Source organism: Heteronotia binoei, chromosome 3 (assembly GCF_032191835.1).
Source record: "Heteronotia binoei isolate CCM8104 ecotype False Entrance Well chromosome 3, APGP_CSIRO_Hbin_v1, whole genome shotgun sequence".
Classification (NCBI taxonomy): Eukaryota; Metazoa; Chordata; class Lepidosauria; order Squamata; family Gekkonidae; genus Heteronotia; species Heteronotia binoei.
Genome location: NC_083225.1, coordinates 25,229,016 through 25,373,194, shown reverse-complemented (window position 1 = coordinate 25,373,194; position 144,179 = coordinate 25,229,016). Strand labels below are relative to the sequence as shown.

General features: G+C 43.9%; 1 protein-coding gene and 1 non-coding gene across 10 annotated transcripts; both read left to right on the top strand.

Moving 5' to 3' along the window:
- The first annotated feature begins 68,679 nt into the window (after nt 1-68,679).
- MBNL2 (muscleblind like splicing regulator 2) lies at nt 68,680-131,962 on the top strand. Of its 9 annotated transcripts, XM_060233601.1 has the most exons (9): nt 68,680-69,395; nt 91,534-91,698; nt 94,133-94,333; nt 97,385-97,648; nt 105,177-105,230; nt 105,914-106,067; nt 113,663-113,698; nt 117,415-117,509; nt 131,688-131,962. In XM_060233601.1, the coding sequence occupies exons 1-9, from the start codon at nt 69,222-69,224 to the stop codon at nt 131,700-131,702; spliced, it is 1,158 nt and encodes a 385-aa protein (XP_060089584.1). In that variant the 5' UTR covers nt 68,680-69,221; the 3' UTR covers nt 131,703-131,962. The 9 variants fall into 9 exon arrangements, with proteins under 9 accessions (XP_060089584.1, XP_060089592.1, XP_060089586.1 ...); XM_060233609.1 differs by lacking the exon at nt 113,663-113,698 and having other exon boundaries at nt 105,914-106,005; XM_060233603.1 differs by lacking the exon at nt 113,663-113,698.
- On the top strand, nt 124,203-124,269 carry TRNAT-CGU (transfer RNA threonine (anticodon CGU)). The gene has a single exon. It is a non-coding gene; the product is annotated as a tRNA-Thr (tRNA).
- Nucleotides 131,963-144,179: the final 12,217 nt, after the last annotated feature.

Below are 144,179 nucleotides of genomic sequence, written 5' to 3'. Positions count from 1 at the left end.
CTGGTGTGCATCTGGAAATGTACAGAACTGCCAAATCAAGTGTGATACAAAGTCCAGATGTTGTATGCCAACAATCACAAGGAGTTCATGTGCAAGATGTTAGACTGAGAGAACAGGGAACTACCTAAGGTACTTTACAATCAAACTTAACTCAGAACTGTCCCTCTGAATTCAATGTGATTTGCTCCAAAACATTTGTGGCTAAGATTACATTTGAAGCAGGGACTTTTTTGAGTTCACACCCCTATCTGCTTCATTATCTTAAGGAAAGGGACAAGGGACAAGGCTAAGTGGTTTGTTTGCAGTTCTTTTGGTTTGGGCGGGGCTAGCCCTGCCACTAGGCAAACTGGGCAAGTGCCTAGGGTGCCAACCTTCTGGGGGTGACGAATTGTGTGCTCCCAGGGCTTTTTTTTGTAGAAAAAGGCCCGCAGGGACTCATTTGCATATTAGGCCACATCCCCTGACATCACCATTGTTTCACACAGGGTATTTTTGTAGAAAAAGCCCAGCAGGAACAGATTTGTATAGTAGGCCACACCCCGTGATGTCAAGCCAGCTGGAGCTGTGTTCCTGTGCGTTCCTGCTCAAAAAAAATTCTGCGTGCTCTTCATGTGACGTTATGAGTGCGGAGTGTGTGTGCCAGAAGTTAGCCTTGCTTAAGGTGCCAGACAATCTAGGACTGAACATCAAGCCAATACCTCCAGTGGAAATACTCCCAGAATCCAACGATAGCAAATTATGGCAGGCTTCACTGGAGTCCATCTCCTTGAATTTCAAACAGGACTGTTGTGCTGTGTTCACTCAGCCAGTTTGGTGTAGTGGTTAAGTGTGCAGACTCTTTATCTGGGAGAGCCAGGTTTGATTCCCCACTCCTCCACTTGCACCTGCTAGCATGGCCTTGGGTCAGCCATAGTTCTGGCAGAGGTTGTCCTTGAAAGGGCAGCTGCTGTGAGAACCCTCTCCAGCCCCACCCACCTCACAGGGTGTCTGTTGTGGGGGAGGAAGGTAAAGGAGATTGTGAGCCGCTCTGAGACTCTTCGGAGTGGAGGGTGGGATAGAAATCCAATATCTTCTTCTAGAGTGAGTTATTCAAGGAAGCAGCCATTTTGAAACATGCAGCCTGATGCTTAAAAATATGAGAAGAACCTACCAAACACAGTTGCTGCTCACCCTACCTTAATTTCAGTGGGGCTCATGCGGGGAGTAAATGAGGGTTGCCAGCCTTCAGGTGGGGCCTGGAGATCTCCTGCTTTTACAGTGGATCCCCAGCTGGCTTAGATCAGCACCCCTAGAGCAAATGGCTGCTTTGAAGGATGAACTCTATGGCTTTGTACCATGCTGAGGCCCCTCTCCTCCCCAAACCCCACCCTCTCCCAGCTCCACCCCCAAAGTCTTCAGGTATTTTCCAACATAGACCTATGAATTAAGATTGTTCTGCCTGTGATCTGATATCAACTCCCCCCCCCCCCAAAGAATGAAGAGTAATCAGCTGCAAAACTGGGTGGATTTTTGTCTCTTGTCCTCATATGCCCTTTCATTAATCCACTCCAGAACATCAGCCTATTTCAAGAAGTTCCTAAGGTTTGGAACAGTGGCCAATTACGAAGCACTAAAGCTTTGGCATCTCTGAGCCAGTCTATGCTTGTTTCCCTTTTTGTCCTTGGAAAGCGCTTCCTGAATTCCTCCTCTCTTCAGCCAGGTGTAACAAGAGAAGGTAGCTCTGAATTTCTGGTCTCTTGTATTGGTAACATCTGTCTGGCATCTTTTTAGCAGACAAGACTGTTGCCATCACATGATGTGAGATACATTAATACGAGGGAACTGAGGTGGCTATTACAGAGGGCCATATTTTGCAGCTATAATTACACCATCAGTGGCATTTAGAAAGGAGAAATTTTATACTAGCAAAAGGCTGTTTTAAAGAATTCCCTGAAACTACACAGACCCATATTTGAAATTTCATACCTAAACTTCTTCCCAAATAAGAGCTTTAGGAAAGGGTTTTTTCATCACCGTTCTAATCAGATTCTGTATGGTGTAGACAGAGCTGGCCCTAGACTGTCTGGCACCCTAGGCAAGGCACCCCTTGAACAGATAGGCTTCCCACCCCACCCCCACCCGGCGGGGGACCCCCAAAATTGCATCCTCCTTCCCTGCTCTCAAAAAATCTGGGGGTGGAGGGGGGGAGAGAGAACATACCTTTAGGCATGTTGTAGAGCTTCTGATCCATTTTAAAATGTGTCCCTTTAAGGCTGCACAGGAAACAGGAAGGGCTTCATGGGAAAGTAACAGTTTCCATGGAGAACGGCCCCTCCCTTTCTTTTCCTGTGCAGCCTTACTTTCATTTTCACAGCAAGCACATTCTGCTGGAAGAAGAACAAGTACGGTAAAGTGTTTGTGTGTGTGTGAGAGAGGGAGGGGGCAGGGAGGGGGGATTCCCTGGTATGGAGGCCCTCCCCCCCTTAGAAAGTGTGGGGGGGAGGGAAATGTCTACCAGCCACTCTATTATTCCCTATGAAGGACGATTCCCATAGGAAATAATAGGGAATTGATCCGTGGGTATTGGGGGCTCTGGGGGGGCTATTTTTTGAGGTAGAGGCACCAGATTTTTAGTATAGCATCTAGTGCCTCTCCCCAAAATACCCTCCAAGTTTCAAAACGATTGGAGCAGAGGGTCCAATTCTATGAGCCCAAAAGATGGTGCCCCTATCCGTAATTATTTCCTATGGAAGAAAGGCATTTAAAAAGGCGTGCGGTCCCTTTATATGTGATGGCCAGAACTCCCTTGGAGTTCAATTATGCTTGTCATATCCTTGTTCCTGGCTCCACCCCCAATGTATCCTGGCTCCACCCCCAATGTTTTCTGGCTCCGCCCCTAAAGTCCCCAGATTTTTCTTTAATTGGACTTGGCACCCCTTGAACAGATAATGTCACCAAGTCACATGGGGGGCATCCAATTTGGCTACCCCAGAAGGCCAGTGCCCTAAGCAACCATCTAATTTGCCTGGTGGCAGAGCCGGCCCTGGGTGTAGGTGAACAGAAAATGATACGTGGATAGGAAATTTAGCACAATAGTAAGTGTGTTTGTATTTTTAAAAGAAACAGAGGTTGTCAAAAGCACCTTAGAAGCTCGACAGGGCTTAGAAATCTTGATTCTGTTCCTTGAAGCATTCTTCTCAAAAGAGGACCAACACAGATTTACTGAGAAATACGTAGCCATACGGTGTGAAGAAAGATAAAGGCTGCAGTTGTGGACACACTGCCTCACAAACGAGTCTTGTTTCAGCTCACTGGAACTTACTTCCATGTTAACCGGGCGCAGGATCGATCAAGTTCCGTCCCCCCAAGTTATCTTTGAAATGGCCTGTTATTACACTATTTCCTGCTTCGATCACTTCATTTGTCTTATTTTCCCATCTCCACAGCTCACTTCGAGTTCTGATTGTTTCTCAGTCAATGGTGCCAAAGCAAATCCTGTTTGGGATTCAGGGAAAAGCAGTTTTAGTATTACGTTTTTTTAAACAAAGTCTTAGCAGTGAATTAGTTTGGAGGAAAATAAAATAATTTCCAAGCCGGACAGGAAAAAAATGATTAATGGAGAAATCTCTCCAAAACATCTAGCATTATATCTTTGTAGATGGACCGTCAGCATTTCCTTTGATTCATTTCAAAGAAAATGTGTTATAAATGCTTTAGGCTGTATTGTCGGTATTTTACCTCTTCTAAACTGGGTGAGATACATCATTGTCAAATTACATACTAGAGATGTAATAAACTGGATGCAGACTATAACTATATGTGGTTGTATTTTCTGAAGTCCACATTTTTGGGCGAGGAGGGAATAAGATACCAGATGAACAGACCATACTTAAGCTCTGTCTTGAAGAAGAAGACTGATTTATATTCTACCCTCCACTCAGAGTCTCAGAGCAGCTCACAATCTCCTTTACCTTCCTCCCCCACAACAAATACCCTGTGAGGTAAGTGGGGCTGAGAGAGCTCTTACAGCAGCTGCCCTTTCAAGGATAACCTCTGTGAGAACTATGACTGACCCAAGGCCATTCCAGCAGGTGCAAGTGGAGGAGTGGGGAATCAAACCCGGTTCTCCCAGATAAGAGCCCACACACTTAACCACTATACCAAACTGGGACCATTTTTGCACACACGGTCACATTTCTCTTTTCTCTGCAGCATCAGTCGGATTTCCCACTATCTGTGCCAGAGTTACTGGAAGTGCCACGGCTTTTGCATAGCAAATGTAAACCGCTAAAACCCAGTTTACATTTGCTATGCAAAAGCCGCAGCACTTCCTGTAACTCTGGCGCAGATAGTGGGAAATCTGACGGACGCGGCAGAGAGAACAGGAACGTGACCGCGTGGTAAGCTGTGTGCGAAAACGGTATGGCTCTCAAAAGGGTTGAAAGGGTTTGTGATGGTGACTAACTCCTCTGTTGCCATATTATAGAGATGCATCAGTGTGGGGATTCAGTTTAAGTACAGAGAAGATGTGTTGGAGTGAGTTAAGAGCAAAGAGATAAAAATGTGTGGACGGGATGTTTTGCAGACGAACTTGATTTATGGTCTCAAAGAAACTTCTTGTTTGTTTCATGTACGCATGTGCTGCTGTCTCTGGGCAGAATACACACGGTAATTAATTGGCTGGAGCAAGTGGAATGTTATGAGGTCATGAAATGTATAAAAGGCAGCCCTCGGTATTGGGAGGGAGAGATAGAGAAAATGAGAGATAGAGAAAATAAGAATAAATAAAGAGTCTTTTGAGTTATGAAGAAGCTTCTGACTGATTTGCGCAAAACTAGATGACCTTTAGAAACTGATCCAGGCGCCTCTGTGTGTGTGTGTATTTTCCTCGTCGTGTAAATCTTACTCTTATCACCGGTGCGTGGGCTGGATCCTGCGGCATTTGGTCCCGACACATCAGGACTACCCCTTTAGTTACCACGTATCTTCCATTTGAGTCCCTCTGTAAATTATTGGCGTATACAGACAAAACTGCTGAAGATCAGCATAATCTAATATGTCGCCTGTTAACCGTCACAAGAATTATGATAGCTGTGAAACGGCATTCTTCTGAAGTGTATCTGCAAAAGTGGATATATCATATATGGAATGCAGCCTAGTTATCAAAGATTACAAGACCATACAATTTTAAATGCTTTTTAAAATGCTCGCAGCCATTTGTGGAAGTTTTTTCAAGCAACTATTGAAAGTTGATTTGAATAAATGGAGCTGTTCTTTAATTAGCTGGCTTATGTTTTCACGCACATGGACTGTGTATAACAGCTTCGGCCTCTGACACCACCATGCCCTGCCCAGAGAGGCAGCTTGGAGTAGTCAGGGCTGGCCCTGCCGCTAGGCCACCTTTTGGGAGCATTGAATTGGGGGCTCCCCATGTGACTTGGTGACATTATCAGTGTGTGTGTGGGGGGGGGGGCAGAAGTTAGGCTTGCCTAGGGTGCCAGACAGTCTAGGGCCAACTCTGTGTGTATTGGTTAGGAGCATGAACTCCAATCTGAGAGAACCAGGTTTGATTCCCCACTCCTCCACATGCACCTGCTGGTGTGACCTTGAATCAGTTACAAGTTCTCTCAAAAGCAGTTCTCTCAGAGCTCTCTCAGCCCCACCTACCTCACACACTGTGTCTGTTGTGGAGAGATGTAGGGAAGGAGAGCGTAAGCTGCTCTGAGAAACTCCAAGTGAAGAGCAGGGTATAAATCCAATCTCCTCCTCTTCCTCTTCCCCTTCTCCTCCTCCTCCTCTTCTTCATCTCAGCAAGAATCTCTTTGCTCACACCCATCCTCTGGTTTTGCTCTGTCCTTCCTCCTCAAGAGTGAGATGGGCAATCTAGTTTGCTTCAGATTTAAGTTTTTAAGCCATGTCTCTTTGGACCAGCACAGGGGCTCTAGGCCTGCAGCGGCAGCCACAGCACTCAGAACTGAACTGGGCAGCTGATGTTCCACAGGAAGCAGAGCCCTGGATTTTAAATGCTGTAATGGACGAGCTTCAGAATATAAGCCAGGGGAGTGGCTGTGCAGGCACAGCATGGGACAGAAACAAGGATGGCACAAACTACCACATATAAGAGCAGAACTTTCTTGGTTTGCATTACTTTCATAGGATCAGATTTAAAAAAAAAACCTAATTCTAATCTAGCATCTTCTTAAACAAAGACACTTTTAGGATTGGGCTGAGGCTTTTGTACTACCCTTTATCCTTGTAGCTACAGACTCAGCCTGATACTGCTGCCGCAGAGATCCCTAGGCCAAGATCTGAGATCATGAGCCACTGCAATCCTAGCTTGTATGAATCACTCCTCATTATTAGGGGTGATTCATACAAACTGGCTTAACGTAAGAGCCACATAGAATGAACGTCAGATGTTTGAGAGCCGCAAGACAGGAAGGAAGGCAAAAAGATGGGGGAAGAGAGGTGGAAAGAAAGCAATTTAAATGCATTCTCCAGACCACTGGGTTGAATTGGAGAAGTGATTTAAAGAGAAGAACGCCTTCTCCAAGCCAGCCGACAGGACAGCGGCGGCTTTGAGAGCCACACAATATGTGTGAAAGAGCCACGTGGGGCTCCTGAGCCACAGTTTGGTCAACCTTGTTATAGCAAGACCCCTGTATTCTGGATCTGGCTGATCATCTCTGTTGGTCTGCCAGGCTTGCCCAGTTGGTGAGCCACCAAGCTGAATGTGGCCATATATGGCGTCTTAATAAGGGCCTGACAAATTACCTGTCTTTGTTTCTTGGCTGGTACTGGGGAAACATGACTGGCAGCATTTGGCAGGCTGCAATAAATACCTGGTGGGGCCAGTTCAGCTTGCTTGGTTGCAAATATACTGGCCTGGTCTGATTTTTACTTTAGGCAGCAAGTGCAAAAAAAAAAAAAGAGAGAGAAATGCCCCCCTGATTAATTTACAGTGCGAAATTATTGCAATTGATCCTTGCAGTACAAAATTATTGCAATAATCTCAATTGCAAACATTAGCTGTGTATGTCGAGCCCGTTCTAAACGTTTCATTCTTTCCATCAGAAAGAAAAGTTGCACACAAGCATATTTTCCTTTTCATTTCTGTTGTATTCATAAGGAATTCTTGCCATAGGAAGATTTTACTTTGTCTTGATTTTTTAAAAATGTTGTGATCAGTTTCTCCCGGGAGATAAAGTTAAAAATTCTCCTGTTGATCAGCTTTTTCATGATTTGCATTGGATTTTCCTGTGAGTAATCCAGCCTAGAGAAATGAAATGCCACCAATTTTGCATTCTCTCTCTGTCTATCTAATGCTCTGTTTGTATACTGAGGCCGTTCCAACACAGCTCATAAATCCACATGAAAGAGAATTTGCTTTTATTGTTTTATTTGCCTGTGCATTTACAGCCAAGAGAGATAACAACATTTATATAAAGTGTCAATTAATCGGGTAACAGATGATCTCTTGTAGCTACAAAACATGTTAGCGATGCCTGCAATAGTTATAATGGTAGAAAAATGAAATTGGTGTTACACAACTAGAGGGTACAGGCATTCTGAACTTCCAGGTTATTTGCAAATGAAAAGATCTGGTCCTCATCTGGAGAAGTCCCCCCCACGCACACACACACCCATCATGTGCTCTGGGCTGGGTTGAAAGAGCCTTCAAGAATTAAATTCCCGTTTGGATTCAAACATCATTTCCTGCTGATCTGAGAAGGGAGGCACTTTGCCCCATTTATCTCTCTGTTCTCTGCTACTGTTTTTTTTTTAAGTAACTTTGTTTTAATATGTGTGTTTGTGTGTACACGTGGAAGTCATGGCAACCTCTAGTGACTGACCCCTATTGGGGGCCTGGAGGATATTCAGGGAGGTGGCTGAATAAAGCCTGCCTTGTCCTCCCAACTGCTGGTATTCGAAGGAGGTCTCCCATCTAAGTACTTGCCAGAGTCAATCCTGCTTAGCTTCTGATATCTGACAAGATCGGGCTTGCCTGGGCAATCCAGGGCAGAGCAGGACTTCCTGGAGCAGCCTGCCCGACAACCATCCAGACGTCTCGCCATTGCCCAGAAAGTGTATCCCCAGGGCCGGTGCTAGGGTTTTTGGTGCCCTAGGCAAGCTGCCCACTAGCAACCCCCTCCCCCCAAAAAATTAAAAACAAAGAATTGTAGGAGAAATGAAGAAACCTGAAACTATTTACATTTTTAAATGTATGTTTTTTTATTTTAAATTTTAATTTTTGTAAAAAAAAATGTGAGATTAAGCAATAAAAATTGTGAGAATACTACTTGATCCTTTTAGCTGGAGGTGCCAGGGACAAGTCTTTGGATCTCTAAAATTGTACCTCCTTGATTATGAGCCTGAGTTTAGCTTGGATTTTAAGGGCATAGAAAGGTAATATATTTGTGTTGCGCATTCTTCCTTGATAGCTTTTTACATCCAGATCCATCATCTATTTGCGAGTGAGATATGTAAAGCGCTCTCCCTCTCTCCCTCCATCCATTCATCCTCTGAGTCATGCAAAACCTAAATTTGGGTCCTGCAATAATTTTTTGCTAACAAAAGGGGGCTGATTTTTGCTATTTCCTTCCCTTCCTTTATACATCTCCAATATCCCTCTAACTGCTGTTTGTGGGGATGCCCTATTTCCTAGGAACAGCCTTTTGAGTAGAATTTCAGGATGCGGCAGGTGGGGAAGTCCTGTTCCACAGACCAACATTCCATCTGGTTGTGGAGATTTTATGTGGAATCCAAGTCAGTACAAATGCAAATACAATGGCAACATTATAGTGGTGCATCTCTTGTTTCACCTCATATCTTTTTCTTCTTTAATTAGATCCCATTTTTTGCTCATAAATTAGTCTGAAGTTGGTTGAAATATAGCAGATGATTACATTCAGCAACTCTCATTAGTAAATTGCCCCAGTGAGATCACAAAAGTGTGTGCTTGCAAACTGTTTATTTGGCCAGCTTTGTGAGTGTGTGTGTGTGTGTTCACTTTCATTTGGTGGAAATCCCACTGCTGGGGAACTCTTTTCCCCAGAAAAGAGGAGGAGGAAAAAAAGACTGTATTCAGGGGAACTGCACTGTTATATTTTTCTTATTTATTTAGGGAACTGGAAAGTCTCCCAGCTCCACCCCCAAGGTTCCCAGATATTTTCTGAATTCGATCTGGCAACCCTAGCCACTGCAAATCATTACGTCCTCCAATCCAAGACTTGTTTGGAACACCCTGCTTCAGGCATGTCGAACGCATTTATTACAAGGGCCAGATCTGATCTAGATGGGACTTTGTGGAGTTGGGCCATGCATATCATAAAATGTAATGCCAGGTAGTGGAGATATAAACTTTATAAAGGACACAGACAAGCACAATTAAAGATATATTTTTTACTTAAAATACAAACATGCTTAAAACCCTTGCAATGTTTTGTTCAAAATGGAAAGGGGGGGGATAGTGAGATTTGGCAATGCAATTTTAAAAATAAAACATCAAGAAAAAAACAAGGATCACAGCAGAAACTAAAATATAAAATGTTCTGAGCCTAGAAAAACATGATAGGCTGGGCATTGAAAGCTTTTCCCTTCCCCTGGTCTACTGAGATTGGCAAGGGCTCTCCAATATACAACTCCAGAAACCAACAGCTTCAGCTGGCCATGGGAACAGTGGAAAGCGAAACTGAGTTTCACTCCATTGAAACACATTTCAGCACAGACAAAGTTGCAAGGAAAATGTGGAATGGATTTTCCATTAATGTTTCTGCACCCAGATAGATAGCCTTTTCCTGCTGCAGCCAGCAAAGACAAAGCAGAAGGAGCTGGAAACTTTGACAGCCTCTGAGCTTCAAAGGGGGAGGACAGGAGGGAGAAGGGGGGAGGAAATAGCCAGGGGCCTGCTTAAAGCCCTGGGTGAGCCAGTTCCGGCCTGCAAGCTAGACATTTGACACCCCTGATCTACTTAACATTAGCACCTAGTAATGCTGATTCACTGCCTGGCACAAGCGCCATGTTGAGCAGCTGTGCAATAGCTCTAAGGGTGGGATTTCACTTTTTTTCCCCCTTGCAGCTTCTTTTGCAACAGAGTAATGGGCAATATTTCATTTCCTTCTGTAGTTATGGTTCAAATAATGGGGGAGGGGTACAGAACGATCTCACAGGGCTATGCAAAAACATGCATGTGCAAATTGCTGCAGATCCAGACACTGGCATTCATTGACATAGGCTGTGATCACACACACTAAATAATGCACTTGCAATTCACTTTCCAACTGGATTTTGCCAGTTCATACAGAAAAATCCAGTTGAAAAATGCATTGCGAGTGGATTAGAAGTACGTTATTTAGGGAGTGTGATCATGGGTGTTTTTACATTCAGTTTGATCCGGAGTTTTAGAGTCTTCAAATCACCTGCCACTGTTACGTTTTAATTATTTTCCTTTTACATTTAAGTGTTTCAGTTTGGGGGGGGGTGGTCTCTGATCAGAGGGCAGCCGGAATACCAGTGCTTAGTTAAATGTATATGATTGCTTGGAAATCGTGTCAACACTGCAAAAACAATACAAATTTAAATTACAAGATGAGGCAAGCAATGATATGTAAAAATTTCAAGTGCTGTCAGTTCTCATGCAAATTACTGCACCTTGTGACTTTTGGAGGAGTCTTTTAAAACACATTAAAATTTCTACAATACAAGTTTGAAACGCCTGTAGAGAAAAGACCAGCTCAAATCTAGTGTTGAGAAAAATGTTGTGGGAGCTGCTCCAAAACGCATCTCACCAAAACAAATGTAGATGCTTCGGGCAGCAACGATGCAAAACAGTTGTGAGAACATTAAGTAATGTTAAAGGTGAGTTTCCAATGCAATGATAGAGAGTCACAAACTGTCAGTGTAAAAACACCCCACGCCTGTGTGTCAGAGACAGAAATGAAGGAATACCAAAAAGCAGGCCTTTTTTTGAGCAGGAACACACAGGAATGCAGTTCTGGCTGGGTATGGTGTAATATGCTGGGCTTTTTCTATAAAAAAGTGTGTGAAACAATGGTGATGTCAGGGGGTATGGCCTAATGAGTTCCTGCTGGGCTTTTTCTTCAAAAAAAGGCCCTGCCAAAAAGTAAGACTCAAGGGCAGGGCGGGGTAATAACACAGTGTTCGTTTATATATGTTTGACTGTTTTTGTTCATTATTATTTTAAATTATTGGTGCAGAGCACGGAAGTGGCAGTGGGTGAAGCAGTCGGACCTGCTGGCCTCTGCTACCGTTTCCAAATGAATTGCATCTCCAGGATTTTCCACATGGGAGGGTGAAAATATGACCCTTGAATATGTGAGGTTCCCTTTCAAATGCTCTTTTCGAATCCGATCTGCAGACGCACAGCAGAGGGGCAGCAGAAGTGATCTCAGTCGTTGCCAAATGAATTGACTACGGTGTCCTGTTAGGGTACCTTGAACTGCATGCATCTACATATCAAATTTCAGTTCTCTGCGGATTTGGGAAGTGTAAATGTCCCTCTCAAAGGCAGACTGTACTCGTGCAGAATGTACAATCCATTGTTTTGTTTCCAAATGGAGAGCTTTGTCCAGCAGGCATTCAGGTCGGTGGGAAACAATCCTTTCCTGTCAACAAAAGCAGGATCACTGAAGGCCACGGCTGCCAGTTATGGAGACCATGTCTGTGTCTAAGAATGAAGAGCAGCATTGCCAAAGGTCAAAATATAGACTTCACAAATATAGACTTCAGGTGTCCTTTACTGGTAACATTTGGGCCATCGATAAATCAACACGGAAGCGTGAATCATACTGCAATACTTGGCTTCCCAATCTAATATTCTGGTGGTTCTCTGGTAAGAGCCAGCCTGATGCAGTGGTTAAGAGCAGCAGACTCTAATCTAGAGAACCAGTGATTCCCCACTCCTCCACATGTAGCCAGCTGGGCGACCTTGGGTCAGTCACAGTCCTCTCAGAACTATCTCAGGGTGTCTGTTGTGGGAAGGGGAAGGGAAGGAGATTGTAAGATGTTCCGAGACTCCTTTGGGTAGTGAAGGGTGGATTATAAAAGCAGCTCTCCTCCTCCTCTTCATTAATGAAATCACTTTTTATTATCTTGCCTTACTTGGTGACTTTCTACATCTTGTAACCAGGAAGAGCAGTTTGTGAGCTCAGTGGGCAGCAGACTACTATAAGCTGGAATAATTTCCTCCAACCAAAAGAGCCTCCAATAAGACTTTCACACTGTCAAGCATCTTGTCTCTTTATTGTTTGCTTTTTACTATGCCTGTATTATTGACTGTTATTTTAATGTAGTGCACATCAAAACCATGTAACCTTTTTTTAGTTCTCACTAGCAGCAAATGCAGGAATGTCCACTTTGAAGATAAGGCCTCTGGGAATACTTTCTCAGGCTCATGTTGGGAGTCTGAACCCAGGATGTAGCAAACCGCAATGGTAGATAAAATAGCAAGTGTGTGAATTTCACACGCTAGGGTAGAAATTGCTAAGGTATCTTTGATGTGCCCCCTTAAAGATAGTACTCTTGAGTTACATTGTATCACTTCCAATCTCGTGCCTATTCGAGCAACATGGATTATCAATAAACCAATACTTTGTTTCAAAATCAAGGACTTGTTATTTTGAGATCTGATGCTTGACACACACATTGAGAGCCAGTTTAGTGTAGTGGTTAAGTGTGTGGACTCTTACGTGGGAGAACAAGGTTTGATTCCCCACTCTTCCACATGCAGCTGCTGGAATGGCCTTGGGTCAGCCATAGCTCTTGCAGAGGTTGTCCTTGAAAGGGCAGCTTCTGTCAGAGCTCTCTCAGCCCCACCCACCTCACAGGGTGTCTGTTGTGGGGAAGGAAGATAAAAGAGATTGTGAGCCGCTCTGAGATTCGGAGTGGAGGGCGGGATATAAATCCAGTATCATCATCACACAGTGAATAATGCACTTTTAATCCACTTTCCATGCACTAAGAGAAGCCACTTGCAAAACACCACTAAAGTGCATTGAAATTGGATTGAAAGTGCATTATTCGGCGTATGTGAAAGTGCTACAAATGAAGCAGCTTTTCTGTCAGCTGAAGGTGCCACTTAAGTTAAAGGAAGTCTTCAAATTTTGCTTCGTGGAATTGTAGGATATAGGCCAAGGTCCAAGGTCAGTGATGTCTGCTGTCCCCCCACCCCACAAACTCCGAAGCATCTGTCTTATGATGTGGGGGTGGGTGGGAAAGAAGGGAAGTAAAACAACCCTAAGATCCTACCATATGTTTGATGTGAAGGAAGTTACTGGCGATTAGGATCCTGGATGGTTGAGGCAGAGAACCACAAGGTAATTCCCACTTAATATTGGCTTTGTTTTAGTCTGGGAGCGATTTTGCACCAGGGCTTGTTCTGGGGAGGAGAGCCCTTCTGCTCCTGGCACTTCTCTTCGTTTTCGCACAAGCTGCCCCGGAGCTGCAAGTTGGTGCACCACTTTTCCATGGCTAGCAGAAACTGCTTGTAAAAGGATCTTGCTTGAAGAGAAGCGTCGGGAGCGAAAGGGCTCTTCCCCCCCCCCTCCGCCCCACAACTAGCCTAGTGTGAAATCAGTTGCAGACTTGGGGAAATAGTAGGTCCTGACCAGAGGATGACAAAGCGTTCAGTTTTGTGGCCCTTATACAGGTTTCTCAGGAGACATGTGAGATGGTCTAGTACTCCCATCTCTTTAAGGACTTGCCACAGTTTGTTGTGATCCACACAGTCAAAGGCTTTAGCATAGTAAATGAAGCAGAAATAGATGTTTTTCTGATACTCCCATGCTTTCTCCATAATCCAGCGAATGTCAGAAATTTGATCTCTAGTTCCTCTACCTCTCCGAAACCCAGCTTGAACTTCTGGTAGTCCCAGATCTACATACTGCTGAAGCCTAGCTTGTAGGATCTTTAACATGACCTTGCTGGCATGTGAAATGAGTGCAATGGTGCGATAGTTTGAAGATTCCTTGGCATTACCCTTCTTTGGGATTGGAATATAAACTGATCTTTTCCAATCCTGTGGCCACTGTTGTGTTTTCCAAATTTGTTGACATAATGTGTGCATCACTTTAACAGCATCATCTTTTAGGACTTTGAATAGCTCAACTGGGATACCATCATCTCCGTTCGCTTTGTTGTTAGTAATGCTTTATAAAGCCCATTTAACTTCACTCTCCAGGATGTCTGGCTCAGGGTCATCAATTTCACTGTCATGGTTGTCTGGGACATTGAGCTCCTTCTTGTATAATTCTTCTGTGTATTCTTGCCACCTCTTCCTGATCTCTTCTGCTTCTGTTAGGTCCCTACCATTTTTGTCCTTTATCATGGCCATCTTTGCACGAAACATTCCCTTGATTTCTCCAATTTTCTTGAATAGATCTCTTGTCCTTCCCATTATATTATTTTCCTCTATTGCTTTGCATTGTTCCTTCAGGAAGGCCTCCTTATCTCTCCTTGCTGTTTTCTGGAAATCTGCATTCAATTGGGTGAATCTTTCCTTTTCACCTTTGCCTTTTGCTTTCTTTCTTTCCTCAGCTATTTGTAAAGCCTCATCAGACAGCCACTTTGCTTTCTTGCATTTCTTTTTCTTTGGGATGGTGCTGATTGCTGCCTTCTGTACAATGTCATGAACCTCCATCCATAGTTCTTCAGGCACTCTTGTCTATCAATTCTAGTTCCTTAAACCTATTCTTCACCTCCACTGTATATTCATAAGGGATGTGATCAAGGTCATACCTGAATGGCCTAATGGCTTCCCCAGTTTTCTTCAGTTTAAGCCTGAATTTTGCAATGAGTAGCTCATGATCTGAGCCGCAGTCAGCTCCAGGTCTTGTTTTTGCTAACTGTAAGGAGTTTCTCCATCTTTGACTGCAGAGTATATAATCAATCTGATTTCTGTGTTGCCCATCAGGTGATGTCCACGTGTAGAGTCGCCTTTTAGGTTGTTGGAAGAGGGTGTTCACTATGACCAGCTTGTTCTCTTGACAAAACTCTATTAGCCTTTGCCCGGCTTCAGTTTGTCCTCCAAGGCCAAACTTGTCAGTTGTTCTGGTCACCTTTTGACTTTCTACTTTGGCATTCCAGTCCCCTATGATGAGGAGGACTTCTTTTTTTGGTGTTAATTCTAGAAGGTGTTGTAGATCTCCATAGAACTGGTCCACTTCAGTCTCAGCCTCTTCTGCATCAGTGGTTGGGGCATAGACTTGTATTACTGTGCTATCGAATAGTTTGCCTTGGATACGGGCCGAGATCATTCTGTCATTTTTGTATCCCATTACTGCCTTCCTCACTCTCTCGTTAACTATAAAGGCCGCACCATTTCTTCTATGGGACTCTTGGCCACAATAATAGGTGTAGTGATCCTCTGAGTTAAATTCACCCATTCCCATCCATTTTAGTTCACTGATTCCCAAGATGTCGATGTTCAGTCTTTCCATCTCTTGTTTGACCACATCTAGCTTACCTTGATTCACAGATCTTACATTCCACGTTCCGATGCAGTATTGTTCTTTGCAGCATCAGACGTTCTTTCACCATCAGACACCAGCCTTAGTTTCAGCTCTGTTCAAGATTTCTGCTTGTTTTCAGATTTCTGTGGTGTCATTTTTCCATTGCATGATTTAATATTCATTATTTTGCATCCCCCCAGTCCATAATATTAGGAATGAGAAAGTAAAGAATGTGTAAATACCACAAAATCATTTTCATTTCATACCAATTCATTTGCACAATGCTCTTGGCACTTCAAGATCCTTTACTGGCAAAAGACCGGGGGGATGGGGGGGGGGGGATACCTTTTTAAGACTGAAGGCTTAAGGGGAAAACTTAGCAGTGACTAAAGGTCTGTTTAATTAAAATATTGCAGAAGGGCTCTTGGGAACATCGACATAAGAGCAGTTTATTTGTGAAGATAGCAGATATGAGAGGGTTTCCCTGAGAGAAAAAAATAAGGAATGAACAAGAAAGATGTAACATCTGGAAAATTTGGCATGGGAATCTTATTTGTCAGGCTTTTGTGATTGATTTACTCAGGACTTCTTTTGTAGAAAAAGCCCAGCAGGAACTCATTAGCATATATGGCCACACCCCCTGATGTCACCGTGGTTTCACACAGGGCTTCTTTGTAGAAAAAGCCCAGGAGGAACTAATTTCCTACTTGCCCACTAACTGTTTCTCAGTAATGCTTAGATTGGGGTAGCCTAAGTGTGGCTTGGGAGCCACATGTGGCTCTTTTACACATATTGTGCAGCTCCCAGAGATCAAGCAGGAACTTAATGCAGGCTTACTCTCAAGTAAGCTTGCTTAGCATCCGGACCTCAGTCAGCCTCTGAGCACTGACTCAAACTTAGGCAAATATTTTCACCATGTGTGAATTGAGGAAGGAGGGGGGAAATAGGCCACTCCTGCTGCAGGCTGATCCTGCATTGAGCAAGGGGTTGGGCTGGTCCCACTGCATCCTGCAGTAAACTGAATGTCAAACTGAGCAGCCCTTGCTGTGCCACAAGCCGGCATGGTAGGGCCACACAGTTCAGTGATGCAAACAATGGGCATTATTAGATCACCCACTACATCATCCAGCAAACTGGAAGTCAAGCTGAGCAGATAGATCCACTGTGCTACAAGCCAGCATGGTAGGGCCACACCATTCTGTGATGCAAACAATGGGCATTCTTATATCACCCACTGTAGGGCTGGCTAAACTGTGGCTCGGGAGCCACATACAGCTCTTTCACACATATCATGTGGCTCCCAGAGGTCAAGGAGGAAGAATGCAGGCTTACTCTCAAGTAAGTGTGCTTAGCATCGGGACCTCAGCCTCCTGGGTCTGACCCATACGTGGGTAAATATTTCCACTGTATGTGAAGTAGGGAAGGGGCGGGGGGGAATAGGCAGGTTTGCAAGCTCTTTTCTTCTGCTGCAGAGGTCGCTTAGAGACCTAGAATGGGGAAAGAAAGCGCAAGAACAGAGGGAGCCACTAAAAAGAGGGACGGAATTAAAGAGGGTGGTGCAGGGTTCTCTTTTAGTTTCATAGCTCTTGTAGGAGCTGTATTTACTAACCTTGGTACCAAGGCAAGGAGAGATCCATAACGATGCAAATGGTGGTCAGTTATTTATGTGGTACATGTGTGTTTCCTTCTCCCACTGGTGCCAAAAATAATTCCCTAACCTTTCCCTATGCTAGTCTTATGGGGTCTGTTATTCCCAGCATTTGTATTTTTAAAAGTCTCCTTTTTGCATGATCGTGTTGCCAAGTGCATACATATGCATTTTATCTTTCTGTGCATAGAAAATATCAAGAATTTTAAAAAAGACATGCACATAATATTTTTTCATGTCTTACAGCTCTCAAACGTGCCGTTTATTGTATGTGACTCTTAATGTTAAGTAAATTTGGCCACCCCTGGCTTAGATTATTGACTTTCTAGCATATCAGTGGAAATGAATTAAACCATTATGAAAAACTGCAACACACCAAAACAATTACTCTGAAACAAAGAAAAAGAGCATAAATGTCCACATTAAATAGTGCAATCCTAAACAGAGTTTTGCCCTTTTAAGTCTAATGAAGATAACGGATTTAAAAGGGTATTTGCTTGCTTAAGATTGCACTATAACTAAGTCTTGAGATTGTGTGAAATTCAGGTGTGGTAAATTGTCACAGATTATAGAGGGTTATAATAATGATTTACCAAGAGTATATCTAATAAATCAAAATTGTTCTTGATTTTTCAAGGCTTGTGATATTTAGATATTTTAATCTCAAACAATGACTTAAAAGGGGTAAAAAATAGTTGAAAAACAGCTTCACTGTGTCATAAATAACATGTAAATTATTAGCAAAAAACTTTCCTGCTGGCTGGCTGGCCACTATGCAATACATGCTAAACAGAATTTTTAATTAAAAAAAATCAGTTTTCTTATGCCTATGTCTCTGCCTTCTGCTGAGTAATACAAAAAAAATTAGTAATATCTCTCACTCATGGGCATGAACCAAGTCAAACTGTCAGATGTGCTCAGAGAAACAGTTACTGAGAAACAATTAATGGGCAAGCACAAACTTCAGTTACCAGCTAAAGAAGTCACAGCATTTTGAAAATAAACTTTCAAAATATGGTGAACCAAAAAGGATGCACGTTTTTGCAAGTGTTTTTTTTTTTAAGAGCCCTGTGGCGCAGAGTGTTAAAGCTGCAGTACTGCAGTCCTAAGCTCTGCTCACGACCTGAGTTCAATTCCCGGTGGAAGCTGGGTTCAGGTAGCCGGCTCCAGGTTGACTCAGCCTTCCATCCTTCCGAGGTCAGTAAAATGAGTACCCAGCTTGCTGGGGGGAAAGTGTAGATGACTGGGGAAGGCAATGGCAAACCACATCGTAAAAAATCTGCCGTGAAAACGTGAAAGTAACGTAACCCCAGAGTTGGAAATGACTGGTGCTTGCACAGGGGACCTTTCCTTTCTTTCCTTTTTAAAATTAGTCAGCATTAATTATCCCACTCATGGATTCTTGGGAACGTTTGATGGCTCTGCTGTAGCATTACCAAACTCCAGTTGGGGCCTAGAGTTCTCTCAGAATTAGAACTGATCTCCAGACTACAATCGGTTCCCCTGGGCAAAATAGCAGGCTTGGAGTGTGGACTCTAGAGTCTTGGAGGATTTCCCCGGGTACTACCTCCAAATTTTCAGAAATGTCCCAAGGCTCAGTTGTCCACCTGGCTCTTCTGATAGGTTCAAGGCCTCGATGGGGAGGATTAGGAGTGTACCATGCAATGTTCCCTTAAACTGAGTTAGTGTGAGCTAGCTTACAGCTTTTCAGTCTTTGGCTCACACATTTTTTGTCTTCTCAGAAAAAACGGCCCCAGAACAAGCTAATTTCTGCAATAGCTCCCAACTTTAATGCAAGTGGCTCACAAAGTAGAATTTTTGCCCATTAGACTCCACAGCTTATTTATTTATTTATTTATATTTAGACTTATATCCCGCCCTTCTCACCGAAGTGTCTCAGGGCGGCTCACAACATTATAATTTACATAAGTTTGGTTTAAAAACATTTACAAATAAGTTAAAAACATAATTAATAACAAAATAAGAATACGAATAAAAGCAGCGGTCTATAGATGCATTTTTGTTCCATCCAGAAGATGTTCTCCTTGTAAGTTAGATGTTATAGGCCTGCCGGAAGAGGGCTGTCTTACAGGCCCTGCGGAACTGCCCTAGGTCCCGCAGGGCCCGCACCTCCTCCGGCAGCTGGTTCCACCAGTAGGGTGCCGTTATTGAGAAGGCCCAATCCCTGGTGGCTTTTAGACAGGCCTCCTTTGGCCCGGGGATTACCAGCAGGTTTTGTGAACCTGATCGTAGTACTCTCTGGGGAACATGTGGGGAGAGACGGTCCCTAAGGTAGGCAGGTCCTAGGCCATATAGAGCTTAGAGGAGAGATTGGTATCAAGATATTTTTTGATTGTCACTGAATAATACCAGTTGTGCCAACTTGGAGTTAAGAGCACTTAATTTTTTTAAAAAGTATTATGCAGGTTTAAATGTTGACCTCGAGAATGAAAGAAGAGTATGAAGTTGCTTTCTAGTTCATCCTGTCCATGATTATTCCTGTTCTTTTCCCGTTGAAGGACAATTGAGGTAGAACTTCCAACACATACTTATGGTCCTGATCATCTTGGCATTGGGGACTCACTTTCCCAGGGTCGTGTGTTTTGTGTTTCTGACTCCTACATACACCATCCTTGAGGATTTGGATCTTCATTGGGTTGTATCCTAGCACAATGAAGTGCAGCGCCTATCTCCAGCACAAGGAGTTTGTCACAAGCAGAGGAGATTATTATATTGCCGAAGGTTTTAATTTAAAGGAAAGCTCCTTGAGTTTGAGGAGGGTTCAGTACTTGGCTAAGCAGAGTAGTAAGAGACGAGCCATGCCTATGAGATCTAAGCCTGGCTCCTGAATCTGCTGAGCAGGCATCTTGCTGTTAACGTGGGAGACTGCAAAGCAGTGCCGGATTAAACCCTGTGGAGGCCCCTAGGCAGCTGAAATTTTGGGGGACCCCTCACAAATTATCTCAGAGTCTATGCACTCGCCCAACCACCCATGGCTCCCGCTGCAGCCACCTTCTCAAAAGCCCCTTTGAAAAAGCTGCAGGGGAGAGGCAGAGAGAAGCAAACTTGGCGACAATGCCAGCAGCAGCCACACCAGGCAAGTAGAGGAAAGAGCAGCTGAGTTGCTGGCTGTGCATGCAGGCTGGGAGGGCTGCAGGCTGGGGGGAAAGCTGACCTGGGGCTTCTAATGGCATGGGGACCCATATGTCACTGCCTACTTGGCCTAATTGTTAATCCAGCTCTGCTGCAAAGGAGTATTTTGCCTTTTCCAGGGACAATTTGTGCCCTTCTTGTTGTGCGATGCTCCACTCAAGGCTTAAGGAGATAATCGGCTTTTGGGGGGGGGGTAGCAGGAACTCCTTTGCATATTAGGCCACACACCCCTGAGGTAGCCAATCCTCCAAGTGCTTACAGGGCTCTTAGTACAGGCCCTACTGTAAGCTCCAGGAGGATTGGCTACATCAGGGGGGTGAAGCCTAATATGCAAAGGAGTTCCTGCTACCCCCCAAAAAAGCCCTGGAGATAATTAAAAGTTATAGCACTTGTACCATTTTTGAACACATGAACCTGCCTCGTAATTGCCTCAGAACATTGGTCTGTTGAGGTCAGGACTGCCCACTCTGATTGTGGCAGCAGCTCTCTGGAGTGTTCCAGCAGAGGTCTTTCACACCATCTGTGGCCTGGCTCTTTTTGACTAGAGATGCTGGGGAATGGACCGGGGATTTGTACCTGAAGACCAGATGCTCTGTCACTGAGCCATGGCCTCACTTTAAAGAGGCATTGTGAGAAAGTCTTTAGCAAAAAAGGATTTAAAAAAATTAAAACGATCCACGTTCTGAGGTGTGAAGAATCAGTCTTACCTGACAAGCAAATTGGTCTGGCATGCCTATCCCTTGGATTGCCAACCTCCGGGTAGCACCTGGAGATCTCCTGCTATTACAATTGCTCAGGGCTTTCTTTGTAGCAGGAACTCCTTTGCATATTAGGTCAGACACCCCTGATGTAGCCAATCCTCCTAGAGCTCACAGTAGTCCCTGTACTAAGAGCCCTGTAATCTCTTGGAGGATTGGCTACATCGGGTGTGTGGCCTAACATGCAAAGGAGTTCCTGCTACAAAAAAAAAATCCCTGCAAATTGCTCTCCAGACGACCAAGATCAGTTCCTGTGAAGAAAATGGCCGCTTTGGAGGGTGAAGTATCTAGCATTATACCCTACTGGGGTCCCTCCCTTCCCCAAACCCCACCCACCCCAGGCTCCACCCCCAAAATCTCCCAAGTATAATGTTATACAATGCCCCTGTATAAATCCATGGTGCGGTCTCATTTGGAGTACTGTGTGCAATTCTGGTCACCGCGCCTCAAAAAGGATATTATAGCATTTGAAAAAGCGCAGAAAAGGACAACTAGAATGATTAAAGGTTTGGAAATGCTTGGGGCTCTTTAGCTTGGAGAAATGTCGACTGCGGGGTGACATGATAGAGATTTACAAGACTATGCATGGGATGAAGAAAGTAGAGAAAGAAGTACTTTTCTCCCTTTCTCAAAATACAAGAACTCGTGGGCATTCAATGAAATTGCTGAGCAGTCTGGTTAAAATGATTAAAAGGAAGTACTTCTTCACCCAAAAGGTGATTAACATGTGGAATTCACTGCCACAGGAGGTGGCGGTGGCTACAAGCATAGCCAGCTTTAAGAGGGGAGTGGATAAAAATATGGAGCAGAGGTCCATCAGTGGCTATTAGCCACAGTGTGTGTGTGTGTGTGTGTGTATGTATGTGTGTGTATGTATACACGCACACATATATTGGCCACTATGTGACACAGAGTGTTGGACTGGATGGGCCATTGGCCTGATCCAACATGGCTTCTCTTATGTTCTTATGTTGTTAAGTATTTCTCAGCCCAGAGCTGGCAACCCTACGTACCCCTGGCGTAACCTATTTCACAGATGGACTGTCAAAAGCAAAGGAAAGATAGGACCGTGTGCTCCTTGAAATCCTACAGATGGTTCATAATGATGCTCAAACGTCTGGGAATCTGCTGCTGTTGATATCTTGACACGGAAGGCCAGTTTTACTGAGCTGAAGTATGAATTCTTTGTCACAGTGCATAATAATAATAATAATAAATATTATGTGGGTAATGAGCTGTGTTCCCTCTAAGCTGAGTTAGCGTGAGCTAGCTCACAGATTTTTAGCCTCCAGCTCACACATTTTAGTCTTAGCTCACGAAAGATGGCCCCAGAGCACACTAATTGATGCAGCAGCTCACAACCTGAATGCCAGTAGCTCACAAAGTAGAATTTTTGCTCGCAAGACTCTGCAGCTTAGAGGGAACACTGGCGATGAGTGGGTGGATTCTGCAATTACAGGTGTGCACGAGGACTTGCATGCTCAAAATGCCGTCCTGCCTCAGTCTGGCTGGCATTTCTTGCAGGCGTCCCTTGTGACTGGCTCTGTTTGTTTTCTTCTCCCTCGTCCGTTTAAGCTCAGTTCCTACCCTATGAGGAGCATTATTGTCTGAGGCTTGGGTGTTGTGATGAGTTCTCCCATGGATATTACGTTTGCGCACAGAATGTTTTCCCTCCATCATGTCTTCTTAGTGCCTGCTGTGTCTCCCCAGGCTTGTCTGTGCAGTTCCTGACTTTTTGTTCTCGTTCCATAACCCACTGTGTATGTCTTTGTGTATCTGGGAGAGAACTGTGGCTTATGCAAGGGTGGGGAGGGTGTGTGTATTTAGGTCATGTAGTTAAGGTGTGTGTGGCAACGGGACGTGTGCCCGTTTGTGTGGAAAATGTTTATTTATTGCATTTATATCCTGCCCTCCCCTAGCGGGTTCGGGGCAGCTAACAACAATTAACAAAACATAGTATTAAGAACAAGATACAATAAAATCATTAAAACAATTTGACAGTTCGAAGCAATTTAAAAATATAGTATAATTTCATATTCTGTCACTGGGATCCAAATGACGGGCTTTAGTTCTTGTTGAGTGCTGCATCTGATGATGTTATAAAATAATTCTTTGGCATTCTGAATTTTGCACTGGGGTGGTTCCGGTGTCCAGTGCTGCAGGGTGGTGAGATGGTGGTCGCCTCCCCGTTATTTATTAAATGCTAGTTTAAATAATTCTTTCTTACAGACCCTGAGGAATTGTTGCAAGTCCCGCAGGGCCCTGATGATTTGGGGGAGGGCATTCCAGATGGCAGGGGCTGCCACTGAAAAGGCTCTTACTCGAGTGGTGAACAGCCGTGCTTCTTTTGACCCAGGAATCATAAGAAGATTTTGTGTACTTGATCAAAGTGCTCTCTGAGTCTCATATGGGGAGAGGTGGTCCCGGAGGTAGACAGGTCCCAAGCCATATAGAGCTTTAAAGATCATAACCAGCCCCTTGAAGCGAATCCGGAACACCGCAGGCAACCAGTGCAACGATTCCAGCGCTGTAAATAGTTAACAAGCATGGACTGATTCTCTTGATGGGGCTGCCAAACTGAGGCTGGCCATTTGGTGATTCTGAATTGATACTGGGGTGAAATAGGGTTACCAGGTGTCAGTTGGAGGTCTCCTGCTATTAGAACTGATTACAATTACAAATGGCAGCTTTGAGAGGTGGACACTATGGCAGGGGTGTCAAACCCACTTGTTACGAGGACCGGATGTGATATAAATGAGACCTTGTCGGGACGGGCCATGCGTGTCATAAAGTGTAATGCCAGATAGCAGAGATGTAAACTTTATAAAAGGCACAGACAAACACAAATATTTTCTAAAAAACTAAAATAAAACATGCTGAAAGTATTAGCACTCTTGTAATACTGTGGTCAGTATCAAAGCCAGCTCTCCCTTCCCTCCCTTCCTCCCCATGGGAGGAGCCTCAGCCAATGGAGAAAAGAGAGTCTTTGCTCTGTAGCTCCTGTGTGATTGAGCAAGCCTGGCAAAGCAAGCTGTGATGCAGAAGGAAGCAAGAGGGAGAAGGAAGCAGACTCACTTGTGCGTCTGCTAGGAGGCCTTATGGTGCCCGGCCCGGCCCATGGGCCGCATGTTTGACACCCCTGCTCTATGGCATTATACCCAGTGGTGTCCTTTCCCTCCACAAACTCATCCTCCTCAGGTTCCACCCCCAAAATTTTCAGGTATTTCCCAACCTGGAGCTGACAATCCTAGGTGAAAATAAGATGGTGTTGTTGGGTCTAGAGCAGGAAATTGGCCAGAATAGTACCTCCCATCTTCAACTCCGAGCCTCTAAGAGAGACAGTACCTCTTGGAAATATGTTTCACCCCTGGTTGATATACTTATGTTTTTGTCTGGCATAACACAGTGACTTTGAACAGAGTGATGCTGGTAGAAAGACTGCTGTCAAGTCACAGCTGACTTACAGTGACCCCATAGGATTTTCAAGGCAAGAGACATGTTCAGAGGCGGTTTGCCATTGCCTGCCTATGTGTCTATATAGGGACTATAAATGACTGGAACTGGAGATGCAACTAGCCTATAAAGTTATCCATAGTAATAATAGGCTGTGATCACACACACTAAATAGTGCACTTTCAATCCACTTTCGGTGCACTTTCCAACTGGATTTTGCCAGTTCACAAAGTAAAATCCAGTTGGAAAGCACACTGGAAATAAATTGAAAGTGCATTATTTAGTGTGTGTGATTGCAGCAATGGTGTTGCAATCCCACACTCAACTGCTCACACAATGCCCTGCTTTAGAGAATTTGCTGTTCTCATTGATTGTTCACATTCATTGCTTTTGGATTTTTTAAAAATCCTTAGACCTATTGCATTGTTCATTGATAGACCTACTGGCAAACCTGTTTGTTTGCTGTTTGCACGTGAAAGGCCAGTGGGAAGGAAATGTGTGTGTGTGTGTGTGTCTGTGTGTGCTGGCATCACACTGTAGGCTGATGTCACCTCCAACAAAAACTGTAAGTGACATCATGTCATCAAGGGATGCTCTAGGATGTGTAAATACTTTAATTTTACCATAAAGCTTTTGCAAATCTCAGATTTCCCCCTCTCCCATGTCATGATGTCATTTCTGGTTTTTACTGGAAGTGATGTCAGCCTGCTGTAAAAACCAGAAATGACATCACACATTTCCCCATCCTCAAAATACTTCTGGGGGTTGCAGCCTGCAGCCTGGCAACACTATCATTGGCTGTCATGCTTAGGGTTGCCAGGTTGCAAAACCCCTGGAGATTTGGGGATGGAGCCTGGGGAGATCAGGGACCTCAGTGGGGTACAACGCCATAGAGTCTACCCTCCAAAGCATGCATTTTCTCCAGGGGAACTGCTCTCTGTAGTCTGGAGATGAGCTGGAATTCTGGGGGATCCCCAGGCGCCACCTGGAGGTTGGCATCACGATTGATGCTGTATGATTTTTGTTTTGTTTTTACTTTGTTTTGCTTTCTTTTTACTTTGAGTCTCAGTAAGAAAGAAGGCCTATAAAATAAGCTAACTAAATAAAAATTAGCTTTCTGGAGTTAATCTAAACCCTTAGGACAGGAGCCCCCAACCTTTTTGGCACCAGGGACCAGTTTTGTGGAAGACAATTTTTCCAATGACCGGTGGGGGAGGGGCAGCACTGGGGTTTTTGACATCCCAGGCTCCCCTCCGCCCATGCCACATCCCTGCCCCCCATGGGGGTCTTTAAATGGGTGGGAGGCTGGAGCTGTTTCTGCCTCCTCTTCCCATTTAAAGAGTCTAGAAATGAGGGGCAGGCTTAGGTCACAGCAGCACTGCCCCTTCTACTGGTCTGGGACCCTGCAAGGGGAGGCAGTCTTGGAGTGAGGCCGTGCTGCTTCTGTAGTCTGGGGCTGTTCTGCCTCACTCTGCGGCCCAGTTGCTAGCAGGCCACGGACCGGTTGTTGGGAACCCCTGCCTTAGGGGTACTACTCAGGGCTTTTTTTGTAGCAGGAACTCCTTTGCCTATAAGGCCCCTCTGACCATGTGGAGCAGGTGAAAAAAAAGCTCCCCTCTCTGCCAATCTGAGTGAGGCCCAAAGAATTCCTGCTCAGCCCTGAAAAGCTGATGGCGGGCGGGTGGGGAGTTTGCATTGGGCCAAAGCGAGAAGGAAGGGCAGCTGCTGCCAGACCTGGCCGGTGAGCCAGCCCTTGATTGGCGCACACTGAGCCCCAATTGGATCCCACCCCCCTTGTGCTTCCTTTGAAGAGATTGGGGGGGGGGGGCAGGCAAACACCAGCACCTGCTCCAAGGGCAGGCACTGGTCCTGTTACTGGTGAATTAATTCAAGAGAAGGAACCACATCAGGATCCAGAGTTAAGAGCAAAGATTGACTCTGAAATAGCCATCTATAGGAAAAAAGGCTGGAATAGCAGTAGGCACACTATTAAGGCCAAACTGCACCTCTGCTACAAATTATTTATAGTCCTTCCCTTATACTTTTAGCTGAATATGGGAACATACTGCGGCAGGACACTTTCATTTTTGTGTGTTCAGCATTGAACTATTTAAAAAGTACCTTTAGTACAAGGATAAGAAGTGGCAGATTTCATTTCTCCCTTTCCTTTGAACACCACACACAGTGTGGCGCAGTGGTTAAGACCAGTGGACTCTTAAGCTGGAGAACCAGGTTTGATTCACCATCTTCCACATGGAGCCCCATGGCCAGGGATTTTTTAATTGGGGACATTTAAAGTCCTTAACGGGGAGCGGCTCACTAAATCAATTAATTTAATTGAAGTGAATTAAACTACCTTTAATTTAATTAGTGGTGGTTGGTCTGAAGCTAGGGTTGCCAAGTCCAATTCAAGAAATATCTGGGGGACTTTGAGGGTGGAGCCAGGAGACTTTGGGGGTGGAGCCAGGAACAAGGTTGTAACGAGCATAATTGGACTCCAAAGGGAGTTCTGGCCATCACATTTAAAGGGACTGCGCACTTTTTAAATGCCTTCCCTCCACTGGAAATAACGGATAGGGATACCTTCTTTTGGGGCTCATAGAATTGGACCCCCTGGTCCAATCTTTTTGAAACTTGGAGGTGTTTTGAGGAGAGGCGCTGGGTGGTATGCTACAAATTTGGTGCCTCTGCTTTAAAAAACAGTGCCCCCTCACAGCCACAGGTACTTGTGGATCAATTCTCCATTATACCCTATGAAAATCGGTCTCCATAGGGAATAATGGAGTGCCCAGCAGACTTCCCCCCCTATTTTCTGATGATCCTGAAGCAAGGGGAGGGCCTCCAAACCAGGGGACCCTTGAAGACGTCACTACACTCAAACTTGCATGCACACTTCCTCAGAAAGCTAACACCTTGAATAAAACTTTGTTGGTCTTCAAGGTGCCACTGCACTCAAACTTTGTTCGTTTGAGAGTTTGTTCATGCAATACGGCGGGGACTATAATCCAGCCCATTATTTATTTAAAGAGGAGAAGAATGAGCAGTAAGAACATCCATAAAACTGTAGCCAATCCTCCAGGATCTTACAGGGCTCTTGGTACAGGGTCTACTGTAAGCACCCGGAGGATTGGCTACATCAGGGGTGTGTGGCCTAATATGCAAAAAAGTTCCTGCTACAAAAAAAAGCCCTGAACATAATGGATCAGTTTAAGCAGCAGCAGTTGTGATTAAGCTTTCTGTGTGAAAATGCGTATTTGCATCATGGCCATCTATACATATAAAAGACAGCTCCCAGCATCCCTCTGGGTAGGGGGAGCCTTACTTAATGAGAGGTGGAATTATACAAATAGGACAGCAGGTCTGATTCTAAAGAGAGATAGCCATCACGACTTGGAAGTGTGCTTATCTAGACTTCCCTAAAGAGGGCTGCTGAATGACTCCTTTTACTTCCTCTCACAGAAGCTAGTAGCCACGATTTACTCCTGAGAGAAAAAGTACAGCATTGTTATTGAAGACATGCTAATGGCAAACCTGTCCATCACCTCTACTTAAGGCTGATACGCCCATGCATATGAATTGGGTAACCAAAATAAAGGAAGCTGTAGAATCAAGAATCAAAATTAATGCTTTCCCCGTGTTCAAAAACTCACCAACAAAGCACAACCCTAAAAAGCAATCAGGAGGAGGAGCGTGGCACGCCAGTATCAGACATCACTTCTGAGGTAAAATCGGGTGAAAACCAGAAGTGAGAGGATCATGGAATGCTCTAAGACTTAAAAAAAAAACTTAGGAACTGCAATTCCTAGATTGGCCCACAATACCACTTCTGGTTTTCACAGGAACTGATGTCAGCATGCAGGCGTGATGCTGCTGCCCACCCCCATTTCCCCCATTTCCTCCAGCCCACTACTCAGGGTTGAAAATGACAATATAGACAATTTACAGAGGTTCTTCCCTTCTCCAGACATCATTTTCCCTAGGTTCCATCTCCAGGAATTTCCTAGCCTGGAGTTGGCAACCCAATCTGTGAGATTTATTCTAAATAAACATGCATAGGATCAGGGCTTTTTTGGTAGAAAAAGCCCAGCAGGAACTCATTTGCGTATTAGGCCACACCCATTACATCACCATTATTTTACACAGGGCTTTTGTGGGAAAAGCCCAGCAGGAACTTATTTGCATATTAAGCCACACCCCCTGTTGCCAAGCCAGCCAGAACTGCGTTCCTGTGCATTCCTGCTAAAAAAAGAGCCCTGCATAGCAGGGGTGGAATTCTAGCAGGAGCTCCTTCGCATATGAGGCCACACACCCCTGATGTAGCCAATCCTCCAAGAGCTTAAAAAAGGTAAAGGTAGTCCTCTGTGCAAGCACCAGTTGTTTCCAACTTTGGGATGATGTTGCTTCACAATGTTTTCACGGCAGACTTTTTATGGGGTGGTTTGCCATTGCCTTCCCCAGTCATCTACACTTTTCCCCCAGGCAAGCTGGGTACTCATTTTACCGAACTCAAAAGGATGGAAGGCTGAGTCAACCTTGAGCTGGCTACCTGAAACCCATCTTCCGCTGGGATCGAACTCAGGTCATGAGCAGAGCTAAGGATGGCAGTACTGCACCTGTATGACTCTGTGCCATGGGGCTCTTTCCAAGCGCTTACAAGGCTCTTTTTTGTAAGCTCTTGGAGGGTTGGCTACATCGGAGGGGGGGGGGCTAATATTTATTTATTTGGTTCATTTATATTCCGCCCTTTCCCAGACGGGCTCAGGGCAGATCACATACAGATAAAAACCAGTCACATATAAGAAAACTAATAAATACAATTAAAGCAACAGCATATGCAAAGGAGCTTCTGCTAGAATTCCACCCCTGCTGCATAGGATTATCAGTACAGGAAATGGGCCCACCAAAGATGAGGGAAGCGAGAAGACAGGGAATAAGAAAACGTTACTGGTAACTGCGGTGAGGAAAAACCACTATTTAGTTGATGGTGCTGCTTTTTTTTTCTGTTTTGGGATAATCTCCTCTGGAAAGGACAAAGAAGAAGTCTGGGAAGAGCAGCTTAAGAAGGAAACTGAATGTAGAGAGAGTTGACAGGAGATAGCCAGTAAGCTGATTAGAAAAGAAGAGGGCAGAGTTGAGAGTCAAGCTTAAAGCGGAGGAAGTTGGCAAGGCCTTCAGACTTTCTCCAGAGGCACTTTAATAAGTCGTGCATGTGGGCAGAGTGATCTAAGGACGGAGCAGCCAGTCGTCCTTAGAAACAAAACCACCCTGAACGGGCTTCTGCGATAAAGAACTTTGACTCGCGTTAGAGCAGCGGGTCTGTAAACCAGAGGAATGTGTTTATTCAAAACTGAGCCCTTGCCTTTGTTTCCTTTCCGACTGTGCGCCGCATGTGTGTGCCACATGAGTTGGCAAGGGGTTACTGCCCCTTCCTTCTTCTTCATATGAAGGCAGCTGCTTGATGAGTGCTTTCGTTCAAGAGCGCCTTGCCTCATGATGGTTTTTCTCTTTCGAGACATACCAAGGAAAATTGGAATACACCTTTGTTGGACTTATCTGAAGGCCAGGGAGATAAGATTCAGTGGAACATGAAAATAAACTTTCTAGGAACCCCGAATGACTCATGTTCAAAGGTTTTATAATCACTGGTATCCTGTTCAGAATGATAGATCATCACCCTTGCATTTTTATTGCTGGGGTGGTCAGGTTGGCGCTTCACAACATACGCACTAGCAAGATAAAAACCGTAAGGAGATAAACATGGGAAAGACAAGTGAGCGGGCCATGGCCACCCACTGAGCAAGGGCGTGAAACCAGGTTTCCTCTGTGCAAGTCTTGCAAACCTAGCCTAGTCAGGGGTGGAATTCTAGCAGGAGCTCCTTTGCATATTAGGCCACACACCCCTGATGTAGCCAATCCTCCAAGAGCTTACAAAAAAGAGCCTTGTAAGCTCTTGAAGGACTGGCTACATCAGGGGTGTGTGGACTAATATGCAAAGGAGCTCCTGCTAGAATTCCACCCCTGACCCTAGTAATTTCCAAACTGTGCCACTAAAACCATGAAGAATGAAGGAAAGGTCCCCTGTGCAAGCACCAGTCGTTTCCGACACTGGGGTGACGTTGCTTTCACAACGTTTTCACGGCAGACTTTTTTACAGGGTGGTTTGCCTTCCCCAGTCATCTACACTTTCCCACCAGCAAGCTGGTTACTCATTTTACCGACCTTGGAAGGGTGGAAGGCTGAGTCAACCTTGGACCGGCTACCTGAACCCAGCTTCCACTGGAATCAAACTCAGGTCGTGAGCAGAGAGTTCAGACCACAGTACTGCAGCACTGCTGCTTTACCACTCTGTGCCACGGGGCTGTGAAAACATTGTGAAAGCAACGTCACCCCAGAGTCGGAAACGACTGGTGTTTGCACAGGGGACCTTTCCTGAAGAATGAAAGGGCCCTCTAAATTCAAATGCCCACTTTTTCTGGAGGCTGCCTGTTGCATCTCTGTATAATTTGTTGTTTGCTGTGGCCAGAGAGGGCGGACTGATCAGAGGCCGGCCCATATATGTCCTTTCCCTGGGCTGCCCCAATGGCATTTGTCAGGGACATGGTGTCACTTTTGGCTGGCTCTCCTTTCTTGTCAGCCATGGCCAGCCCCTGTCCCCTCTTAGGGTTTGGAGTCCCCCATTGGGGGCAGGGGATCCCCTGGTTTGGAGGCCCTCCCCCTGCTTCAGGGTTATCAGAAAGCAGGAGGGTGTTGAATGTCCGCTGGGCACTCCATTATACCCTTTGGAGACTGATCCCCATAGGTTATAATGGAAATCTATCCACAGGTTTCTGGGGCTTTGAGGGGGGGAGATAGAAGTACCACATTTTCAGCATAGCATCTGATGCCTCTTCTCAATACCCCCCCCCCTGCTGCAAGTTTCAAGAAGATTGGCTCAGGGGGTCGAATTCTATGAGCCCCAAAAGAAGGTGCCCCATCCTCCATTATTTCCAATGGAGGGAAGGCATTAAAAGGAGTGCAGTCCCTTTAAGGGACATTTATGGGCTAGCCTCAGATCAGATGTTTAAATGTGATGTCCAGAACTCCCTTTGGAGCTCAATCATGCTTGTCACAGTCTTGCTTCTGGCCCCACCCCAGATATTTCCTGAGTCAGACTTGGCAACCCTATCCCTCCTCCCCACTTTGTTCCAACTGGGGGACGGAGTGGCCATTGCGTCATTCAGTCAGAAGTGTTGCAAGATTACCTGTCCTCAGAGGGCAACTACTGTGTCTCTGCATGAGTTACTGCTTTGGGCTTGCCTCCTTATCTAAAATGGTGGCACATGCAACATTGTTGTTTGCCCCTGTAACATAAAAGGTTACACCGAGTTGAGACCAAATATGAAGAGATTGAGACGTGGATTTAGAGTTGCTAATCCCCAGGTGGGGCAGATTAAAGGTATAGACCTCTGCAAAAACCAGCCTCCAAAATATACACAAAATGTTTTTACTAAGGCTATAGTTGATGAGGACAACCAATTCAATAGACAATCAAATTGTACAAAAATAGATATTAAAGGAACATCCCCAGACCACCCAAAGTCAATGTCACAAGTCAATGTCCAATTTTCATGCAAAGGGTACAGGTAAAAATTCCAATTATGCAATCCACAACGAAGACTGAAGCTCCAAACTTCTTTGTACAGCAAGGCAAAAATTAGTCCGCCACGTGGTCGTACTTGATTCCAGGTTTCGCTGTTGCTTCAACAACCTTTCAGAGTTCTTTTACTTCAGTTCCAACCGTTGTTTGAAACATTTTGCCATGGTATGGTCATTTTGCCATGGAATTTAATATATATAAGGTTTGCTTTCACAACGTTTTATATATATAGTATTTAGTAATATTAAGTCATAGTTCAGTGGTTCTGTCCTTGAATTCACTACTGCTCTTCATGTATACAACAGTGTCATCAATTTCCCCCTATTTATTAATTTGTTAAAATATTTGCATGCTACTTTTCTCACCAGCCATCGTGGCTCAAGGTGGCTTTCAAAAGCATCTTGACTTGCAGGTAACAGGCAATTAAAAATTAAAAAGCAGAAAAATGCAGCAGTGAAGCTCTTCCTTCCAAATGAATTTAACTACAAAGTGCCTATCTAAATAGAATGCCTTAACATTTCTTATGGAAGACAGACATCACACAGGCTTTCTGCAGTTTTTTTTTTTTTTGGGGGGGGGGGGGGAGGGTTCATAATGAAGAAGGGACTGGATTTGTCCCCCACCCTTTACTACCTGAAGGAGTCTCAGAGCAGCTTACAATCTCTTTTCCCTGCCCCTCCCCACAACAGACACCCTGTGAGGTAGGTGCAGCAGAGAGAGCTCTTTCGAGAACGGCTCTTTTGAGAACAGCTCTGAGAGAACTGCGTCTGGCCTATGGTCACCCAGCTGGCTGTGTGTGGAGGAGTGGGGAATCAAACCCGGTTCTCCCAGATAAGAGTCCGCACACTTAACCACTACACCAAACTGCAAACCAAAGTACTCAGTAGCTCACAACTTTAATGCCAGTAGCTCACAAATTAGAATTTTTGCTCACAAGACTCCACAGCTTAGAGGGAGTATAATACTCCAAAAAAGATATAATAGCCTAATAGCACCAAGGACAGAGCATCCTGGCACTTACTATTGGACAGAGAATGAATAACTGCCAACAAACTTGCGTCTGCCCTGCCTCTCCCTGCCGCCAAGGACTCTACTGTGCCGGTTGTCCCAAGACTGAGAAAGTGAAAGCACTATGCTATGCATGACACCACAAGATAATCTCACTCCCTCTGCAAGCCCCGTTTAGCCCCAAGTGGACACTGTCAAACCGATCTCCTTTTATTTCTCCCTCCTCTTCAGGGAGGCCTTTTTAGTCTCTAAGCCTGCAGGCAAGATCTGTGTCTTTTGACTGGCATAAGCTGCTTTGAGAGACAAGGGCCTGACACCAAACAGAAATACAATACATAAATAAAGGTTACGGGACACGATCCGGCCATGCCTGCGCTCTGTGTATCATATAAACGTATCCTCAGCGTACTTACATAAATAAAAGCATCTTGTCTGGAGAGCTGTTTTAATCCTTGCTGATTTCAATCATCAAGCAAGTGCCTCACTCTCTGTTGAAGCCACTGGGCTTCAAAGCATGCGTTAAGATGGATTATGCCCCAACATATTTTTTTAATGTACGCGCCGATCAAAGTATTCCCTTTATTTGCAATAAGATTAGACTGATTTCAAAATATTATAGTGTAACAAGCTTGAACGTTAGTCAAAAGCGCTCCGCAGTCAATTTGCAGTGCTGTCTTTACCTTCCTAAAGGATACTTGAAAGCAGTTTGCCATATAGAATACTAAGAAGATCTCTTTTTTTGCCTTAAATGGCCTATCTTGGATTTAGCACAAACTGTAAAGATGAAAATGATGCCATTGCTAAAACAGGAGCACAAATTAAACATCTGAGAGCACTGAAAGAGGTGGATGCACCATTACTTACCAATAGAAATCATTGTAACGTCTTTTCTGCTTTCCTTTTTTCCTGTATGAAGAAGGAAGAAATGAGTAAGGGTGATCTACTCTTGACAATTTCCCTGTGCCCATTATGTGAGAGCTTTAATGCATTTAAATCTCCTATGAATCACAGGGGGGGGGGGGGGCGCGAAGAGTGACGACAAGCTAGCAGATAAAAGCTTTATTAATTATTTAATGTTCAGGAGGGGGGGATCTTCAGAGCAAACTGAAGACATGGCTGTGGTGACAGGTTTTTTGATCAAAATAAAAACCAAGTCTTGGAGCTGCAAGGGAATAGGGACTGGGTTTTAACCTGAGGTAAAGTTACTCTCGGGATGTCAAAATCAAACCCTGAGCAGAGCAGAGCAGTGTAAGCCAACAACAATCAATCCAAGGATGGCTAGGCCTGGATCAATGTTACAAATCAGTCTAAACTGTAATTTTTTAGTGGTTGGAACTCCTTTGCATATTAGGCTGCACCTCCCTGATGTAACCAATCCTCCTGGAGCTTACAGTAGGCCCTGTTCTAAGAGCCTGTAAGCTCTTGGAGGATTGGCTACATGGGCGGGAGGGTGGCCTAATATGCAAAGGAGTTCCTGCTACAAAAAAAGCCCTGTGTCTAAATAATAATGCAGTTATGGAAGGCCTGTGCTATAGCCAGCAGGGCAGAGGGGGTGGGAAGCTATTTCAGAGCCCTACCTTGAATCTTCAATGCAGCTGTAGAAACCTGTTCTTCTCCGTTACTGGGTTCCTATAAGGCCTTGAGTGATCAGGGAACAGTGTATCTATGGGACCGTCTCCTCCATTATGTTTCTGGGAGGGCGTTGTGCTAATTAGACAGCAATCTGATGGTGACCCCTGGCTCCAAAGATATCCAGAGTTAGGGCCTTCTTGGGTTCTGACCCCAACCTAGTGGAACCAGGCCCATAGCTATGGGGAGCTGTGGGGCCCTGCCCTGCAACTCAGGGCCCCCAACCAGCCCTGGGGTCTCTCTTGCTGCCTCCACCCCATGATTCAAATTGTGCTGGAGGTCTTGCAGGAGGACCCACTGGCCTCCTCGTGCCATTTAAAGGGCCCGCCAACCAGCTGGTCAGCAGAGTCTTTAAATTGCTTCAGGAGGTGGGCAGCTGCTTCTGCAGCACCTCCAGCATGATTTGAATTGCAGGGGGGAGGAGGGGGCGGCTCCAGGCCCGTAGCCAGAAAATTCCGGTTGGGGGGAGCCACTTTCCCCCCACGGCTCTGGCACCTCCTCATCCCTTCCTCCCACCCACCCAGCCACCCACTCACCCACCGGGCGAAAGCGTAAAGAGCGGGCTCCTGGGGCTCTTGCAAGGTGCCCCCCGTCCCTGTCAATCACGTGTTCGGCTGAACTTGCTGATTGCACCGGGAAGCCAGCATAGGAACTGCCAGCTTCAGCGCAGCTTTTCCAGCCAATCGCGTGATTGCCAGGAATGGGGGGCACCTTACAGGAGCCCGCTTTTTACTCTTTCGCCTGGTGGGTGAGTGGGTGGCTGGGTGGGAGGGAGGAGGAGGTGCCGCACGAAGCGGGGGGGGGGGTCGCCAGAGCCACGGGGGAGTAAAATGGCAGTGGAGAGAGCAGGAGCCAGGGAAAGGAGGGGCCATAAAGGTCCGAGGGGTGGGTTGGGTGGAGGGACTGTGCTCCCCCATCCCTCCCCTTCCCATGGCTACAGGCCTGGGCAGCCCTCAAGCTGCAGTGGAGTGAGGTGGTGGGAAGGAAAGATCGAGTGGGGGGCATAGTGGGAATTTTTAGGGGGGCACTTTTTAAAAATTCAGGTGCCCTCTGAATTTTTAGAAAGCCCCTCTCACACCTAAAAAATTCTGGCTACGGCACTGGGTGGAACTCTGCCATATTCCATGAGAGAGTTGCATGACCTTATGCAATTCTACAAGGCCTACATGGCAGAGATGTTCCTCCAGGCTTTTGGTTGAGGACAGTGATGGCCGGCACCCTTCTCTGCATTTCATGCTCACTTTGCTCCCTGTCCGCCCCCACTCGTGGAGTAGTGGGCAGTCTGTAACTGGGATAATAACTACCTGGATTCACCATCTGTTTTTATAATCTATCTGCCATTTGTTTTTATAATTTATGCATCTTTATAATGTATAAATTATAGTGGCAGGACATTTTTTTGTAGCGGGAACTTCTTTGCATGTCTGTTAGGCCACACACCCCTGATGTAGCCAATCCTCCTAGAGCTTACAGTAGGCCCTGTACTAAGCTCTTGGAGGATTGGCTACATCAGGGATATGCGGCCTAATATGCAAAGGAGTTCCTACTACAAAAAAAAAGCCCTGACTAATGGTGTTTTGGTTTTTTAATCTGGTAAATGTTTTTAGTGTTGTACATTGTCCAGAACCTTGCAGTAGCAGGGACTGGGCAATTGACGACGACGACGATGATGATAATGGAAGAGCTTGATCTAGAGCTAAGATTAAAATAAGTCGTGCTTAAACCAGATATCTCCAAAATCTCAGGAAGGCCAGTGGCAGCGCCATCTCGGTTATGTGCAGAAAGGACACTCTGAGGTTGAGTCCTTAGCCTCCCCTAGTTAAAAGGACCAGGTAGAAGCTGCGAAAGGTGTGAGAGATGCCCACCTGGGATCCTGTTAGAAGCAGTAGTGTAAGAAAGGTGTGAGAGGTGTGTGAAAGGTGGGAGAGATGCCAACCTGGGACTACTGTTGGAAGCAGTAGTGACCCTGATCAGCCAATGGTCTTTGTTGTGTGTCGGATTGCCTTTGAGAAAGCGATGATCTTACCAGAAGTGGCAGTGCAGAAAATAACCCAGAACGCTCTGATGAAGAAAGAACATTTTTTCTTAGGCAACCCTTATATATATCAACACCTAACGTGACAAAAAACCAACAACAACAAAGAGCAAGCTAGCATATATTAACACAAGGTATGTTTGCATTAAATAAATGAACTTATCTTTGTCACTATAGTTTCCTGTTCTCATGTGTTTGCTTAATAGGTACAGACAGAGGTCAGACGTAGGTTAGGTGCTGACATGACATGCATTGTAACGTTGTCTAACAGTTCTAAATTCTCATTGTCATAAATATGATCTGCTTGTGTATTGTTATATGTATTGTTTGTTTTTAAAAATCCAAACACCCAACTAAAGATACCTTTTTTAAAACCGGAAAACTGAGGGACTGAAAGGAAAGCTGAAAACATTGCATTCCGTTAAACCCAGGGCTTTTTTTTGTAGCAGGAACTCCTTTGCATATTAGGCCACACACCTCTGATGTAGCCAGTCCTCCAACAGCTTACAGTAGGCCCTGTAATGAGAATGCTGTAAGCTCTTGAAGGATTGGTTACATAAGAGGAGTGCGACCTAATATGCAAAGGAGTTCCTGCCACAAAAAAGCCCCCTGTGGTAGTTTCACATGGTGCTGAGCATTTTTGAGCGTTCATGGTCACTGTGAATCAAAGGGTTGGACTCAGCCACCTTTTTGTGGGTAGCAGAACAAAGTAGGAGTCAAGTTCACCTTTAAGACCAACAACGTTTTATTCAGAAGTTTTCCCCCCCTTTGACTACCCACAAAGACTGCGCTGGGGAGCATGGGGCTTCTGTGGAGAAGGGTTGTGTGGTGTGGGAGCTATAGGGAAGGGAAGAGCAAGTGAAAAATCTGGCTAGATCCTACCCTAAATTTGGTATGCAGGCTCAGAAAACAGTGAGAGTCTATCAGAGTTTGATCCAATGGCACATTTAAGACTATTTTGGGTATAACCCTTTGTGTGCATGCACAGTTCTTCAGATAACATTGAAACAGAAGTCACCAACCTTTATGCATAGGTAGAGGGTGGGGAGGGTGTTGCCAGGAAGGTTTCGTTAGAGTCAAGATGCGTAACTGAGCAATACATATAGTTATGATTGGGTTAAGGCAATTGATGAGGCCTGGGAATAGCAGCAGATTAGCGTACAGCACAATAAAAGAGTTTATAAGCAGATGCAAAAACTGAGTAACATTAGCATGTGTAGAACAAAGTTTGAGTCCAGAGGCAACTTTTAAGATCAACAAAGTTTTATTTTAAGTATAAACTTTTGTGTGCATGCCCACTTCTTCAGATACAGCTGAAGAAGTGTGCGTGCACATGAAAGTTTATACTTAGATTAAAACTCTGTTGGTCTTAAAGGTGCCACTCGGCAGTCTCCCATTCTAGTCTGTTTCTGAAATTTTTTTCAATAAAACAGCTTTGAAGTCCCTCCTGGAGTATCCTGGAAAGCTGAAAGCTACAGGTTTCTCAGTTTCATGATTGATGTCAGATTTTTGTCCATTTATCGTTTTGCATCGTTTTGACTTGTTTGTCCTGTGTAGAGAACTGAAGGGCATTGTTGGCATTTAACGGCATATATAATGTTAGAAGATGAACAAGTGAATGAGCTTGAGATGATGTAGTTGATGTTGTTAGGTCCAGTAATTGCGTCGTCTGGGTGTATATGGCAGCATAAAAATGTGCATATAAGTGTCCATCTCATTTTTATTTTTTAAAAATTAAAATGCAACAGTTCATGTAAGTCTGTTTTTCACGTTGGGCAAACATTAGATGGGGACTTCAATAAAGGAAGGCACTGCTTCTGGCTTCTTCAGCTACCTGAAAAATTTAAAAATGTATTTATATTTTGGAAACCGCTGTGCGAGTTGGTAGAAGAGTATGCACAGTGATGCAGTACGGCTTGAAACGTTCCAGAGATTGCTCTTTCCAAACCCACCTACCGGGCTCCTGATCATGTGGAGCACATTGAAAATTAACATTAAGAAAATGGATGCGGCATTTTTATTTCAATCGCTGTGCCTAATCCCCGTCTTCCACCTCCTGGGCTGCCTGAGATACACATTTCCTGGTGCCCCAGGAGGTGCTCTTTCAAATCCCACCCACGAGAGGAACGTCCCTTTCCAGCAAATATTTTTTTGGACTTCAAGCAAGGAAGCTGACGGCTGCGAAAGGAACAGTTTTCTGATCCATTGTTGGCCCGAGGACATCAGCTGCCCATGGGGAACGAATTAATGGCTTCCTAAATTCCCAGCCAAAGCCAGCGATATTTCCTAGCAGAGGGAACATCCATAGCTGAGACCATCTGGTCCCGGGACTTATTTGTTAAAGCCGTTCGAAAGCAATCATCTGCCACTTTAGTTGGAAAGAGGACACATACATGTCTCTTCTTCTCGAGCTATGACTACTTTATAACACATCAAATGGAAGTATTTTTTTTTTATAAAATCTGTTGAAAATATGCTTTCTCAAGGTAAAAAGGTAAAGGTAGTCCCCTGAGCACCAGTCATTTCCGACTCTGGGGTGACGTCACATCAGGATGTTTTCATGGCAGACTTTTTTTACCGGGTGGTTTGCCATTGCCTAAGAGCCCCGTGGTGCAGTGTTAAAGCTGTAGTACTGCAGTCGTAAGTTCTGCTCGCGACCTGAGTTCAATCCCCGGTGGAAGCTGGGTTTTCAGGTAGCCAGCTCGAGGTTGACTCAGCCTTCCATCCTTCAGAGGTCAGTAAAAAGTAACACCTTAATGACTTACACAATTTGTGGCAGGGAATGAGATTTCATGAGTCACTGCTCACTTTTTCAGAGTGTGACTCAGGAATCAACACATTTTGCTAGTCTTTAAGGTGCCACTGGACTCTCACTCTTTTTGACTTTCCCTTTGCGGCTTATATATGATTCGCACACCTACTGAAAAGAAAGCCAAGATGGTGCAGAAGGGCTGGACTGGGATCCAGAAGCCCCCCATTTCAATCCCCCCTCACTTGCTCAGCCTAATCTACCTCATAAGGCTGTCATCGTGAGAGTGAAATGCTGAAGAGGAGAGGACATTGCAAGCTGCTTTGGGTCCCCATTGGGAAGATAAGAGGGTGTAAAATTTAAACTATAAACCAGGGTGGCCAAACTTGCTAAAAGTAAGAGCCTCATACAATAAATGTCATATGTTTGAGAGCCACAAGACATGAACATCAGATTTTAAGGGAAGGGAAATAGATTGGGGAGCTAGGAGATGTGGAAAGAAAGCAACTTTAAATGCATTCTCCAAGCCTCTGGCTGGCTTGGCAAAGTGATTTAAAGAGATGCCTTCTTTAAGCTGGCCAGTGGGGGGTTTGAGAGCCATACAATATGTGTGAAAAAGCCACATGTGGTTGCTTAACCACAGTTTAGTTACCTCTGCTATAAGCCAGGTTTCTCTTTTAGCAAGATGGTCACCTCTCTTGGAGCTTTTCAGGCAGAACTGTTAATGCAGGTATAACAAGCGGCTCCTAAAACCCCCCGGCCTGAAACAGGATCTTCCCTTTTCCTCCTCACCCCTGTCAAGTCGCAATGGGTTTTCAAGGTGAGAGAGGGGGGTTCAGAGGTGGCTTGCCATTGCCGCATGGAGACCCTGGACTTCCCCTCATGGTCACCCATAAGAACATAAGAGAAGCCATGTTGGATCAGGCCCATCCAGTCCAACACTCTGTGTCACACACTGGCCAAAAACACCAGGTACCATCAGGAGGTCCATCAGTGGGGCCAGAACACTAGAAGCTCTTCCACTGCTGCCCCCCTCAGCACCAAGAATACAGAGCATCGCTGCCCCAGACAGAGTTCCTTCCATACCCTGTGACTAATAGCCACTGATAGACCTCTGCTCCATGTTTATCCAATCCCCTCTTGAAGCTGGCTATGCTTGTAGCCATCATGTCACCACCTCCTGTGGCAGTGAATTCCATGTGTTAATCACCCTTTGGGTGAAGAAGTACTTACTTTTATCCGTTCTAACCCAACTGCTCAGCAATTTCACTGAACGCCCACGAGTTCTTGTGAGAAAGGGAGAAAAGTATTTATTTCTCTACCTTCTCTGTCTCATGCATAATCTTGTAAGCCTCTATCATGTCGCCCCTCAGTCGAGGTTTCTCCAAGCTAAAGAGCCCCAAGCGTTTTAACCTTTCTTCATAGGGAAAGTGTTCCAAACCCTTGAATCATTCTAGTTGCCTTTTTCTGCACTTTTTCCAATGCTGTAATATCTTTTTTTGAGGTGCAGTGACCAGAATTGCACACAGTATTCCAAACGAGACCGCACCATCGATTTATACAGGGGCATTATGATACTGGCTGATTTGTTTTCAATTCGACTTCTTACTCATTCCCAGCGTAGCGTTGGCCTTTTTTATTGCACCCATCCAACTACTAACCAGCGCCGAGCCTGCTTAGCTTCCGTGACCAGGCTAGCCAACCCCAGTCAGGAGAAGCTCACTTCAGCCCCCCTCCCCCCTTTTCTCTGAGCCGCAGGCCTGAGAAAGCAGCCAGAACCGCAGAGGCGGTCGCCCTTGCCCCTCCGCGTCCGCTACAGCTTCTCCGCTCAGGACATCGCCAACACGTAATTCCTTCAACTCACGCCCAGGAGCCCGCCGAGACGCGTGTGAATGCGCGCGAGGGCGTGAACGCGCGCCGCCCCCCCCCCCCCCCCCCGGCAAACGTCTGGGCAGCAGGCGGTTGGGCAAGCGGGGATGGGAGGCAGAGAGCGCCCGGAGCCGAGCGGAGGCAGAAGCGCCTCCGCCGCAGGGGAAGGAGAAGCAGAAGCCGTTCCTGGTTCACGCGACGCCGCAGCTCCTGGGCGGCCCCTGTGAGGAGGCCGAGGGAGGAGAGAGAAGAGGCGCCGCCGCGGTTCAGCCCTTCGGGGAGGAGCCGCTCCAGACTGTCCCCGGCTGCCGCGCCAGGAGAACCGCCAAGTTGCTGCCGCCGCCGCCTTTCCCGCCCAGCCCCAAAAGAGAAGCGCGACCCCCGCTCGGCAGGTGAGAGAGAGGCGGGCGGCGGGGGCGCCTGCTCCTCCCGAGTTCCGCAGGGGCGCGTTGGAGAGGTTTGGGGGGGGGTCTGAGGCGCGCTCAGGTGCAGGGCGGAGGGGAGCTGGCGGGGGGGGTGCGTGTGGGGGTGAGGAGAGGGACCTGGGGTGTGGGGGGGGGCGACGCCGGCTGGCGCGGCTCTGCTCTGGAGGGAGGGAAGGCGGGCTGCGAGAGGGGCGCGCGGGTGCCGTGCGTAATGGCTGGGTGGCGCGCTCGGGCGAGCGGCGTTGCCAGGCGTCCTGTTTACCCTCCAGACGCGGCGTTCGCATTGGTGGGTCGTGCCGCTGCCGGCCTGGACGGGGAAAGAACACTTGGCTCCCAGGGGGCCGCCGGCGCCCGCCTTTAACCCTTCCCTCGCCCCAGGCGCCTCCGCTTGGAAGAACTGCGCGGGGCAGGACGCAGGGAAGGGGTGGAAGAGGGGCGCCGGCTGGGTTGCTGGGGGGAAGGCAGGAGAGAACCACCCGGGGCCTTAGCCGGGATTTCATGTTGTTTGATTTGTTGTTTGGCGAGGCGGGGAGGCACCCAGTTTGGTGGCACTGTAAGCTGCCTTGAGTCCCACAAGCTAACCCCCCTTTGCCTAGGTAGTCGCAGCAGCTCTGTTCCCACTACCCCTTTCTTATGTGCCCCTCTCCACTTTGCTCTGCATGCTGGAAAAGCCGTTACCAGGATTTCATGTTTGGTGGGGTCTGCAGCAGCATTTTTTGTTTGGGGAGGGGCCAGGGGGCTACCAGGTTTGGCCCTAAACACCTTCTCTGCTTCTCAAGTAAAGTGACAGCCCCCCTTCCCCCTTTGTCCAACTCAGTAAACCTTCCGGGGGATCTGGCTCAGGTAGGCTTCTCCCACCCCCCACCCCTGCGCCCATCTGAAGCCCCTACAGTAGCAATGCTGCACTTGTTGAGAGCGGCAGCCAGTGGCGGTGAGCAAAGGGGGCAGATTGGAGGCCCTCCAATGGAGGGGCCATACAGATGGGAGAGGGGGGTTTGCATGGAGTGGCTCCCCCCCCCCGGCCCCCACTGTAGCTATGGATGCTATTTTAGGGAAGGGGAGAGAAAAAATTGAAAAGACCAGCAGCACTGCTACTACTTGTTCAGAATGGAGGTGAGCAAAGGGGACAGCTTGGGGACCCTCCAAGGGAGGGGGCATAAGTTTGGAAAGGGGGTTGAATGGATGGGCCTGGCCCCCCTGGGCTCCCCTGTAGTTATGAGCCTGGAGCCACCCTGAGAGCCAGCCTCCCCTTTCCTCTAGCAAAGCTTCTGTAATGAGAGGGGGGGCTGGCTCTCTTTCCCCTCCTCTCAGCTGGGTCTGGGTGGCTTCCCAAGAACATCCCTGCAATGAGGAATCGCAGAAGAATGGTTTCGGTTTCAGAAGCCTGCCGGAGACAAGCGTTCCTGTGTGAATCTGTCCTCCAGTCATTTAACTTGCTTTCATTTAACATAAGAGAAGCCATGTTGGATCAGGCCCAACATGAGAGGTGATACGATCACCATCTTCAAGTACTTGAAGGGCTGTCATATAGAGGATGGTGTGGAATTGTTTTCTGTGGCCCCGGAAGGTAGGACCAGAACCAATGGGTTGAAATTATATAAAAGAGTTTCTGGTTCAACATTAGGACGAACTTCCTGACCGTTTTCAGGGTTTAGTTTGTGGGAGGCTCGCTTGTTGAGTTGTTTTTTTTATTTATTTACACACTTTGGTGTGTAACGGGAAGGAGATTTACTTGCTTGCCTGTAAAGGATAGGATAGCTTCTTGAAACATGTAGAAAGAAAGCGACCTGCTCCCTGTTACATTTGGTTCAGTGCTGATTCATGGTTTTGTGAACTCAGCAATCTGGCAATTTTTTGGTAGACTGCAGCAGGGAGCAGAATTTTTCCAGCAAGGGGGGGGGGAACCCCTCTCTGTTAGGTATACCACCCTCTGTATTCCTTGAAAACTTTCTTCTCCACTTCTGTAGCTCAAGCTGGCTGGTAGAATTGGTGCGAAAAGTAACACTGGGGAGTTGATGGTTCCTGAAGTGTTTTGACGATCAATACTAAATACGGAAGCCGTACGTGTCATTCGTTCTGTCTGCCTTTAGAGATCCCTGGTGACACTATTTTGAAGGGGAAAAGGGGCAAATAAACTGCAACATGTGAGGCAAAAGAATCACACTGAAAACTAAGATTTTCAAATAGGCTGTGTGAAGAGAGGACAGCTTTTCAAAATGCTTGGAGTAATAATAATAATAATATTGTTATTAATTAAATTTCTATCCCGCCCTTCCCTGCAAGCAGACTCAGGGTGGGTTACAACAGGCAGATAAAACAATTAAAAGCAGTTTCTATATGATTATAATTTAAAACCTATAAAACCTAGTTAACAAAACTCATGATGATGGACCAATAAGTTCCTATGCGGTTACATTTATTTTAGGGGTCTTAGGGTGGGCTAGATGTGGACCAAGTTCCAATTTGCACTCTGTGTGACCTTGAGCCAGACACATACACTAAGCCTAATCTACCTACCTCTCAGAGTTGTTGTTGTGAAGCTAAAACGAATGAGCCATTTTGGGGGCTTCTTTGGGGAGAAAGATGGCGGTTTTAGAATCATAGAATCAGAGTTGGAAGGGACCTCTTGGGTCATCTAGTCCAACCCCTGCACAATTCAGGAAACTCACAAACACCTCCCCCTAAATTCACGGGATCTTCATTGCTGTCAGATGGCCATCTAGCCTCTGTTTAAAAACCTCCAAGGAAGGAGAGTCCACCACCTCCCGAGGAAGCCTGTTCCACTGAGGAATCGCTCTAATGGTCAGGAAGTTCTTCCTAATGTTGAGCCGGAAACTCTTTTTATTTAATTTCAACCTATTGTTTCTGGTCCTACCTTCCGGGGCCACAGAAAACAATTCCACACCATCCTCTATATGACAGCCCTTCAAGTACTTGAAGATGGTGATCATATCACCTCTCAGTCGCCTCTTCTCCAGGCTAAACATGCCCAGCTCCTTCAACCTTTCCTCACAGGACTTGGTCTCCAGACCCCTCACCATCTTCGTCGCCCTCCTCTGGACCCGTTCCAGCTTGTCTATATCCTTCTTTAAATGTGATGCCCCAAACTGAACACAATACTCCAGGTGAGGTCTTACCAGAGCAGAGTAAAGCGATACCATTGCATCATGTGATCTGGACACTATACTTCTGTTGATACAGCCCAAAATTGCATTTGCCTTTTTAGTCACCGCATCACACATGTTCAGCTTATGGTCCACTAAGACCCCTAGATCCTTTTCGCACATACGCTGCTAAAAGAAGTCTCCCCCATCCTATAACCATGCGTTGGATTTTTCCTACCTAAATGCAGAACTTTACGTTTATCCCTGTTAAAATTTAGTTTATTGATCTTAGTCCAGTTTTCCAGCTTAAATGAAGTAAAAAATTAAATAAATATAAGAACGTAATAGGATTGCAGTGATATTATACCACTAAAAAACTGTATTATTAAGTTCACAGAAATGCAATTTTGGCTGCTGCCCCATTTACATCACTGCTTTGGGTTAAATATACCTAAGGTCTGAATAAAGTCTGAGTCTAGTGGAACCTTTAAGAGCAACAAAGTTTAATTCTGGGTATAAGCTTTTTGTGTGCATGTGCACTTCTTCAGATATGAAAATTTGTACCCGGTAGATTGTGCCACTGGATTCAATTTTCATTCTGCTGCTTGCTTCAGGCCAATGTGGTTACTTACCTGAATATACCTAAGGTCAGACAGCACAAATGCAAATCACCTTCCGTCAGTATTGGTGGAGAAACTATTAATTTTTTAGTTTTAATTTGTTTGTACCCCAGCGTTTCTCCCCAATGGGGGCCCAAAGGAACTTACATTGTTCTCCTCTCCTCCTTTTTAGGTAGGTTAGGCTGAGAGAGTGTGACTGCCCCAAGGTCACCCAGTAAGCTTCCAGTAGCATGAATGGGGTTTTGAACCTGAGTCTCCCAGATATCAATCCAGCACTCTTAGCCGCTACGCCACACTGGCTCTCCATGCTGGTCTTCAGGTCTTGGGTCCCAGCTCTGATGTAGTCACGTACAGTAGAGTGGCAGGCAACTAATGAATGGCCTGAGACAGAGTAGGCAGATGTGCTTTGTCATGTGCTGCAAAACTGGACGCACTCCAGGGCTTTTTTTGTAGCAGGAACTCCTTTGCATATTAGGCCACACATCCTTGATGTAGCCAGTCATCATTGAGGTTACAGTGGGCCCTGTACTGAGAGCCATGTAAGCTCATGGAGGGTTGGCTTCCTCAGGGGTGTGTGGCCTAATATGCAAAGGAGCTCCTGCTAGAATTCCACCCCTGCCCCTGATGTAGCCAGTCCTCCAAGAGCTTACAGGGACTACTGTAAGCTCTTGGAGGATTGGCTATCTCAGGGGTGTGTGGCCTAATATGCAAATGAGTTCCTGCAACAAAAAAAGCCCTGATGCACTCCGTCTAACCTGTGTATTGTGGGGGATGGTTGTGTTGAGTTTACGTCCAGTACAATAAGGGGGTGCGTGAGTAAGTGGAGTGTCCATATAGGCAGAAGCATGTTTCTCTGACTGTATCCCCTGTATTGAGTTGGGCAAAAAATCTTGTTCCTGCTGAAATGAACAACAAAACTCTCATTGATGTAGTACAGTAGTAGAATAAGATTGCCTGCACGACATTGTTAAACAAAAATTATCAGAATTTTCCCCCAGTTGCAGTTGTTAAAATAACTTTTGCATGTTATTTTAAAAGATTCTGTTTTAAAAGATTTTAAAACATGGTATACATTCATTGGCCAAACTGTGTTTCTGTTGTAAGAATAAACATATTATAGGCTACTATGGAACCCTGGAATTGGCGTTACATGTGTGAGAAACATAATCCAAAATGTTGAGCAGCTGGTGGGTAGCTGATACTGCTGAAATTAAGTCCCACTTAATGTACTTCACTCTGTATTCTGCACCCCCTACGTACCTTTACTTGGGAATGCATCCTATAGAACTTGGGGACTTGCTTCTGAATAAACATGCAAAGGATTTAAACTGTCAGCCATAAGTCTAAATATGATAATACTCTCTGGGATGTTTCATAGTGCTTTGAATGCTTTTGGGAAATCCCATGGGATTCAGTGGGATAAAAATAATAGATGGATTGCAACTTAAAATTTGCAAAAGTAAGTGGATTTGGTAACCATGTATGGCCATGAAGTCAAAATTTAAGATTTCCCAGCTCAGAGTGGGGTAGTTGCACCAGTTTTGTGGAATGAAAAGATGCATAGTGCTCAACATAGAGCCGAATGCGGTATTTAAAATGTCAACTTAATGAGGGGGAAATGCTTTGTCAAAAGCAGCAGGGAAGGACTGTGACCTTCCTGAAGGCATCTGTTTGGCCGCTGTGGGGAACAGGATACTTGAATAGGTGGAGCCTTGATCTGCTCTAACAATGATCTTCTTGCATTCCTAACTTAATAGCTTTACCATTCTTGCACACATTTCCCAGATTTCTCATTGAGTTTTTAAAACCACGAACAAGCCCTGTCATTTGGCAGAAGAAAATGTCCAGTGAGGAAGATCCACCATCTATCTTGTCTAGTTCTCTCCACATGCATCAACATTTTTCTTTCTTGGTTTCTCTGAATGACAGATGTTTCAGATGCTCAAGGGAAGCGGGTTCTCTCCCCAGTGTCTAAGAATCTTGATACTTGGATGGGAAACTACCAAGGAGAAGTGAGGAGAAGGCAACAGCAAACCAACTGTTGTCCTCTCTTGCTGTGAAAACCCAATGTGGTGGAACTTCATGGGGTTGTCATGAGTTCGTTGCAACTTGATGGCACCCTTTGCCTTCCTCAAGAATCTGATCCTAACAGCAGCATTACTCATTGTTTCCAGCAGGATTTGCTTGTGTGTGTAGTAAGGTTTTGTATGATAAAACAAAAGGCTTGTGTCAGTCTTGCACATTACCTCTTTGCTCATTTAATAAATAAATAATGCGTTGCATCCTCAGGCTGGGAATGAAGCTTGGGCATTTGAACCTACACCTGGATTTTAATCTGAAGAGCAGGGGTGGGGAACCTTTTCTCTGCCAAGGGCCATTTGGATATTTATAACATCATTTGTAGGCCATACAAAACTATCAATTTAAAAAATAGTTCTCCACTGAGGGAGAACAATTCAGGCTGGCAAAATTAATGCAAATAATTGTTTTTGTATTTGAAGTAATGTGAGGAGAGCCTAATTTGGCACACACACACACACACCCTGCCCGCCGCCCTAGGCAAATGCCTAGGTCCAGGACTTTTTCTGTAGAAAAAGCCGAGAGAGAGAGAGAGGGAGGAAGGAAGAGAGAAAGGGGGACAAAAGGAAAGAAAGGAATGGGGGGAAGAAAGGGAAATGAAATGGAGGGAAGGAAGGAAGGATAATAAAGGAAAATAAAGAAAGGGGCCAGCAATCCCTGAGGGCCAGACCAAGTGATCTCGAGGGCTGTAAACCACCTTCGGGCCCGACGTTCCCCACCCCTGCTCAAGAGGTTGGAAACCTCTAATAGCCCTCGTATCCCATTCCCGAATGCTGTTTCCTTAGAACTAGGTGCTCTGATAATTAGACACTGTTTTTAGGGGAGAGTCCAAATGTAGAGACAATACTATTGGCGAATGTGCACGGTTATCTTCTGTGGGCACAGATCCTTACTCTACTGCAAGAAGCATTTGACACCGAGTAGAATCGGCACCATACTGTGATTTAGGTACTGTGCCTTGGTGGCGATAAAGGGGGCTGGGGGGGAGGCTGCTATCAAAAGTGCCATTCATTGGTGTTGTTCCAGATGGTCCCAGAGTTATGCAAATAGTTTCAGAGGGCAAGCTGTTGTTGGTCTGCTGCAGAACAGTCAGGTTTGAGTCCAGCCGCACCTTTGAGACCAACCAGAGTTTCAGGTTATAAACTTTCAAAGCTCTTTTTGTTAGACTCAGTAGAGTTCGCATTTCTGCTGCCCCCGATTCCATCGCTCCCGTATTGGCTTATTATGTATTTATACTTGCATAGAAGCACAACCTGGCAGCCGAGTGTGTATCAGATTTTAAAATGGTCACACCCAGTCTTTTAAAATAAAATATAAAAGTTTGCTTTATGTGTTGACAACTGCAACCAGTGTTCCCTCTAAGCAGAGCGTGAGCTAGCTCACAGCTTTTTAGCCTCCCTCCAGCTCACACATTTTTGTCTTAGCTCAGGAAGGATGACCCCAGAGCGCACTAATTTATGCGGTACCTCACAACTCTAATACCAGTAGCTCACAAAGTAGAATTTTTGCTTAGAGAGAACATTGACTGCAACTGGGAAAAAAAAATCTACATTTCTACTCTGCTTGTGTCTGACGAAGGAAGCTTTGAATGTTGAAAGCATACCCAAAAATTTGGTCTCTACGGTGCTACTGGACAAAATGTTATGCAAGGTTTGTCTTTTTCAGCGCACTGTGATGAATATTCAACAGGGCCAGCCCTAGACTGTCTGGCACCCCAGGCAAGGCTAACGTCTGGTGCCCCCCCCCCCACTGATAGCATCACAGAGTCACATGGGGGGAGCCCAATTTGGCGCCCCCAGAAAGCCGGCACTCTAGGCAGTCGCCTAGTTTGCCTAGTGGCGGGGCTGGCCCTGACTATTTCGGAGTCAGACTTGTTCAGGCTTGGGTAACTCATTGGACTGATAATTGGGATTTTGCTCCAGGGAACTCACTGAGACTCACTTTGTAAAGGGCAGGGGTAGGATCGGAGACCTAGGCCCGTGGAGGCCCTGCAGGGATACCGCTGTTGGCTGTCTGTGCTGCATCAGCGTCAAAAAACAACAGTGATATCTCTGTTCTGCCTTAATGAAAACTAGTGGATTTAAGACTTCTGCTGGAAATAGCCTTGCTGCAGGGAGAGAGACAGATGACTCTTTTAAAATTTTACTTGAGTGGTTGGGCACCGATGAGGACGCAGCCTTTGAGGAGAAAATGTAAAAACCTGAGGGAGAAATATGTTCCAGAGGTACAGTGCTCAAAATAGTTCAGAAATGTGAGGGAGAGAGTTGTGATGTGCTCACCTCTGATGGAATAGGAACCTTCCACGGCCAGCCTGTGATAGTAGAATGTGCAACAGTTACACACGTTGGAAGCAAGAATCCAACCAATTGAGTTGCTGTGCAATCCTAAACCGAGTTAAACTTTTCCGAGCCCTTTGACAGCAGTGGCCTTGGACAGGTGTAAATCTGTTTGGGACTGCTAGATTCGAGTCCAGTAGCACCTGAAAAGACCCAACAAGATATTTGGAGTGTAAGCTTTTGAGAGTGAGCTCTATTTGTCAGGGTTGCACTTAGTTAGGGCTACATCGCTAGAGGTTAATTTTTTCCCCCTTGGCTCTGGATAATTTGGTTCTGTTTTGTAATTGTGGCTATGATCTGCGGATTGTTACTGGTTTGATACCCTCTAATTTGATTGCTAATGTGTTTGAAATATTTCTGGGTTTTTGTGGGTGATTAAGAACGTAAGAACATAAGAGAAGCCATGTTGGATCAGGCCGGTGGCTCATCCAGTCCAATGCTTTGTGTCACAAAGTGGCAAAAAAAACCCCAGGTGCCATCAGGATGTCATCAGTGGGGCCAGGACACAAGAAGCCCTCCCACTGTTGCTCCTCCCAAGCACCAAGAATACAGAGCATCACTGCCCCAGACAGTGTTCCAGCAATATGCTGTGGCTAGTTTGGTGTAGTGGTTAAGTGTGCAGACTCTTATCTGGGAGAGCTGGGTTTGATTCCCCACTCCTCCACTTGCACCTGCTGGAATGGCCTTGGGTCAGCCATAGTTATTACAGAGGTTGTCCTTGAAAGGGCAGCTGCTGTGAGAGCCCTCTCAGCCCCACCTACCTCACAGGGTGTTTGTTGTGGGGGAGGAAGATAAAGGAGATTGTGAGCCGCTCTGAGACTCTTGAGTGGAGGGCAGAATATAAATCCAATGTCGTCGTCTTCTAATAGCCACTGATTTCTGCATTTGTCTTGATGCAGTCTGCTATGAGCAAATCAGAAAAATACAGTGCAAAGATTTTAGTTCCTCTAAGGCTTGCTCCTTACCAACATCTCCAGTCAATGATGGTGAATGGTTATAAACATTGCATCCTCTGCAGTGGGAATGCTTGGTCCGTAGGCCTTTAACAAATGAAGCGTGATCATTGGGCCTTTGATTATATTCCTTTTCATGATGACAAAGCTGGATGTCACACATGAAGCTGCCTTATACTGAATCAGGCCACCGGTCTGTCAAGGTCAGTATTGTCTACTCAGGCTGGCAGTGGCTCTCCAGGGTCTCAGGTAGAGATCTTTCACATCACCTATTGCTTGGTCCTTTGGACTGGAGATGCTGGGGATTGAACCTGGGACCTTCTGCATGTCAAGCTGATGCTCTACGACTTAGTCATGGCTCCTTCCTTCTGTCCCCTGAGTGACTTTAGAAACTCTGGATATTAGCTAGTCTGGTTTCCCAGCAGGTTTGATTGACATAACTGTGCTTGGGAGTTTGATAATTTTCACTACAGACTAATAGAATTAATTATATAAGTGTCTTATTGGACACTTTTGATACTTCGTGTATGAAATCCATCAGGAAAACAATAGATAATGTTGATTATGCTCCAGGATGTTCACTAAGAGCAGTATCTGTTCTTATCTGACATACATAAACCATCAGGTAAGGTTATAGGAATGGACTAGAATTGATATGCCAGTGATGCACAATTCCTTTTCCTGTCAGTCTTGGCAGTTCCACACAATATGCAAATCCGCGTTTGCTAGCAAGTCCTTAGCTGGTTTTTCGTTATATACATTGTTTTGATCAAGCAAATTTTGACAGGCTGTATTTGGCGGGGAGGGGGGGGAATGCAAACTCTTGAACTCAAATTGACTGCGGTACACACCAAGAAGGGCTGTTGTGTGTTTTTAACGTCCTTGCTTTGAGCATAGGATAAAGTACATCTTGCATAAATAAAAATAACCTGCAGATTTTGCAGGACTTCTCAGTAGTGATCCAGATTATATATTTCCAGATATGCAGTGCTCTGTACTGAACCCCATTTGAAAGCTCAGCTCTTACTGGTGCCTCCTTCTCTGTATGTTACTTTTTCCTCCATGCTAAATGGGCTCTTAAAAACCTGCTTTGTTTTAAAATCTGGAGATGAAATAAATGATAGGAGTTGGAAATGTGGCCTTTTTGCAGTATTAATTCATGTATGTGTATATCGCTGAGGTTGGAGCGCAGTCGCCACAGCAACTTGTGGCTTGAATTCATCGGAATCACCTTGGGCACACTTTTTAGAAAGGGACAGTTGCAATATTTTGATGGACTCCTGCATATTAATCTCCTGGCAACGACAGATAGTGTTTCATTAACTGCAGTCTGTTTAGTCCAGAGTAGACCCATTAGCCTTAATGGACTGCTCCTGAGAAAAACCACTGGTGCTTTGCATTTGAATCAGTACTCCAGTAGTCCAGGTTTAAGACATCAGTTATTTCCCTCAGTCTACTTCTGCCCTCCTGCGTCTCCTTTTTAAAGCTGGCTAAAATCTCCCTGCCGGTGAAATCAGTGCTTCAGCATCGGATTGCATCGTTGGTCTTAAATTTCTGAGGTGTTTTGTAGGTGTCGTTTTACCTTCCCAGATACACCCTTTTCCAAGGCGAGGGAGATCCCTTTTTCATTGGCATGGATGTATTGTTTTTGTACATTTAGGCAAGCCCTGCCACCTTGTCAATCACGGCTTCCCGACCAGTTTAAGACCAGTGGAGCCGCTGAACTTTTGTGTGATTGGTTACAGTATTCTGGGAGGGATTTCGCTTGAAGGAAGGGCTGCAGTCGCTCACCAACCGCTCAGGCTTGTCTCTGCTTCATCATCTAAAGGAAAATCCCCAGATCAGGCATACAGTGTTTCCAGTGAGGCGGGAGAAAAATAAGCAGCGATAATTGTTCCACAGGGGACTTTATTGGTCGTTTATGATGCAATCGAAAAATAAGGGCTGCTTATTACATTTGGAGGTGTCTGTCGGTGTGATGGAAGTCTATGGGAGACAAAGCTGAACAAGGTAGGTAAGAGGCTGTTTTCTTTTATTGAATGTTTGAAGAGTTTGCTGCAGTGTGCTGCATACCATATGTGTGGCTTAGGGGAGTCAAGGAAATGAGATTTCTCCAGTGTGTAAGGGATCCGTGTAAGTGAGCTTGTTTATTGTTTAAGCAAATGGAGCTCCAAGCAAATTGAAATTGTTCTGTGTTTGTACAGACCACAAGGACGGTTCAGCCTCCCGTTTTAAAAGAAAATACACATATGCAAAAAATTATGTAAAGGGAAAGAGGCAGCGTCTTCTACACGGTATTACTAAGTCAGGAGAACTTTGTACGTTGGAGGGGAAAATCAATGAACTTTACAGTAGATATATTGGAAGGGAGATCGTGGAATTAAAATATTTAGTCCTGTGGGCCTGCTAAATCACTGTAAAGCTAAATGGAATGGTTTTAGCAAAACTCTGTAGTGAAATAGAATAACCATAGTGAAATAAAATAACTGCCAGTTTCTGATATATCTGTATCTATAAAAGAACAGAGGAAATTATAAATATGTATTACAGAAAATCCCATACAGTGGTCTGTTTGAAATATCTTTTTTCCCCCTTCGCCAGTTTCAAACTTGGCATCACTCTGAAGCCCTTACATAAAATCAGGGAAGGCCAGGCTAGTAATAGTTACTGCAGATATCTGATCTATATCCATTTTTAATGAGCACACAGTCAGTACGATAATTTAATGTGCAGGGCTGGCTTTTAAAGCACTGCTTTCGTCATGCTGAAATGTGTTGGCTTAGTTGATAAGAACCAGTGGCAAACAACAGAGATTTATGATAAATACCCTTATGAGGGAGGAGGGAAAGGCGCTGTTGAGCTGAAATTTGGACTTGGAAACGTAGAGTTTTGTAGCCCGTTTTGCTGGCTCCAACATTCATTTGCCTTCAAATAGAAATTTTATTTTATTTTTTGTCAAAACCTGCCTTCTATGATTCCCTTCCTTCCATACACACCTTTCCAAGGTAGATCCAGGTGGGCAGTGTTTCCATGGTATTCACTATACTGGAAAAAGAAACATCATAAAGAATGAGCTGGGCCTAGCTCATGGTGTTTTGTAAAGTATTTCTTCTGAGAAGGGTCTGGTTTTCTAAGGGGTTCCTTACTGAAGTAACCAATGCTTAAACTGAAATGCTTTGTAATGCACTGTAAGTTAGTATTTAAACATCGCTAGAGAATTGGAAAGTGAGAATAGCGGTTTGTTTAGTTTTTTAGGAACACACTTAAAGGAAGGTTAAGTTGCTTGTGCCCGCTGCAACAGTACTGCAGTTTGCAACAACTTATTTTAAGTTTCTCTCTCTGGAAAGTGTTCGTACACACTCGAAAATTTTAGTCGATTCAAACTTTTCTGTTCCTGTTAAAATCGGAGTGCATCACATTTACCTGCCCCATCTTGCTTTTTTTGGTCGTGGGGAGATGGGAATGGGTCTAAGAAGTGGAGATGTCTTCTTAATGACTGGGAAAGGTGCCTAGAATATTAATTTTTGATATATTTTTTTGCTGGTTTTCTGGTTTAATTTTTTACCTTTTTGAGATCGCCATACTACAGGGTACCCCTTTAAGAGAGGGGTTCATTGCAGTGTACTACAATCTGCTTTTTATATATCCCCCCCCCTTCTAAAGCTTCTTGTCCAGTATCACGCAAGACAGCTGTAAAGGGACAAAAGGAACAGTGCTCTGGATTATGGCCTCTTTGTAGGCTGCGATGTATTAAACAGACATGCCCATTTAAAAGCAATACAACTGTATCTGAATACTATTAGAGTAGCATTAATGTTATCAGTAGTCATATTTTAACTTAAAGGTATATGTGCATATCTGTCTAGCTAGGAAATAAATATGTTTTTGTTTAAGTTACCAGTCACCATCTGTTAATATGCCCTGCGTACTGTACAGTAATTAAGGTAATATCAAGGCCCTGTCTGTAGCTTTGTGTATTAACTACCAGCTCTCTACAACCATAACTCAATCTAAGCTTTAACCAAAAAAAACACTGAAAATTTCAACTCCCCTATCCAATGTATGTTTATTTTGCTGTGTACAATTCCAAGAGAGACGAGAGAAAGCACAACATTTGGGTGGGGAGGGTAGCATGGAAGGATTTTACTCTTGTTTGGTTTGGGAAGGAGTAGTCAGTCAGGCCAAACAGGCTTGGTGCCGATGAGTGGGAACTGCATTCCTGTGTCGAATGTGCCTTGGTCCTTTTGCTTGAGTTGTCAACAGCTATTTGCTCTGTAAATAGTTTTTTGCTGTGCATCGGTTCTCTTATGGGGCATTGCCATCTAGACTGCCTAGAATGGTGGATGGGTGGGCCTGCCCCTGGGCAAGAGATGGGGCAGAACCCTTTTGGTGATTTCCATCACTTTGGTTACCAAGCTAGCAGTCCTTTCCTAGGGTGTCTTGTTCAACCACAGGAGAAAGGAATGCTTTACTTCTATACATACTCCTATAAATTACTTGTTTGCCTTAACAAGCCCTACGTAACAATTTTGTGTGCCTTTGTTCATGTGAATGCAGTTCTTATTCTTAGTGGGGATAGACAGTCAAATATCAGCATATAAAAGAAAAAAATGTGATGGTAATATTGAATATTCCATGAGTATACTGTTGTTGTTGGGGTTTTTTTGCAAAGGATTTAGAAATTTGGCATGTTTGCTGCTTCAGTGCTGTGTGGAATTTTGGGCCATTATTGCAGTCTAAACTAAGCACTTTCAGATCCCACTTATTTGAATGAGGGAGATGATTACTTGCTTACATCAGTTCCATTCTAGTCACCTGGACCTAAAAGTGTGGTGCTTTGAATGTTCTTTGTACCTATATACTCGAGTATAAGCCGACCCGAATATAAGCCGAGGCTTCTAATTTTACCCCCAAAATCTGGGAAAACTTATTGACTCGAGTATAAGCCGAGGGTGGGAAGCGCAGCAGTTACTGGTAAATTACAAAATTAAAATACTGGGAGATACCAATAAAACGACATTAGGCCCCAACCCGTGTGTCCGGGGAAGCCGCGGGAAACCAGCAGCTGCTTTGTAGGCGGGCGGGCAGGCAGGACGGCTTCCTTTCTGCTCCTCTCGGGCTTCCCAGGGTCTACAAGACGGCGCATGGAAAGGAGTCCCCCGCCCACTTGCAAGGAAGGAAGCAGGAGGGAAAGAGGGAGGAAGGAAGGGAGCCCCCGGTAGGGAGGGAGTGAGGCAGAACTCTTGGGGCGCGGAAACAAGAAGCCCGGGGAGTGGTTTCCCGGCGAGGCCGGCGTGCTGTGGCTGCTTCACCCGGAGGCCTTCGGGGAATGGAGCAAGTGTACTGGCAGGCAGGCCTCCCCAGCCAAGGAGCTGCAGAGAGGGACAGACGGATTGCCAGCCATTGTCCCCCTCAAGCTCAGTCGGTGGCGGAGAACCACCCACGGCCCCCTGCCTGGGATCCCGCCAGCCACGCTTCTGGCCGGGCAGGCGGCTGATTAATCAATAAAATATGCAGGTGTATGGGCAGGCCGGATAGTGACTCGAGTATAAGCCGAGGAGGGGGTTTTTCTGCCCAAAATTTGGGCAGAAAAACTCGGCTTATACTCGAGTATATACGGTACTTTGTTTTTATGCTACAGCTGGGGTGTTGAACTCATTTGTTATGAGGGTCTGATCTGACATAAATGGGACTTTGTGGAGCTGGGCCACATGTCTCATAAAATGTAATGGAGATATAAACTTTATAAAGGATACAGAGAAACACAATTTTTTTTTAACTTTAAATTCAAACATGCTTAAGACTCTTGTGCTATTTTGTTTAAAGTGGAATGGTGGGGGAATAGTGGGAACTGACAATGTAGTTTTTAAACGAAAACATCAGAAAGGATCACAATAGAAGCTAAAAATATAAACTAAAAATATAAAATGCTCTGAGGCTAGGAAAATATGAAATGGCTGGGAATTGCAAGCTTCCCTGCCTCCCCCCCCCCCCCCGGTCTACTCAGATTGGCTCTCGAGTGTAATATCTCCCTTAATAAAGTAATCTATCTGAGTGCAGAGACCTTAATGGAAAATCCACTCCACATTTTCTTTTCAGCTTTGCAAGCCCAGAAGGGCTTCCTGCTGAAGCAGGCAAAGACAAGTCAGAAGGAGCTGGGGACTTCAGCAGCCTCACAGCTTCAAGGGGTGAAGACAGGAGGGGGAGGAAGGGGAATTAAAGCCCTGGGCGGGCCAGTTCTGTCCCATGGGCCATAAGTTTGATACCCCCGTACTAAAGTGTATTAGCCTTTTTGGAATCCAAAGAAGTGTAGTTTTCTGTTTTCTTAAAATAGGGATTCTGTTAATAAACACATGAAGTTCTTAAATACACGAAGTCCTATTGATCATGGTGATTACAGACATAGATCTCTATATAAATAAGGATTCTTATGTAGGTGATTATATTGTTATGATATCTTACTTAGAAACAGGCTGTATTGTATAGATATTTAGGTAAAACAGTAGTGTAATAAATTGTATTTTTCAACGAATTATCATGTCTGTTGCAAAGCTATGCTCTAAAACTTGCCCTGTGGTGGTCCAGAATTCCACACACACTACCCAGTTATTGATAAAAGGTAAAGGTGGTCCCCTGTGCAAACACCAGTTGTTTCTGACTGACGTCGCATCACAATGTTTTCATGACAGAGTTTTTTTTATGGGGTGGTTTGCCATTGCCTTCCCCAGTCATTTACACGACTCCAAGCAAGCTGAGTACTCATCTTACTGACCTCGGAAGGATGGAAGACTGAGTCAACCATGAGCCAACTACCTGAACCCAGCTTCCGCCAGGATCGAACTCAGGTCATGAGCAGAGCTTAGGACAACAGTACTGCAGCTTTACCACTCTGTGCCACGGGGCTGCTTAGTTATTGGTAAAGTTGGCTACTATTTCAAGTTCTGCATTAATTACTGATATCCCATTGCTGTGCCATAGTACTCCCATCCATTCTTCCCTTGAGTGAATGGGACTTAATTTCTTATATCTTGCTAATGCAAAAATAGTAGCTAATGCCAAGTTCATAGGGTAGTCTGTGTTCTCGCATTGTTTTGATGATGGCGTAGAAGGTCATCTTCTAGATCTGTCTCCTAGAGTCTGGTGTGGCGCTTTGAGACATCTTCCCCAGTGCTTCCTGATTTATGACCATGCTTAAAACAAGTATTTTAAATTCTTATCTCTCTTAACTCGTAATTACTATCCAGCTTTTCTTCTAAAGGTTATGGCAAAAATCCTGAGCAGTGACTACTGTAATGCTCAGACTGGGGGAGCGAGTTAACAGCAGTGATGCTTCTTCACAAACGCAGATTTCAGTGGATTCCAGTTTCTATTTTTTTTAAACCCAGAATTCTTTTATAGGAACATAAGCATTCAGAGGTGCTGCTGCCTCTAAACATGGAGGCCTTATTTGGCTTCCTTGGCTAACAGCCGTTATCTTCTGTGAATGTGCCTAATCTCTCTTTAAAAGCATTTAGGATGGCAGTCACTGGTTACAGGGCCTTAGCCAGGATTTTACAAGTAGGGGGCTTTTTAAAAAGTCAAGGGGCATCCTTTCCCATCCACTGTGGGGCTCGCCGCATCTCAGAAGCTTTCTGGGGTAGGGGCAAAAGCTGGAAGCTCTGAACGTGGCCAAATTGAGGAAGCCAACCCTGAAACTTTGGAGTGAAGAAGGGGCTGCACTTTGCGTGCTAGCAGCGGGGTTTTCTTCCACCTCCCTCTTTCCCACTCTGGCACTTTGCAGCCAGGAGTTCCATCTGTTCCCCATCCCCCCCAAGTCCATTCCATGTGGCTTCCTCTGCCTCCCTCCTCTCCACCTGTTGCTTTTCCTGCTGCAGTGCACTGTGTCTTCCTCAGCTCTCCTGGCTCTGGCTGCCACTGACGACACTTCGCCAGCTCAGCCACAGCAAAAAAAATGGGGGGGGGGGGGGAAAGAAGCAAACTGTGCTCCAGAGCCCCCCTGAAAGTCGAGGGGGGGCTTGCCTGGAAGTCAGGGGGCAGTGCCCCCAGAGGCCCCCCCTGTGGCTACAGGCCCGCACTGTTAACATGTTAGTTTGTTAAGTTAATGAAGCTTTGAGTCAAGAAGTACTTCCTTTTTTCATTAATAAATCTACTGCCTATCTACTCTGTTGGGTGTCCCAAATTCCAGTACTTGGAGAAGAAGGTCTGTCTCTCAGTATGGGGTAGACATAATTCTGTGAATCTCTGTTGTGTCACTCCTTAAACAGATATTTTTTTCTAAATCAAAAAGGCCCAGATGTTTAGCCTTTCCTGGTGAAGGGCCTTCTTGGGGAAGTTATTCTAATCCCTTGAACATTTTGATTGCATTTTTTCCTACCCTTTCTTGCTCCACAATATCCTTTTTGTGATACAGTGACCAGAACTGTACACCATATTCCAAACAGCTCCGTATTCCGCAGCTCAACACCGTATTCCGCAGCTCAACGGGGGCATCGTGAAACTTGCTGTTTTGTTTTCTGTGTTTTTCCTAATAATCCTTAGCCTAAAATTTGTCCTTATCACCAATGCTGTACACAGTCAACATTTCCATCTCACTATCCACTATGATCCATGTATCTCTTTCCTGTTTCAGTCATTGCTTTTAAGACCCTATCTATTTATACAACATTTGGATTTTTTTTCCCTTTGTGCGTCACTTTCTACTTATATATATTCAATCTAAGTCACCGTGTTTTTATACACATAGTTTGGAGAGATCCTGCTGAAGCTCTTCAGAAATGTATTTGCCTTTAATCATATTTTGGTGCTGGCTGTAAACTTGGCCACCACATTGCTCCTGATTTGAGATATGAATAAATGAAATATCTCTGATCTTAATACTGATACATGTTGGACTCCACTGCTTAACTACTGCTTATCTACATTGTGAAAGTTGTTTCTACCCAGGGCTTTTTTTGGAGCAGGAACACACAGGAACGCAGTTCCGGCTGGCTTGGCTAGGGCTCCGGCTCACAAAAAGGTCTCTGGCGGAGGGAAGGCGGCAGCCATGTGCTCCCAGACCACACCCTCCATCCTCTCTCCCGCCTCCAGTGGGTTTGGGAAGAGAGTGAGAGATGCGGAGCCGCCCACAAGTGCCCCCTCCTGGGAGAAGCTGGGCCTGCTCCTGCCTGCTCTTTTGCACGTGACTCTCTCTCTCCAGCCATGTTCTTTTTTTGGGGAGGGGGAGGAACAAGGTTTGTCATTGGGCTTTGTGAGAACACACCTCCATGAAATGCAGCTGATGGCACTGCACTGTTCTGTGTCGATATGCGGAAAGTAACCTGCTGAACAAGTGATGTTACTTCTGGCAACATCAGGGGATGTGGCCTGATATGCAAATGAGTTCCTGCTGGGCTTTTTCTACAACCCCCCCTCCCTCCGCTTTGACCTTCTGCTTACTGTTGTTTATCTCAATTAGTTATCAGTGGGAGGATCTGTTCTATTATCCAGTGACTGCTAAACTTTCTTAGTTGCTTTGGGTGATAGACTTTGTCAAGGGTTTCTCTGGGAAGTTCAAGTTTATAAAGCCTTCTGGATCAGTCTAATCCACATGCTTGTGAACGCACTTGAAGAACTGCCAAAGGTTAGTGAAGCAGAGTTTCATGTTGCTGAAGCCATGAAGATTCTTCTTTGGTAGACAGTGGCTGGGTGTGTAATGATTCACCAGCTTATCTGCTGATACCACCAGATTCAATCCCCGGCATCTCCAATTAAAACAAGATCCCTCAGTAGGTGATATGAAAGACCTCTGCCTGAGACCCTAGAATGCCACTGCCAGTCTGAGTAGACAATGCTGACTTTGATGGACTGATAGTCTAATTCAATGTAAGGCAGCATCAAGATGGATGCAAAGAATTTATTCAGCTTCTCTGCAGTCTCCCTGTTTTCCATGAATAACCCTTCTTTCACACCTTTCTTGTTTAGTAGCCCATCCACATCCCTGTCTGGTTTCCCATTCCTGAAGTACTGAAAGAAATTTTCATTGTTTGATTCAGTGTCGGCTTCAGCAAAATTGCTGCTCAGATTTTTTTTTTCATACATCAACCTCCAATTTAGACATATTTATTTCATTCACTATTCCCCCCCCCCCCCCGGGAATTGAACCAAAATACACAGTACTCATATAAACTAAGCGCATCGTTCATGGTTATGTTGCTTGCTAATTTACTGCTCACCCTCTGCCTATATGTATGGACTGGCAGATTCCATTTCATTGTATCTGAGGAAGTGTGCAACATGTGTGCACACAAAAGCTCATACCTTGAATAAAACTTTGTTTGTCTTAAAGATGCCACTGGTCTCATAAGAACATAAGAGAAGCCATGTTGGATCAGGCCAGTGGCCCATCCTGTCCAACACTCTGTCACACAGTGGCCAAAAAAAGCAGGTGCCATCAGGAGGTCCATCAGTGTGGCCAGGACACTAGAAGCCCTCCCACTGATGCCCTCCAAGCACCAAGAATACAAAGCATCACTGCCCCAGGCAGAGAGTTCCATCTGTACCTTTTGACTAATAGCCACTGATGGACCTCTGCTTCATATGTTGATCCAGTCCCCTCTTGAAGCTGTCTATGCTTGTAGCTGCCACCACCTCCTTTGGCAGTGAATTCCATGTCTTTATGGGAGAGAGCCAGTTTGGTGTAGTGGTTAAGTGAGCGGACTCTTATCTGGGAGAGCTGGGTTTGATTCCCCACTCCTCCACTTGCACCTGCTGGCATGGCCTTGGGTTAGCCATAGCTATTGCAGGAAGTTGTCCTTTCATTGAGGCTTACTTATTTATAAGATACAGCCTTAGCTAGCAGTCATACTCTGTTGGAGTATGATTTACCTCCAACTGCATGATGGCCTGTTAGTCTGGGTGTGTTGTCATTTCAGTTATAATGAGCAAAGCTGCCTTTACCAAATCAGGCCATCGTATGTGGAAATTTGAAAATAAATATTTAGGACAGACGTGTGCCTGCCTGCTCTGCTCACCAACCCCATCGCGTACTGCGCTTCAGTATTTAACGGTAGTTTGAATACTGAACGAGCAGTTCCGCCTCCTGCCCAAACCATTGCTGAAGCAGCAGCAAGAGCGATCATCCTTTCCTGAAAGCTGCAGCCAGAATTAGATTTATAACAAATGTTGTATCCTGTCTTTCGCCCCAACGAGGAACCAAAGCAGCTTACACCATTCTCCTTTCCTCCATTTTATCCTCATAACAACAATCGTGTGAGGTAGGTTAGGCTGAGATCTTTTGACTTGCCCGAGGTCTCTTATGGCACATGGTTTGAGAACTGTTGTATTAGAGGCTGAATAGCCAAGAAGCTAAGCATGGTTGTAAATTGGATGGGACACCACCACCTTCAAGGAAGACCAGGGTCATTATGCAGGCAAAGGCTGTTTGCACATGAATACATGAAGCCACCTTATACATGAAGCCACCTTACACTGAATCAGACGTAGTCCATCAAAGTCGGTATTGTCTGCTTAGACTGCAGCAGCTCTCCAGGGCCTCAGGTTGAGGTCTTTCACATTACCTACTGTCTGATCCTTTTAACCGGAGAAGCTGGGGATTGAACCTGGGACCTTCTGAGTGCCAGGCAGATACTCTTAACACTGAGCCACGGCACTCATCTGTGAGTATCTCTTGCCTTGAAAACCCCATGAGGTAGAACTCCTCCATGAGCTGGTTGCGACTCAACTGTACATTTAACCTTAGTTTCTAATGTAAATTGTAAGTTGTATATTTCCCACACATTCACTGCATTAACATTAAGTCCTATGGTCTAGGATCTGTCATCTCCCCTGTTCTAAAGCAAATGTCTAGCCCAGGGGTGGCCAAACTGTGGCTTGAGGGACACATGTGGCTCTTACACACATACTGCATGGCTCTTGAAGCCCCCACTGCCCCATCAGTCAGCTTGGAGAAGGCAGGGCTCTTTTTCTAGCAAGAGCTCCTCTGCATATTAGGCTGTGCCCCCTGATGTAGCCAATCCTCCTGGAGCTTACATCAGGGGGGCGTGTCCTAATATGCAGAGGAGCTCCTGCTAGAAAAAGCCCTGGGAGAAGACATTTGTCTCTCTTTAAATCACTTTGCCAAGCCAGCTGGCACTTGCTGGAGAATGTATTTAAAGTTAAAGTTGCTTTCTTTCTACCTCTCCGCCTCCCCATTTATTCCTTTCCTCCCTCCTTGCCTAGCGGCTCTCAAACATCTGACATTTATTCTGTGTGGCTCTAACATTAAGCAAGTTTGGCCACTCCTGGTCCTGCCTTGGGGATAGAATATAAATATTTAAAATGTGTAGGCAGTATCTGGTAAAGACTTGAAAATGGAGATGCAGATTGGGTGGGACTGTGTGTTCTCTCTACTGAATTTCTTTGATAGGTGGAAAAAAAATGTGCTTTCTGTTGCAAGATAAAATTGAGAGACCTAAAATAAAATAGGGAACACTGTGCTGGGTTCTTTCCCATGTTTTGTAAGAGTCAAACTGCCTTTAACAATATAAACATTAAAAATTACTCTGCCAAACCTAATGTGGTACTTCAGGAAAGTTAGGGATGCTTTGTTCACACTTCGTTGTCTGTTTTAGCTGATCTCTTGAATTGTTCCAGCAAACAAAAGCGTAATTTTAGTTTGATTTAGAAGGAAGAACTACACTTCATTTGCCAAATGTGTTTTATTTTATGTTTGCTTTGAAACATAAAGATCTCGGTAAATGTTTAAATTCTTTTGTGATGAAAGGCATAATACATGCTAGATCTCCCAACACCACTACTACTAGCACTGTATTAAAATGCTAGGAAGAAACAAAGCCAAGTCACAATCCTCAGGTGGACTTGATTACTCAGCAGTCAAGTTGTTAGGAAGGTTATTTACTTCATTTATATCAATTCCCCTCTCCCCCCACAAAACAGACACAGGAGATCTAAAACATCATATACCTACATCATTCTCCTCATCCTCATTTTATTCTCACCGTGATGCTGTGAGGTACTTTGAACTGACAGTGTGTGACTGGCCCAAGGTCACCCAGCCGGCTTCCATGGCAGCGAGGGAATTTGAACCTGGGTCTCCCATATCCTAGTCTGACACTCTAACAATTATGCACACTGACTGTCAAGAAACAAGGAACCGCAAGGGCAGTGTGATAATAAAGTTCATGAGGTAGAACACTCAATCTTCCCCTTCCTTGCTCAGTTAGACGACCAGAGTGTTGTCATTCTGAGAACATGTCACTGAGGCAACCTCTTGCGTTTTGTCTGCATTTCCATTATGGGGGCATGAGGGATGTCTCACTCCTGTCCCAGCAGGTCTCAAAACACAGTAAATTAGCTGACCGAATACACAATTATCTAGCCTTCTATAAATGATTTCCCCCCCTCTGGAGTGCCTCTGCTATTGTAGCAGCAAAGCCTAGTCCCTTTTCAACTGTTGGTATCTTTCTGCTTTCCTATATGGCCGAAGCTCCACCAGAGCTGTTATCATATAAAGACAGCTTTAGAGTAAACTCAGATTTCCTTAATAAGCTCATTGGTATCCTGTAAATAGCCTGAGACAAGACGGAGCCTTAACCTTGCTTATGGTGACTGCTAGTAGCTCAGGATATCAGATTAAGTAATCCTGGTGAGGAAGACAAGGTTCATTTTAATGAAATTTGTTGTTTGTAGGCCATTCTTTCAAGAAGGGAGGAAACAAAGGAAGGCTTGCTTAAACCTGAGGTAACAAATGACTTTGTTTGATTCCTTGTGCACATTTTGTTGGTTTTGGCCTTTGTAAACTGAAGCTTTGGCTTAAGTCTTTGGCTCAGTTCTAGAGAAGCAAAAGTTCCCTAAATTTCAGAGCCACGAGGAGGGAAAAACCCCATGCTTCCCCCCTCTCTTTCATCTCACTCATTTCAAAAGGCAGAAAATCATATAGGGTTTTTTCCCCATTTACCCCAAATTTCTTAATTTTCCCAATGGAAAAAATGAAAAGATCTTGAGAAATTAAAAAATGAAAACATCTTTTCATGATTTACTTTTGATCGTGTCAGTCCTTGTCTGTAAGAAGCAATTCACTCATTCTAAAAGAAAATATTTCATAGGAGGTTTTTTGTGTGTTAGTGTGAGCATGCGCAACAAAACCTCCCAATTTTTCTGTGGAAAGAGGTGAAGGTCTTCCTCATGAATTTCCCCCTCTGTTTCTTCACAAGTCTAGTCGATCACATATTGTTTTTCCAGTGTTAAATGAAATGTACTTAGAGTTGCAGACTTCTCTTTGCTAAGAGAAACACTTTTATTTCTTGAAAAAAGCAAATTCATAGATTTGCTTGCATAAATAACGTAAACTAAATGGCAAAGCAGCTTATTGGGTACTGGTTATACAGCATTCTAGCTATTAAGAATATTTATTTGCATTGTTTTAGGACTGTCATGCCCAAATACATATTTAATTTTATTTTATTTAAACTCACACTTAGCAAAATCCCAAGAATTCTGGTTGAATGACATACGTTAAAATATATCAAGACTAGAGAAGTGGTGGTTTAGGAGAGTGGGGGGAGGGGAAGAATGTATATGAAGAAGAGCTGGTTTTTATACCCTGCTGTTCTTTATCTTAAGGAGTCTCAAAGTAGCTTACAATCACCTTCCCTTTGCCTCCCCACAACAGACACCATGTTAGGCAGGTGGGGCTGAGAGAGCTCTGAGAGAACTGTGACTGGCCCAAGGTCACCCAGCAGGCTTCACATCGGGGAGTGGGGAATCAAATTTGGTTCTCCAGATTAGAGTCTGCCGCTCTTGACCACTATACCATGCCGGTTCACTATGTTACATCTTCAATTGACTCCGGTAGAAAAAGATCTTGTAAGTGGTGGAGTCCCCCCCCCCCCCGGACATTTGAAGGAACATTAAGAAAAAACTGGAAATATTTTCTCTTTTGGAAAAGAAGTGGTTCCTGTCTTGTGGAACCAGCAGCCTGAAGAGGTCCATGCCTTGTAGAATCTCCCTAGGTTCCAGAGGGCATACAAAACTGCTCTTTTTGGGGTGGCCTTTGGGTGATTGTGATCCGCCAGGGAGCTGGTATATTTCAGCTGTGTCTCCGCCATCCAGGCATCCTTTCCTTCTTGATATTGGATAGATTTTAATGGGAATAGATTTTTTAATTGGTTTATATTTATTTATTGTATCCTTTTATCAGGAGTATTTTAGCCGCTCTGAGTTCTATTCTGGGAGAGGGAGCAGGATATCATCATCATCATGGCTTTTTTGTAGCAGGAACTCCTTTGCATATTAGGCCACACGCCAGTCCTCAAAGAGCTTACAGTAGGCCCAGTAAGAAGAGCCCTGTGAGCTCTTGAAGGACTGGTTACATTGGGGGTGTGTGGCTTAATATGCAAAGGTGTTTCTGCTGCAAAAAAGCCACTGCCACCACCGCTGTCGTCGTCATCATCATCATCTATCTGGAAGGAATGAAGCGTCTGTTACAAATATTTATGGTAGAAGTGGCAAAGTGAAGTGGTATCTTAGGCAGAACTTGTGCCAGCCATATAAGTATATGAAGGGCTTTTTTTGTAGCAGGAACTCCCTTGCATATTGGGCCACACACCCCTGATGTAGCCAATCCTTCTGGAGCTTACAGTGCTCTTCTTACAGGGCCTCCTGCAAGCTCCAGGAAGATTGACTACATCAGGGGTTGTGGCCTAATATGCAAAGGAGTTCCTGCTACAAAAAAAGCCGAGTTAATAATAATAATAATAATACATTTTATTTATATCCCACCCTCCCCACTGAAGCAGGTGCAGGGCGGCTTACAACATGAATTCAATATACAATAAAATCATATAATTCTACATTATAAAACCATCATTTAAACCCACATTTACTAAAATTACATTTATGGTATTATAATTATAGGTCTTTAATAAATTTAATGGCGGATACGTCTACAGCGGATCTATCTTGATACAATGTTAGGCGAAGGCCGTCTTAAAAAGAGTAGTCTTACAGGCCCTGCGGAACTGATCTAGACTCCGCAGGTCCCGTACTTCGTCTGGAAGTTGATTCCACAGGTGTGGAGCTTCGATGGAAAAGGCCTGTTCCCGTGTGTTCTTCAATTTGACCTCCTTCAGCCCAGGGATGTTCAGTTGGTTCTTTCCCACTGACCTCAGTACTCTCTGGGGTTCACATGGGGAGAGACGGTCCCTCAGGTAGGCAGGCCCTCGACCATATAGGGCTTTAAAGGTAATAACCAGCACTTTGTAACGAACCCGGTACACAACTGGCAGCCAGTGCAGCTCGCGCAGCCCCAGCTGTATGTGTTCCCATTTCGGGAGCCCTAACAACAGCCTAGCTGCTGTGTTCTGCACCAGCTGCAGCTTCCGGGTTCGGCACAAAGGCAGCCCCATGCAGAGGGCATTACAGTAATCCAATCTTGAGGTGACCGTTGCATGGATCACTATTGCTAGGTCCCGGCGCTCGAGGAAGGGGGCCAACTGCTTCGCCCGTCTAAGATGAAAAAACGCGGACTTGGCAGTGGCCGCTATCTGGGCCTCCATTGACAATGAAGGCTCCAGTAGGACTCCCAAGCTCTTGACACTGTGCACCACTTTCAGTGGCACACCGTTAAAAACTGGGAGAGGAATTTCTCTTCCCAGAGCGCCACAACCCAAGCAAAGGACCTCCGTCTTTGTTGGATTCAACTTCAACCCACTCAGCCTGAGCCAACCTGCCACGGCTTGCAATGCAAGGTCCAGATTTATTGGGACGCAGTCAGGCCGACAATCCATTAGTAGATAGAGCTGGGTGTCATCTGCATATTGATGACACCCAAGCCCATACCTCCGGGCAATCTGGGCAAGGGGGCGCGTATAGATGTTAAATAACATTGGAGAGAGGACTGCTCCCTGTGGCACCCCACAATCTAGTGAGTGCCTCTGGGACAGTTCTCCCCCGATTGCCACCCTTTGTCCCCGTCCAACAAGGAAGCCACTGTAAGGCCGACCCCCTAATCCCTGCATTGGCGAGCCAGCGGGTCAGTAACCAATGGTCGACTGTGTTGAACGCAGCTGACAGATCTAACAACATCAGCACCGCCACGCCACCTCAATCAAAATGCCGCTGGAGATCATCCACTAAGGCGACAAGCACTGTCTCCATCCCATAACCTGGACGAAAGCTGGACTGGTGAGGATCTAAAATGGAAGCGTCATCCAGAAAACTCTGCAACTGTAACGCCACTGCCCTCTCAATAATTTTACCTAAAAATGGTAAATTCGAGACCGGTCGGTAATTTGCCAATTCGGCCGGATCTGCTGTACTCTTTTTCAAGTATGCAAATTAGTTCATTCAGTTGTGGCAACTGACAAGAGTAGGAGGGATATGTGAATTATTGTTGCTCTGATAGCATGAGGAAGTTATTCTATAATAAAATCATAGAGTTCCGGTGGAATCCTAGAGTGTGGGTCTGGTGCAATGATATCACTTCTGGATTGGCACCAGAAGTAACAGAGCAGTGGTGATTTCCCACCCTCCTCCCACCTAGTAAACAATAGTGGAGGAACAAGGCTGCCCATTTGGAGGTTTCTTGCTGGAGTGGGAGATCTAGCAGCCCTGTTTTTAAGTTTTGTAGTACATTTCCTTATTTTTGTATATAGCTTTTTAAAAGTGTAGCCCATTACAGAGTACTGCTAATGAAGTATAACAGCTTTCCAGGGTGTGTGTGTGTGTGAACCTAGTAAATGTGACTGTTGCTGGAATAATGTTTTTGTTTTGTTTCAACAGGTTGATGAATTGAAAGTGCCTTTGTGGAGTCACTTTGTACAAGAGACAGCATCTGTGTCATTGTTAAGATTTGATTTCTGCCAGCTGAACATTGCTCTTATCTTCTATGTCACCCGTGGCAGTTTACTAGCTGCTTGATCGGAAACCGATTCCAACATTTAAAAAGCCAGAGGAAAAGATTAGATTGGGCATGAAAACCACTGAATGTATAGCTCTCCATGTATAATCGTTGCCAACTCAGAGGACGCAAGAAGCTCAGATGCTGCTGAGGAGCATCGTTGCATGAAAACGAAGCTGAACGCAAGTGTGTCGACAAAACCAATCAACAGGCCAGAAGTGCTATGGAGCATGAATATATTGCAGCCAAAAGTTTACAAGTGGCATATATTGATTGACTGACAGACTTGCTGATAAATAGTTGCTCATTCAGCTCTGTGCACATTGGGCTCCGCTAAACATTTCCTACATCATTACTGCTGGGAGCTCTTAAAGACTTTCGGTCTTGGGGTGATTTCAAGTCACTCTCAAATCAGTTTTACACCATGGCTTTGAATGTCGCTCCCGTCAGAGACACAAAATGGCTGACGTTAGAAGTCTGCAGACAGTTTCAGAGAGGAACTTGTTCACGCTCCGATGAGGAATGTAAATTTGCACATCCCCCGAAAAGCTGCCAGGTTGAAAATGGAAGAGTTATTGCCTGCTTCGATTCTCTAAAGGTGAGAATAAAAAATTTGCATGTGGCAAATGGGAGGTCTATAGCAAATATTTTAAAAGATGTTATTCGTGTTAAAACTGAGATCTGATTGGTCATTAAATCCTGAAAAGTGTCGCACTATTGATGGTATTAAGAAAATACTGTGCCTGTGTGTAGATGAACGCAGAGTCCTTGTAAGGAATTTGCCATGGTCTGAGGCATATACTGCATATAGTAGTCTAATCAGGTCTCATTTTGGACAGGAGCTCATGGACAGAACGCCGGAACCTCTAAATTTTATTGTGGTCTTTCTCCCCTCACCCCCTGGAAAAAAACCTTGCTTCTGGGCTCCATTGTTTAAACCCCCTGTGAGAGTTTTGCTGAGCTCTTAAGTTTTGACAAACTTTCTAATATCTTTCCCCTCAAAAAAAATGGGGAAGTAACCAAAACATATAAAGCAGACAGATGGAAATCTTCATCGTGTCACCGTGGCCACATAGGAGAACGTAATTTTAAAAATATGATGAGAATAAAGTTTTATTATGACAATTACAATTTGAGAAGTATTTTAAGGTAGATGCCAAGCTGATATGTTAGTACACCTTCCGGTGATGGCAGGGATTTGTGGCATATGCAAATGAGTTGTGCTAATTAGCTCTGGCACATCTTTTTCTACAGTATGACCCCTGAATCTAATTAAAGATGTTTAAACCGTATATTGTGAAGTATGTCAGAACGATAAACTATGTTATGTTCCCTGGAAATCGTTATTACAAACTCTGGTTTTGTTCTGGTTTGTAAGAAAAAGGGCAATCCAGAGTTTGTGATTCAGACATACTACCAAACTGATGTTGCATTTAGATGTCACAACAAATGTCTTTTTGTGATGAGCATGAATCTGTCTTGATCGCTGGGCTCATACGCTCCTTCCTCCTTTTAAATATGAAGGGTTATTATTGGCATCTTAGTGTTGGAATCTTTGAATCAAACTCCAGTTTGTCTTGATGGTCAAATGCAGGCATGTAAACAAACTAGAGTTTTTTCATTATCACAAACTAGATTTAAACCTGTGGTCTAGTAAGCATTCTTCTGAATTCCCTCTTTCATTACTACTTATGCTTATTTTTTAAGTATGTAAGAGGTTTTGATGTGCTTTTGCATGAAAATACCCTAAGGGGTTTTGTTTTTTGGGGGGGAACAAGTGTATCAAGAGACATAATTGGGTTCCTGCACTTTTTCATGTTTCCTTGCCAAGTTTAGTTGGCTAAATATATGTTGCATGCCTGCAAAACCCTAGAGCCGCATGAGAATTTATTTATTTGTATATTTAATTCATTTGTACCTTACCTGCAGGGCTGGCGCTGGGGGTTCTGCCACCTCTGACTTCCAGTGTTGTCTGTGCCCAAGTTGTGAGGTCAGCCTTAGTCGGCCTGCCCTGCTTCTTGCAGCCTTTTGTTCAGATACAGCATAAGAATTAAAGAGTTTTGGCAGTGCTCTTTTATTATGAGTTGGGGTTTTCTGACACCAGCTTGTTAAAATTCTTCTGCTAGTTACACTTAAAAAAAATGTTGTATGAATATTAGAGAATAGGACTGATTTTTGCTTTATTATATCTAATGCAGGGGTGTCAAACATGTGGTCCAGGGGCCAGTTTAGGCCCCCGGAAGGTTCCTATCAGGCCCGTGAGCAAGTCTGCTTTCTTCTCCCTCTCTCTTGCTTCCTTCTATGTCACAGCTTGCTTTGCCAGGCTTGCTTAATCGCACAGGAGCTACAGAGCAAAGCCGCTTTTCCTTCTATTGGCTGTGGCTCCACCCCCTCATCCCCTGGAGAGGGAGGGAAACAGCCAGAGCTTCCTTTGCCCAGTTTCCTCAATCACATAGGAGAGATACAAAACCTTTAATTGTGTTTGTCGGTTTCCCTTATACATTTTATACCTCAGCTACGTGGCATGACATTTTATGAGACACATGGCCCGGCCTAACTGGGTCTCATTTATGTCAGATCCGGCCCTCATAGCAAATGAGTTTGACACCCCTGATCTAATGTGTTTCCACAAGCACTTGTCTCTTTGCTAGAAGCTCAGGTTTTGAGCTCCTTCTATGATATGTTTTTCTTCCCCTTCAGTGCTTCTTACAAGTAAAATGTTTAGGCACATGGAAGGCACTTAAAGACAGCGTGTGTCACACTGCCAATATGCCTGTTCAGCAGAACTGTGGAAGCTAGTCAGGCAGACTTTACAAGGCAAGAGAAATAAGCACTGATTTCAACCTTCTTCTTTTTTTTTAAGTTGGTCTTCAAACATACAGAAAGATCTGAAGAGACGTAGCTCTTAAAAGGAGGGGGAAATAACCTCAGAATTGGCCCTCAGAAGGAGAAAGGGTCAGGAAAATAAGTAGACTTTGTTATCTACAAATCCTTCACACAAATAATTGTCATGGCACCATGTCCTATTAATGGCTTTAATCCCTGGATTATCATATTGAATGTAATAGGGTCTCTGGAGAGTCTTTCGTTCTGTAAGTCAGTGGTAATAAGCATATTTTTATCACACTGCATCCTAACCCTTTGGTCTTCTTAACATATATGAATTGTGTTTAAGCCATTTGCTACCCCGTATGGTATGCCTTTTCACTCAAGCCCCTACTTAACCTCCTTGCTCCATTAATATCAAAATGTTCCCTTTCTGGTTACTGCCAAAATCTCTTACTTCTTTCCCATTGCGCTTTTGGATGTCTACTGAAGATTGTAAACTAATGTGTATGGATTGAAAGCAATATTCCTCTAGGGTGAGCTAGCTCACAGTTTTTTAGCCTCCAGCTCACACATTTTTGTCTTAGCTGAAGGAAAATGGCCCCCGAGCAAACTAATTTATGCAGTGGCTCACAACTTTAATGCCAGTAGCTCACAAAGTAGAATTTTTGCTCATAAGGCTCCATAGCTTAGAGGGAATATTGGTTGAGAGAGCACTTTTTTGGGGGGGGTAGTTAAAATTGGATACTTTCTGTATAAATGGAACATTAAGTACCCTGAGACTTCTTTAGAAATCGATGTTAGTAACTTTTCATCACCTTCCTCATTCTCAGTTTGAGGCTTCAAACCCCTCATAGTTCTATATAATTCATCTGCAGTGAGATTTTACTTTTGAAAGCGGTGTCATGCATGAAAATATCAACTCAAAACCAAGGGGAGTGCTGAATTGAAAAGCTTTTTGATGCTACACAGAAAGTGTAGCAAAAGAACATACTGATTTTTTTTCTGGATTTATTTGCAGTCATACGGCAGTGTTACAAATATGATCGCTGTAGTTAGATTTAGCCATTATCTAAATGTGGCCACTGTTCATTGATCAGGTTGAAGTTAAGTAAAAATCTTATGTGTGGAAATGCACCCAACAAGAAAGAGATACAAGGATAGAGAGTGATTGGGGGGTGGGGGTGGGAATCACTGAGGTGAATTTTATCTGCCATAAATGACTAAAGGGCCTTAGACCAAGAGAGCTACAGCAAGAACATCACCATACAAAACTATATATCCCAAAACTATAGTTTTCAACCTCCAGATGGAGCCTGGAGACTGCTCGCTAATACAATTGATCTCTGGACAACTGAGATCAGTTCTCTGTCAGTGTTCCCTCTAAGCTGAGTTAGTGTGAGCTAGCTCACAGTTTTTAGTCTCCGGCTCGCACATTTTTGTCTCCGCTCAGGAAGGATGGCCCCAGAGCAAACTAATTTATGCAGTAGCCAAATTGCTTGCGCACAACTTTAATGCCAGTAGCTCACAGAGTAGAATTCTTGCTCACAAAACTCCACAGCTTAGAGGGAACACTGTTCTCTGCTGCTGTGGCAGATAGATTCTGTGACACTGTATCCTGCTAAGGTCCTTCCTTCCCCAAACCCTGCCTTCCCCAGACCCCACCCCCAAAATTTCTAGGCTCACAAGTTGGAAAACCTACCTACAACCAGGGGTGGAATTCTAGCAGGAGCTCCTTAGAATATTAGGCCAAACACCCCTGATGTAGCCAATCCTCCTGGAGCTTACAAAAAAAGAGCCTTGTAAGCTCTTGGAGGATTGGCTACATCAGGGATGTGTGGCCTAATATGCAAAGGAGCTCCTGCTAGAAATCCATCCCTGCCTACAACTGATGTACAGCTATATACTATAACTGACACTTGGTAGGCAGGAAATGTGTAGACTGCAAGGAAATGACTGTACCGGATCCCCAGGATAAGTACCTTTCAGGATTACCTTAAAATGGTTTCGTTAGGAATATTATCTGAAAAATTATGCATTCAGATTTGAAGGTTATCTGGTCTCTGAGAAAGCTATAGATTGACCACTTCTAAGTATAGAAGACTAAAAATGGCAGCCCTTCCTCTCTTTTACTCTAGTATGATTCCAGAATAATTGCACTGACTACAATACAGCTTAACTGAGTCTGTAAGAGAATAAATGGTTGAGGAGATTTGTATGCTAAACTTTTAATTCTGCATCACACACACAAAACGGACACCAAATATTTGAGACTTAATAGTTGGGGATTAAATGCATAATGTTCCCTTAGCATTGTTGCTTAGCAGCAGAAGTGGTATACTAGCGACAAAGAGCTGGAGCTCTATGTTGACGTGTTCTGCAGAGAACAGGTTAGAGATACTAAACTTAGCAGTAAGTCGTGATATTTCCCAGTAGAATGTATGGTTAAGAGATAGCATTTCAGATATAATTGTAAGCATTGATGCATATGACATAATGCAATAATGTTTAGAACTGCTGCTGGAAATTATGTAGGATTGGTTCCTGCATCTCTTTTCTGATAACCATGGCTAATAAATGTTATAAATAAATAAATAATATGAGCAGGGCTTTTTTTTTGTAGCAGGAACTCCTTTGCATATTAAGCTACCCACCCCTCCTGTAGCCAGTCCTCCTGGAGCTTACAGTAAGCCCTGTACTAAAAGCCCCGTAAGCTCTTGAAGGATTGGCTACATCAGGGGTGTGTGGCCTAATATGCAAAGGAGTACCTGCTACAAAAAAAGTCCTGAATATTAGTTGAACAGAGATTTGATTGGGTGAATGAGTTACCCTGAACACAATTAGAGAAACCTCTTTTAGAATCTTGGTGAAAAGCAGGATTTGGGAAGCATACAAGTTAGCCTGAAAGGAATGGTGTGTTGAAGTCTAGGAAGAAAAAAAGAGAGGTTTTATTGTTATAACATAATATGGAACCAAAAAACAGTTTGCTTACAATTTAAGAATGTCGAGATCTAGAGGCATGCATTATGAAATTCCTCTGCTGAAGGTATACATGGAAATTGCTGGTTAACAGATAATTACAGTGATTTCTCATAATGGTAATCCGTGTTCCCTCTAAGCTGAGTTACTGTGAGGTGGCTGACAGTTTTTTAGCCCCTGGCTCACACATTTTTGTCTTAGCTCAGGAAAAATGGCCACAGAGCAAACTGATTTATGCAGCTGCTCACAACTTTAATGCCAGTAGCTCACAAAGTAGAATTTTTGCTCACATGACTGCTCAGTTTAGAGGAAACATTGATGGTAATACAAATCTGAGAATCTTAGATATTATAGAACCTCCCATGCTAGAACATTCCATGTTGCTTTTCCTCTTTGGGTAGGGTTGCCAACTCCAGGTTTAGAAATACCTGGAGATTTGAGAGTGGAGCTTGAGGAAGGTGGGCTTAAGGTAGGGGAAGAACCTTGATGGTGTCTAATACCATACCATCCACCTTCCAAAGCAGACATTTTCCCCCGGAGAAGTGAAACAAGCATTTTAAATAAATAATGTATGTAAAATAAAATCTATGTAGTCTGGAGATCAGCTGTAATTTTGGGAGACCACCAGTCCCCACCTGGAGATTGGCAGCCCTGTCTCTGAGTGCTTATCATTATCATCATCACCACCAGGCTTCTGTTTTTTCTTTGATTCTCTGAATTTTAAGTGAATTGCACCAAGTGGTCCAATTCTATGGGCCCCTGAACAAGGTGCCCTCAGTCATCCCGTCTGCAGAACTGTGCCCTGCCCTCACAAAGGAGGGAGAGAACAAAGCAACTAGAGAGCCAGTTTGGTGTAGTGGTTAAGTGTGCAGACTCTTATCTGGGAGAACCAGGTTTGATTCTCTACTCCTCCACTTGCACCTGCTGGAATGGCTTTGGGTCAGCCATAGCTATCACAGATCTTGTCGTTGAAAGGGCAGCTTCTGGGAGAGCTCTCTCAGTCCCACCAACCTCGCAGGGTGTCTGTTGGGCGGGGAGGAAGGTAAAGGAGATTGTGAGCTGCTCTGAATCAAAGTCGAGGGCGGGATATAAATCTAATGTCGGCGTCTTCTTCCTCCTCCCCCCCCCCCCGGCAGTGACATTCCTCCCTTCCACTTGGTTCTAACTGAACATAACATAAGAACATAAGAGAAGCCATGTTGGATTAGGCCAGTGGCCCATCCAGTCCAACACTCTGTGTCACAGAGTGGCCAAAAAACCCAAGTGCCATCAAAAGGTCCACCAGTGGGGCTAGAAGCCCTGGCACTGTGCCCCCCCAAGCACTAGAATACAGAGCATCACTGCCCCAGACAGAGAGTTAAGAACATAAGAACATAAGAGAAGCCATGTTGGATCAGGCCAATGGCCCATCCAGTCCAACACTCTGTGTCACACAGTGGCCAAAAAAATTATATATATACACACACACACACACACACACACACACTGTGGCTAATAGCCACTGATGGACCTCTGCTCCATATTTTTATCTAAACCCCTCTTGAAGATGGCCATGCTTGTGGCAGCCACCACCTCCTGTGGCAGTGAATTCCACATGTTAATCACCCTTTGGGTGAAGAAGTACTTCCTTTTATCTGTTTTAACCTGTCTGCTCAGCAATTTCATCGAATGCCCACGAGTTCTTGTATTGTGAGAAAAGGAGAAAAGTTCCAACAATAAGCTGTGGCTAATAGCCACTGATGGACCTCTGCTCCATATGCTTACCCATTCCCCACTGGGTCAGTCTCTCTTGGCCTGTGGAGAAGGTTCCCAGCAGGCATGAGTCTCTCCCAGTTCGGAGACAGCTGTAGGTCTGGTTGCCTTGTTCTCTCCTTCCTTTGTGAGGGTGGGGCACAGTTCTGCAGATAGGATGACTTGACGGCACCTTGTTCAGGGGCCGCTTGCTTCGGTTCGCTTGAAATGTCAGGGTGGAGGGTGTCTTTAGTGCTTAGGAAGCACTAGCTCCCCAGCAGTTGTGGTATCATTTTGTTGAAAAATAGCCTTCCCAGTCTGTGAGCGTAACGTTAAAATCAAGTCTCAATGTAATGCTCTCCTATCAAGCCCTTGCAGAGCCTTGTTTCAAATTTGCATTTGCTGGATTTCTTAACTTGCATCCATGAGATAAGAAAATTATCTTTAAATGAGTGTAATGCACCTTTTAATAGCGAGTCGCGAATGTTACTGGAAGTCACCTACCTTGCCAGCTTATTTTCAATTGCAAAGGAAGTTCTCCATTAACTCTTGATTGGGGAGGGGGTGGCTATAGACAGATGAGAGCTTCTATCTCAGGTGCTATTATGTACTGGGGACTTCCCATGTTAGAGCCAGTGCATAGATGCATTATCTTACACTGTGCCTGGCATTGCTGGCTGCAGGGGTGGAATTCTAGTAGGAGCTCCTTTGCATCCTAGGCCACACACCCCTGATGTAGCCAATCCTCCAAGAGCTTACAAAGCTCTTTTCTGTAATCTCTTGGAGGACTGGCTACAGCAGGGGTGTGTGGCCTAAGATGCAAAGGAACTCCTGCTAGAATTCCACCCTGACTGGTTCCCAAGGCAACTGGAGCGTACCTCAGAACCCTCTGCCATTGAAGATTTGGGGGCACTGGTCCTGGTTGCAGGCTGCTAATGCATCACACGGCTGGTTTCTTTTTCGTTTTTGCAGTACCTGATTTATGTACAGACAGACACATTTTTGCACGCATTTTAAGCTTAACTCTCTATACTTTGCTTTAAAATTGTTAAAAGTATAAAAAGTTCTCCGTCATAACAGATGTGGCAGAAACATTTTCAGCTGGTGTTTTGTGTTGCATAATACCGAATGAAATTCTTGAAGAGGGCTTTTTGAAAACATTAGATTAAAAGGACTTGGACCAAGGAGAATAGAACCAGCAGGTACAATCCCACTTTCCCTTTATTCACTTAGACTGCTGTGTGTACTTTTGAATATCTGTACAGCCCTAGAAAGAGGAGCCCCATGGCGCAGAGTGTTAAAGCTCCACTACTGCATTCCAAGCCCTCTGCTCACGACCTGAGTTCGATCCTGGCGGAAACTGGGTTCAGGTAGCCGGTTCAAGGTTGACTCAGCCTTCCATCCTTCTGAGGTTGGTAAAATGAGTACCCAGCTTGCTGTGGAGGAAAGTGTAGGTGACTGGAGAAGGCAATGGCAAACCACCCATTAAAAAGTCTGCCATGAAAACGTCGTGATATGGCGCCACCCCAGAGTCGTAAACGACTGGTGCTTGCACAGGGGACTACCTTTTTTTCCTTTACAGCCCTAGAAACACTGTCCCATAGTGAGTCTAACAATTCTAATTAACCATCCAATGATCAATTCTGTGACACTACATTGCTACCACATGTGTTCCAGCCCAAATATTCTGTATGCAATGTGTCCATCTTCAAGAAGGGAATGGATAAGCATATGGAACAGAGGGCCATCAGTGGCTATTAGCCACAGCTTATTGTTGGAACTCTCTGTATGGGGCAGTAATGCTCTGTATTTTTGTGCTTGGGGGGGGGGGGCACAGTGGCAGAGCTTCTAGCCCCACTGGTGGACCTCTTGATGGCACTTTTTTTTTTGTCACTGTGTGACACATAGTGTTGGACTGGATGGGCCATTGGCCTGATCCAAGATGGCTTCTCTTATGTTCTTATATCCCTGTGAATATGGGAATCTTCTGAAATTAGAGTGAGAGGAGGTAGGGTGTGTGTGTGTATTTGAGAGAGAGAGCATATTTCACCTGGTCTTACTCATTTCTTGTCTCTTTTCTAACTCTAGAGCTTACACCCCTGTAGAACTTGAATGTTTTGACTTATGCAACTATAAAGAATTTGTACTAATGATATTTCCATCACAAACCTTATGTAGCAACATATTCTGAGGAATTGTAGAGGGGAACTGTAGGATCCAACCCCAAATACTGTTATGTGTATTGGATTCTCTAGCAGGAATAGATCTACAGATGAGACCGCTCATCAAGTAGCAGAATCATTTCTTAGGCTTCTATCCCCCCCCCCTTTTTTTTTACTTTTTTGCAGCTGTAGTAGCTCTAGAAACTTCAGGATATTCAAGATTCACTGGCTTGTAACAGCTTGTCCTAGTAATTATAGATTTGTTTCAAATTGTAGCCTTCTACTAACCACAGAAGCTGTCATCTTGAATTGAACTGAACCATTAAGTGTGTAATATAATGAAGTCGATTGTTTAAACAAAATCACAAAAATACATTACGGTCTCTTTTTTTTTACCCTCTTCTGTTTAAATTTAAGTTTGAAGCTTTTTTTGTTTAACCTGAATATTTGTTGCCAAGTGATATTACCCATTAAGCAGTATTTTCCCTCATTATTACACAGTTAGGGATTTAAAGAAATATTTTTAGTAGTACTTTTGTTTTTTCTGGAGCAAATTTGTGTGGAGAAATTTGTGCCTAAAGGACAAAAATGGCCATCCTATTATTCAAATAGTTAGAATAGTTTAAGAGGACTTGTCCTGTCCTGTGAAGTTCTAAGTTGCAGTTAGGCGTTGCTGATGTGAGTGATGTATAAGTAGTGATCAAATCAGAAATAAATTTCACCAGCCTCAGTAAATATTTCAAAACTCCCAACACTACAGGGTGCATTATGGTAGTGGTTTATAGATTGATTTATATTGCCAGTGTTTCCTATCTGCTAATAAAGCAGCTTTGTGGTCATGTGTGAGATAAAATTTTGTTGAAACAGTTCTATTAATATTGCTAGAAATAATCTGTAGAAATTATCTGCAGTTATATGTCACTGAAAGCTGTTCCTCACTCTTAAAGGACCACTGAGTGTAATTATTCTTCTAAAGATTTAAAACCCTTAGAATCCGTACTTGAAGCAAGGGGGTAGGTTCCACCCTCCAAATCCAAGGTTGCGTAGTGATCAATTTGTGTGAATATTTTCTTCTGCTAGAGGGTACTCATCTATCATCATTTCACTATGACTCACTGCTAGAAGACTGGGGAGGGGAAAAGGTTTTGATCAAGTATATTAGTTATTTTTAAGATAATGTAAAAAAAATATGGAAAACACTGTGAACTCAAGGGGCCGAGATGAATCACAGTTCAAGCTTTATTGTATTTTTAACTAAAGTCTCTTTTAGATGTGACATGGCAAAAAGGGAAGCTTGGAATAAATAATTAAATCTCCCTAGTTTTAAGAGAACAGCTCTGTGGTAGAGAAAGAGTAACACTGTTGTAGACAGTGCAGAAATGAAAGACAAGGGAGTTGCCAGTTTGGTCAAGGTTTGATTTTCTGACTAAACTACTCATTTACTCATATTATGGACTTCCTTCTAGGTAGCTTTATATATATTTCTGGAGTCATCTGACTAGTTATCCTAACTAGAGCTGCTTCTACACAGAAGTTTTGGTCCAGTTTTTTGCCTAAACTTTTTTTTGCCAGGGGCAGGGGAGTATAACATCATATTCTATAAGCTTCCACATCCCTTCTTTCACCACACTTCGGTGCAGAATTTCCCAAATCAGCTTGCAATAGTCTTTTGGTGATAATTGCAGTTAGGGGTGGAATTCTAGCAGAACTCCTTTGCATATTAAGCCACACACCCCGATGTAGCCAGTCCTCCAAGAGCTTACAAAAAAGAGCCTTGTAAGCTCTTGGAGGATTGGCTACATCAGGGGTGTGTGGCCTAATATGGAAAGGAGCTCCTGCTAGAATTTCACCCCTGACTGCAGTCAAAGCAACTTTGCATGCTTTCATGTCAGGAAAGTGCACTTTTTTTGGTAGGTCTCGTCCAAGTCAGCACCATTTTTCTTGCCTCAATCCCTCATGGTTGCCCCACCCCCCCCGTGATAGTGGAGGTCTTGGGTGGCTAAACTTGCTTAATGGAAGAGCCACATAGAATAAATGTCAGATGTTTGAGAGCTGGGAGGGAGGGTGGAAAGAAAGGAAATAGATGGTGGAGGGAGAGGTGGAATGAAAGCAACTTTAATTTTAAATACATTCTCCAAGCTGCTTACCAATGGGGGTGGTGAGGTATTCAGGAGCCACACAATATGTGTGAAAGAGTCACAGGTGGCTCCCAAACTACAATTTGGCCACCCTTGATTTAAGCTTTTCGGGTTTCGCCCTGAGCCTGCCTTTGGCGGGGGAGGGCGGGATATAAAAATAAATTTTTTATTATTATTATTATTATTATTATTATTATTATTATTATTATTATTATTATTATTATTATTATTATTATTATTATATTTGTTCTTAAATATAACTCTTAAGAGTTGTACTCAGACTTCTAATATACAACACGCACCGTATAATTAAACGTATTTTCGTATATATTTCGTATATATTTGAACTTATGTTTACTTTTTCCTAAACAAATCATACTTTTGATAAGCTGCCTTTTTATCTTGCCTCCATGTTACTTAGAGGCTATTATACTTTGTGTCATGTAAATGAATATTATACTATGTATATCTACACAGTAGTTCAGGAGAAAAACTGCTTGAACTAAATTGGGAAGGTGTCAGTTTGTATGTTCCCTGGAATTCTTGCTGTCTTGAGAACAGAAAGAGGTAAGTTTAAGGACGCTACCTTGATTTTGGTGCCAGTTTGAAATCTGATTGAGCTCATTCATGCACTGCAAGTCACCCTGGAGCTTTTTTAAAGTGTGTGACAAAGTATCTCTGTATAAAAGAAAAATAAGAAATATGAAAATAAAATATAAGAAAAAGAAAAAAATATTTTTTGGGGGGGATCACATTATTTATATATAATGTGTAACTTTTAGAAAATTTATTCAATAGATTTTTCACCCATAAGATAGTGCTTGTAGGAGAGGGGTTGTGTGAGGTTTTGCCAAGTAATACTCATATAGAGTTCATCTGGAAAAGCATACATGAAGCTTTATTGATATGTTACCCAGGGCTTTTTGTGTATCAGGAGCTCCTTTGCATATTAGGCCACACACCCCTGATGTAGCCAATCCTCCTGGAGTTTACAGAAGGCCTGGCACTAAGAGCCCTGTAAGCTCTTGGAGGATTGGCTACATAAGAGGGGTGTGGCCTAATATGCAATTAATTTCCTGCTACCAAAAAGACCCTACCAGTTCAGACCTCCCCTTATGGGGCCTTGGCAGAAGTGAAAGCGAGCATCAGACAGCATTGAGTAACTCAGGAAAGTGCAAACTTCCCCTCTCGCCTCCCAACTTTCTCACACATAACAGTTCAAACAGAACAGTTCAAAGGAAACCCATCTCCTTATCTTCCTGGTAAATTAAGGCCATTCTCAGCCCTGTTTCCAGATGGTGGAGAGGAAGGAGGGGGAAGCCCTCTTATTCTCCACTGTGAGAAACAAAATAGCTTTCTACAGGCCATCTATTATACAGAATATATAATGTTCTGTATGTTTCTACAGAACATTATATATTCAACACATCACAATATAGGAACCACTCATGAAGGAAGACAGGGCAGGATACATTGCATGGGATTCTTACAGGTTGAACAGTCCATTCAAGTCATGAACCTGGTGGGGAATGTAGCAGAAGTTTTCCAAAACTAGTAAATGAAATTAAGTAATGTGAATCTAAATTAACAAGGTCAGGCCTTTGCCTTGATCCTGGCTCTTTGACAGACAAGAGAAAAAAGCGGTTTGCACTTTACTTCCACAGAGGAAAATGGCCTAACCAATAAAGCCTCACTGGTATAATCTTTTGAACATTAATATTTGCTTTGCCCCACCATATTTCACCTGCTCAGCTCCCGCAGCCTTCACCACTGTCTTCCTCCCTTACATTCTTGAGGCTGCAGTATTCGGAAGAAGAAGAATGCAGATTTATACCACGCCCGCCTCTCTGAATCAGAGACTCAGAGCAGTTTACAATCTCCTATATCTTCTCCCCCCACAACAGACACCCTGTGAGGTAGGTGCGGCTGAGGGTTCTCACAGAAGCTGCCCTTTCAAGGACAACTCTTACATAGCTATGGCTGACCCAAGGCCATTCCAGCAGCTGCAAGTGGAGGAGTGGGAAATCAAACCTGGTTCACCAAATTGTTTGGAACGCAGGGGGACAGTTTCAGAGGAAGTAGTGCGTAGATTCAGACTGTAATTTTATACACACCTGTTTTTGAATAAATGTGCATACGTTCAAGCTGTTCTTAACTTTTGAGTAAAGCCTGTTGAAGTCAGTGGGACATTGAATAAATATGCTCAAAAGCTGGAAATGTATAATCATTCAGGGCTTTCTTTGTAGCAGGAATTCCTTTGCATATTAGGCCACAGACCCCTGATGTAGCCAATCTTTCTGGAGCTTACAGTAGGCCCTGTACTGAAAGCCCTGTAAGCTCTTGGAGGATTGGCTACATCAGGGGTGTGTGGCCTAATATGCAAAAGTGTTCCTGCTACAAAAAGCCCTGTGTACCATTATTCACTGGAAGCAAGTACCACTGAGCTCAGTGGAATTTTCTCAGGGATAGAAATATGTAAGATCAGACTGCCCTGACCCGGATAACACAGGCTAGTCAGATCTCGGAAGCTAAGCGGGGTCAACCCTGGTGAGTATGTAGATGGGAGACCACTGAAGAAGTCCAAAGTTGCTATGCGGAGGCAGACAATGGCAAACCCACTCTGAAAGTCTCTCGCCTTGAAAACCCCCAGGAGTCGCCATGAGTCAGACTTGAGAGCACTTCCTGCACATGCGCAGGATCAGACTGTGGGGATGCATTGCTTCTGTTTGGAGAGATGTTCTTCTTTTTCCCCTGGTTGCAGCTGCTGTGGGTCTCCCATGCAGGGAGGTGAGTGGAAGGGTGAAGGAGTTCTTCCCTCCCTGAAAAGACCAACTGGGCTAAGAAATAGAGCCAACGGAAAGGGGTGAGCGGAAGAGACCTGCAAAAAAATTCCGCACTTTTGTTTTGCTTTGTGTCATTCAGAGCTGTATGAGAGGGCCCACAACCCGCCCTTTGATGCTCAACCATGCCTTGTCAATTCCTGCTCTGTCCTATCTCAGCTAATGTGAATTGTGGGGAACTCTTATCTTCTGTTCTAAATGCTGATGGGCAGCACCTGATAAAAATTATTATTATTACCTGTTTATTTATTTATATTCCACCCGTTCCCCGTAGGGGCTCAGGGCGGAGTACAACATAAATAGTAAAATCACAATAAAATCAGCATAACAATAAAACAGCATTACAGTAAAACCAATTTCAGTATACCGTCCAACAGAATAGTTCAGCAGGACCAGATGGCATAACAATACAATGCAGCAAAATGTCTTTATTAACTTTCTGAAGCGTTATGTATTCCTACCACCCGCATGGCATGCCTCCTATTTCCACTTTCTCCTGGTAGCAGTCTCTATCGCAGGATGTACATAATGGCTTAATTTTGGGAGGATGGGGTACATGTATGGGCTTTAGTGCTAGACAAGAATTTTAGAAAAAAAAACATGAAGGGTAAGAATTCTATTTTAGTCTAAAAGGACCATCCTGGAAGTTAGAGATAAGTTTGTCTTCCCCCATTCCAGCATCTGTAACTGAGAGGACCTGCCGTTCCCATTAGGCAATATCTACAGTGGCAGCATACAGTTTCTCTACTAAATCTAGTATCCTTTCACAATCATCTTTTAGAACACATGTAAACTCTTGCCAGGAGTTAGAATCTCCCATTTAAAAGTGTACATGAAAATGGCCTATTTTTCTCCCTCCTTCCAATTTTGGCCGTATATAAAGGTTCTCCTTTATTTTTAATTTTTTTCCTATGCATTTTTCATCATTTTCCCAGTAAACAGGACTGTCTCATATTCTTTCTCTTGTTGGCAAAACTTGGCAACTAAAACCATGCTTTGTTAATAATACAGCTGTAGTTTTAACGTTGGCATTAAGTGAAACTCCCCTCCCCCTCTTTTTAACTTCACAAGAAGATTACTCTTCCAACCCCGCCCCCCGTTATGAAACATCTTCTTCTTCGCCTCCTCCTCTCCCCTTTGTATGGAAAACTATTTTCTGGAATACTATTGTATGGGAAATGACTTTTTGCCTACTTAATGAAAAAGGAATCATAATGTAATATAAAGCTTCTGTATATTGTTCATAAAACAATAATGCTCACAAGCTCTTGATGAAATCAGACTTGCATTGTGCCAGACAGTACATGCATAATAAAAACTGAGACCTTAAGGCTGTAGAACAATCCATTTGTTTTACTATCTAAACTGGACACTGCATGATATTGTACTGTCTATCAAATGTATATTCTGCTTTCCCACTGTTAGGTAATCTGAAAGGGCAAGGTTCATACAAGCAGTTGGTAGGCCTCAAACTTCCATAGATCCTGTCCACCTCTCCAAACTGAATAAACTGAAAAATATCTCACACAATTGGGCAAGTTGGCACCCTGGCACCATCCTACCCTATAGCCCCAAATGTAGAGTCAGTACATAATGCAAGATTTTATCTCCAAAGTGCTGAGTAAAATCGTCACAGTGGGCCATCAAGCAGACCGCCTCCTCCTGCAGACTAGGTCACAGCAGGCCTCTGACCATCTGGAACAGTTCTGCTGGCCAACAGCGTGCAGATGCAATGCTGGCACAAAAGTGTTGGTTTCTTGGTTGCCGTCTCTGCCACAGAGTATGCTTTAAAATGAGGTTTTGCCCGTATCCTATTGGATTCAGCCCAAGTCGTCTTCCACTGTTTCTGTAGCCTTGTCTTCTCATTGCCTTCAGTCCCTCAGTAAACCAAGGGGCTTTCTGGGCTCTAAGACTTGAGAGAGGGTGTTTAGGCGTGATTGTGTCAATTGCCCAGGTCATTTCCTCATTCCAGAGGTCAACCAGGACGTAGACAGGAGCACCAACCGTATCAACAGAAAGATCCCCTAGAACCATCAGAAAGCCATTTGGATGCATCTGGCTCCAGAGATGGATTGTCTTAATAGGTGCTTTGTGGGGGGGGAACAGTGGGAGGGCTTCTAGTGTCCTGGCCCTACTGGTGGACCTCCTGATGGCGCCTGGTTTTTTGGCCACTGTGTGACGCAGAATGTTGGACTGGATGGGCCATTGGCCTGATCCAACATGGCTTCTCTTATGTTCTTATCCCCCCCCCTCATCCTTGCAGAGTGATCCATCTATGATAGCTTGTGCAATATGATAGCTTGTGCAAGGTTTGGATCCAATACTCTGTTTTCAAGTAAGTGTCCCTGTTTAGTGTCCTTGCGTATTTCCAGAGGGTGCCAAACAGGAACTCTTAATTACAAAGCTGTTCCCTTGTCCCTAAGCCAGGGGTCTCTAATAATTAAAGAGCAAAACTATAGTAGAATTCAGAGCAAGGGGTCAACAAATATCCAACATAAAAGCATTTGTGCTGCATAACAAGGATATTTAATTTTGTTGCTTGATAATATAAAGGCTGTGCTTACTGGCAATGTCGTGCGCTAAAACAAGCCATTGCTACGCATGCTGGCTCAGGAAATACATGAATTAAAACATTGGAAGCTTGATTTAAATCCATGATTTGTTGGGTTTTCTTCTTCTTGATGATTTAATATATAATTTAAAGTAGTGTTTTGTGGATTTCTTATTTAACTCAGTCCCCTCCTGCTTTTTTTAATGGTAATGCATAAACTAGCTCTTCTTTACTAAGGAATCAACTGTGGATTTTCTCTTCAGTTGTGGCTGCTGCAGTTGGAGTGAGGGAGGAGGGGAGTCAGTCCCTGGAGCTGGGACTAAGATAGACCACAACTTTATCAAATCTAAAAAAAAATAGCTGGTGATGAAACACCAGCTCCTAGCTTGTCTGCCGGAGCATTGTAAAGGTTGAGAAAGGCGTGAGGCAGCATTCCGCATTGAGTAGTACTGTCAAGTCTGCTTCAACTCTGGTCAAGCTGTGTGTCATCTTTGGTTCAGGGGAAAGCATTCTGGGTAAAAGCCATACTGTATGCCAATGCTGCTAGCTCTACTTCTCCTCCCTCCCCCCTCCCTTCCTTTGTTATGTAGTGTTGCTTTGAAATGGAAGTATGTGAAAGAGATTATAGTGCCTTCTCAGACTGGGCACCGGGGGAGAGGCGCCTTGCCCAAGGCCAACCGGCCTGAGAACGATTTGTAACATCAATGTGTGAATGTGCCCTGCATAGTACCCCCTCCCTAAAGAATTCATTTGAAGGATACCTTATATGATTACCTTTTACTGTATGTTCCTCAGTCTCTCAATCTTTTAGCTGTTGGAAACAATGATATCAATAAACTAGAAATTTTTTATCGAAAAGGTCTCGTTATTGAATCAGCTGACTTGACACTACTGCTCTTAGAAATACCTCTGTGGATCTTGAACCTTCTCTGGACCAGGGGTAGAATTCTAGCAGGAGCTCCTTTGCATATTAGGCCACCCCCCCCCCCAATGTTGCCAATCCTTCTGGAGCTTACAAAAAAGAGCCTTGTAAGCTTTTGGAGGATTGGCTACATCAGAGGGTGTGACCTAATATGCAAAGGAGCTCCTGCTAGAATTCCATCCCTGCTCTGGACCAAGATTGGTTGCTGCACTGCAAATTTCAGAGTATTCTTAAAATGGCCTCCATTTGAGGTAGGGTTGCCAGGCCCCCATCAGAGGAGGGGGATCCCCCACTCTGGAGCTTCTCTCCCTGGTGCCAGTTAGCTGACTGCAGGAGGACTTAATGGCAGAAAAACTAGGTCTTGGCCTGCATCCCTAGCAGTGCAGCATTGCCACTTCTGATGCACACCAGAAGTGGCATCACATCGCTGGCAACACAAGGACATTCTGGTATTCAGGCAAAAATTAAATGGTAAAAATGACTTCTGCCATAGAATTTCCTCCAAAATACTAGAGTGTCCCTGCATTGCCAGCAATGCAATGATGTTACTTCCGGGGCATGCTGGAAATGATGTCATTATGTCATCTGCAATACAGGCCTAGTTTTCTTGCTGATAAGTCTTCCCTCCTCACTCCCACTGGTTGCCAGAGGGTACCTGGCAATCATAACTTGAAGTCAGCAGTTGTCCCCTTTCTTTTGTCATCTCTGTGATTTAAGTACTTGTATAATGTAAAAAAAAAAGCCTCTGCAAATTGGTGGCTTATCAGAAACTTCAGACCAGTTAATTATATTGCCTTTGTCAAATCACTTCCCTGAAGATATCAAGCTGGTCAGAGACCTCCTAACTTGAAGTGGGTGAACCTTTTCCCTGGCTGGCCAGATATTCTCCTTTAAGAGTATCACATATTCCAAAATTCAAACCTCATATGTCTGCTGTATCCTCTCAGTAAACTGGATGCTAAGAGGAAGAATCTACAAATGCTAATACACCTGGGCTCTATATATGACGCTAAGCAGGGGTGGAATTCTAGCAGGAGCTCCTTTGTATATTAGGCCACACACCCCTGATGTAGCCAGTCCTCCAAGAGCTTACAAGGCTCTTTTTTGTAAGCTCTTGGAGGATTGGCTACATCATGGGTGTGTGGCCTAATATGCAAAGGAGCTCCTGCTAGAATTCCATGCCCATACTAAAGTATGTTCAGATGTAGTCTAGAACTAAAGAATAGGATCTGCCTTGGCGGGTGTGACAAAGAGGAGCTTGTCCAGCCCGAGCTGATTGACATCTGGTGGCCTTTGGCAAGAGGGACTGAGTGCCAAGGATACTGCAAGAGATGGCCATTCTGGGTCTGCTGCAGCAAGAATTCCAGATTTGGGGGCTTTAGTGTTACCAGAGGAGGAAGGCAAGCAGTCCAATGAAAACTAAAGTCTGGAAGAGAAGGCAGACTGGTGAGATTAGAGCCCCTGCCATGATTGAGAGGTTCTAATCTGGTATCTGCCCTGACCTGGCTAGCCCAATCTTATTAGATGTCAGAAGCTAAGCGAGGTTGGCCCTGATTAGTATTTGGATAGGAGACCTCCGAGGAAGTCCAGAGTCGCAGTGCAGAGGCAGGCAATGGCAAAGCCGCCTCTGAAAGTCTCTTGCCTTGAAAACTCAATGACAGGGGTGTCGAACTCATTTGTTATGTGGGGCAGATCTGCCGTAAATGAGACCTTTTCAGGCTGGGCCATGTGTATCATAAAAGGTAATGGCAGGTAGCAGAGATATAAACTTGGCACTTCTTGGTCTTAAAGGTGCTTTCTTTGTATCTCTCCTGGGCAATCCAAGGAAGTGACCAAAGGAAGCTCTGGTTCTTTCCTTCCTTCTCCAGGAGACCAAGAGGGAGAGGAGATAGGATTGGCTCAGTAGCTCTGCTGTACAATGGAGAGATACTATCCCTCCCCCCTCCTCCCCAAGGGAGGAGCCAAGGGAGAAAATAGAGGCTTTGCTCTGTAGCTCCTGCGCAATTGAACAAGCCTGGAAAAGCAAACTGTTGTGCAGAAGGAAGCAAGAGAGAGAGAGAAGGAAGCAAATAACGGTGAGTTGCTTGTGGGCCTGATAGGAGCCCTCTGGGGGGCTGATTTGGCTCCCAGGCTGCATGCTTGACACCCCTGCTCTATGGGGTCACCATCAGTCAACTGTGACTTGACAGGATTTTCCATCATCACCAATCTGGTGTTCAGGTTAAGAAGCCTGGCAAAACCCTACCTGTTTCTAAGGAAAGATCCTGAATAATAACAGGCCGAATCAGTGTCATGCAGAAGTGGTTTAAAACTGTGGAAGCTTCTGTTCTTCTAATAAGTGAATGTGCACTTCAAACATAACTTGAAGCCTTAATTAAGGTATAAGAAGATAAGTGCTTCAGCCCAGCTGTTTCTTGTCTGTGTTCAGAATCTCAGGCAACTCTCATAAGTTAAACAACTTACGTTGTTCTCTTGCCTCAAATGTTTCTTGAGTCCTGCTGTAACTCAAACAAAATTACCTCACAACAGCAAACGCTGGGTTATACTAAGGCTTTCACACACACAACCCATATTTTCATGCTGGAGAGGTGGCATAGGGCAAGTTTATTGCCACAAGCCTTATTCCTCCCCCCCCCCCCAAAAAAAAAAATTATAGGAGGCTGCCTCAAAGGGTTGTCACAATAGGCCAGGGGTGGCCAAACTGCAGCTTGGGAGCCACATGTGTCTCCTTCACACATACTGTGTGGCTTTCGAAGCCCCCACAATCCTGTCAGATGGCTTGGAGAAGGCGTTTCTGTCTCTTTAAATCACTTCTCCAAGTCAAGCCAGCCAGTGGCTTGGAGAAGGCATTTAAAGTTAAAATTGTTTTCTTTCTACCTCTCCCTCCCCCATCTATTTTCGTTCCTCCTCCCTCCCTCCCTCATCTTGTGGTTCTATTCTATGTGGCTCTTACATTATTCAAGTTTGGCCACCCTTGCAATAGGCCTTGGGTTCTTCTCTGTTTAAGCCCAAGAGCATACCCGAGAAATCAGCCCACCATGTCTCATTTCCTGCCAGGTCTCTGAGTGCCATTGGCATAGGGAAGTGTATGTTTAAGTGCATTTCTGTTTCAGACATAATTAAAAACGTTGGTTCCAGCCAGCTTTCCTTCTGATGGAAAAGGGAAGGGGGTCACTTTTGACCACCAAAAAAGGCTCTGCCCGGCATCAGGGACAAAGCCCTGACCTGGGTGGGCCAGACCGACTTGATCCTGTCAGATATTGGAAGCTAAGCAGGGTCAGCACTTGGATTGATTAGTGCTTAGATGGGTTGATACCCTGAGGCAGTCAGTGGCAGACCACTTCTGAATGTCTCTTGCCTTGAAAACCCTACTGGGTCCGATGATAAAAAGAACCGGTCCAATTTCATTTCGGATATGAGCTATCCTTCTTCTAGGGACCCTCTTCCATATTCATAGGGTCAGTAGACTTGAAGTGCTGCAACAATTCCTGGCTTCCTCTGGTGTTTTTTAATTTTCTGTGGAACTCACTGCCAATTTCTATCAAGCCTACTGAATCTTATCGTCGGCCTGGATTCAGAAAGAATTATGATTTATGGATAGTAGCTGTGTTGTGCACTGGATGGTTTTCTAATTGCATTTTTGTACTGTAACACTGTTATGAATTGTTGAAGACTATATATTATACTGAGAAATAGTTTTTTTAAACGGAGAGAGTATTTTGTTGCTTTCCCAGTTGTTGTACCTCCTTGGTCCCACTATCTGTTGAAAACCCTACTAGCAGGGGTGTCAAACTCATTTGTTATGAGGGCTGGATCTGACATAAATGAGAACTTGTTGGGATGGGCCATGTATGTCATAAAATGTAATGCCAGGTAATGGAGATATAAACTTTATAAGGGACAAACACAAGTGAAGATTTAAAAAAAAATCCTAAAACATGCTTAAAGTATTAGCACTCTTGCAATATTGTGGTTAGTATCAAAGCAAGCTATCCCTTCTCCCACTTTCTTCCCAAGGGAGGAGCTTCAGCCAATGGAGAAAATAGAGGCTTTGCTCTGCAGCTCCTGTGAGACTGAGAAATCCTGGCAAAGCAAGCTGTGGCACAGAAAGAAGCAAGAGAGAGGGAAAAGGAAGCAGACTTCCTTGTGGACTTGATAGGAGCCTTCCGGGGGCCTGATCCGGCCCACAGGCCACATGTTTGACACTCCTGTCATACAAGGTTACCATACGTTGGCTCTGACTTGATGGCATTTTCCACCCCTGCACAGTGGAACTGGGTGAGATTGAGTGGGAAAAGATGTTTGGATCCAAGCCAGTCTCTTGGGACTGTACCTATTGGCAGAAGTATTGTTTTGTTATGCAGCTGATGATCATGATGCTAAACGCAGTATGCTGACAGAAGTCTGAACTCATTTCATTTGCGCCACTTTCTGTGTAATGCGATTAAATGGGGATGTGACATCTTAGATATAAGCCAAGGAAGTCACTGCTGTCCAGAAGTCATCCGATTCCTCTGAAACCCTAAATCATTGCAGATGCTTTAATAAAAAACAAACCCAAATGGGTAATAATATACCATTTTGCAGGGCCGTTGCACAAGAGAAAACTGCAAATACCTTCATCCACCAACGCATTTGAAAACTCAGCTAGAAATTAATGGCAGGAACAACTTGATCCAACAGAAGACTGCAGCAGCAATGCTAGCACAGCAGATGCAGTTTATGTTCCCAGGAACACCACTTCAGCCAGTGGTAAGTACCTTTCAAGAAACGATAGCCAGTTTGCCCTGCCTTCCTAAGCCAGTCCCAACCAGGGGTGGAATTCTAGCAGGAGCTCCTTTGCATATTAGGCCACACACCCCTGACGTAGCTAAGAGCTTAAAGGCTCTTTTTTTGTAAGCTCTTGGAGGATTGGCTACATCGGGGTGTGTGGCCTAATATGCAAAGGAGCTCCTGCTAGAATTCCACCCCTGGTCCCATCTAACCTGTCAAAAGTATTGTGGGCATGCAGTATTTTCAGTGCCACTTGCGCATTACCTTTGTGTTGCATTTATGAAATGTGCTGAAGAAAATTTTACAGGCTGTTTTGTGATTTTTTGAAAAAAGGAAAAGCTCAACAGTTTCTGTATATATTAACTGTTGCATCTGTTTGGGAACTTTGTAATACTTCCAGGGCCAGGCAATTTATTCACGATTAAGGCTGTTGTTGAAAACATATGATCTTACCCACAGAACTGTGGCTGATCTGCAAAATATGTTTACAGTCTGCATAGTTTAATTAATATGATTAACATAATTTGAATTAACTTTAGGAGAAGTAGCGATCAGGGCTTTTTTTGAAGCAGGAACTTCTTTGCATATTAGGCTACACACCCTCATGTAGCCAATCCTTCTAGAGCTTACAGAAGGCCCTGTACAACAGCCCTGTAAGCTCTTAAGAGGATTGGCTACATCAGGGGTGTGTGGCCTAATATGCAAAGGTAGCTAGCATTGAAGGATGTTCCCCCCCCAGTTTCGTTCCGAAATTATTGGCCTAAAATGGGAAAATCTTAGAACAGACTACAAAACATTTGACATGTAGAAGTCATAATAGATAAAAGATACGATGAGCTTGTATTTCATATTGGCATCATTGTCAGTAATCCTTTACAATTTCATCATCGTAATTTCAGACATATCTGTGAAACAGATGTCTGCAGGGCTAACAAGAAATGTTGTTTCTTCAGGAGGAAAAAAAGTTTGGAGTCGCATAAGAAAATGCATAATTGTTATTCTTCCCCCACATTCCCCAAAGAAGCTCCAAAGAAGTCATTGGGGCACCCATAGTGAGATTTGGATAACACCTATGCATTTCTTAAAACATAACTTACATTTGTCCTTCCCTAGTATAATTGAAAGCATGCAAGCTTAGTGTGCCTTCATGTATAATGAACCGTAGTTCTGATTAACAGAGCCATCCTACACAGAATTACAACCCTCTAGGTCTGTTGAAGTGAATGGGTTTAGGAAGGCATAACTTGGTTTAGGATTGTACTGTAATTCTCTGGACTGAAGGCAGATCAAAAAGATTGATTTCATGAAAGATCATGCCAGCTGTGTGCCTATTACAGTTCTATCCCAAGTAGAGTTGCATCCTTGGAAGGTAATTTTTTTAGTGGACTTGGAAGGGTATAACTTTACTGAGGATTGCACTGCAAATATTCCATTCACTTCACTCCTTATTAGTTTAGACAACAGCTCTCCCCTTGATTGTATTCTTTCTCCATATTTACAGTACATTTTGGTGTTTGTGCCTGCACCCCTTCCCCCAGCCTTGCTGGTTCTAAGCATCTGCAAGCTGAACTGCTTATATAATACCATGAGGTCAAAGTTTATATTGTGATGTCTATTTTAGAATGTCTGGACTTTGTAACAGTAGCCACCACCTCAGCAGAATGTGATATATTCTAATGTTAGACATGCTAGTGATGATTTTCAAACTGTTTATTGAAGGGATTTACCAATGAAATTACATCTGTTTGGAAACACCCCGAAGTTCTGTATGTTGAGCCTGTTTGGAAACACCCCGAAGTTCTGTATGATGTTACACACACTGTGTAATACCTTCTTCCAGCAACTGTTGGGTCTGTCTTCTGGAAATTGCAGCTTTGTACCTTTTTCTAACAAATTGTTAAATCATTTCCCTACAGCAAATGCCCAGGAAGTGTTAAGCTTTGCAGAGATCCCCATGCTGGTTTGACCCATTCTGTTTTGTCTTCTGGTGCTTTCCTCCTTAAGAACAATAATTTGTCTTAATGATAGGAAGTGTCAGTGTGACCTGCTAGCTGCCTTTACTGCAACATGTACTCCTGCCATTGTCTGAGCTGTGTTTGTGCAAAATGATTTTCCTGTATGGTGTGAACTGTTGCAGCAGTGTAAATGTAAGTGTGCAGCGTGAATTACTCATTGCTGGAATACTTGTGCTGATGGAACATCTCCACAACAGAAATGTTGTTCTGAAAACCAGCATCCAGACTCAAAATGCAGCCAGTTTAGACAGATGAACTGTATCTAATAATTAGATATGCAGCTTTACCACGACACAAGTGAGTGTGGAAAAATGAAAGCTATTAAATGGCAAGAGCGAACTCTACTTTCCTGCAAGATTTTCACATTTTTCTCTGTCTCTTTCTCTTCTCTTCCTTAGCCCTCCTTTCCTGTAGGGCCGACAATAGGATCCAACACAGCGTTAAGCTTTGCACCATATTTAACACCTGTCACTCCCGGGGTTGGATTAGTTCCTACTGAAATCGTTCCCACGCCACCTGTCATTGTTCCTGGAAGTCCCCCTGTCACAGTTCCTGGGTCCACAACGCCACAAAAACTCCTCAGGACAGACAAACTGGAGGTATGGCAAGTGTCACTTTGCTGAAGCATGCATTTCATACTTAGTAGACAAAGAAGTTAGAAAGATGCATGCATTTAATAAACAACGAAGTAAGAAAGAAAATTTGTTTTTTGGCTTACAGAAACAGTAACTAGCCGCTGTTTCTGCTCAGCACAGAAACTGTAAATACATTGCCTATTTTGTACTTGCACAATTAAGGTGGGGTAGGCAAGTTGGTCTGAAGCAAAAATTCTAAGCCCAGTGGAATCTTTGAGACCAACAAAGTTTAAGACCAACAAATTCTGGACTCAGACTTTTTTTCTATAATGGGAAATAACTGTATCATTGTATGTTACACTTACAATATCAAGGTATAGAAGAGCATTGAAGTTAGCGTTAAGCATGGGCATGAACTGGGAAAATGGAGGTTCATTGGAGATTCATGTTTTGGGGTTTTCACGAAGCTCCAACAGACGCCTCCACTGGATGAACCAGTTCGTGGTTTGTCTGGTTCAGAGTTCGGCCCCGTTGAGAGTGAGCTTCAAAGGCATTTATCTGCCTTTGGAGCCCACCCCCAGGTTGGGTTACCAACTGGAAGTGAGCTCTGATGGTATTTAAATACCTTTGAAGCCCTCCTCCAGATCAGGCCAGCCTGACTGAGCTCCTTTATAGGCCTTTGGAGCTCGCTCTGAGAGCAACTTGAATGAGGTCCCAGACCGAGCTTTGAAGGCTTTTTTAGGCTGTATATGCCCTTATATGGGCAGGCTCCACTCAGTGGTGGGCTCTGAAGGCCTATGAAAAGCCCTCAGACCTCACTCTGAAACTTCAGGCTGGCCCAACCCAGAGGTGGGCTCTGAAGACATTTAAATGCCTTTGGAGGCACCCTTACAAACCCTCCCTGAACCTCACAAACCTTCGGGGAGGGTTTGGGGAGGCATGCTCTCCCAAACCATTGGTTCAGGAAGCACAAACTGGTCTGGTTCGTGCTTGAACTACGGTTCATGCTTGAACTGGCCCAGTTTGTACCCATCCCTAGTTAGCACAGCAAAATGCATTGCCATTTGCAGTTTTAATGGGAACTAAGATACCCAAGGTATGCTATTGTTGATAAGAGTATGTACCTGCAGTTCTGACTGAATAGATTCTATTGACCGTATAGTACTAGATTGTCTTGTATTTTCAGATTTAAGATCTAACTTAATTCTGCTGTCACTTGGAGCTGGCTTTGATTCCCCTAGATGATAAAAGTTTGTTGTTTTTAAGACACATAGAAAACCCAGTTGCACAACGTATTTAATGAGCCACCTGTCTGGTTTGTCTTACCAGTGTGTGCGCCTGTTCATGATGATGGTTGAAGGAATTGTAATTGGATTGCTATTAGTCTATATTTTTTATATTACACAATCTTTGGATTGCATTGACAGTGCTGAGTCTTTTACAGAGAAAGTGCCTAATAAATGCAGAAAGTAAGGACAAGGGAAAACTCTTTTGCAGTTTGGCTCTTTAAGTCTGCTAGTAAGATTGCAGAATGATTTCTCAGAGTAGGAGGGAAACAAAAACAATGTATTGGGAAGATCTTGCACTTCCACCCAACCTCTTGGCGTCTGTAAACTGGTAAAGAACATTTAGGTGTAGATAAAGATAAGGGAGGAGGAGGAGTGTGAATGTCCTAAAGTGAGCCAGTGGGTAGCGGGAGGGAAGAGCATTTGTTTTTTTCCCCCTTCTGGACAGCAATCAGTACTGTTTGTTGCTAGGTGTATAGCAAAGAACAAGAGAGCTTGTTTCTTTACATTTCCCTCCACTCATTTCTAAAAGGCTGTACCAGAAGCAAACAGGAACAGCGGAGAAAGGTTTCAGTGCTGTTTCTAGAAAGGCATATATGTCTTGAGTCTTTTTCTTTTTTTTTGCTGTCAAGTCACAGCTGACTTATGGCAGGGTTTTCAAAGCAACAAACTTATTAACATAGGTGGTTTGCCATTGCCTGGCTCTGCGTAGCGACCTTGGTTTTTCCTTGGTGGTCTCCCAACCAAGTACTTGCCAGGACCGACTCTGCTTAGCTTCAGATATCTGAGATTGGGCTAGCCTGACTATCTAGGTCAAGGCAAGTCATATTTAGATAACTTTAAATGGTCTTGAAATTTGTGAGTACATATTAAAACATCAACATTTCCTAAAGTATACCAAGGATGCAGATAGTGAGAAGATAAGTACAGATTTCTAGTCTTCAGCTGGTGTATTGTGACCTTACCTAAGGTGGGTGGAACCAACAAAATAATTCCCATCACAAAGAAGGATTACAAGTGAGTAAAGGAAAAGAAGAAGGAAAGAGAGAGGGAGAAACATGTAAGATACAGAATTAAAGATTGGATCCCATGTAAAATTTCCACCCTACTGGTGGTGGGGGGATCTTCATCAAATCCTCCCTCTCCTACCAACCCCCAGCTGTTCCTGGGGATTCTCTGGGAGCAGCATAGCTGGTGGAGGGGGCGGGATTTCAGTGTACAGGGGGCGAGGGAAGCAGGGAAGTCCCATTTCCATGGATGGAAATCCTTCCCTGCACAGAAATTGCAGGTGGGATCCAAGCCCAAAATTGGATCCCATTCCCACAAGTGGGGGATAAAAGTCAGTCCTCTAAAGTAGGGATCCCCAATCTTTTTGTGCCTGCAGGGACCTTTGGCATTCTGACACAGCATTCTGGGCACAGCCACAAAATGGCTGCCACTATGGCTGCTGCAGGAGGTGGAGCTAGTCACAAAAAGGATGCCGCAGCTTACCCTCAGTCACTCAAGTGAATAACCTTGTGTTGTGGTGGCAGCTGCTGCCAAAACAACATTTTTAACAATCTGTACAGCCAGATTGTTAAATATCCAATAGCCATTCAGAAGCTTTTCTGGGTATAAGCCCCACCCCTTTCTAAAAACACTTGGCAGCCACCAGGTAAGGTGTCAGGTAGGCACCATGGCACCCACAAATACCATGTTGGAGACCCTTGCTCTAAAGGTTGGAGACTCTTGCTCTGAAGGTAACTACAGTTGATTGAGAATGCCTAACGAATGTTGTTTTGCGCCCCAGGTATGCAGGGAGTTCCAGCGAGGAAACTGTGCACGTGGTGAAACCGACTGCCGCTTTGCACACCCAGCAGACAGCACAATGATTGATACAAATGACAACACCGTAACTGTTTGTATGGATTACATAAAAGGGCGCTGCATGAGGGAGAAATGCAAATATTTTCACCCTCCTGCTCACTTGCAGGCCAAAATCAAAGCCGCTCAGCACCAAGCCAACCAGGCCGCAGTGGCGGCCCAGGCTGCTGCTGCCGCTGCTACAGTGATGGTAAGTGCAAGGCTGTGTAATTATGGCTGTTGCGTTGCTTAAGAGTATTATTGATATCCTTTATAGAATGATACTCAATTCCCAAAAATATAATTTTCTATTACGAACAAGACAACCCCCCCCAGCAACTCAATACCCTCCCCCTTAGCTATTTCAGCACAATAGGTACCTTCTTGGAGCACAGTGAGCTAAGTTTCTGTTGCTTTTACACTCTTGTCCTGTTAACTTTACCTCTTTTTCGTTCATTTATTTATTTTACAAATGGCTCTGGGTCACATTTTGGTGCTCAGAAATCAGAATGAACAGGCCTGCTAATCAATGCTCCCTCTAAGTTGTGGAGACCTGTGAAAGTTGTGGAGACTTGTGAAATTCTGCTTTGTGACTACTGGCATTAAAGTTGTGTGCTACTGCATCAATTAGTTTGCTCTAGGCCCATCATTCCTGAGCTAAGACAAAAATGTGTGAGCTGGAAGCTAAAAAACTGTGAACTAGCTCACACTAACTCAGCTTGGAGGGGAACACTGCTGCTAATTTATGTAGGCAACACTTGAATAGTCATCTCTGGGCTTAGATTCAAACTACTGTGAATGGAAGGGAGTTTGGGGAAGAGGTCTTCGCTGCTCTCCCAATGCAGCTCTTAACTCCCATATGAAAAGTCAGAGGGTGAGGGACCCTTAGCAGCAATATATAGTCCCCGACCTCTCTCCACTGGAGTAAAAGCTTGCATGAGAGAGGGGGGAAATGTCAGCTCTTTCCACCTGCTCAGTACACCACGTCCCAGGGTGCTTGAGGTCAGGGGTGGAATTCTAGCAGGAGCTCCTTTGCATATTAGGCCACACCCCCCAATGTAGCCAAACTGCCAAGAGCTTACAAGGTTCTTTTTTGTAAGCTCTTGAAGGATTTGCTACGTCAGGGGGTGGGGCCTAATATGCAAAGGAGCTCTTGCTAGAATTCCACCCCTGCTTGAAGTTACTGCATATAATATTGACTTTTTGCTGTGGAGGAGATCCTTTCCAACTTCATTCTGTTCAAGGCAGCTCGAATCCCAGCCATGACAGAGATGTGACTGCAAAGAAAGGTCAGCTATTTGATCATGGCAAAATGAATAGAAAGTCAGTGTCACAAAATTAGGGCTAGATTGAGCCTCTGTCCCCTGCTAAATTTGTTGCTTTAATTTCTGCAGCAGAGGTGGCCAAATTGCGGCTCGGGAGCCACCTGTGGCTCTTTCATGGCTTGGAGAATGCATTTGAAGTTAAAGTTGCTTTCTTTCCCCCTCCCCATCTATTTTCCTTCCGCTCTCCCACCCTCCCTCCCACATCTGACATTCATGTCTTGCTGCTCTCAAACGTCTGATGTTTATTTTTTGTGGCTTTTATGTTAAACAAGTTTGGCCACCCCTGTTCTACAGTAAATTAGCTTCTATGGTTGAATCTTTGGTTCTGTTTTTGTTTCCCGTGAGACAGCAGAACTCTGCTGGTGCTGTGATCTTCTGCTACTGATAACCCTGTACATCATTTTTGCCTTAACGGATGTTTATACATTCCAAGGCTTAGTGGTGGCACTATCAGAGTTTAATTAGATAGAGTATCTGGGACTCTCTTAGTCAGCCTTGATTCTCTGAGTCACCCTGACCTTCCCTGACCTTTCTGACCCTAGAGATAGAAACAGTGAGCTTTGTCATGCACCTCAGAGATGTATGTCAGGTGCTTGTCAGTTGATTGACAGTTAGATTGGATGGGGAAAGATACTTAATGTCTGCATTTCGTCTTGTTTGTTGTTGTTCTGTCCAGCCACCCTCTTTTCTGGGTCTTGATGAGAGCATCCAATGATATCCTTTATGCAACTAAAGTCAAAAGCACTGTCCCGCATCAGATTCCTTTCTGCAAAGACATTCTATCAGAAATATCAAAATAATATTTTTATTTAAAAAAATAATTTCCTTTGCTTCCAAAGAAAGGCTGATGGGTATGGTCCTTGAAAGTAGGTCAGGAAGGGCATAAATACTGAGACCGATTTCCCACTAGCCTTACGCTGCTGTCATGCTCCTCTTCTTTGCAAGGCTTCTGTCGGATTTCACACTATCTGCCCCGGGGCTGCAACTAGCTTCGCCTTTTTCACACGGCAAACAGAAACTGGTTTTTAGAGGATCTTGTTTGCTGTGCAAAAAAGGTGGAGTGAGTTGGAGCCACGGGGTAGATCATGTGAAATCCAACAGAAGCCCTGCAGAGAAGAGGAGAGTGAGAGCAAAGTAAGGCTAGTGCGAAATCGGTTTGGGTTTTTTGTTTCCCAGTACTGTGTGGCCTGGCTGCGTAGCCTTGTGTCAGGCATAGATCTCGCAAGAGTTGTCCTTGAAAGGGCAGCTTCTGGGAGAGCTCTCTCAGCCCCACCCACCTCACCGGGTGTCTGTTGTGGGGGAGGAAGGTAAAGGAGATTGTGAGCCACTCTGAGACTCTGAGATTCAGAGTGGAGGGCAGGATATAAATCCAATGTCATCTTATTATTATTACTACATTGTAATATATAATGAAATAATTATACAACTCACAGCCCGGTTGCTAACAGGCCATGGACCAGTACTGGTCCATGGCCCAGGGGTTGGGGTCCACTGCACTAAAGGCACCTCCTCCCAGTTTCAAGCAAAATGGACCAAGGGGTACAGTTTCGTGGGCCCTGCACAAGGTACACCCAGCCATCCTACTTGCAGCTAGATAGACTGGGAGGCAAAAATGGCCCTGGAAAAAGGCCACCCCCACGAAGGAGGAGGGAAAGAGAAGGAGCCAGCAAGGCCCACAGCTTTGTGGGGTTCTGTGCCTGGCTTGTGCTGTACACGAGGCTCTGGTCCGTTGGCCAGGAAACCTGTTAAAGAGGAAAACCCAAGATTTGGGATCCTTAAAATACCAGCCCTTGATATTCCTGAATATTTCCAGAAATATATGAGACACAGATGCTGGTATTCCCAAGAATCCTGAATGCCTCTCTGGATACCCAAATATATCCAGAAACACTGATGAGCTATTTTTTGGGTATATATCTGGACTGGATACATCCAGATGCAAATCCCTATTTGGTGATTTCTTACTACTTTTGGAATGTGCTAGTTTTTCTAGCAATGTTTATGGTGTCTGATGGTAGCCAAGTGGTATTTATAGGGTTAGATAAATAAGAAGCAAGCAGAATTTTCATCTCATGAAGAGCTTGCTCAGCATACAGATCAAAGAAGCATTGTCCTCATTCCTGGCACCGGCCAAGTCATTAGACAAATGTGAGTAGTGGCCATTGTATAGACAGTGTATCCAGTTTCACTATGACGCCTTTCAGAAGAAACACAGCACTGTCAATGAAGGCTTATATTCAGTGAAGGTCTACCTATGCCTATCAATGGAAAAAAAATTCGTTATCAAAAGTCGGAACTTGCTTTTGGAGGAAAAAAAGACACCTTTAATATGCCCAGCACGCTACAGCATTAAAAAGTGTAATTCGGAAGTGTGCATAGAACACGTCTTTAAGTGTTCCCCACCTCCAGATTCTTGTGTGGGAAACATCAGAGTTATTTTTATCTTTCCCTGTCAGCAATTCCCCACTGTTAACCTGAACTCTTCATTTAAAAAACAGTGCACAGCTTAGGGGTGAGAGCCGCTGGTAGGGAATTTGCCTGGGAGTATATTTGCTCTTTATTTAGTAATTTTTGCTTATTGGCAATTTATGTTCTAGTCCTACGAAACTTATTTTTCTCCTTAAACTTAACAGGCTATGTTGCCATGAAGTATTTAATGTAATGAACTTATTCTGTGTCCCTTTACTGATTTGAGGTTTTTAGTAAAAAAAATCCACTTTTTAATCTCAAAGGACTCCCACACACTTAGAAGAGATATTAAATCATAAAATGCACAATGCATTTATTCCTCCTTCTCAACAACAGGAGTTTCAAATTTGACATTGCTACCTTAGCATACTGTAAATTCACCAGCAGAAATAACAACGAAAACAGCCTAAATTTAAAACCACCTTAAATGGCACAAGCTTTTTGAAAAGCACCCTGAAAAAACTAACAAAGACGCCGCAAAGCAAGACTTACAGGGAAGAGAGTTCCATAGTAGGGGGACAACCAAGGAGAGGAATACCTGTATCATGTACCTCCTCCCAATTTAAGGAGAGCATGGATCAAGGCCTCTCCAGATTGTCTGAGCGGTCACAAATTTATGCCAGATAAGTTATTTTTAATGTATTCTGGTCCCAAGCCAGTTGCGGGCCTTTGCGATCTGAGCTAGTACTTTGAGTTGGCTTGGAAACAAACTGACAACTGTAAGAATGTGGGTGCCATGTACTCAAACTGGCTAGACTCCTATCAAAAGCTGAGCAGCTACATACTGAACAAGTTAACATTTCCAGTCACTTTTCAAACACAGTCCCCGCACTGTGTTTTAATAGCCTGTGTCCTGAGCGTGGTCTAATAGTGAAAAGCTGTACTTCTAGACGTATAACTTGCATTAGTAAACTACGTAGTATATATTACATTGATTTAGATTTCTTCTTCTGAGGTGTTTTTGGGGATTAAAAATGTGCTCTTTGACATTGTTAAGAGCTAATTAAAGTACAGTAGCACTTTAAGAGATGAACAAGTTTTTCAGATTATACACTTTTGAGAGTAAAAGTTCCATTGGTCGTAATTGACTTTCCTATTCCTTTGATGTATGGCTTGAAAGGGACAAAGCCCATTGGATCTAGCCCCTCCCATTACCCAACAGGACCAGCCATTCTGATTGGTTAGCCCCTGTCTAAGCTAACCATAGTATGCTATAATCAGAAAAGCAGGGTGTACCACAAGAAGGTCCTTTTGAAATAAAGAATTGCTGTTGGCTCTCAGGGAAATTAAGTTTGATTACTGCAGGAAAATGCTCATATTAAGCTATGTGAAAATGCTAACAATGCAATCCTAAGCAAAGTTGCATCTTCTACGTCCAGGGCTTTTTTTTTTTTTTAAGAAAAAGCCCAGCAGGAACTTATTTACATATTAGGCCACACCCCTAATGGCAAGCCAGCCAGAACTGCGTTCCTGTGTTTTCTGCTTAAAAAAGAGAAAAAGCCCTGTCTATGACTGTTCAGCTGCTAAGGATGAGACTGTGACATAGGAGGAAGAGTAGTAGGTAATGGTTCGAGTAACTAGCAAGTTACATGAGGAAGCTGTGCAACCACAGAACTAACATGCAAACTGAAAGGGCTTTCGTGTTACTGTATTGAAGTTTCAGTCTAGCTTCGCCTAAAGATAATGAGAAACATTATTGGGATTTGGTGACTGAAATATGAAATGACATCAGATGTCACATGGGCCAATCAATCCATCCCACCCACTTTTTTGGATGACCATTTCCTTTGACTATTCTTTCACCAATTCTGAACTGCTTTTTTGAAAGTGAAATTTTGCAAAGACGAAAAGAAAAGGCAAAACATACATGAGTAGATTTTGTAGTGATAGAAATGCAGCAATTGCCCTTGGCAGGCACTTGTTCTCAATTAGCATCTCAATCAATTAGCACCATGGTCCTTCCAGAGGGTCTTCCTCTTATTTAATTTAAGGTACAGGCCTCAAGTGGTTCCATTACTTTAGGAGGCTCTGTTCTGGCTGTGCCTCAAGGATTTCTTGCAAGCCTGAATTTTATTTAGTTATTTCAATATAATATACTAATGTTATTAATATTATTTCATTACACTATGTATTAACATTTCCAGAGAGGGTAACCTATTGTGCTGACTGTAAAAATTGTTTATTGATTTATTGACCTAGTCCATACTTTCTCACTGAATATAATTTTAATACTAAGAAAAACGTGACATGACCAATGCTTCCTCTAAGCCGCAGAGTCTTATGAGCAATAATTCTACTTTGTGAGCTACTGGCAGGGCTTTTTTATGTAGCAGGAACTCCTTTGCATATTAGGCCACACACCCCTGCTGTAGCCAATCCTCCAAAAGTTTACAGAGCTCTTAGAACAGGACCTCCTGTAAGCTCTTGGCTACATCAGGAGAGTATGGCCTAATATGCAAAGGAGTTCCTGCTACAAAAAAAGCCCTGGCTACTGGCATTAAAGTTGTGAGCTACTGGCATTAAAATTGTGAGCTACTGCATAAATTAGTGTGCTCTGGGGTCATCCTTTCTGAGCTAAGACAAAAATGTGTGAGCTGGAGCCTAAAAATCTGTGAGCTGGCTCACACTAACTCAGCTTAGAGGGAACACTGGACATGACAGATGTTTTCTATCAGAGGCAGTAGTCAGACTGCCCTCTTCCTTAATGTGTGGGATAGCTGTGGAGAGCCCATGTAGATTATTTGTACCTCCAACATCTTCAGTCAAAGCATCCACCAGGGCTGGAGAGACCTCCATTTGGAACCCTGGAGAGCAGAAATGAAGTGAGCCACATGTTTCGATTCTGAGGTAGACTTTTTTATAAGGCAGCTTCATGTGTGAAGATAGATGGGTGTAGGGCTGAAAAGAGACCTATGCCTGAAATCTTGAAGAGTCTCTGCTTGTCAAAGCAGACAATAAAAGTATTGTTTGACTTTGTACATTAAGCAGTTTGTTTCCTTCAGGTATTTCACGACGTGTCATTAGCCCCCTGACTTTTAATTTTGAACGTCAAATATAAGTTTTCATTTGCAAGGAGTAGTGTTTTTCTGTTAGTATCTTTTACTGAAAACTTGGAATAAATTTTGTGATGAAACACCCCTAATTAAATATACAAATGCTTAATTAAATATAATGTGTGTTCCTCCTTAACTTAATTTTGTAAGTTTGTTGAAAGAAACCCAAGGTGTTGTTCCTTAGCATAATAATAATAATAATAATAATTAAAAAAGAACTCAAACTGAATTTGGTGATAAGTTAGTGATCAGATATAACTAAATCAATGTAGCAGAACAAAACTGATGTTAAAGCTTCTTCACATGTACATTTTTGTTAATATATTTGTTCCATTAACCCTCTTAAGTTTATTATACTTGTGCTCATTCTATTAGATAAGAAATAGCTTTTTAGTTCTTTGGATTTTGAATGTTAGTGTTTAGTGTTTGAAAGTTAATTTAAACATTTTAATATAGCATAACTATCAGAAATTCTTTTAGGAGAACTATGAAATAACTATGCTTTTCTGTGTAGCGGTACAGCTTTATTGGAGCTTATAAATGCTTAATGGTGTCTGCAAGCTGCTGTTTTTAATCAACTTTCCTAAATTTCAAACATCTATATTTTACTCTCTTATATGCTTTTAACTAAGGTATAGTAATGCATTTTTGCTTCAGTACTAATTCAAGGTGTAATATTCATCTCTTTAGAAAACAAAAACATTTTTGTTGTTGTGCATGCCTAGTGTTTTGTATGTTGTATATTGCATTCAGTATATTTTTTTCCTTCTCACCTATCCACAATGCAATGCCGTTCCCATGATGCACCTCTGCTTGCTGTTTACCTGTATGTTAATTCGCTTGAATCCCATTGGCCCACTGCCATCATGTGCTCGCTGCCTGTTATTAAAAGACTCAGTCGACTGCCAAAGCAATGAAGCGACCTCTCGAAGCAACTGTAGATCTGGTACTTTGACCTTTCACCTTTTGCTTTGCATGTAGCTTTTTTTCCAAAATGCAAATAATTTTAATGTTAACTGAATTCTCTCGTATTAGTAGTTTTATTTTTTTGTAAAGAATCAGTATTTAGCCATCTCATTTTCATATGTAGTTGTTGCAAAGCGGCTTAACTTCTTCCTTTAACGTGGTTTCATTTTTAAGTATAGATAGATATAAAAGTTGAAATGAGGAAAAAAACTGCCTTTGTCATTGAAGATGTTCATGCTATACTAATTGACATATCTAACAATACAGAGATATTTAAATCTTTTTTTTAAAAAAAAACAACCCGACATAATGTGATACAAGTGCTGTTTTTCTCCTACGATTTTAAGTCCCGTTTTAAGACAGAACTTTTGTTTCCCTTAAGCTCCCATTTGTCTTGAAAAGATTTCCCCACCAAGTTATTGTGATGCTATAATTTTTAGTTTAATTGTATCATGCTTTTTACTCTAACAAAAAAAAAAGTACTATCCATATGACATGGCTGCTGTTTTGAACTAATGTGCATGGCAAGGCATCTTCAACCGATTTTTAAAAAGTTACCATGTTTTTTTTTAAATATATACATATATATATATTTTAAAAGTTAGAGACCATCTTGTAGGCTCCGTTTACCTCACTGTGTTTTTATCCCCTTCCCATTTGCAGGCTTTTCCTCCTGGCGTCCTTCACCCTTTACCAAAGAGACAAGCTATTGAGAAAAGCAATGGTGCCAGTGCTGTTTTTAATCCCAGTTTCTTGCACTACCAACAGGCTCTAGCTAGTGCACAACTGCAGCAACACGCAGCGTTTTTTCCAACAGGTACGCCGTTTTACGGAGCTTTTTTTTTAAAAAAAAGAAATTACCATAAAACTTCCACAGCAAAGAAAGTTCTGTGTTGCCGACTCACTGAGCTGCCCAACTGAGTAAATTGGCACAGAATTGTTTAGGATTGGATATTAGCAAACTGTTTTGTTTTTACTACTTCTGAAGAATGAGGCCTTGGACATTCTAAGAATCAGGGCTTTTTTTGTAGCGGGAACTCCTTTGCATATTAGGCCACAGACCCCTGATGTAACAATCCTCCAAGAGTTTACAGGGTTCTTAATATAGGGCCTACTGTAAGCTCCAGGAAGAGTGGCTACATCAGGGATGTGTAGCCTAATATGCAAAGGAGTTCCTGCTACAAAAAAAGCCCTGCTAAGAATGCTAAAAAGTCCCCCAGGTTAAGGCCCCAGCATTTTCAGCTGAAAGGATGTAGTAGGTATTTTGAAAGATCTCAGCCCGAGACCTTGGAGAATTGCTGCCAGTCTGAGTAGGCACTGAGTAGACTTTGATGAAACAGTGGTCTGATTCAGTATAAGGCAGCTTCATGAGTTCAAGAAAGCACTTAGCATTGGTCTTTCTCATTTGTTGGGACTTGGGTCTCCTGGAAGGTTTCTGCATGCACAAGTGGAATTGTGGGGGGAAACCTCACGCTACTTCCCTGCATGAAGTTAAACGTGGCATATCTTGAACTGTTTTTCCACTTGAGCAGGACGTTGTGCAAGCCATTTGTGGACAATTTAAGATACAGGGAGGAAAGTGCTAGTTATTGTGTAAGATCTAACACAAGGAGAACTGCACCAAGTGTGTTTACATTCCCGCTTGTGCATCACTGGATCCAAGCCAAGCTATTGTCTGTTCTACTTCTGACAGATTTTCTCTGCTTGAAGTGTGTTCAGTAACACACCATTCTACCACAGGTTTACTGGGAATTGAGGAGAAAGGACCCTGCAGGAGAAAGCAGACATAGTCAGATTTGCTAGCAGGGCAATTTTTGTAGAAGAAGCCCAGCAGGAACTCATTTGCATATTAGGTCACACACACCCTGACATCACCAGCGTTTCACACAGAGCTCTTTTGTGGGAAAAGCCCAACAGGAACTCATTTGCATATTAGGCCACACCTCTGGCACCAACCCAGCCGGAACTGCATTCCTGTGCATTCCCGCTCCAAAAAAGCCCTGCTAATATTCGAACTCTTCTGATATTCCTATAAAAGTAATGGGTAACCTTAGACCAAAATGAGAGAGGAAGGAAGAGCATGTGAGTTCTGTGTTTGTGAGGACACTGCCCAAAGACGAAATCTGTGATCAGGCAATGGCAGAGAGCATAGGTTATGAAGAATCTCCTGCCCTCTTCAGACAAAACTTTGTTCTATACCCTTTCCTCTTTGCCCTCTGACATCTCTTCGCTTCTCCACAGTGTTTCAAATTATCCAAAACAAAATCGGAGAAGCAGAATAAATTATTGAAATAATCCATTTTGCATAATTTATTCTCAGAGTATAACCTGAGTTGTTTTGTTGGCACAAAATTGTGGCTCATTTTGTGCAAGAGTACACATAGCAGGTTTGATGGAAGTCGGAAAGGTGCTTTTAACATATCAAGTTATCCTAAGTCATGTGACAGTGTTAATTTTTTCTAACTGTTGCTGTGCAAATCTCTTTCTTGGTTCTTTGGTCAACCACTGGGGTTTAAATGCATTAATATGTGGTTCATCTGGAATGGAATACTAACAAGACAGGAGTTCCATTGCCCATTTGAACTTACTTTGCAATGGCATGCTAATTAGATTCACACCTTTCAGCTGAAGCCAGTGATCTTAGAAGGGTGGAACGCAGTTTAGGATACATTCTGTTAGACTTCAGAGCTATTGTGGGCATTGTTGCAGTCTATTAAGCCCCATAATAAATCGAGAATTGTAGTAGTTTAGCCACTCCAATAATGTAATGTGATGTCTGAAACTGAGGGATTTCATGGAAGACAGCAGGGGCAGATTCCATGACCAGATGCATATTTTTCTGATTGCCGAAAAAGCTCATGTGCTCGCATGTTCTTCAAAAAATCACTCAAAACATTGGGTTGGGTTGAACCAGGCTTCCTTGCTCAAAGCCGTAGAATTCTCCCTCTTACTACAACTTCCGTCCCACATGGCTTGTGTCCACGCATGTCCCCATGATCTGTAGCATAGCTTTTTTGGGTGCTTGGAGGAGACCCCTGCACCTGCCCCCCCCTCCCAGTGGAGTACCTGGTTGAATCCAACACAATGACACCATCAGTTCTGAGAATGAAGTTAGCTAAGAAAATATCATTCAGAGTTTTAGTAATTCCTCCTTGTTTTATTTCTGGGGAAGAAGATGGACACTATAATTCCTGCATCAAACTTTCACAAGGATAGTACCAGGGCTTTTTTTGTAGCAGGAATGCCTTTGCATATTAGGCCACACATCCCTGATGGAGCCAATCTACCTGGAGCTTACATTAGGTCTTGTACGAAGAACCCTGTAAGTTCTTGGAGGATTGGTTACACCAGGGGGGTGTAGCCTAATATACAAAAGGGTTCCTGCTACAAAAAAAGCCCTGGATAAAACCATTCCCCTACTGGCTAGTAGTACAGTAGCCTGTGCATATGCTAAAATGGTAGTTGAAGCAGTAAACATTTTGGGATATTTGTGCTGCCAAAATTTGAAGTGAATCACCCCTTTGTATCTATCTCAGGATTAAACTAGTCAAGATATTGGAAAATCTGCAGTCAGGTTTTCCCACCACTTGTTAAAGCTAAAATGGAGCCACACGTGACTTCAGTTTAGACACAATAAGGAATGCAGGCTTGTAACCATTACCTGTTGCATCAATGGCTTGTGAATGTAGTCATAAAGTCTTATTAGATTTATTTGTACTTTTTTTGTAGGGAAAAAACTGTATATGTCCAGGTATTTTTTTAATCTTATTCATCCAGCGGGCAGGAATAAGAATTAAATACTTAAGACTTCTAGCTGTTTATGTTTGCTATCACATACATAGCCTGGGAAACTCCCTAACACTCAAATTACCAGCTTCACAGAGTGGTTGTGTGAATAGAAACAATATGCATCACAGTAAATCTTTACTGATTTTTACAATGCCGTAGTACTTCTTAAGATATTCTTTGAAATGCAGGGGTATTTTACAGGGGTTTTTGCTTTGCTGTGTTTTGCATTTTTCTCGGAGAGTCCAAGAACGTGTAATTCTGTTCTTTGGCCCTGTCATGAAAACTACTGGGAAAATGTTGCAACATGTGATGATCATTGTAGGGGGCAGTAGAACCTGAACTGTGGTGTTGTAATACAGAAAGGTCCACACCAATCTCATTTACCATCATTAAGCATGTTTCTGATCTATAGTGACCCCTAAAGCTTTTCACACCCTAACTGGGATGGCCTGGACTAGCTCGATCTTGGAAGCTAAGCAGGGTCAGTCAGAGTTAATATTTGGATGGGAGACCGCCAAGGAAGATGCAGGGTTGCCATGCAGAGGAAGGCAACAGCAAATGACCTCTGAACATTTCCTGCCTGGAAAACCCTAGGGGCTCACCATAACGAGTTTTCTGCGGGCTGACAGCACTTTCCAGCCACTACCACCAAACATGGGTGGTTACTTTCCATTTCATGCTCACCAGGGGGTGGAATTCTAGTAGGAGCTCCTTTCCATATTAGGCCACACACCCCTAATGGAGCCAATCCTCCAAGAGCTTACAAAAAAGAGCCTTGTAAACTCTTGGAGGATTAGCTATATCAGGGGGTGTGGCCTAATGTGCAAAGGAGCTCCTGCTAGAATTCCACCCCTGATGTTCACCCCAGTAACTACCAGTCGGTTTTGTAAAGTTCTGGCGCTTAGCCTTCAAGCACATAGCTTTGCCTCATCATGTGCAGGGCCTCTGCTTCCACTTTGGGGCTTCTCCAGCTTCCTCTCGTACTGCATTTCTCTGCCCCCCAAACAGAGCAGATATGCTCCTTCCTGCACACAGACATTGAATCACCAAAGGGGGCAGGGAATCCCAATCAGTAGCTACATGCTTCTCTCGGTAAAGTTGGTTCCCAACAGAGAAAACTGAGTCCAATTCGCTACCTGAAACGTCCTTTAAGCTCTTGAGACCCTAAATTATAAAAAACGTAGGTCCCAGAAAACCCACAGACAAGCAGTGTAATGACAGCTTATTCCCCTTAGCACATTTTTCACACTAAATAAAAGCAAACTGGAGTGAGCGATCAGTTTGCGAAACAAAGATTTAGCCTTGCTTTCATCTTCCTTACTTTTTAAGTGCTTTGATGCCATTGATGGGTTCTTCGGTGTCTGTGACCAGTTAATACTTCTATACTAGCCCCACATGAAAGTGGGAAGAATTACTCCTAAGTATCTCTTTACTGATGGGCAAATGTATGTATGTATGTTTTTGTTTTGTGGTGTTAGCTGAAATTCCCAGTTAGCCTATATGAAAACATTGGCGTAGCTTTTTCGTTCTCTTGTTTTTCATTTTTCTCTTGCGTTCATTGCATGCTATTGCTATAGCCCACGGCCTGCCAACACATTGATCCTTTCAGAATTATTGTAGAGTAATTGATTTATGGATTGTAGGCTACGTTAGTGTGCATTTAGAATAACTATTCGGTAATATGGTGCCTGGTGGTTTAATGGTCTCAGAAACAGTTTTTTGATTTTTTTTTTAAATGCAATTTTTCTTTTCTTTAAGTGAGCAATACTTGGTTAATTCTCTGGAAGTTGTTCATTCATTATAAGGTCATTCATAGTTTGCTGACTGTAGGTTATGTTTCTCTTTCACTTAAATGGGAAGAAGATTAAAATTTTGGTTTGGTTTTTTCTTTAAAAAAACCCCTTCTTGTTACAATTTGCAAAACACATCAGCTTGGAGCCTTTGCAGCAACACTCATGGAAAGGAATCTTCTGATCCACCTTTTCCTGTTGCAGCCTGCCACACTCCCTGAAATCCTGCCCATGGGGGTTGGTGGACTCCTAGGAACAGCATAGGAACAAAGGAGTGGCCTGCAGAAAGAGAGGGGAGTTGGTGAAAATTGCTTTCCTCATTCTGCTGGTGGAAGTGCCTTCTTGTAAGTTAGAGGCCAGAGCTTTAATATGCTATCACTGCAAAGCGCTACACCAGTTCAGTTTAGTGGTTAAGTGCACGAACTCTTATCTGGCAGAACCGGGTTTGATTCCCCACTCCTCCATTTGCACCTGCTGGAATGGCCTTGGGTCAGCCATAGCTCTGGCAGAGGTTGTCCTTGAAAGGGCAGCTGCTGTGAGAAGCCATCTCAGCCCCACCCACCTCACAGGGTGTCTGTCGTGGGGGAGGAAGATAAAGGAGATTGTGAGCCGCTCTGAGGCTCTGAAATTTGGAGTGGAGGGCAGGATATAAATCCAATATCATGTATATGGAGCGCCTTCTCCCAGCATGCCCCAAAGAACGCTGAAGTTAGAGTAGATTCCAAGGTTAGCAAAGCATATAAGAAAAATAATGGTGTATTGATCACTGGATATGATCAGAGATATAAAATACTAAAAAAATCGACTTCTTGCAGTTGAGTGCTAATGTTTTTGGATTTGGTAGCCAGTGACATCTTGAGTATGGGTTGGATCCACTAAAGTGTTTCTGTTAATGGAAAGGCTTCTATCCACAGAGTGTGACTTTCTCATCACTCTCACCTTCTGCAGCCCCAAATGCCCCCACCCCCATGCTGTTCTTAAGGGTCATTTGAGTCCAAGGAGCATCATAGAGGAGGGAGATTTTGGACTTGAAGAGGATAGGGGAATTAAGGAAGTTATGCTTCACTGAGAGAAATCCTGTCAGGAATGTTTTCCCAAGAACTAAGTACAAAACCTAATGTTGCCTTATTAGTGTGTAATACAAATATACTTCAGTGCTATTTATATTTATTTGGGAGTAAATCACAATGAGTCGAATGGGGCTGATTCCCAAAGATGGTGCATCTGATTGTGTAAAGTGCTGTCAGGTCGCAGTTGATTTATGGCTACCCCAGAAGGTTTTCGAGGCAAGTGAGAAGTGGAGGGGGCTTGCCATCGCCTTTCTCTGCAGAGCTTTCCCTGGTGGTCTCCCTTCCAAATACCAACCCCGCTTAGCTCCTGAGATCCAATGAGATCGGACTATACCACACCCCCTTCCCTCCCCGGATGATTATTATTAGTTGGCTCAGAGCGGAGTACATCAAAATAGTAATATAATCACAATAAAATTACAATAACTTCATAATAAAACCGATTTCAGCATTTAGTAAAGTGCAACAGGATGGTCCAGCAGGCTGATATAACAGAATAATATAGCAAAATAGTACTACAGAATGGCAGATTGGCACTACAGACTCGCACAAAAATAGCACCACAAAATTGCGGTCTGTGCTAAAACCTTCCACACCCTCAAACACAGTGGAAATTACTTCTGAGAAAACCTGCATAGGATGAGGTAATGGAGGTGGAGTTGTAAGCGTTCCTGCCAGGAAGTGAATTTACTGAACTTGGGAGGATTTGCTTCTGAGTAAAAAATAATTAAAATTGAGCTATAGATAGTGGGTTGGATCCCATAGATTTATTCCACTAAGGGTAGCCTCTTCCTCTAGCTCACGGTGCCTTCCCCCAACACTAGAGGCTCTGGAGGAAGGTCCTACTCTTTAGTGGGACAAGTCCATAGGATACAGTACTGGTTGTTGTTACATGATCCACACTGTTTAGAAGCCTTTAAAAGGTCTAGGGCTAGATCCTATCGCTGGAAGAAAATATTAAATGAAGCGTTGCACAGTGCCTCCTCCAAAGGGGGGGGGGCAGCTTATGACATTTTTAATAAAACAAATGTTTAATTATTTACAAATATGCGAGCACATGTTTTGAGCATTAGCATCTCTCTCTCCTCCCAAGTCTGCGCTACCTTTCTGTTCAGCTTCGTATACAGTCTTCACCCAGGAAACATACCTCCCAGTTCCATGGCAGAGGCTCATTTTTGTTTCCCAGCAGAACTGGTATCAAACGTACTGCAAGACTGGTTTTCAAAGAATGAAAACAACCCAGCTGCCAAGGTTCTTTTCCATATCTTACAAAGCTCAAAAGAACTCTCAAAGCAAAAATTTAAAAAAGGGCGCAAAGGTTTCTGAATTGGTGCCTGTCCATCTCTGGATTATTTATGTTTGGATCCGTATATCCAGTATGATGTTACTGTTCTGCAGGGCTTTTTTTGTAGCAGGAACTCCTTTGCATATTTGGCCATACACCCCTGATGTAGCCAATCCTCCAAGAGCTTATGGGGCTCTTAGTACAGGGTCTACTGTAAGCTCCAGGAGGATTGGCTACCCATCAAGGGTGTGTGGCCTAATATGCAAAGAAGTTCTTGCTACAAAAAAAAACCCCTGGTGTTCTGAAACCAAATGCTTTATACTGGAGCTATGAATGACCTTTCTGAAGTTGTATTGAACTAACTTTGGCTTCTCCTTGGGAATGCTTGGATCTCAGTTTGAATGTTAACTCTAAACAGCTAACCTGTTTCTTCCCTTTATTCACTTTTCCCCCCACCTATCATTGCATGACACAACAGGGTCAGTTTTGTGCATGACACCTGCTACCAGTATTGGTAGGTTTCAAACTTCTTTATCAATCTCTTTTTTTATTGTATTCTGTACCTTCCTTTGTTTGGAGGAACTAAAACCTAGGCAACTGCTTTAATTTGATGGGTCATTTGGACTTTTGCTTGAACTGTTAAAATACTCAGTTTGTTTAAAAGAGAAACAAAAGCAAACAAAATCTGCCGCTTAGATGCAACATCACTTGCTATAACGATCCCACTGCAAAAAAGCACAAATACCATGAATTCCAATCTGCTTTTCTGTTTTCCAAATTTTTTCTCTTGCTATTTTATATTGCTAGCATTATTAAATCATAAAATATTGAAAAGCAGGCTAATTTCATCAGTGTTTTGAAGTTTCATAGTGGTGTGCCTATTTCTCCCTTTTGCTGTGCTGTACAAAAAAAGTTTTTATCAGCGTTTCCCAGAAGCACTCTTGCAGTAGAAAGTATCAACAAATCTTTGGTCTGAATTATATTTCATATTAAATGACATCAGAGCAACCTTGCATGTGAAAACATTTGAAAATTTGAATTTTTTCCTGAATAAAGGAAAAAAAAATAGGAATTTGCATATTCAGATGATTTGGACAGATTTATTTCAATTTGGTATCTCACATGTCTTTGAAAAACCTTTTGAAGTGTTTTTTTTCCAGTACAAACTTTTGTTGCGTTTGTAGGAATGTTTACAATAAATACAAAATCAAAGTTATTTAAAACTGAATTGAAATAAATGATGGGGGGGAGGGGTGGAATCTACTTTCCTGCTTGGGATTCAGTAAGTTACTAGTTAAATTAGGGAAAGAGCTATAGATTTTGTTTCAGAACAAACCATAAAATAAATCATATAATGACTAAAAGTTATGCAAAATCAAATTATCACTTGCCCTTTCAGAAGTATGACAGAAATTTAAAAGTCAGTATGAAGTAGGAAATTAACAATAGTTTACATTTGCTAGTTATAGTTCCCAAAGTTAATAAAAGTATCTTATACTTGTATCTTGAGGCTGGGGTGGGTGGGTGGGTTGCAGAGTCATGGGATAATTAAAAAAAAACAACAACCTCTTATATTTACTGGAAGTTCTTACCAGAAGTGACAAATGGCAGCTGTAGGAATCTAGGTAAACCCGTAGAATAAACCCATAGAGTTTCTGTCAGTTCCTAGATCTACCCTTTGTTACTACCGGTAAGTACACAAGGCTTACATGAGGATCCCCCACCAAATTCCACAGCCCTAAGATGTGTTAGTGTAAATGCATTCTGTCTCATATAAATTGTAACCTTAGTGGTTTTTACTGTATAGCAAACAGTAGACCAAACATGAAGTTGTCCATGCATACAGTATATGCAGACTGTAGCGGACTAAAAACAGTGGCTTGGATTCAGATGTGCTCTTCTGCTTACGAAAGGCACGTTTGAATCCAACTTTATTTTAATAAGAAGCTGCCTATCGAAAAACGGGGTGATAAAATGCTTTAGATTCAAACGACTAGGAGAACGCTCAGATGTTTAGATGTTCTTTATAGATGGAAGGTGTGCTGCAGGTTGCTTAGCAATATTGTCAGAGGTAGAAAGTAATATGTTTACATAAGAAGCCTATTCTAAGGGTTTAAAAGAGGCAGGTCATTTGATTAATGATGGGGAGAATCTTGGAAGGAGGTGTGGGGTGGGGGAGTAGGGGATGGGAATAAGGCAGCCAGAAGAACCTGCCAGGAGCAAAGAGCTCAAATGTAGTTGGGGGGCAGCGTGTTGGAGGAGCTTAAAAGGTAAGGCCAAGAGCGATGGTATTGAAGAGATCTGTGAATTGGGCCTGCCCACTGCTTAGCCAGCCAGCCCTGTACTCATCTTTTCAGCGTGTTCGGAATCTGCATCTGCAGTGCTGTAAAGAAGTATGGGTCTTACAAGCAGAGCAGCCGCTATGAGCAGTAAGAAAAGCTACCAGAGTGTAGTATAACAGTGGAGAACACAAGAAGCTGATCGGTGTGCTTGATTGGCGTTGCTTTGGATCCTTGTGGTAGCTGAATCCTATCCATCCATGCATGCATGATTATTTTTTAAAAATATTTCCATGCCTGCCTTAATCCTGAGCATCTCATGACCCAATTTCCCCTCCCCTCCCACTCACATTGTTCCTGGGGAGTCCCCCTCAGGTTGCCAGGGGATCCCCCTCAGGTTGTCAGGTCTTCCCTGGCCACTGGCAGGGGATGGGGGGTTTAGAGTTTCTGGCTCCAGGTTAGGTAATGCCTGGAGATTTGAGGATGGAACCTGGGGAGGACAGTGCCCTCAGTGGAGTATAGTGCCATAGAGTCTGTCCTCCAGAGCATCCATTTTCTCCAGGGGAGCTGATCTCTGTAGTCTGAAAATTAGCTATAATTCCAGGAGATCTCCGTAAGCTGGCATCCCTAGGTTCCCCTCCCCCCCTCAGGGCAGTTTTTCGGGCTGTAGTGGCGGGGGGGAGGCAGAGAAGTCATTCATCCATACATGGAAATTTTAGATGGGATCCAACCCATAGTGATCCAACCCATAGGCTTTTTTTGTAGCAGAAACTCCTTTGCGTATTGGGCCATTCGCCCCTGATGTAGCCAATCCTTCCGGAGCTTACAGTAGGCCCTGTACTAACAGCCCTGTAAACTCTTGGAGGATTGGCTACATCAGGGTGTGTGGTCTGATACGCAAAGGAGTTCCTGCTACCCAAAAAGTCCTGGTGAGAAATAATATGACCAACATCCCCTCCCCCTCACCCTGAGGGGGAAAAAATAGTGGCTTAAACAGGAGAGGCAAAATCACAGTAACGTGGAAGAGATTGTTTGAGGAGAATATCTTTAATTGACTACAGTGGAGAAGTGGTGACAGATGAAAATGGAGTGCGTGAGTGAGAAGAGGATCATGGGATTTCCTGAGGCCCTTCAGTAGCAGTTGAGGGAAAAGGATGAGCCAGTGTCAGGACATGGAATTGTCCCCTAGGCAGCCAGGCAGAAGTCCAGACTTGATAGGCCCAAGATTTAAGTGTCTAGAAAGATAATAAGTACGACGGTGGCAGAGAGACTGAGAGAAATACACCAGAAGTTGGAGGGCTTGCCAATAGTTTGGTAGAAGAAAACAAGAAGAAAGTCAGGGGGAAACGTGTCTTTCACAGGGAGACAGGATTGGAGGGAATGCCAACATTTCAACAGGTTTCATTGACAGAACTGCAGTCATAAGGGAAAAGAAAATGTTCGGGATATAAACACTATGAATAGAAAGGGTTTTAAAAATACATATAGCTGATTTCCAAATACAAGTAATTCTACTTTATATGACCTACATTTTGGTAGGGAACTCTTAACTTCTATAATTGGAGGAATGCCTATCAGTGTGTCCCCCCCTCCCCACTTACACATAAATCATCCACTTTCATGAAAGCATCATTTGAACATCTCAATATTAAATAAAAACACACCCCAAAACAATGACTTTTTAAAAAGAACTTTTTTTGCTTCTGTTCTGGGAACCGCTGATAACTGTGACAAACTTCCTTTAAATTGTACTTGTAATAAGCTATTTTCCCTTTTGTTTTATTTCTCTGCCATGCTTCCTTGCTTTGCATTGTGGTTGCATGCCATCTGCTGGTTTAACCCCATGATGGCTTGCTGCTCTGATATCCACCATGCCAAAAAAAAATGCCACTTCCATTGCCATAATGCTACACACTCCTGTTCATTGCTTCCATGGCTCCCCTCCTGAAAGTACCCATGATGCACAGCGCTACGTCCGCCACTGTCTCTGCAGCAACAACTCCTGCAACAAGTGTCCCCTTCGCCGCAACAGCCACAGCCAATCAGGTTTGCTCCTTTTTAAAGCTTTCTTTCACAGATCCCAAACTCTAAATGAGTGCTGGTACCGATTTAAAACAAAACAACAACAACAACAAAAAAAATTCTCCCGGAGAATTTTTTTTTCCTTCATGTTTCTTACCCATCAAACTTTATTTTGAAACAGTTCCGTAGCAAGTATTTATGGGCAGGTTGCACTTATTTAGAGTTAACATTTATTTGCAAATAATGGTGTAGCTGTGTGGTAGTGTTGCACTATTTGTTTCCTTTCTTTCTTTTTTTTGTTTCCTAACACTGTGCAATTAACCCTACTGAGAGAAGAGTCGTTTTAGTGGTGATCTAGTTATATAGAAATTGTCCAATTAACTTCTGGATTCTGGAGGGACAAACGTGTTAAACCAGGTTTCTGATGTTAACTTTGTTTTCCTCATATGTCGCATATAAATAACCAACTGGTCTTTTCCTGAATGCTGAAGCAAACGCCAAATGGATACAGTCAGCTGAAAATAACAGCTGGAGGCCAGGGAATCCTTCATATTTGTGCTTAGCATGATAACGTGGAAAGCTGTACTTTTATTATCCTGAGATGTTAAGGGAGCTCTCTCAAGCTTGAAAAATCATAATTTCCTGTCCATTAATTTTTTTTTATCTGCAAGTAATCCGCAAGATTGGTGATTGCTGCAGTTCGGTATTCTTTCACTCTGCATATTTGTAATAGAGCTGTACATGGCAGAAGGGTGCTCACCACTAACTACTGCAAGGCCCCCCATACAGGATTTGCATCCGGATACAGACACAATAGGAACCAGCTTAGTATCAGGAGCTGGTGCAGCACAGTGGCTAAGAGAATGAGCTGGGATCTGGGAGATGCCCAGTTCAAATCCCTCCTCTGCCACAAGGTACATTTCAGAATGTTGTGCAGATGTGGGGGTTTTTTCGTAGCAAGAACTCCTTTGCATATCAGGCTACACCAGGGGCCATTTTGTAAAAAATAGGTAGTGGAGCTCATTAGCATAACTCATTAGCATATGCTGCCCCCCCACCAGCGAAAAGCAACCCGATGCAAGAAAGGAGAGCCCCAGGTGAGCGAGGCCTGCTTGGGCTGGCTAGAGCTCACCTGGGGCTCTCCTTGGCCACTCCCCCCCAGTCAAAAGACCAGCAAGCCACCTGCCACCCAAAACCACATAAGAAGTGGAGAAAGGGTGGCATAGGGCTTCTCCAGGGGTTAATGAGGGCTGCTGGGGTGTGGCAAAGCTGGTGGCTAGCTGACTGCCCACTCTCCTAATCCAGGGATTGTTATGCAGCTGCACCTACTATTCAATGGACAAGGTAGGTGGGGAGGAAGAGGGGGAACCATCAGAAAGGTTCAGGTGCTGTGCTCCTGTGAGCTGCTGCTGAATTCAAGGCCTGGACTACACCCCCCTGGTGTAGCCAGTCTTTCAAGAGCTTACAGGGTTCTTAGTACAGGGCCGACTGTAAGCTCCAAGCGAATTGGCTCCATCGGGGGGGGGGTGGTGGTGGTGGTGGTGGCCTAATATGCAAAAGAGTTCCTGCTACAAAAAAAACTCTGTGTGGATGATTTTAGAATATGTATGGATCACTTTGAACCCTGAAAGCACTATATAAATGCTTAAGTATGACCATTGCTTGTGAGCTTTCTTGCTATCGGTGAGAAAGCTAGATTGCACACAAGATGTAGTGAAGCAACTCCCTGATAAAGTCTATAAGTTCTGTTCCCTTCTGTCCAGCACGATGATTGCCATTTTAGTTCTCCCTCCTCCCTCTCTAGGTTCTCATGGTACCTAGAGAAATAGTTCCAGTGTATAGAGCAGAGGAAGAAAGACTGCTAACTGTGGAAACAACAGAAAGTTGCAGGCAGAATTGACTTCCCTACATCACAGAACTACTTAAATTGTTTATGTGTGTGGCTGTTGTTCTTCCTTAAATATTTTCCCAAGAGAGGAACAACAACAACAAATCTTACGGACCTATCAGTCAGTCTCGGTCTTCCCTATCCCTACCTTTCTATCATTGTTCTGTCAAAAAGTCTTATTTTCATTTTTAGCAAAATAGCTAATCTTTTAGGCTTTTCTTGTGGTCCTCTTCAACTAGGAGGAAAGCTGTTGAGGGATTGTATGCACCCAAATTCTGTACTGACCAATATTGTTTGTTAAACATATATGGCTTCCCTGGTGAAAAAGCTGTAGATCAGTTTTGTCTTTTCACAAGGAGTGCTATAGCACTGTTTGTGGCTTATTCCTTGTGTCAGGTCAAGCGTTCCTGCAAACAATACTGAAATCTAGCTTTCTGCTCTAAGAAAAAGGATGTGAAGGTGATCTGGCTGTGACATCTGTCACCCCATTGATCGCCAGGGTTGATTCGGCTGATCTGGCTGGCTAGGAGGGTGTCCCCTACCTCCCTCACTGCTCCATGTGCGTCCCTCTCCAAGCTGCGCACTCGGTGGAAGAAGACGACTATCCCAGATAGAAGGAGTGTACCGTTCTTCGGTCAAGGGTATACGATAGCTGTGCTCCCCTGCTAGAACCTCCAAACAAGCTCTAAGGAAAATGTTAAAAGATCTTGTTTGAAAATGCAAGACAATGGAATTGTTAATTTAAAACAGCAAGTGTGCTAAAGAAGACTAATTTAAAAACAAAACAACAAACCATCCTGTTCTTACACTTCCAAAACTACATGACCCCAGTAAGTCTGCATTTGCAAGACCATCTCTAACCAAGATTCTTCCTTGTTCTGGTCCCTGCCCATACTACTTTATTGCGGTTCTGTGAAACGGGATGCCTTGATAATTAATTATTCGATCTTATATTCAAATAATGAGTAACTTCAACATAAATACCAGAAAAGCCAATGTTTCAGGACTTTTCAGTGTAGAAAAGAGACAGCTACAAGGAGGACATGACAGAGGTTTATAAAATTATGCACTGGATAAAGAGGGCAATCAGAGGTTATTTGTTTTCCCTCTCGCAAAATACTAGAACTTTGGAGCACACAATGAACTTCACAGGCAGTAGATTCAGCACAAACAAAAGGAAATACTTCTTTACTCATTGAAGGATTAAAATCTGGAATTCACCACCAGAGACAGGTATAGGCAGTTTAAAAGGGGGATTCGACAGATTGATGGAGTGCTGGTCCGTTAGAAACTACTAGTCATGGAGACTAAAGGGAACCTCAACATTCAGAGGCAGTAAACCTCTGAATACCAATGCCAGGAGGCAACATATGGGGAAGGCGTTGGCCTCTCTGCCCTGTTGTTGGCTTTTCTTTGTAACTGGTTGGCTACTGTGTGAGGCAGGATTCTGAACCACGGGTCTGGTCCAGCAGGGCTCTACTTATGGTTTTACTCCTTTCATAGAAAGTATAGAAAACAAATCACCCCCACTCCCATATCCAGATTCTTTCTAGGCGCTGTCGGAACGCAGGGCGCTGTGGCCTATTGGGTACAGTGTCATACTAGCATCTGAGAGACCCAGGTTCAAATCCTCACTCTGAAAGCTTGCTAGATGACCTTGGACCAGTCACATACCTGGGGGGCTTGACCCACCTCATGAAGTCTTGAGGGAAATGATGTAAACAGCTCAGATAAATGTCTTTGTGCTGTCATTACCACCAGCCTTAAATAAATAGATGAACCACTGGTCTGATCCAGGCAGGGCTCTACTTATGTTTTTATTCCTTTCATAGAAAGTTTGGAAAACAAATCACCTCCACTCCCGTATCCAGATTCTTTCTGGGCGCTGTCAGAACACAGGGCGCTGTGAAATAGTGAGGAACTTGTTCAACAGAATCCAGTACTGTGTTGACTGTGTCAGTTCCTAGTATTGCTGGATCACTACTGTGAAGTGCCCATATGAGCCTATATCCCTTATTGTCACATCATAGATGATAACTGAGTGGTCCCATAATATTCAGGAGCCTCTGTAGTGCCACTGCAAGTTGTATAGAAAGCACAACTCCACAAAAGGTTTGACGCAGGGCTTTTTTTTTTTGGTAGCAGGAGCTCCTTATTAGACCCACATATTAGACCCACAACCCTGATGTAGCCAATCCTCCCAAGAGTTTACAGGGCTCTTCTTACAGGGCCTACTGTAAGCTCCAGGAGGATGGGCTACATCAGGGATGTGTGGCCTAATATGCAAAGGAACTCCTGCTACAAAAAAACCCCCTGGATTTGGGTCTAGTGCCCTAAAAGCAGCAGAATGGGAAGCACTGAAAGCAAACTACATGCTGTGACAATCTCACAAGTGCATGTGCATTGCAGAGTGTTGCTTCAGAGAAGTCACATGTCAGTTCCTCATGGAGGAGAACCGGTTGAAATTTCTGGAGCCTTTTCTCTAAGGCTACCTTCAGACACCCCTTTTGAAACATTTGGGGCTCTCTGCAGTTGTGAGTTATTTAAGGCATTTCAGGTACATTTCATTTTGAATCACTGTCCTGGCACATTTCAGAGTGCTTTGTCCACAGTTTCTGAAGCCTCTTGTGGTTCCTGCACAGAGTCGCTGCATCCTGTCTTTGCAAAATGCTGCTGAACTTTTAAAGTTGCCGCCACTTTTGTCTGGTGTTGCCTCTGCAAACCTGAACTCTATGCAGAGCGCATCTCCTAGCAACAAAATATGTCAGGTTCCAATAATAAACCTAGGAAAAGGGAAAGGAAAGGTCTCCTGTGCAAGTACCAGTCGTTTCCGACTCTGGGGTGACGTTGCTTTCACAACGTTTTCACAGCAGATTTTTTACGGGGTGGTTTGCCATTGCCTTCCCCAGTTATCTACACTTTCCCCCCAGCAAGCTGGGGACTCATTTTACTGACCTCGGACGGATGGAAGGCTGAGTCAACCGGGAGCCAGCTACCTGAACCCAGCTTCCACCAGGGATCAAACTCAGGTGGTGAGCAGAGCTTAGGACTGCACTACTGCAGCTTTAACAGATGGGTGATGGTGGATGAAGTCTCCACCTAACCATCCAGTTAAAGGCCCAGCATCAAAAATGCTACATCTGGTGCCTTGTTGACTGTAACAGAACTAAAAAGAACGCATTTCCCTTATCCAACTGCAGCCAGAAATCACCCACCAGGGCAGTTTGTGTCCCAAAACCAGGTCTGAGGCTGAATTGAAATGTATCAAGAGCAGATGGCGAACCCAGAAGTTTTTCAGCCACCACTCTCTCAGTTGCTGTGTCCAAGAATTATAAGTTTGACACATGCTGTCTTCAATAGAGGTAGGGTTGCTAGGTCCCCTGCAGCCTCTGGTACCATAGAGTTTTCCTCCCAAATTGCTAGAGTGTCTGGGAAAACCATAGAGTTTTCACAGAAGCTCCTAGAGTGGCCAGCACACGACGTAGCCGCCATTGCACTGGCAACATTGGGAGGGGATCCCCCTGCCTGCCCACTGCAGGCCGGCGGGTTGGGGACCCCCAAAGCAGGAGAACCCCCACCCCTCCTGGGAGCCCTGAATAGAGGTCTTTGGAAACTGAGAAGCCCTCACTTTGTCTCTGCAAGATTTAATTAACCAAGAAGGGCAAGGTCCAGACAACAGGCCAGGATCCTGTTGACATCGTTGGACGAGACTAGTCCAAAACCATCCAGGGAACATCGACCAGATGGTGTTTCTGACATCTCTCCTACCTGACTCAACTCCAGAGTAGCATCCAAGCTGTGTCAGATCAGAAAAATAGAATCAGTGAATAAACACATGCTATCATTTCAGCTTATGGCCAGATTCCTATGACTTTGAAACTGACCCCTAGGAGTTGATATTGTATGAATTGACCTAAACAACTGTGCTGGAAACAGTTCAGTTGATGTAATGGAGGAGAGTGTTTGGTTTTTCTGTTATTATTACCAGGGGTAGTTTAGTAGCTGTCTTCACCAAAGATATTTCTGAGCATCTGTCTGGATCCAAAAACAGTGAGTAGAAGGGAAATAGGACCTAGTGTTATTCCATGCCATAGCCCCCGGTGTTGCTTGTATTGTTCTCATCAGGGCTTCTTCTTTTTTTTAAGGAAAAAGCCCAGCAGGAACTCATTTGCATATTAGGTCAACCCCTCTGACATCACTATTGTTTCATACAGGGCTTTTTTGTAGGAAAAAAACCCAGAAGGAACTCATTTTCATATTAGGCCACACCCCCTGATGTCACTATTGTTTCACATAGGGCTTTGTGGAAACAGCGCAACCAGAATTCATTTGCATATTAGGCCGCACCCCCTGATCCCAAGCCAGCCGAAACTGTGTTCCTGTGCGTTCCTGCTCAAAAAAAGCCCTGATTCTCATGCTTTGGCTTGAGCAAGACTATATGTGCTGTCGCACAAGCAAAACATGTTTGGATTTAGTATCACATTTTGTATGCAATACTGAAGATATAAAGCAATCCCTTCTATGAATTTGACGTTATCTTCCATTTGCAAGAACCCACCCATTGGATTTAACTCAGTAAACTGGTGAGGTCTCCAGCTTCCAGTGTTTGCATGCAAAACATTTTACTGGATTATTTACAATAATGTTTAGCTGTTAATGTTATGAGAACAGCAGGATTAATATATAGCTTTTCAGCAGCCAATTTCACAGTGTTTGGTCTAATGTTTTGTACAGCGGTGGAAGATGCAGGGCCCTAAGGGAGCGGCAAGTAGAAGTTCCTGTTTCCTAGTCAGGCCTCTTGTCCCATCTTACTCCATTTAGGGAGGGACGGTGGTTCAGTGGTAGAGCGTCTGCTTCGTACGCAGAAGGTCCCAGGTTCAATCCCCGGCATCTCCAACTAAAAAGGGTCCAGGCAAATAGGCGTGAAAAACCTCAGCTTGAGACCCTGGAGAGCCGCTGCCAGTCTGAGTAGACTAGACAGTACTGACTTCGATGGACCAAGGCTCTGATTCTGTATCAGGTAGCTTCGTATGTTCATATGTTCCAGACCTCTGCTTCTGGTGCTGGTTGAGGAACCTGTGCTCTGCAGCTTGACCACTCGTGATAGCCTTGCCTACCCAGGGAGTGGAATAATAAGATCTAGGTTGAATATGACCTTGTGTTACTTAAACATTCAATTCCCCAAACCCCTATACATGGATTTTTATGTTCTCGTTTAACATATAATTGCAGGCATATTGAAAGGCTTTGCGTTCTGATCAATACATTCATAAATGCTTCTGCTTTTTTCTTTTCTTTTTTTTTACATTTGATTTTCTCGATGCCTTTTCTGCTAGTCAGTTTTGACCACAACACTGTGGGATGCTTTAGCTATAGTAGAAAACCAGGTCTAGGCATTGTAAGCCCTGTGCTTAGATGTACTGTCCTCCTCCCTCTTCTCTTGGTGCACTTACTATGATAATTAAAAAGAATAATATACTACCTTTCTGCCCTCATAAGGGCCACCAAGGTGGCTAACAGATCAAAACGTATGTAATAAAATAACATCTAAAAACATACTCCAGTGAAGCAGTTTAAACCAGAGTTAAATTATACTAGAAAAACATAAAAACAACTAAAACATTGGGCAGTAAGGAAGGGAGGGATCATTGAGGGAATTCCAAACTGAACAAAAATGAAGCAAAACAAAAATTTAAAAGGTCTTTGCCTGCTGTCAGAAGGTGACTACAAAAGGAGATAGATGAGTCCCCCTGGAGAGAGAATTCTAGAGTTTTGGTGTCATGACAGAGAAGGCCCTCTTCTGGGTTGCCAAGATGGGGACACCTGAAGCAGGCCCCCAAAAGATGACTGCAGTTGTTGGGTGGTAGGTTCATAAGGGAGGAGACAGTCTTTAGGCGCGTTGGTCCCAAACCATGTACAACGTTAAAGGTCAACACCAGCACCTTTAATTGTGCCTGGAGACAGATTGGGAACTGGTGTAGCTGGACCAAGACTGGAGTGATATGGTCCCAATGACCCACTCCAGACAACATCCTGGGTGCAGCATTCTGCAACAACTGAAGTTTCTGGACTCTTTTCAAGGGCAGCTCCACATAGAGTGCATTGTAGTATCTAAAACTAGAGTTGCCAGGTCCATTGGACCAGCAGGCTAGGGATGGGGGGTAAATTTAACAGGAAAGAAGCCGGAAATTAACGCAATGAGCCTACATCAACCAGAAGTGTGATGCTCTGGTTTGTGGGCAAAACCTCTGTGGCAGAATTAGCTTCTAACCATAGAATTGTGGCCAAAAACCAGAGCGTTGCCCTGATGTTACCAACATTCCTACATTGCTTCTGGTGACACAGGCATGTCATGTTTATTTCTGGATTATTGTCTAATGGGAGGGTGATGGTGGCAGAGAGGAGTGCCCAAGACAGGGAGATTCCCGCCTGCACCGGAGTATCTGACAACCCGATCTAGAACCCTTTGAGTACCTGACCCTTTCCTGCATTCCAGGACTATGTGAAAGTGTTTGTTATTGCTACAGATGCAAGATAAAATGAATGTGCAGAAACATGAATGGTGGTTGATTTTTTTTTTAAAAAAACTTGTTTTAAATCCCTTTTTTGTTATTGGAAACAATTCTACAACTGATTTGGAATTGCACGGCCTGCGCTGAGGAGCTGGGCAGGGAAGTTGCTGAAAAAATAGAAATAGTTTAAGACTAATTTTATTGGCTGACAAGTGTGTACTGAAATGATTATTGAAAAGATACGGTCAGCCTTCCTTTATATGATAACGCTACCTGCTTTGAGGAGTATGAAATGTAATCAATCCTCCATCTAAAAGTTAATGGCTTATATCCATCATTTAGGGTGGGGAATAGGCTGGCAGAGCAATATTGTAATTTATTAGTAGCAGCAGTAGTAAATTAAAAGTTAAGCACTAAAACTGACTGTGTTCTCTGAAGAGATAAGTGCCTAGATCAGGGGTGGCCAAACTTGCTTCATGTAAGAGCCACATAGAATAAATATCAGACATCTGAGAGCCACAAGACATGAATGTCAGATGTTTGAAGGAAGGCAGGCAGGCAGGCAAATAGATAGGGGGGCAGAGAGGTGGAAAGAAAGCAACTTTAAATGTATTCTCCAAGCTGCTGGCTGGCTTGGCTTAGAGAAGTGATTTAAAGAACAAATGCCTTCTCCACGCAGTGGTGGGGACTTCAAGAGCCACACAATATGTGTGAAAGAGCCACATGTGGCTCCCGAGCTGCAGTTTGGCCACCCCTGGCCTAGATGAACAAACCCACCTTTCCAGAATTCACATAACACTCAAAAACATTTTGGATCTGAAAATGAAGGTATTTTGTATAAGTTCCTGGAAGCATGAGGTCATTTCCAGTAGATAATCTTGTAAGATGCTAGATAGGTATTCTCTGCCTAGGTATACCTGCTCTGCTGCTCATGTTAAAGAAACAGAAAGCAGAAAACTTCATTTTGCTCACATGAAACACCAGCGTGTTGCAGCGGTTAAGAGTGGCAGACTCTAAACTGGAGAAACTGGTTTGATTCCCCACTTCTCCACAAGCAGCCAGCTGGGTGACCTTGGGCCAGTCAGAGTTCTCTTGGAGGATTGGCTACATCGGGGGCGTGGCCTAATTCACAAAGGAGCTCCTGCTAGAATTCCACCCCTGGTTATACCTAATCACCACTGAGCTCATACATACGCTTAAGCTGCTGCAGAGTGAATTCTTACCCCCAGGACATCTTGGTCAACTGTATCATTCTGCAAAATAGTTCTTAAAAAACACCATCAACTACTAGTGACTGGTTAATGCACATCACAACAATTGTCTGGGTTCACATTGTACGTCAAGACGGGGATTCATGTGAATTGCTAAATAACAAAACTAGAAACTTTCACCGCATTTGACAGGCTCTTCTCCTTATTGCGAGACTGTCCCATGAATAGTCTGTGACTGTAAGTTATAGCCCCATGGTGCAGAGTGGTAAATGACGGTACTGCAATCCAAGCTTTGCTCACAACCTGAGTTTGATCCCAGCAGAAGCTGGGTTCAGGTAGCCGGCTCAAGGTTGACACAGTCTTCCATCCTTCCGAGGTCAGTAAAATGAGTACCCAGCTTGCTTGGGGGTTGAGTGTAAAAGACTGGGGAAGGCAATGGCAAACCACCCCATAAAAAGTCTGCCAGGAAAACGTCATGATGTGATGTCACCCCATGGGTCAGTAACGACTTGGTGCTTGCATAGGAAACTACCTTAATAACTAGGTTAATGAGTAGAGATGATGCACATTCTTTCTTAAGCAGAAAAGAGGTCTATAACTGAGGGTCTATACAGCAAGACATTAGACTAGGGGAGGAACTCCAGGGGCGCTTTCACACATACTAAATAATGCACTTTCAATCCACTTTTAATGCACTTTGCAACTGGATTTTACTGTGTGAAATGGCAGAACCCACTTGCAAATTGTCACTGAAGTAGATTGAAATGGCATTATTTAACACGTGTGAAAGACCCCCAGGATACCACTGAGGATCTTTGACTTGGGAAATCGAACCTTTCTGCATCCTCGCAACAGGTTTATTGCAATCAGACGAGGAGCTCACTTCAGAGTGAGGCTTTGACTCGATTTGACCACACTTGTGGCACAGCCTTATGCAGAGTTACTCCAGTCTACCCTGCAGAAACAATGGGAATGCATGGTTAATATGCCAATCAAAGAAAGCAGTACAAAAACTCTCTACATCTAAAGTTCATGGCTTGGTTATGCCTGCCTTTTATTGTAAATGCTTGAAATAAAAATGAAATTTGGTCATGAGGTGAAGCTGACAACGCATCTATTAATTAATTCTGCGGCTTAAGAAGAAATGTCAGCTGAACAGGTCTGCCGCATTTTTGGCTATCTGTTTTCAAACCAGAAATTCCAACCACTTTTAACCATGCTTTGGGCTGGATCCTAGAGAGCTGTTCTCTATTCTTTAAGTGAGATAAGCATCTGCCTTGTTCATTGTCTTCAACTGAGTGAAGCAATCCCAGTGCCAGTCACTGCCCGATGCCATATTTTAGGGCTTATGGGTCCTGATACCCTGCATAATAAGGTGGCAGTGGCAGAGTGAAGGGAAACGGATCCTTACTGGATCTCATTCACAGAAGATGCCAAGGCTACCTTTTGACTACAAGAAGGTTTAATTTCGACAGCTGATGAGATGCAGAAAGCAAGCTATGTCCCTTTTCAGTTGCAGCGATAACTCCTGGAAAACGTATTTAATTAGAACAATCTAATGACTGCTCGTTCTGTTCATAGGAACAGACATTCTTCACTGGGTGACTGTTCATTGGGACTTGAGGGTATAGCAGGAGGAGCAGAAGGTAGATAACAGCTAGTTCAGTCTGTTTCTGCAGATGGAGTACAAGGCATGTACTACGGCTCCCTTATGCTTCTTCATGGGCAAGTGGAAGGCTCACAGAAGTGTTACACTCCAGAGCAGTGGGTTTTTTGTAGAAAAAGCCCAGCAGGAGCTCATTTGCATATTAGGCCACACCGTCTGGCCTGGGAGTACGTGGCAGCCCCATGGTGGCTCGGGCCAGCCGGAGCCCTGGCCAGCTCAGCTGGAGCTCCGCTCCTGTGGGCTCTGGCAGAAAAAAAAAAAATCAGCCGAAGCTCCTCTCCTATGGACTCCGGCAGGGAAAAAAATGTAAAAGCTGGAGCTCTGCTCCTGTGGGCTCTGGCGTGAAAAAAAAATTAAAAGCTGGAGCTTTGCTCTTGTGGGCTCTGGCAGGAAGAAAAAAAACAGCTGGAGCTCTGCTTTTGTGGGCTTCGGCAGGAAAAAAAGTAAAAAGCTGGAGTTCTGCTCTTGTGGCTTCTGGCAGGGGGAAAAAAGCCCTGCTGCAGAGTAATTACCTTTTTGGAGTTCACTATCAGTTGATGAGATGATGGCCACCAGCACTGGTAGCTCCAAGAGGGAATTAGGCAGATTCACGGAGGACTGGTGTGTTAGTACCGGGGTCCCCAACCCACAGGCCGCGGACCGGTCCCGTTCCGTGGCCTGTTAGCAACCAGGCCGCGGAGTAAGGTAGAGACCTTTACCTACTTCTCATTTAAAGATCCCTGTGGGGGGCAGGGATGGGGTGTGAGGGCAGCTTGGGGCAGCAAAAACCCCAGTACCCCCACCGGCCCATGGAAAAATTGTCTTCCACAAAACCGGTCCCTGGTGCTAAAAAGGTTGGGGGCCACTGTGTTAGGAGATACTAGCCATAGTGACTAATGAGAATCAACACAAAACCAGTGCTGGAAAGCACCATCATGAGAACGCTTTGGCCTCTACACCCTGTTGGCTGGCCCTCTAGGGGAACTGGTTGTGTCCACCGTGGGAAACAGGATGCTGGATTAGATGGACCAGTTTTGGCAGTGGCACTCATTTGTAGTTTATTATTTTTTTAATAAAGGTACGAATTGACTGGGGAAGGCAATGGCAAACCACCCCGTAAAAAGTCTGTCATGAAAACGTTGTGACAGCAACGTCAACCCAGAGTCGAAAACAACTGGTGCTTGCACAGGGGCTACCTTTACCTTTTTACGAATTCTGTAGCAGTTGAAATAAGCCCACTTCCAGTATGTGACAAATGAGATCTTGGGTTTTTGGTTATCTGTAGGTTAGTGGTGATATTTTGTTACGATTAGCAACACACATTGCACACATGTATAGTGAAAAATTGCAGTAAATGGATAGATTTCTTGTTAAGGGGGCCTCATAGTTTAGGTAGAATATGTGCTGGAAACGGTTCCCATATAGGAAAAATCTTTCCTGCAGTTAAATGTTTATTTTTAGGACTGAAGTATAGGCTTTGGATCAGCATAGAGTGTCATGATATCTAGCAGCCGATGATATCAGTTGGTTCCACTGAATTTTGTGCTTAAAACCACTGCCTGCTTCCAAAAGAAAGAGACAGATTCATTTCCCCCCAGAATAATATCTTTCTTAGAAAAAAAATAAATAAACTTGGCAAATAAATCCACAAAATATGACCCTACGAGATTTTACAAGCCCATCATATTCAGTAGTCGTTCATGACCTGAAAAAAAGACTCTTCAGTTGTAAACACCTCAGGGCTTTTTTTGTACCAGGAACTCCTTTGCATATTAGGCCACACACCCCTGATGATGTAGCCAATCCTCCAGAGCTTACAGGGCTCTTCTTCCAGGGCCTACTGGAAGCTCTTGGAGGATTGGCTACCTCAGGGGTGGCCTAATATGCAAAGGAGTTCTTGCTGCAAAAAAAAAGCTCTGAAACACCTTATCTCCTTCTACTCTTACCACAACCAGTCTGCTGAGTGGCTGCATACAAACCTGAAATAACTCCTGGTCATCACCTGCTAGCCATACTTTCTTGTTTCTCAGCAATTGGCTAAGCATATTGTCATAGAAAACGGCTGTTTATGGAATCCTGTCCGACTTCCTAGATAACGTGCTTTACATCCGGATTGTTGCTATTCTTATACAGTAAAAATCCAGACGTAAAACACACTATTTAATATAGTGTGAATGCACCATGCCTGTCAAAGAAGGAATTATATGACAGGAGACTCCCAGGTTAATATGGTACCTTGAACTGTTCAGACAGAACAGCCTGTGTAAAGATTCCCAAATTGTAGGGTAGGATTGTGCTGTTGATCACCAGAGGAACTGCTTTTCTGATACTTCCTCGGGAAAAAAAAAGACTGCCTCCACAGAGTTCCCTGGTTTGCAAAACAGATAAATAAAAAGTTATTACTGGAACATGAAATGTATTGAAAAAGCCCATAGCTACCAATTAATTCACCATTTAGATGCTTTCAGACTATCAGTGAGTCTCCCCTACTGATTTTAGCTAAGCTTCGGGTTTGCGATAACCACAGACCTTCCTCCTGATTTCATCTCGTAAATTATACTGTGGCTGTCTGTTACCTCCCTCTAGAGATGGCAATGAACACTGAAGGAGTACACGAGTGTTTCTGATAGTTAGCGGTCTAAGCCTTTTGCAGGGACTCGCTTGTCCTCCCGTATAATTCAGCTCTCTTTAAACGCAAGACGTATTTTGCAGTGTGCTTAGGTTTTCTTGGTTCCTCAAAGTTGTGTAATTAAAAAGAAAAGATAAGCATCCGTGGGAAAGGCCTGCATGTAATAAAAGTTTTAGTTAATAAAATTTCAGGCGAATCTGTGTTTTCATTTTTGGGTAACACGAGAAAACACTAATATCAGGAGTGCGTGTGTGTGTTTGTGTGTTTTCTTTTAATTCCTGCCACACATCCCAACAGTGTTTCTTTTCTTCTAACAGATAATCCTCAAGTAGCCAACAGGAATGGAATGGAATGTCAAGAGTCTTCATTAAGAACAGCAAAGCATTGTTACTGTACATACTACCCTGTCTCTTCCTCGATAGAATTGCCACAAACTGCATGCTGAGTAACGAGTTTGTTCGTCCGGACAAATCACAAAACACTAAGGAGCTAGTGCTGCTATATCATATAGGAATATTAAATATGGTATGCTTAGTATATTCCAAACTAATCTAGTTAACTATCTGATGCTAGCTGTGATGGTTCAAGACATTTTAAAAAAAAGGGTAATGTTTTACTTTTAAAAAGGTTTTTTATACAACACCGTTTACTTTTTAGGAGTATTGTCTTGCCACCATAACGATAGCTAATGTAAGTAGTCCTATTCATGTATTATTGTAGGGTTCACAACTTTATGAATCTTTCAATGTTAGCAATAAATGATTTACATTGGCCACTAAGCCCAGGATCCAAAGAACCACATGACAGGTTCCACACGGCCAGGGTTGCTTTCTACAACAGCCAATTTTGTGCAACTCCACAGGACAAATCACTTTTGGAACTGCAGTAAATTTTAGTAGTACCCCATGATAATAGCAAAGGAATCCACTGCTTGAATTGGGGAGTTGGAGGGGCTAAGTTTTTAAAAAAAACAACACTGCGCATGTGCAAGCACTTGGGTGCACCAGGGTAACTCTTTGGATCCTGGCCAATATACGCAAACTGGAGATTTTAACTTTTAACCCATTGACAATTTTTGTACTCTCTTTAAAAGCTCACTTCTCTACTAGGCAGTTGATGCCAAGATAAAAGAGATGATGTGAAGGTCAGAACCCTCGATTCCCCCATGTCACCTCCTAAAATCCCCAATAGAGAATTCAAGGTAAAGCACAAATTGCTGAGATGCACAGATGATATTAGACTTGTATGGAGAGGCAGTATTGGAACCACGGCATTCTAGAACTAAAGTTAAACCTCCTTTGCACGGTATGGTTTCCATACCCCTAACAAAGTCTTGACTTATGTTATTTTACAAAGAGAGAAAATATTTTTTAAAAATAAGCCTTTGCAGAAGTGCCTAAATTTTGCCACGTCAGACTTGAAAGTAAGTGATCCTGAGGTCTCTAATTGAATCTATACCAAGTAATTAATCTTTTCAGATTTACAATCAGGTTACCAAAAAAAGAACTTGTTATGAAATAACTTCTTCCCAACTAAAGAAAACGAGGCTATAGATACAGAGATTTAGCATGATAATCTAATTTAATTAAAACTGGCTGCAGTCATTGAAAACTTGATAAGTGACTTTAATCTAGATGGTTAGGAGAATTTGAACATGATATAGAGAGAGCTTCAATTTATTCATTCTTACTATTGCCGTATTTTTAAAACTGGGTTAAAGAAGTTGTAACCGGATTACAGCACAGAGAGAGAAACTAATTCTTTTAACCTTTTTTTCCCCTTAAAAGTTTATTTTATGTCACAGAAAATGAAGATATCTTTAATACAGCTATATACATATTATATATATATACACATACATATATACGGACAAAACAGATTTTAATGTTTACTTTTTTAAATACATGTTGATTTACAAGGTAATTATATACATTTGATTAATGTAGGTTTGTTTTTAAGATTTATTTCCTACACTGTTGTACCAAATATGTCATTTCACATTTTATATGTTGCATATATATATATATATATCACAGAAAATCATAGTTTTTAAATTATTGTTTATAAAACAAAAAAGCAGCTGTTCTATGGAAATATGTATAATTGTTTGACACATCTGTTCTTTTTTCCATGTGAACATTATGAATGATTGCAGTATTTTAACTTAGCCTTTTCAGATTGATTCTAAGCTCTTCAGCTTTGACAGCACTGCCAGTTTGGAAAGACCATAAGCACTAACTGATTATTTGTTTAATGAAATTATTTTCCAGTGTTAAATTCGTTTTTCAAAGTCTAATATCTGCTTATGTTAAAACTGTAGATTTGATCACCTTGGAGGGGGGGGTGGAGATCCAAATTTAAATGGTAAACATAGTGATTGTAATCTTGAATTTCTTTTAATTTGTGAGGGGTATGTATCTTTTATTTTGTCAATTTTTCTCAGTCAGTATAACTAGATTTCTGATATGGCAGTTTACCTACAACTGTAGGTTTGGGGTTTTTTTAATGAACCATTTAAACATTTGGTAGTTCATTGGAAAATACTGAATGGTAATTTATGTATGTTTAAATATTTAAACTGTAGAAGGCAAACATTTTAGTGAACATATTATTTTCTTAGACTCACTCTAATATTATTTTCTGCCCTTTGGTGGTCAGATATCAATATATATGAATTTTACTCCTGGATAAAGAGAGAAAATGTATTTTTTAAAAAAAGAGATCCATTGTACTGGCATACAAGCTTCTTCTGTTCCTACGAAATCGAGCCAGTTTGGTGTAGTGGTTAAGTGCATGGACTCTTATCTGGGAGAACCAGGTTAGATTCCCCACTCCTCTACATGCAACTGCTGGAGTGACCTTGGGTCAGTCATAACTCTCTCAGAGCTGTTCTCTCAAGAGCAATCCTCAGAGAGCTCTCTCAGCCCCACCTACCTCACAGGGTGTCTGTTGTGGGGAGGGAAAGGAGAGCGTAAGCCGCTCTGAAGGGTGGGGTATAAATCAAATCTCTTCTTCACACGCATGCATCAGTCATTAAATCATGTGCTCCAGAACAGCTGCATGGACAGCAATGGGGTAATGGTGGAAAGAGTCATTTTGGGGATCACAGTTTCAGAGCATGAGACAGAGGCTGTGCAAACAGAGATACCAGCATCTGCAGGAATGAAGCCCATTCTTCATCTTGAATGAAGAATGGCCACTGTGTGATCCAAAGTGTTGGACTGGATAGGCCACTGGCCATATCCAACATGGCTTCTCTTATGTTCTCTTATGAATGTAGCTGCCCCTCCATAGCAAGCTGTCTGAGCTCTTTTCTGTTTTCTTGGAACTTCCCAAGAATCTGCTCGTTCCTAGCATATCCTGATTCACCAATTTGTATTTTTGTTCCCACATTCCTGTGACCATTCCTTCCAGAGTCTGTTCCCCCCTTTGCTGCTTCTACCTTGGCCCTGCTCACCTGCCTTCCTGCTACTTCCCCATCTGCGCATCATGCCAGACCCAATTCCTCCGTCATCTGCTGTCCAATCATCCAACCAGCCCTGGCACTCAAGGCAGATCCCTGCACTGTGCCCCCTCCCCAAGCTGGCCTGGAAGGAATCTTTGCTCGTGTGCAAAGCACACGCATGCCCCAGTGATGTCACCAAAAGTGACGTCATCACCCAGGCCGGGGGACGAGGGAGCGACGGGCAGCGCACAAGAGTCCTGCCACGCTGCCGCTTTCCCCAGTAGTGCACTCTTCGAAGGCTTCCTTGGAAGCCTCTGAAGAGCACACTGTTTTAGCGGTGCCTGGCCGCTTTTGAATTGAAAGCAGCTGAGCGGCGCCTTCCCATGGCACGAATGAGCACAATAGGAAGGTGCCCCTCGGCCGCTTTCAACTCAAATGTGGCCGGGCACCGCTAAAACAGTGCGCTTGTGTACCGTGCTCCTTAAACAAGCCCTGCCCCTGTTCAGGCTTCCCGCGTTGCAGGAAGCCTGATGGAAGTCGAGGAGAGCTACAGTGCTTGCGTACTGCGCTCCTTGCAAGTGCCGGCCCTGGCCTCTGCTCAAGGGAAAGGAGGCACCCCTCAGGCACAGTGGCACCCGAGGCAGCTGCCTACACCATCTGCGCCCACATGCCAGCTCTGCATCCAACAGCTTTCCATTCTGTGTTGTTCTATTCTGTCCCCACCCCTGCCTTTGTGGCCATCAAGCTATGTGCAGATCCTGGCTTGCCTTCCATAGGACCACTTTCTTCCATTCAACCCTTTGGCATCTAAAAGCATCTGCTGCTTCCTTGCGCTGGTCTGTTGCTCGCCTCTCCTTGCCCTGATGTCAGTCCTTGGCCTGAATCGAATGCCTTAGCTTAGGCTTAGCTTCTGCCAGAATGTCTTGCTTAAGAACTAACAAGGTAAGCCCAGTCGGGCATGCTGGTATTCTAGCACCAACCTACGAAGAACACCCCTGCATGATCAGACCAGTGGTCCTTCTAATCCAGCATCTGGAATCATACAGTGGCTGACCAGTTGTTCGGGCTGGGGGGGGGGCAGCAAACAGGGCATACAAAACCAGCTTGTTCCTCTCTGGCTGCCGCTATGAAAGCAAAACTTTTATCGCCAATCCTTACTCCTTCCTTCCAATGCTGAAGAGCACTTTGCTTAGCTTCTATTGCTCCATGCACACAGGGCTTTTTTTGTAGCAGGAACTCCTTTGCATATTCGGCCACACACCCCTGATGATGTAGCCAATCCTCCAAGAGCTTACAGTAGGCCTTGTAATAAGATCCCTGTAAGCTCAGAGGATTGGCTACATCAGGGGGGCGTGGCCTAATATGCAAAGGAGTTCCTGCTACAAAAAAAGCCCTGGGTCACAGTAAATATAAAAACACAAAAGCGTACCAGAGCATGGTTTTATTTATTTATTATAGAGTAATTTTGTAGACTTTCATTGGATTTGGGAAGATCTAAAACTATTTTTCTGTATAAATATTGTTTTGCCAAAACTTCATTTCTATTTTGGGAAAGAATATCTAACGGTAAAAGCAACCATAAGTTGGCTTTATTTTTTAATTTCCAGCAGCTCCCTCAAAAGAACCATAAAATGGGCCAATGGAGACAGGACAAAAAAAGGGGGTAAAGAAACGGGGCCTAACTTCCAAGTTATTTGAGATGTGTCAGAATTTTATTTTCTATAAGAAGCGCTTCACCAAAATACCTTAATTTGCCCATACAAAACTACCAGTGGCGAACCTTTTACACTGCACACTCTTACCAACAGTTAAATAAATTTCTTATATTATTCCATATATTGTAACTCATCTAGCAGCCTGTTTTAAAAAAAAATCCATATATGACTTTGTTGACATATTATTTAATTACCAAATGTGCAACCATGGAAATAAAAAGGAGCATTTTAAAATTATCCTGTTGCTTTGGTGATATTTCATGGCTCGACCGAGAGAAGAAAAAGGTAATTGTGTAATAGCAGCAGAAGAAAAATGAGTGTCAGGTAGTGAAAATATGGCTTGAGACAGATGACTTCATTTGCTGGATTCTCATTCTTGCCGCGTCCAGTCCTTACATGTGCAGTTCCAATCCCTGTGTCAGTTGCATTTCTACCAGCATTATGGGCAAAGAGAAATCTAATATCCAACACTAGATAATGCACCCACAATGCAATCTATTAACTCCAAGAACACGATCCCATTTCTTAGAACCAAAACCACCTAAAATATTGGACATCTATAGGAAGTATTTATTGGATAGGAGCGGGGGTGGCCAAACTTGCTTATCGTAAGAGCCACATAGAATAAACATTGAGAACCATAAGACATGAAAGTCAGATGTTTGAGGGCAAGTAGGCAGGCAAATGGAGGGAGAGGTGAACAAAAAGCAACTTTAAATGCATTCTCCAGAGATCCAGCCAGCCTAAGAAGGACTTGTTCGCCTGGGGCTCTCCTGGGTCACCCCCCCCCCCCCACTCAGTCAAAAAGCCAGTAAGCCACCCGCTGTCCAGAATCACATAAGAAGTGGAGAAAGGGTGGTGGGGCTTCTCCAGGGGTTAATGAGGGCTGCTGGGGGCATGGCAAAGCCCCTGGTGGCTGGCTGGCTGCCCACTCTCCTAATCCAGGGATTGTTATGCAGCTGCACCTACTATTCAATGGACAAGGTAGGTGGAGAGGAAGAGGGGGAGCCCTCAGAAAGGTTCAGGAACTGCGCTCCTGAGAGCTCCTGCTGAATCTGAGATCTGATATTAGCCAGGCAAGAGGAAAGGAGACAAGTATGTTTTCCTTCCAAGGCTGGTAACATGGTAGGGTATGAGGGTAGTTTGAATGGGTAAAATTGTGCAGGTGCTCATGATGGGATGGAGGTTTGCCATCTAGAGGTGGAAGAAATAATCCCTATGCTGTTGGCATACAAGTTTCCACAGGTTTGCCAGTTTTTTAAAGACTTGGGCACTTTCACACATGCTAAATAATGCCATTTCTATCCACTTAAGTGACCATTTGCAAGTGGCTTTTGCCATTTCACACAGTAAAATCCATTGCAAAATGCACTGAAAGTGGTTCGAAAGTGCGCTATGTGATAAACTCTAGTAAAGTTTTTGTCAGGTATTTGTATTAATACTTTCTGTATCCTACCAGGAAGAGGAGTGGAATGTGATTAAATATTTCGCTACACTGCCACCCTGTGGCGATTCTCTGGGGAATCTAGCTTTTTAAAAGAGCGACTCCATTTTAGTTTTGATATTTAAGAAAATTGTAACAACATCTGGTGCATATTTATTATGGTGCATTGATCCGTATTTTCAGCTGTGCGCTTTTGGGCTGCGATCACACACACTAAATAATGTGCACTCAGTCTGCTTTCCAACTGGATTTACTGCGAGAACTGGCAAAAGCCTGTCGGAAAGTGGATTATTTAGTGTCTGCAACTGGGGCCTTGGTGTGCTTTCTAGATTGGAGTTTTCAGGGTCACATTTGCTCTTTCAATTATTTTTAAAAACAACAAGAAAAGTTTCATAAACTTAAAAGCTACAGCAAGAGGATTTGTCCACAACTTCCTTCTCTAGATCATCCCTCTATGGCACCGCATGGGTCCCCGATGTGCCCATGAGCACTATGTTGCCTACCGGGAGTGGAATTCTAGCAGGAGCTTCTTTGCATATAAGGCCACACTCCCCTGATGTAGCCAATCCTCCAAGAGCTTACAAAAAAGCCTTGTAAGCTCCTGCAGGATTAGCTACATCAGGGGTGTGTGGACTAATATGCAAAGGAGCTTCTGCTAGAATTCCACCCCTGCTGCCTACCAATATTTTCCCTGGGGCCTGCCAAGCATTTTGGGAAAGTGGGAAGCGGCAGGTGAGGCTTTTTGTGGTGTAATGGTTAAGTGTGTGGACTCTGGGAGAACCGGGTATGATTCCCCACACCTCCACTTACAGCTGCTGGAATGGCCTGGGGTCAGCCATAGTTCTTGTAGGAGTTGTCCTTGAAAGGGCAGCTGCTGTGAGAGCCCTCTCAGCCTCACCCACCTCACAGGGTGTCTTGTGGGGGGAGAAGATATAAGAGATTGTAAGCCGCTCTGAGTCTCTGATTGAGATAGAAGGCGGGGTATAAATCTGCAGTCTTCTTTTGCCTAGGAGGGCTTCTGATTGGTCACTGAAAATTATTCTTTGAACAATTTTTTTTAATTGCTTTTGGAGCAGCTGCTACCACAGCATAGGGTTGCTAGTTGGGGACAGAGGATCCCTTTTTCAGAGGCCCTCCCCACATTTCAGGGAACATGGGGGAGGGGAATGTCCGCTGGGCACTCCATTATACCCTATGGAGACCAGTCCCCACAGAGTATTATGGAGAATTGATCCATGAGTATCTGAGGTGGAGGCACCAAATTTTCCGCATAACATCTGGTGTCTCTCCTCAGACCACTCCCCAAGTTTAAAAAAAAAATTGGACCAGGGGGTCCCAGTTCTGTGAGCTCCAAAAGAAGGTGCCCCCATCCTTTATTATTTCCAGTGGAAGGAAGGCATTTAAAAGGAACATGGTCCTTTAAAATGACAGCCAGAACTCCCTTTGGAATTCAGTGGTGATTGTCATAACTTTGCTCCTGGCTCCACCCCCAAAGTCCCCAGATACTTCTTGACTCTAACTTTGTTCTGTTACTATTAGAGTTCTGCATAGCCTCATTTTCTAACATTCTATTATTGGCTCCACCTCCTGGTGTGTCCATGTGATGGTTGTGCCCATCAACCTGAGTCAGAATTCCAAGGATGCCCACAGGCTCAAAAAGGTTGAGGATCCTTGTGCTCGCTTCGGCAGCACATATACTAAAATTGGAACCATACAGAGGAGAAAAAGGTTGAGGATCCTGAAGAACTGAATGAATCCTTAAGTTGGAGTTCTAGTTCAGTAAGTGATTTTCCAAAAATGCATTGATGAATGCAGTGCAAAGGCAATTTTCACCCATAGCCGCCACCCTAGTTTCATTTCTGGTCCTGTTATGTGCACTCTCTCTCTCCCACCTTCTCTGGCAGGCAGTATTCATACTGTATTCTCAAGTAAAAGAGACAGCATGGTGTGTTGCATTTTTGTTTCCAGCCTAGCTAGGCACTTGGTGTTTTGAACCCTTGCTGGCTACTTCATTTGAAGGAGGCAGGTTTGAAGAAGACATCCCTGTGGATCCTGTCTGGTGCCCAATGCTTTGTTACCAGGTAAGGTAAACATATGAACATATGAAGCTGCCTTATACTGAATCAGACCCTTGGTCCAGCAAAGTCAGTATTGTCTACTCAGACTGGCAGCGGCTCTCCAGGGTCTCAAAGTATTTGAATAGATATACCTGGCTAAGGTAGTCACACAACCCTATGCTGTGGTGGCAGCTGCTCCAAAAGCAATTAAAAAAAAATTGTTCAGAGAATAATTTTCAGTGACCAATCAGAAGCCCTCCTGGGCAAAAGAAGACTGCAGATTTATACCCCGCCTTCTCTCTCAATCAGAGACTCAGATGATCTTCATTTGAGGGGACTGGATAAACATATGGAGCAGTGGGCCATCAGTGGCTATTAGCCACAGCATATTGATGGAACTCTCTGCCTGAGGCAGTGATGCTTTGTATTCTTGGTGCTTGGTGGGGGGAACAGTGGGAGGGCTTCTAGTGTGCTTGCCCCACTTATGGACCTCCTGACGGCACCTGGGTTTTTTGGTCACTGTGTGACACAGAGTGTTGGACTGGATGGGCCATTGGCCTGATCCAACATGGCTTCACTTATGTTCTTATGTGACACAGAGTGTTGGACTGGATGGGCAATTGGCCTGATCCAACATGGCTTCTCTTCTGTTCTTATGTGACACAGAGTGTTGGACTGGATGGGCCATTGGCCTGATCCAACATGGCTTCTCTTCTGTTCTTATGTGACACAGAGTGTTGGACTGGATGGGCCATTGGCCTGATCCAACATGGCTTCTCTTCTGTTCTTATGTGACACAGAGTGTTGGACTGGATGGGCCATTGGCCCGATCCAACATGGCTTCTCTTTTGTTCTTATGTGACACAGAGTGTTGGACTGGATGGGCCACTGGCCTGATCCAACACGGCTTCTCTTATGTTCTTAAGTGACACAGAGTGTTGGACTGGATGGGCCATTGGCCTGATCCAACATGGCTTCTCTTATGTTCTTATGTGATACAGAGTGTTGGACTGGATGGGCCATTGGCCTGATCCAACATGGCTTCCCTTATGTTCTTATGTGACACAGAGTGTTGGACTGGATGGGCCATTGGCCTGATCCAACATGGCTTCTCTTATGTTCTTATGTGACACAGAGTGTTGGACTGGATGGGCCATTGGCCTGATCCAACATGGCTTCTCTTCTGTTCTTATGTGACACAGAGTGTTGGACTGGATGGGCAATTGGCCTGATCCAATAGGGCTTCTCTTCTGTTCTTATGTGACACAGTGTGTTGGACTGGAAGGGCCACTGGCCTGATCCAACATGGCTTCTCTTATGTTCTTATGTGACACAGAGTGTTGGACTGGATGGGCCATTGGCCTGATCCAACATGGCTTCTCTTATGTTCTTATGTGACACAGAGTGTTGGACTGGATGGGCCATTGGCCTGATCCAACATGGCTTCCCTTATGTTCTTATGTGACACAGAGTGTTGGACTGGATGGGCCATTGGCCTGATCCAACATGGCTTCTCTTCTGTTCTTATGTGACACAGAGTGTTGGACTGGATGGGCCATTGGCCTGATCCAACATGGCTTCTCTTCTGTTCTTATGTGACACAGAGTGTTGGACTGGATGGGCAATTGGCCTGATCCAACAGGGCTTCTCTTCTGTTCTTATGTGACACAGTGTGTTGGACTGGAAGGGCCACTGGCCTGATCCACCATGGCTTCTCTTATGTTCTTATGTGACACAGAGTGTTGGACTGGAGGGGTCATTGGCCTGATCCAAAATGGCTTCCCTTATGTTCTTATGTGACACAGAGTGTTGGACTGGATGGGCCACTGGCCTGATCCAACAGGGCTTCTCTTCTGTTCTTATGTGACACAGAGTGTTGGACTGGAGGGGCCACTGGCCTGATCCAACATGGCTTCTCTTATGTTCTTATGTGACACAGAGTGTTGGACCGGATGAGCCACTGGCCTGATCCAACATGGCTTCCCTTATGTTCTTATGTGACACAGAGTGTTGGACTGGATGGGCCACTGGCCTGATCCAACATGGCTTCTCTTATCTTCTTATGTAACACAGAGTGTTGGACTGGAGGGGCCACTGGCCTGATCCAACATGGCTTCTCTTCTGTTCTTATGTGACACAGAGTGTTGGACTGGAGGGACCACTGGCCTGATCCAACATGGCTTCTCTTCTGTTCTTATGTGACACAGTGTGTTGGACTGGATGGGCCATTGGCCTGATCCAACATGGCTTCTCTTCTGTTCATTAGGAGAGTAATGGGAGCAATGCTCCTCTGCTGATTCTCCTGGATTTTTGGTGGCTATCAATACCATCAGCCACTGTATCCTTCTGAGGAGGCTGGCTGAGTTGGTAGTGAGGGACACTGTGCTTCAGTGGTTCCTACCTGGCCAGCTGTTCCCAGAGCATGGGGGGGGGGGACTACTACTTGCCCCCATGGCCTCCCACGAAGGCCCACGTCCCTTCCCAGGTAAACATTTACACAAAACTCACCAGAAAAGGGGTTTTGAGGGAAGTCCCGCCGATGCATGGATGACACCCAGCTCTACTGTTCCCTAATTGGCAGGATCCTGAACAAATATGAGAATAAGATAATTGGATGGATGAGGGCTCATAAACTGAAGCTCAATCTAGACACAACTGAGGCACTTACCATTGGTCAATGATAAAGCCATTTGGGGAATTAAGACCCAGCCTGTTCTGCCTACTCAGGCTTTTAATTGAAGCTTTACCCCATCAGTTTTAGTATTCTATGGCCTGTTTCCCAGCTGCTGAAACTGATGTTTTTACAACCTGCTTTTCAGCGTGTTTTATACTATTGTGTAGGGGGTGGTTTTTATCATTGGATTTAATTTTATTGTGCTGGTTTTATTGATCGTGGTCTTGGTTTATGGGTTTTTTTTTTATTTCCAGCTGTCTTGAGCAGCTCTCTGGAGAGGTGTCATACAAATTCACTAAATTAATTAATTAATCTGCTCTTGATTGAATGACTTTATTGACTTCTGCTTTAACCCTATGTACCGCTGTTTGAGGAAAGGTTACACGGTACTAAGCTCTGCCTAAATACACAGATAGAAACCACTGGATTTATTTGGACTTCCTCCCCTCCCCCGCAACATACAGAAGCTCCTACTCATGTTCATTTATCCAGAATTACTGGGATTTTGGCACTTTTTCTCAGAATTCCAATAATTAGTGTAGTTTATTGTTTCCACTCACCCCCCCCCCCCAAAAAAAAACCCCACAGACAGAGGCATCTGGAGCATGAACTGAGAACCAGGGCTTTTTTTTTGCAGGAACTCCTTTGCATATTAAGTCATATTCACCCCCCCCCCATCGATGTAGCCAATCCTCCAAGAGCTTACAGGGCTTACTGTAAGCTTTTGGAGGATTGGCTACATCAGGGGTGTGTGGCCTAATATGCAAAGGAGTTCCTACTACCAAAAAAGCCCTGCTGAGAACCTTCTAATTCATAAAAGGGTGCTAGTCATGGTGACCTCTCAAGGATGTAGAGTGTAGGGGGCAGGGATGGAATTCTAGCAGGAGCTCCTTTGCATATTAGGCCACACCCCCTGATGTAGTCAGTCCTCCAAGAGCTTACAAATGAGAACCTTGTAAGCTCTTGGGGGATTGGCTACATCAGGGTGTGTGGCCTAATATGCAAAGGAGCTCCTGCTAGAATTCCACCCCTGGGAGGAGGTATGGGTGGTATTACCTTCTCCAGCATAGCACTTCCTCCAGCCAACCTCTTGGTTCTCCCTGAGCTGATTTTTGGTATAAATTCTTTCAGGAGTGGCCTGGACAACTGCTGGGCTTGGCTTAGCTAGCTACATTTTGTATCTACCTCTGCATCGCCCAGTTCCTGAACCCTGTTGTCCCACTCTCCTCTGAAGGATACATAGGAAGTAAGCAGCTCAATTGTAGAATGTATTTTGTGCAGGACTTTCTGATATTTTTAATCTTGTTCCTGCGACCCCTGATCCTGCAGTCTGGAACAGCATTACCTGCTCATAGAACTTGCCTTCACATAAGAGCCACACAGAATAAACATCAAATGTTTGAGAGCCACAAGACATGAATGTCAGATGTTTGAGAGCCACAAGACAGGGAGGGAGGGAGGGAGGTGGGGAAAA

Excerpts from the sequence above, each read along its gene's own strand:
- MBNL2 (XM_060233600.1), top strand. The coding sequence starts at position 69,222 with ATGGCTTTGAATGTCGCTCCCGTCAGAGACACAAAATGGCTGACGTTA. Across the intron at positions 69,396-91,533 it reads CCTGCTTCGATTCTCTAAAG|GGCCGTTGCACAAGAGAAAA; the intron begins GTGAGAATAAAA and ends ACCATTTTGCAG. Across the intron at positions 91,699-94,132 it reads GAACACCACTTCAGCCAGTG|CCCTCCTTTCCTGTAGGGCC; the intron begins GTAAGTACCTTT and ends TCTCTTCCTTAG.